The sequence below is a fragment of the Tiliqua scincoides genome, chromosome 5 (assembly GCF_035046505.1).
Source record: "Tiliqua scincoides isolate rTilSci1 chromosome 5, rTilSci1.hap2, whole genome shotgun sequence".
NCBI classification, from domain to species: Eukaryota; Metazoa; Chordata; class Lepidosauria; order Squamata; family Scincidae; genus Tiliqua; species Tiliqua scincoides.
The window spans coordinates 56,936,008-57,080,186 of NC_089825.1; the positions used below are offsets into that span (position 1 = coordinate 56,936,008).

The window sequence follows — 144,179 nt, forward strand, 5'->3', positions numbered from 1 at the left end:
AAATTAAGCAAAGCAACACTCAGCACATGTCATCAAGCCATAGGGGTGGGGGGCAAAATGGCAAAAAGTGATCCCTCAGATCAGGGGTGTCCAAACATTTTGGCAAGAGGGCCACATCTCTCTGACTCTGTCAGAAGAATTAATTTACATTTAAAATTTGAATAAATTTACATAAATGAATTTATTAGAGATGGAACTTATATGAATGAATGAAGGTCTTGCAGTAGTGCCAGGCCTATAAAAGGCCTTGCACAAAGCAAGACCAGCCTTTCCTTTGCTGCCATTGTTGCATCACAGACGTGAAACAGCAAGTAGTGGAGGAAGCTGTTGTCCCACTGCTCAGGTGAGAGGTCCAACAGTCGTCCTCACACTGAGAGCAGTTGCATCAGGCCAGCATGGACTCCAGTAAGTCTCTGGAGGGCCAGAGGCTCATTGGATACTGGGGGTTTCCCTAGGGCCGAATTGGGAGCCCCTGAGGGCCGCAAGTGGCCCCTGGGCCGGGGTTTGGGCACCCCCGCCTCAGATCATGATGGATCATGATGAACTAAAAAAGTTCTATACCAGCATCTTGTATTATGACCAGAAACAAATGGGCAGCCAGTGCAGCTGCTAAAGCAGTAGTTCAAGAGAGTCAAACCATCTAACTCCTGTAACCACCTGGACCCCTGCATTCTGCACTAATTGCAGCTTCCAAACTATCCTCAAGGGTAGCCCCATGTACAGCATGTTGCAGTAGTCCAATCTTGGTCACTAAAGGCTGCAGTCCTAACTTGTGCTGGAGCAGTTACTCTGGCATGTCTGGGCTGCATCCAGCACAAGTTTGGGGCCAGAATCTGCACAACCTGAGGCAAGCTCTATAATTGCTGCTATAATTGCCACAGAATAGGCTCTAAAATGAACATTTGCCTAAATTTGGTCAGTTTCATCACAATTTTGCCTCCATCATTGTTCAAGTGCCTGCCAAGTCATTTCATTTCCCACCGCTCCTCAGTAAACTAAGGAGCTGTCTTGGCTTGATGACAAGGCCAAGGTTGGTCAGAAGCTATCTGAGCCAAGAATCTGGCAGTCGTATGTCATGTGAAAGGGGTCCTGAAACCCCATTTCACTGGTAATGTTACAGTGATCACTTTCTGTAACTGGATTTGTCAGGTTAGTGCTTGGTCCCCATCAAACAACACTGAGGATTTTTTCTAAAAAAATTTACTATAAGCTTTAGTACAGGGAGGTAAATATCAATATATATTATACAAGAGGTTTGTTCCTCAGTGGAACTTTCCAGATGGCCTTTGGGGGAATGTCTCTCATGTACTGCAGCACTGGTTGCATAGCTAGCAAGGGGTGGGGGGTGTCTACCCCAGGTACCAGCCTTCGGGCGGTGACATCACAAATGACCTAACATCGCAGAGGTTATGACTAACCCCATCATGCTATATACCGTTGGATGTATATTTCCAGAATTTCCAGCAGAATGCAATAGAAAAACCAGAGTAAAATATCTTCTTTCCATTAAAAGTTATAGCCAAAAAACCAGAAACAAAAAAATGCATGGAGCCTTATGAAATGTGAAACCGAGCCATATTGTGCATTTACAAGTAGGTGAACTTGCCTTAGTCTGTTGGAAAGGGCAAGCTGAGAGGAATCCAGCAACACCTGAATGGCTCCTATCCAATGAAAGCAGCCCCCAAAAAACACCCAAGAAGGAAGTCCTTCCCTCCAAGCTGAAGAATGTATTAAGCCGTATGGAAAGCAAAAGCAAGCCACAAGGACACATTTACTCATGAGTAAGCAAACGTGCCTTGGCTCCTGGTCAGGCAAAGGGGAATACAAGGCTAGCTGCATGGTCCCAATCTGATAATGACTGGTGCAAGGGTAAATGCCAGATGCATCTTGGCTGCAAGATGCAAGTATCTTGTATACTCCCTGAGACATCTGGTGGGCCACTGTGAGATAAAGGAAGCTGGACTAGATGGGCCCTGGGCCTGATCTAGCAGAGCTCCTTATGTTCTTAAAACTTGGTACCTCTAAATATCTTATTCATATATCTATCTCATACCTAGAATGACTATTACCCCAAGCTTGCTATAACCTGGCTTACATCAAAATCTTACACTGGTCTCTAAATCAGAGATACAGCAAAAGCAGATAAACTTAGAACCCTACAAAAGATCTTTAGGAATCTATCCTCTAAGATGATACAGATTTAAAATCAATGTATCAAGGTACAAAAACTCTCACTAGCAATAGGAAAGACGAGTGTGTCGCTTAATGACCTTCTGCCTAACAATGGACCACATATATCAGTGGTTCTCGAACTGGGAGAGTTAAGAGTTGAGAGCCAGTAATCCTTGCAGGGGCAGTGGGAGGAGGCAGCGGGGGCGGGGGGGGAAGGCAGGGGCGCAATCCCCAGGATCGCACTGCTCAGGGGGCTGCAGGGGCTTGGGTGCACTTACCTAAGCCTCCTGCAGCCTCCCTGGGGTGCGGGGAGCCTGGTGCGACTTCTGGCAGGGCTCCCTGCAGCAGGGAAAGGGAAAGCTTTAGCAGGGGCGGGGTGTGATTGCTCCGCATCCACTTTCCTGCTGCAGGAAGCCCTGCCAGAAGTCGCGCCGGGCTCCCCACACCCCAGGGAGGCTGCAGGAGGCTTGGGTAAGTGCACCCAAGCCCCTGCAGCCCCCTGAGTGGCGCAATCCTGGGGATCGCGCCCCTGCCTTCCCCCCACCTCTAGGTTACCACCACCCTTTAAAAGGGCAGAGACCAGGGCCCTCAAACTGGAGTGTCGCAACGCCCCAGTTTGAATACCACTGACATATATGTATAATGGCAATCAAAGCACAACAAAGAGGCTCTTAATGAGGCAGTCCGGTCTCCCCTAGTCTGCAGCAGAGTGTCTGCTTACACAGCAAAGGAGAGACTCTTAATGCAAAGAGGTCTCCAGTAGCCTGCAGGAGTGTCTGTTTACACAACAAAAGTCACAATCCTAACAACGTCTACTCAGAAGTAAGTCCTATTTTGTTCAATGGGGCTTACTCTCAGGAAAGTGTGATTAGGATTGCAGCCACAGGCACTAGATGGGGCTGAATGTTCACTTAACCTAACTGCATAAAACGGGCATTGGAGAATGTATCATTAAGTGACGCACACCTGTCCAAACATCCCCTTCCCCACTGCAATAAAAGCAATCCTAAAACATTTCCAGGAATAGAACTGTTGCTTCTAACAGTCAAATTCAGGTTGCATCTCAGTCATATCTGCCTTCTTTTCCATAGGGACTATACCCACTTGCCACCATTTTCCACCAGGCTTACACATCATTTCCTTTACCAACTTCCCGGCATGAAGCTTATTCACCATCTCCAATTCCAATTGAATTTGTCTTGCCTGCAACTGACCTGCTGTGTCTACCACCTGTTGTTTTTGCTTCCAGCAGGATTGTTCTGGGGAAATTAATTCTGTTGCTCTTACTAGCATTTCAAAAGGCTGACGTACATATGTCACCCAATTTGAGAGAATTAATCCAGTCCCACTTTTCTTTCCAAGATCTTTAGCTCCAACTTGGGGAGTACTCATCCGCCATCTTTCACATTTCCTTCTGCTCTACTATATCCCATCCTTACATATGGGACTGGCTCAGAGCTTACCGCTTCTAGTCAGCCTTCCAAAATAATCAATTTTGGTCCACATTTGGTCCCTGTTGCATATATGCAACATTGGGCAGAAATGGCTTAAGCGCCAGTCAATGTTTAGAGAAGTGTTCAAAATGTACATTCTTTTTCACACCTAGTCGACACTAATGACAGTGAATGGAATGTTGTGTTATTTCCCAGAGAGAGAGAGAGAGAGAGAGAGAGAGCACACTGGTGATCACCTGCTATGTAAATAATTTTTTTTTTACACAGACCCACTCCATGTATGATTAATAGCACAGCTCCCATTCCAGAAGGGAAGATATTCCATAAATTCCAGAAGACTATTGTTTGCCTAACAGCTTCTGAATTCTTGAGTGCTGGCTTTGAGGTCTAACTGCTGTCAGCTCTGACATCCCACCTCACCAGCGCCACTTGACCCTGCCAAAGGTGAAACCAGACTGAGAATTTAGACAACTAATAATTCCAATTGTGTCGACAAGTCCAAATGAGAAGGAAGAGAGAATTTCTTACACTAGAAGTCTTCAATGTACAAACACCAAAAAGTCTTAAAGCCAAAAGAATATGCCTCTGTAGTATTTACCATAGTTAATGGAGAAATTAAAAGAATAACAAGAAAGTGGAAAAATCTTAGGAGTTCAAAGATGACTTCAATTATATCAAAAGTTAGAACACGAGTATAGAAATCAAACAATGAATAAGAAAAAAATTTCCAATTAAAACTACTGTAAACGTAAATGCAGTTTAGATGCAGAGTCTTACCTTGGCCAGAATTTCAGCTGTTTAGTTGCCAGCAGTAGTGGATACCTGTGTGGCAATGTTACCAAAAAGGGCTGTTATGTTTAAGGGAGTTATTATATTACCCTTTTGGAAACTTTAGGACCATAGGCTGAATAGCAAGACAGCATCAAGCAAAGAAATCCCTTGTTTAGCTTAAAGAGGAGACTGGGAGAAAGATAACATTCAATCAAAGATTATATTTTTATTACAAAACACACAAAGGTAAACATAATACACATTTCTTGGTTCTAGTACTTGAAAAATGTACCTAGTTTTTATGGTGGTTGCATGTGCTATGTATTTGGTGCATCCAAAAAGGAATTTAGAAACGGATAGGCTGCAGGGAAGGATTTTAGGGGTCCCTTAATCTGCTATACCCAGTTTGCTAACTAAAGATGGGGGAAGAAGGGAAGGAATTTCAGAAATGCAGGATAATTACCTGTCCCGGGGAGCAGTTGGATGGGAAAGAGTCCTAGGAAGGAGCACTCCCTTGGGAGGGCAGCCAGAGAGAGAGAGACCATGTGGCCGGAGCTTCCTCTTAAAGGGTTATGGCTGACCAGGAAGCTGACCTAGGTAATGACTGGAAGTATCCCAGAGCTGTGCACATGCTCCGTATACACAGTAGGACACGTGGAGCATGCAAGAACTTGATGACTGGGTATAAGCCATGACTGGGGGAGGGAGGCAGTTTGCATAAGGAGTTTAAGAGTGATACAATAGAATAGACTTCTTCCTCCGGAGGTGCATGCTTGTTTTGCATAATCAGGAGACATTCCTTGACTGGAGGAGGGGATGTAATCACCTTGAGCTTTGCAAACTTGTGACTTCTGCCAGGGCCTTGGAAAAAGTGTACTGGGGGGAAGGGTGTATTCTGAGGTTTTACCTGCATGAGTTTTAGTCCATAATACATACAAAATCACAACTTGGGAGGGAAAAGGAGATTTTTCACGTAACGCAGAACCCCAGAAATCATCTCTTACAAGCAACTGCCCCTTGGCTCCATCACCCTGACATATGCAAAAGCACGTATTTAAAATGATAAAGGTTAAAATTACAGTTCCTGAACTGGGATGCTTAGCATGAGTTCCAAGCATTTGAGATACTATGTTATTTAAAGGTTACATTAATTCCCTGTAATCTACAGTCATGGGGCTGGATGGGTCAATGCCAAGTTGTGTCCTAACCTCACACTGGGAGTGCAGCAATCAGGGAGATTTGGACTTACCGGTGAATCCCCCTGCCATGGAAGAAACACTGGAGAACCAGAAGTGATGACAGGTTGATAGCATTGCCAGGTGATGCACAAAAAGAGAAGGGTTCTGTGCACCTGCAGACCCCTTACGGAGAATATGAACTTGTGGTTTGTGAACTAAGCCTCACAAGAGACTACAAGATAGCTGGAGAAGAAGAAAAGCAACAGAGTTGCAGGGAACAAAGACCAGGAGAGGAAAACTTAATGGAAGGAGCAGGAATAATATAAGGCTGTCCAAAAGGGGAGAGCTGTTGGGCTATGTGCCTATGCAAATATTAGGAACCTACTAGGAACTTCATTTTGCTTAAATTGTAGTATAAAAGAAGTTCATGTGAAAGTCTTTGGGTGGATACAGATCTATTATACAAAGAGGAAGCAAGCAAGCAAGCCCAGGTTCAGAGTGGAATAGATGAGTACATCACTGAATTCAACATGGTGCGAAGCAAGTGTCACTAGGTATAGTGGGGGTTGGACACCCCCAGTGATGCCAACTGAGGACACGACACCACTGGAAAAGAATGGGGAGGACAAGGCCCTCCACAAAGGCAGCACCTTTACCTCTTGTCCATGGCAACCGGTCTCCCTGTACCCAGTCTCCATGCTGGCTTTCTGCATCCTCACACTGGGTGTGCTTGCCAGCAGTACCCTTGCCAGACCAACAGGTAAGTGCACCCAACCAGTCCCCCCACCTGGCCTCTGTGGCAGGTTCCAGCTCAGCATGCTTGCAAAACTGCAGAGGCCACCAGGAACTGGGTATGTGGCCAGCAACCACGCCTAGTGCAAGCCTGCAGGATGCCATGGGTGAGATGAAAGCTTCCTTGCCAAACCTAGCAGGCTTTTCTTAATAAAAACTGATGCTAGGTGACCCAAATGTACAGTGGACCCTCAGTATTTGTGGGGGATCCTCTGTAGATACTGATTTTTGCAGATGTGGAAAGCCCTCAGAACACCTCCTGGATGCAACCAGAAGCACCTTGCAATTGTGTCCTTCAGATGTGGGTTGGCACCTGTGTTGTGTCAAATTTGTGTGCTGCACCCACAGATGACAACAGCCAGCTGTAATTGGCAGTGACATAATGTGCATAGAATGTGTAATTAGCCCCATAAAATTTAATTTGTGGCAGGAAGTGGCTTTAACCAGTAGGAAGTCAAGATCTCTCTAGAACTTGCATCCTTCATGTAACTGAGTACAACTGCAACTTTTTACAAAAACTGAAAACTTTAATGGATGCTGTTTCCAAAATATTTGCTGAAAGGAATGGTTCTTTGTGAAAAAGCTTACATAGAAAAGCTAACACAAATATGAACAAAACCTTTAAGCACAAATAAACAACTGGTATAAAATCCATAAAAATACAGTATTTTTGTTCAATAATATAATCATAAAATAGAGACCTGTTTTCAGCTTCTTTAATTTTAGTGCCCTGCCCTCATTAATGGTCCACTTTAACAAATACAAAACAAAAACCAGTTTTATTTTCAGATTTCCTCACTTAACCAACTCTGAGTGGAAACCTACACAAATTATTATTCCTCTTGCAGAATGTACTACTGTTAATCACAAAACTATGACTGAACATAGAAGCTGAAATTAAGCAGATGGCTAAACAGTTTTCCAGATCAGTTCCCATCTAGATTACTTACAAAGTTCTTCAGAAACAGACACATATATAGAACTCACAGTAAGATTTATTTATTTGCTGTAAAAACAGCAGTTCTGTCCCTTGGAACAGAAAAGTGAATTCTCTGAAAGTGAGTTTTGTATCATCAGCAAAATCTGAAGGACAGAAATCAAATTAATTCTATTCTAAGATGTATACTGGAGTCACAAAAATGAACTTTCTTTTTTATATATTGCTCTAGTAGGCTATATCTTACATTTAAAGTAAGAGCAAAAACAAGTCAAGGAAGGTAAAATACATAAGACATATTACTGCCTTAAGCCCTGAACAATAAAAAGGTTTTCGAGAAAACAGCAGCTTGCTTAAGTTCTGTATGGAAAAAATTTATTAGTTCTGACAAACTGAGTGATTTCAAAGCACTTTCAGTAGTTAGTAACAAAATACCTAGCTATGTGAGGTTTAAATATGCACTAAAATTGTGACAATTGCAAGGAAAAAAAATCACCACTCTCCACAATTGTACTTGTTTTGAAATCCAGCATTCTTTACCACAGCCATACCTACTCACTACTTTTGGCTCAGTATTTCATAAAAAGTGTTTGATCACATGAATATGTGCATAGCCCATTTTATTAAACTGACCAAGAAATGGAAAAATACATTCATGTTTGAAACAGAAATATTTTAAATGAAAAAGCTACACATTTACTTGTTTTAAAACCATGCTATTTATTCAGCACTTAGAAGTTTGTGCACTCTAGCACTTCCATCCTGAACATATTTATTTAGAAGTAATTTTCAGTCATTTCAGTGGAACATACTTCTAAATACATTATTCAGATCTGGTGAAGCACCTTGCGTGAGCAAATGAGCTTATCCTACTGCGAAATATGGAAAGGGGATGGAGCCTATACAGATATGGAGCTTCAGTTAACACAACTGATCGAGAAAGTTCTTGAGGGCTGACTGGCCTTGGCTGCTTCACAAAGGGAAAGACAGGATATAAACAAACAAGCAAATTGAACTGAGACATTGAAATCAAAGTCAAAATTGTTTATTTTAGTGGGCCAGCAATTCAACAGGATTTTCAGAAATTTTTTAATAAAATATTTGCCAGTTTAAAAACTGTACTAATCAGAAAATGTGTTAAACTGAAAAGTCATTCCTTGGTAACTTCTAATACTTGGAATACACTGTTCTTGAATACTGTTCTGAAGTACAGCCCAGAATCTTTGATCATAAGATTGCATAAGGGCATTTTTCCAGCATTGGCAAGATCTTCTATATCCCAAATTTCTGGAAAGCTGCAGCCAGGCCTAGAAAACATTTAAACACAAACAACAAACAGATACACACCATTTTAGTGAAAGAAACACAAACAAAATTAATCCAGCATGATTGTATCAAACATAATGAGTTCATTGTTTCATTCAAAATAGTACGGCAGGTTGTATTAAGCTTCATATCACTGAAAAGTGGTATAATACTAATACTAATACTAATAAATCAAAACTTAAGATGCAATCTACAATAAAATACATTAGGTGAGTCATATGTTGCTTAGTGAAAAGCTGCATCCTAGGCCTTAAGTCTTGCAAAAGCATATTCAGAATCTTTCATTCATGACAGTTAACATGACTAAAGGGACAGGGAGATGAGTTTAAAACACACCAAATTATTTATCTAACAACTCATTTAGTGAGTGATCCTATTGATGGGTACAACCAGTGAGTGCTGTGGCTACAGTACTTTACAACACTCAGGGCGCAATCCTAACATGCGCTGGAACAAGCAAGCCAGGAGGGCTTGTGCTGTATTCAGTGCAGGATTTTGGCCAGCAGCGGCTTAGCCAGAGGCAAGGGGAAACTTTTCCCCTTACCCCTGGGTACAGGCTGCTGGCCACAATGGGTCTCCTCAGACTTGCGCCACCTCCTGAGGTGGCACAAGTCTGAGAAGAGAGGAGTGGCTTGAAGCCGCTCCGTTCTCCCTGGGACCGGGGCTTGGGATCCAGCATAACCGCTGGATCCCAACCCCACCTCCCATTCCCTGCCCGCACACCCCTGAGGCCGCCCATCACCCGCCCTCCCTCCCTCCCCCCAGAAACATGTCCCTCCCTCCTCCTCCCCGCCCCCCTACGCCTTTCATCCTTGCGTCGGCTCGAATGAGCTGGGGGAAACAGGCGCAGAGGCTTCCATCAGGCTCCGCAGGCAGGCGCTTCTCGAAGCACCGGCCTGGCTTCCTCCTGGGAGGCACAAATATGCTTTACAGATTGCGCAGTTGCACAGTTTGGATTACGCCCTCAGTGAGTAAGCAGCAGCATCCTGTGACTGCCACATCCTGCCTATCCATAGGCAGAGGTAAGGTTTGTACCGGGTAAATAGGGCAAGCCAGAGTGGTATGGGGAGGGTGGTAGGAGGGCATTCCAGAGGTGGGGAGAATGGGGGGTGGCAGTTTCAGGCTTACGAGGGGGAGACTACGCAGGCCTCAGTCGCCTCCTAACTCCCATCCTGGGCCTACTAGCGTTACATAGGGCTACTTATCATTTCTCCATGTGCATTATGTTTACCTTTGTGCTTTTGTAATAACTTTCAATAAAATATTATAGTTTTATCTTTCTCTCAGTCTCCTTTTTAAGCAAAAGGGAATTTCTCTGCATTATGCCATCTTGTTATCCAGCCTTCGATCCTAATGTTCCAATAAGGGCAGTGTAATAATTCCCCTAAACAAAACAGCCCTTTTGGTAACAGGGAGGCTGTGTGTGCCCCCCCCCCAGTACTCAAAACACCCTCTGGAAGTGAGAGGAGCAGAACTCCCCTTGCCTCTAAGGGATTACAGAGCCTGAGGACCCTTCTGGAAGGAGCTGGAGGCTTGCCTCGCATCAGAAGGAGGCTCACTGCAGGCCTCATCTGGCCTGTGGACTGGGGCTTAGGGTCCCCAGGGGTATACGTAGAAACATTTGATCCCTTATCCCATGTAGTGCCCCAGTGTGCCCTATGGTGCAACTCAAATTTGCACCAGCTATTTAGCTGGTGTAGAACCAAGTAGCTCTATGTAACGCTAGTAGGCCCAGGATGGGAGTTAGGGGGCAACTGAGGCCTGCGTAGTCGTCCCCCTCATAAGCCTGAAACTGCCACCCCCCCCCACTCTCCCCACCTCTGGAATGCCCTCCTTCCACCCTCCCTCCCTCTTGGATTAAGACACAAGACTTCCTCACATAATGTGTGACTATGGGGGGTGGTGGTTGTGTAACCATGAGCTTGTGGCTTGACCAGAGTCCGGGAAATATGGCCTGTATGCTGGGAGAACAGTTTAGCTTGCATGATATTACAGTCTATAATAACATAACCAGATATAGAAAATCACAGCTAAAAGGCAAAACGGAATTTTCACGTAACATCCCTGGCCCTCAAACTCCTTCTAAGGCTTCTGGGAAGTCTTAGAAGATCACTTCCGGTTTAAAAAAAAAACAACTAGAAGTGACTTTTAAGGTCTTTGGAGGGCCATGGAAGCCCAGATTTTTGAAAAACTGGAAGTGACATTCTAAGGATTCTGGGAAGTCTTAGACGGAGGTCTGGGGGCCAGGGAGACTGAATGTGGCTTCGTGGCCCTCAGAACACTGGAGGTGAGGGGAGTAGAGCTACCCTTGCCTAAATATAGAGGCTGTAGAGGAGCCGGCTGGAGGAGAGTCTGCTTTGGACTCGTTTGCAAGATCTTTTCCTCCCTCTGTTTTTTTTTAACTGCTTTTGGGCTGATTTGCAAGATCTCCTCCCCTTCACTCTGCTATTTTGAGAGAGCTTTGGACTGGGGGGAATTATGCTTCTGGGGGACAAGACTATTTTTTTTTTTTTTAGAACCTGCATTAAGTGCTTTGGGCTGTTTTCCAAGAGATCTTTGCTTCCACCTCTTCCTCTGTTGTTTGAGCCTCTGTTCTTTGGTGAATTGTGTTCTGAGAGGCTTATTTCTTTTCATTTAAGTAATGAATGAACTGCTTGGGGTGGGGAATGGGAGTTCATTTAAGTGTTTTTTAAAAAAATTTATGTGCTGTGGGTTGGAGTTTGAACAAATCCTGAAACTTTGAGTCCATTCATTTATTCATTTATCTAAGTTACGTCTCTAATGTATTTAATTATTTAAATTTATTTATCTGGCTCTCGACACTGTGAAAGACATATGACGTGGTCCTCCAGCCAAAAAGTTTGGACATCCCTGCCTTACCCCAAAGAAGATCTCCTGATTGCTGAAATCCAACACTGGATATAGCAGGGTCCTGGTCGCCGTGCTGCACCAGCTTTGGATAGAATTGGTCTATTAATTTCATTGACCCATCTTTACCAACGGTTACCAAACATTCAAGAATAATCACCAGTTTAGTCAGTAACCACTCGGTAACCTATCACTTACCACTTACTGATTAATAAACTGTCCTTTCATCCCATGACTGCTCTGTTGATGAAAATCTTTTTGAACTAGGATGCCAAGCCTACAAATTTACTGATGAAAAATTCTGAAAGATTGGCAAGACAAGATTTCTTGGCTGAAACCAAGCCAATACTTCCTTTACACATGTTTCTTCCTTCCTTCCTTCCGTTTCTATATATTTGACAATTTCAGGTTTAATAAGGAAGTTGCTTGAACCATTCATTAACAAGGCTATGTCATATGTCTTAAATTAGACATGATAGGGCAAAACCGATACCACTTTTTGGAATCAGCAGTCCCAAATCATAAAAAACAAACAAAAAGTTAAAAAAAAATTTTCTGACCCTCAAATTCACAGGCCTGTGTTGTTATTAGATATCAAGCATACAATCAGTTATACCTGGGAAAAATGTAGAGAGCAATTACTTACCTAGTTTTCCTCAGGCACCAGTAATCTTCTAAGATGTAATAATTTATTCCCAACTTGAGCAATTCCTTTTTAACTTCTGCTGCTGGTTTTCGGCTATACATAGAATAAACTATTTTTGTTCTTGCCCTATGAGGAAGAGAACGCCCCAAGTACAGCCAACCAATCACAAAAAAAGAATATCTTGAACGAAGGATATGCAGTTTTATCACTAAGTTAAGTGACAAGAGCTGTGATATCCTGGCGACAATTAGTTTATTCTAGCATACTCCTCTCTCTCTCTCTCTCTCTCTCTCTTTCTTGGCATACAATAACATACATTTTTAACCACCTCTTACAATACCCACTTCCCGACTAGATACCTATATGTTCAAGCTCACTCTAATAGTACATTATGGCTTTCCCAAGTACATAGCAACCTGTCTTGAACAAAACTCATCAATTTCCTCCGATGAACAATTACATCCGCTATCTTCTTTTTGGTAGACCCTTGTATCTACCCCTAAGCACATTAGAAGGTAGGGCATTACAATGAGCTAACATAAATGCCCGTCTTTCTTGTGAACAGTGGAGAAAAAAAAGATAACTAGCTCTGCTACCATACCCTGGGCCTGGAACAATGGGGACTATGAGACGCTGCCATGGTTTATTGTCTGTCAATGTCTACAAGTCTAGTTATCAGCAGTTATGCTGGATCCCAACCCCCGTTCCCAAGAAGCTTGGAGTGGCTTCAAGCCGCTCCGCTCTCCTAGGACTTGCGCCACCTCAGGAAGTGGCACAAGTCCGAGGAGACCCATTGGGGCCAGGGCGGCTTACCTGACGATCAGGGGAAAACTTAGGTAAGGCTGAGCCACTTTGGGCACCTATCCTGCACTGGATACAGCACAAGCCTCTTGGCTTGCCTGTTCCAGCGCAAGATAGGATTGCGTCCTTAGAAGACAGAAAGACCTGTGGAAAAGATGTATTTACAGGTGGGTCAGAATACTAATTTGATTTATCCTTCAGTGTAAAACAACAACTAAAAATACTGGAAGTGAAACACACACACACCTACTGGGAGCTGAGGCTGTAAACATTTCCTGGAAAATCAAACATGGATCAAATGCTGGGAATCAGACATAACACAAAACTAAACTTGCTATAGTAAGAGTATGGAAAATTGGATTTATCATGAGGTTCCTATCTAGTGAGTAAGATAAGAAGCAGCAAAGGGTTAACTTTCTTCTTCTGAAAGAAGGCAGGGCCAGCCTCCTCATCCCCCCAGTCCCTTTGCCAGCCTCCAGATGTTGCAAAAGTGCCATAAGGCACTTGTGCGCCACTGGGAGAGTCAGCAGGCCAGAGGTGCACTGGCTATGGAGGCCAAATCCAGCCTCTGTGGCACTGGTTGAAGGTAAGTTTGTGCCAGCAACGTGGGGTTCTGGGGAGGGCATTCCAGAGTGGGGGGAGGGTAGACAGGCCAATTGGTTGAGCCAGGCCCAGGACGCAGGTGAAACCAGGATCCAGCAGTTAGGCCGTATTCTAACAACCCTCCCGAGCAGCCCAGTCTTACACCACGTTACTCAGATCTGTGCAACCAATTGAGGTGGCACAGATTCAAACAGTTCCACAGCCATGACTGCTGCATGACTCGGGTTAAGGGGAATTAATTTCCCTTACTCCAAGTTGCACTGCAACCAGGCGCAACTCTGTTCTGGATGCTGCGCAGGCCAGCCAGTCTGCCAGCTCCAGAGCAGATAAGGATTGAGCTGCCTGCCATTTCTGTCCCAATATCTACTTCTAAAATATGGACCTGAAACCTTACCGTAATCCTGCATCTTCATAATGTGGATGATTCACAATAGGTCGAAGCGCACACAACTTTACAATTGGCATTGTGGGCATTGCACCAGCAAAAACAGCATCTGAAAGATAAAGGAAAACCTAAATATATAGAAATAATTAGGAAACATATTGTAAGAATGCCTAGTATATTTTAGATGGTTTTCACATTCTACAAATCAGACAAAACATAAGTAAATAAGTAAAATGACCTATATAATGTCACTCATAGAGCAAGTCTAAAGACAACAGTTTTCCTACATGTCTATTTTTGCTATTTTAATGTTTGCTTTTGCCCATCATTTTGTTGTTCTACAAAGTTATACTGTACACCACAATCCAATTTACAATTATATGTTGCCATATATGCAAATTTTTATCTTTATCATCTGTTTAGTCTTAAGAAGAAGAAGAAGAACAGTCTTAAGAAGAATAGGCCTAAACCTGTTTGGGCACTGGAGCAATGTCAGAGATATCCTAACCCTGTCCAGCCAATGACACACCAGCACAGCTCTCCCAGTAATGCTGGTGCAGCCCTTTCCAACAATGCTGACACTGCCCATGGAAACCCCACACAGCCCATCACGCATAAAGCAGCATCCTGACATTGGTGCATCATCAGCACATCTGCATGACATTGGCGTGATGTCTAACAAGCCAATTACCACATCCTCCCAGTCCCAACACTGGCAGCCAGAGAAGAGCTGCCAGGGTGAATGGATCAGGGTCAATGAGTGGCCAGTGCTGGGGCAATGCCTCCTGCCAGCTGCTGGAAATGAGTAGCAGAGCAACAGGCACTCCCACCCTGAAGATAGCTGGGGCAAGGTGTGGGAAGAAGGAATTCCTAGCTATTAATAAAGACAGCATGGGTGATCTACAGAAAGGTTTTCTTGAACTGTATCAGTGACAGAGCAGCATCTGAGAGAGAAATACATCACCCTCTCCATCCAGCAGGGCTGCTGTGCTTTGTAAGAGATGTAGGGCGCAATCCTAGAATTGATTTGGGCCGGCACAAGGAGGGTTGCAAACATGCAGTAAGGTACGTTTGCGCCTCAAGAGGAAGCCAGGCCAGCGCTTCGAGAAGCGACAGCCTGTGGAGGATGACGCAAGCCTCTGCGCTGGCTTCCTCTCTGAGGCTTGTGTTGGCCCACAAAGGTAGGCGGGTGAGATCTGGCTGTACAGGATGGCTAAGTGCCTGCCAAAGCCACAGGGGTCCCGACTGAAAAAGACAAGTCTCACTGAACAGCACCAAGTCCCCCGCACCACGGTTCCACCATCAAAGTTCTCCTTTGAGAGACCAGGAAGATATGGCCCCCATGCCACACATCTGATCATCTACGTCAGGGGTCTCCAAACCTTTTGGTTAAAGGGCCACATCAAATATCTGGTGTAGTGTTGAGGGCAGGAAAAAAAATTTAAATATGAAGTTTTAATAAATTAGAGATGGATCTTAGAAGACTGAATAAACGAATGGACTCATTCATTCAACCTCTCTGGCCCTCAGAACACCCTCTGATAGAGGCTTGCCACTGGCTGCATCTGGCCCCCGGGCAGGGTTTGGAGACCCCTGATCTAAGTTATTGAACCCTGGCAAGGGCGTTTATATGGGGATGGTGTGCTGTGATTGGGTGTCAAATGTAATCTGTGTCCTATGCTCAATAATTAGGAAGCAAATGCTAGGGGATGCACTTTTCTGCTGGTTTTCTCTGTCCAAATATTCCCTATATGGTTACTCCTACATATTGCAGATCTGTCATTAGCATGGTGTTCTTCTGGTGTTGTTATTCTGGCATGGCCATCACCTGAGAAGACGGTAGGATAGGATGTGCATCTCCAGTATTGGTTTGGGTTATAAGGCACCTGAGCAAACTGTTCAAAACTCGAATAATCTGATCTGCAAGATTTCCGCTTGCAAGGTATCAGCTTGCAAGGTACCAGCTGTTGCTGCAGATATTGTGAAAGGCGTTTCGTTGTGCTTTTTTTTTTTTTTTTACCTTGTTTGGTGTTAGCTTTAATCCACATCAATAGTTCTTCCTGTGGCAAGTCGCTAAATTCTCCGACAATTTCCCATTCTTTTTGAAGATTTGTGCTTCCTGGATATGCCATTATTGCTAAAATGGCAATGAAAACTGCTCCAGGTGGTACTTTGGAAAAGACCCATCCAAATAACTGATAGAAAAAACATGACAGGCATTAACGTTATATGACTCAAGTTCTAAGTTTCCATTTTTCAAAAGACTAATTTCAAAACACACAATACACCGGGGTTCCCAAACACCAGGGGTTCCCAGAATGTGCATCGTGACACCTTAGGTTAGAGCATTGTGGCACACTCACAGGGGCTGCAAGGCATCCCCTGGTCACCCTCCCCTGGGCACCACCGTCTTGGATTTCATAAAATCTGGACACTGCCATCTTGGATCTCATGAGATTTTGTTAAATCTACAATGGCAATGCCTGGCTCAACCAGGAAGAAGCAGCAGCTGTGGCAGTGTCCTGATTCAGATAAGTTTGGGAACCACTGCATTACACTAAAAACTTCAGTATCAGTATGAATATTCATATAATTTTATTCTTGTATAGATTCAGTTTTGTGCACTGTATCCTTGCAACAAAGGGTTATAGCCAAAAAGTGAATTCTGACTAAGCACCATTGAAATTGGTGAGACTTCCCACTAATTTCAATCGTGCTTAAGCCATTTCTGCCCAACGTTGCACATACGCAACAGGGATCAAATGTGTACAACTGTGAGCCGGGCAGAAATGGGATAATCAAAATTCATTTCCTTTGACCACAAACCACAAAATAATGTTCTAGCGAACACAATTTAAGATAAAGTTATTACACACAGTTGCCTTACAGCATATCATATTGTAACCCTTAAAAGCTGGAGCCCAGTGTCCGTTAAACTGCTTTCTCCTTTATCTTAACAAGCTTTATCAAAAAGACCATCTACGCTCTCTTGAAAGCTCCATCTCTATAACAACTCAGCACATAAAGTTAGTTTAGAAAACCGTTCTTGGTGGACTTCTTTTCTTCTGCACTCTATGATTTTTTTTTCAAACCCCCTCTTTTAAATTCCAAATTCAATGGCCCCAAACCCAGAAAACCACAAATGTGACAGAAAACTGTGCAACTGTAGGTAAGTGTTGGTCACATAGGAATCCACAAGGGAATGTGGATGCAACCTAGCTCTGCTAACCACCAGTACCATGAACAGGTTTCATGAACTTTGCAAAAATCTACCTCTGCCCATGGCTCATATTCAGTGGGTGATGTGGTTTATGCATCCCCTGCACTCAGCTGGTATAGCCAGATGGTAACTTGTATTACTGCAGAAGAAGCAGCTCTCGTTTTGTTCCTAATCACTTTCCAGCCTCCAAGGTGATTGGCCACTGAGTTCTGGGACCTTAAAGGATGACAGACAAGCAAACAGACTGTTTGTTTGGGAAGTGCGCTATTTGGGCTGTTTGAACAGTAACCTCTGTCAGACAACCACAGTTCAAACAAACTTTCTCCAACAAGAAGTGAATAGCCACTGTATTCTGAGATCTTAAAAGAAGGATCTTAAAGGACAACAATCACCTGGGAGGCTGGAAAACAAACAGGAACAAAAGGAGACAATGCTGCTGCTTCTGCAGGAGGATGTATGCACACACAGTGACCTGCAGAACAGGTTACATTCTTCCTGCAGGGAATAAAGTCCCTTGTCCCAGGACATGATAATTGCCTAAATTCAGATGGAGATTGCATGGAGATGTAGTGCTGCCATGGTACTTAACTTCTGAGCTATATTAAATTGTACAGCCAAGCAGTACTTAGATGCAGAATAGCCCTCTTCAATAACAATTACAACACACTGAAATTCTTTATTAGTAACCCTGTAAAATATATTCTGTTAACTACTACATCAAAAGAAATGTAACCAGTAAACAGTGACTTACTTGCTTTGAAAATACCAAGGATGCCATGATACACATATGAGGTGTCAGAAACAGCTTTAGTCTCATGATTAAAATAGCAAGAGCCATAAAAAATACAAGCTGTATTGCATGGTATACTATCTGCAAACAAACAAAAAAGCATCAAAAAACATTCGCTGCTGGTATTTTCAAATTGAATTTCTTACAGAAGGATGACATCTTTGTAACCTGAGAAGTATGCATATTTTTTAGAAATATGTAAAAGAATATGGGGGCTAGAGAAAGTGGCTACAAGTGGCAGTAAGAAATGAGACATTTCAGAAGGATGCAGAGCCCTACAGAAATGGTACCCATGAAAGTGAATAAACTGCAGCTCAGTTAATAATTGCAGTATTTTTTCACAGCATTTATCCTTTATTACTTTTCTGAATTTAAAGGTGTTCTGTCTCTGCTTTATCTCACAACTGATCAAGCAATGACTTGCATATGAAGTATTTCAAAGGCACAAATAGAGTTTCCAGAAGTGCAATGATTTATTCATTAAAAAAAGGGTCATGCCTCCCTCTGTTCCACGCAGTTGCCCCTAAACGGAAGTGAGCGGTGAAATCTGTGCAGGACACTCTCTTATTGTACCATAGGACAGGGCTTCTCAAACTAGGGGGTCACGATGCCCCAGCCTGAGGGCCCTAGCTTCAGCCCCATTAAGGGAAGCAGCGACGCAATCCCCAAGATCATGTTGCTGGGGGGGGGCGCAGGGACTGGCATGCACTTACCAGTCCCTGCTGCAGCCTCTCAGGGGCGCAACCCTCCGCAGGGCTCCCCATGTCTTAGAAAGTGAAAGTGGAGCAATTGTGCTCCACTTCCAGTTTTGTGGAGGTCACACAGGGCTTCCCACACCCCCAGCAGGCTGCAGCAGGGGCTGGTAAGTGCATGCCAGTACCTGCACCCCCCCTTAGTGACACAATCCTGGGGATTGCATTGCTGCCTCCCCCCGCCTCCACAAAGCTTTACTGTGGCTCAAACTCTCCCAGAGAGTTTGAGAACCACTGCTCCAGGCTCAACTTCCTCCTCTTTTCATGACATTCCACTGAGCTGCATCCGCTGCCACTGCACTTGTTCTCTGCACCTGCAACAGATTTTCTTCACATGCACGTTATACGTGCCTAAAAAGCACGCTTGATAACGGGCCCTCAGCCAGTGATTACCTTCCCATGCTTGATTATTTAAACAATGAACTTATGAAATTGGATGTGTGGAAATGCAAGATTTGTTCCTCAAATCCAAACACATTGGACCCAAAACTTAAATCTCAGTATCTTTCACAGTAAAAAAAAAAAAAAAAGCCACCTAGCTGGATAAATGAAGAGTTATTTATAATGAACACTGTCTCTAATGACTACATCAACCATTACACTCTAAACCAGTTATTTTCAACCTTTTTCATCTCACGGCACACTGACAAGGCACTAAAATTGTCAAGGCTTTTGACAACTGACAAGGCACACCATGCTGCCAGTGGGGGGCTCATGCCCCCCACTAGCCCTATCAATAAATGACTTTCCCCCAGGTTCCTGTGGCACACCTGTGGACCACTCATGGCATACCAATATGCCATGGCAGTGGTTGAAAATGGCTGCTTTAAACTGTTGCAAACATAGCATATGAACTGGAGTGTATTTTGGCTCCAAAAGTTCCCAAGAGAGACATTTCTGCCTAAGTTTTGAGGATGCAATTCAACATTCATGTTCTATTAGGTGGAATACAAGAAGAGCCATATATTCAGTGTTGTTAGCAAGAGTAATGTATTATGGCAGCTCTTTGCCTCTGGGATATTATGCTGGCCCTTAGATTTCTGGATGAATAACATGATCTACAAGCCATAAGTTGAGCTCTGCCTTTTTTCTGCAGAACTTTAAAATTGAGAATATTGCAGTATGATTATGCACTTGAGGTGGAATAAGTGACAAGAGTACTTAAATGGTACAGAACCATATAAAGGCACATCTGCATCTAAATGCACATCAAATTAGCAGTTCCTGTTTATGCAAAACAGCTTCAAAAAAAGCTTACACTGTGTTGAGGTCTGAACCCAGGAAATCACTCAGGTCCTGTGCACAGGAGGAAATGTGACAGGCACTATGTTTGAATAGCCTGTCTGTAGCATGTAGCAAGTAGCAGCTGTTACTGATTGCTAACTCTGTGCACCTGATTGTGGCCGTGCCTTGTGCATAAAACAAGGCTGCTGACAAACGCTCAATTGGATGTTAGGGGGCATAGGAATCAGGATGCCGTATATGTGTGTTGTTGTATGTTTGACCATGTTATGGTAAATATCCTTGTAAATAATATACCTTGGTGATGGAACCTAACTTTCGTGTCGAGTACTTCTTTGCCTCCTGAGGGATTGCCTTGGACATTAGCCTCGAGTTTCTGCTGCACTGCCATTTGTTTTTTCGCTCTGCTAGAAACTCCTACACCCTACCACAACATTTGTCATTTGTGAATTTTTTTAAAGTCTTAAGAACCTTGATAAGTATCATCAGTTTATTTTAAATTTGTGCTATTACTTCCTTCTTACTACTTTCCATTACTTATTTTAAAATCTGTCCATTTTTCTAGCTCTCACACACAGCATATTTTCTAGTTTATTTTGGGAATAATTTAAGAAGCAGAGTTCTGACAGAAATAATGGAGGCTGGAATCTTTACCTCACCGTGGTTAAAAGGATCTTCCTGTCTAGACAAACAAAACACAAAAACCATTTGTTTATATTACAGAAAAATTAATATTCCATACATTAAAAAACAGGAGTTTGCCTTACCTGGGTAAGTCTTGATCCTGGTGGTGGAGGTAGGGGGCATTCCTCACCAATGGGATTGTCCCTCACTGCTGCTGGAGGCAGGGCCAACGAAAAGGCGGGCAGAGGTCCACAAGCACAGGGATCCAGTCCCCAGACACTACTTGCTGAGCTGTGACAGGATCCTCATACACACTACTGTGACTGGTTGTAAACTTGCATCACAATTGTACTCTGTTTGGAAAACTGCTTTGCGCATAAATAGGTTTAATACCCCAGAAACAGAAGGGTTTGAACAAGGGAAATAGGTCATAGGAAACCCTAAATAGCACCTTGCATCTATGTTTATGCAGTAGAGGGAGTGATCCCCTGAAGTGTGGTGGGTGGAATGCCCCCTGCCTCCACCAGGAACAAGACTTAGCCAGGTAAGGCAAACTCCTGTTTTCCCTGGTGGAGGCGGGGGCATTCCTCACCAATAGGATCTACCAGAGCAGTATCCCTCGGGGGGGGGGGGGGCAGTTAGATCACTCACTCTCACACCTTCAGTACCCTCAGGAGAACATTCTTCCTGAAGAAGCCTCTGCCGAGGCTGATAGATTTACCTTGTAGTGCTTAAAGAAATCAGGATGCGAACTCTAAGCCAGTTACCAGGGACACCTTCTCGCCCATGGTAAGTTACAGATAGAGCATCCGTCTTCCTGAATGGTCGAGTGCATTTTGTATGGAAGCTTAGGACTCTTCTGACATGTAGTGTGTGCCAAGCCTTTTTCCTTGTATGTTTAGGATTGGGACAAAATGATGGTAAAACTAGTTCTTGCGGTCAATAAAAAATTGAGTTAACTTTGGGTAACAAAAATGAGTCAATCCTAAGCACCACGGTGTGTAGAATACACATAAGTGGAGGGATAAGTTCAGATACCCTTCTTTCCAATGTTATAGCTACTAGAAAAGCAGTTTTGTATGACAGGACTTCATGGGACTATGGCCACAGGCTCGAAGGAAGGACTCATGAAAGACGTTAGGACCCTGTTCAGATCCCAATTTGGAAGCCTATGAACAGGAGGAATGTTCAGTAACATTACCTCTCTGGAAAAATCAATAGCGCATCCACCACTTCCACTCCCTTCAACAGTGCATCCACCACTTCCACTCCCTTGTCTCTTACCCTGGAGTAGATTTGTTAAGTTGCGAGTTTTCCGCAGTAGCAAACTATTACAAGTAGCAAACTACCTACTATGGGTGCCCAAATCTGATCCTCAGTTTCTGGATGCAACCTGCACTGTTTCCGAGAGGCTCCATCTGCGTAGGCAGTCTGCCTCTATGTTCTTTTCTCCTGCTAGGTGTTAAGTTGTGAGAGATAACTGTGTGTGTGTGTGTGTGTGTGTGTGTGTGTGTGTGTGCGTGCGTGTGCGCGCACGCATGCTGTCTGTTCTTACTAGAACATGACAATGGCAGAAATGAGGTTTGAGATGAAATCAGAGCAAGACAGATAGATCTCAACTCCAGGAGACTGAAGCTTTGAGACATCTCCTGGGAGGAATAATGACCCTGAATCACTCTGCCATTTAGTTGGGCCCTCCAAACAAATATGCTGGCATCTGTGGTCAGGATTACTTGTTGCCAGTCCTGAAGACTCACCCCTTGGACAGCTCTCCATTGTACACCCACTACTGCAAATCCCTCTTCGGGGAGGTGGAATCAGAGTGTGGAAGTGACATCTCCTCTCTATCTTCCTGAGTGGGACCAGAGACACCCCTGAAGAGTTCTGGTATGGAATTGGGTCTAGTTGACCAGATGGTGACAGAACCTACATTCATAGCAGGTGGACCAGCGTCATGATATCTGCCTACTTGACTGAGAATCTGGAGGATTGTGTCTGTGATCCTCTGTCATCTCTCTGTTGGCCAAAAGGCATGGAAAATGGGGGTACTGAAAAATACTTTCAGGTGTTCCAGTATCTGGATGGGAATCAGTGAACTGTTTAACTAGATTATCACAAAACCATGAGTTTGCAGGCAGAGCACCCTCTGTGCATGTTGAGCTCTGCTTGCTCTCTGGACGATATCTTCATTTAAAAGTCATCCAGGAGGGGGAAAAGATACAGTTCCTTCTGCCTGAGATGCGCCAATAGTACCACTAACAACTTTTGTGAACCCCCTTGTCGAGGTCATTAACCCAAAAGAAAGGCATGGTACTGAAAGTGCAAGGATCTGTAGGAGACCTCAGATACCTTCTGTGATTTTACAAAAACAGTTCAACCACCTTAGATCTAGGATTCCATGCCTCTCTCCATTCTGCTTCAGTACTGGAAAGAGCACCAAGTAAACCCTGGTACCTCTCTCAGAAGAGGGAACTGCCTCTATCGCCCCAATATGAGGTAGATAGTATATGGCTGCTAGGGTAGCTGCATGTTTATTTGCATCCCCTGATTTTGAGATCTGCCAGAACCTGTCCCTTGGTTTCCTTACAAATTCCAAGGAATAGTCTTTGGAGACATGTCTCCAGGAACCATGCTCCAATATTGTGTTGTACCAGGTTCGCACATAATCCTGAAACCTAGCCTGAACCTTGGGTGAGAAACCCCTGTGCGTATCATCATGCCAACCTGTCTCTAGCTCCATTCCCTGCCTTGGAAGAATGGGAATGCTGGAACTTTCTGTAGAAGTTCCCAGATTTGTGCCACTTGGGGTTGAACTTGGACGGCTCTCTGTTCCTTCTTTCAAGATGAAAGGGACGAAAGCTCTGGTTGGCTTTAGTCTTCCCTGTCTTGGAAGCTGTGGGAAGTGATTTTTGTCCTTGTTTCAATGAGAACAAGGTCTAATGCTTGCCAAATAACTTAGATCTGGAGAATACAGTCCCCAGCAATTCTTATGGCCACCACACTGGAGGTGGTAGCTCCAGAACAAACAGCTGAGAAAGCAGCTGGCAAGGATACCTTTTCCAAAGTGTCTTGATTGGTTTGGATAAGGTGTTGTTCCTCCTCCCAGAAATTGGTGACTCTGGAGAAAAACAAATTGGCTGCTGAGGCTCTGAGAGTGAACAAAAAATCTAGAGAGCTCTCATTAGCTACGCCTCAATGCATTTGTTGCATGGGACACAAAGGCCATGTTGCCCATCTGAAGGGATCACGGTCTGAGAAGACAGTGCTGCAACAGGTGCATCCATTCACTGATGGTATCCTGAGTTTATCTAAGATTCCCTTAGGAAGAGAATAAAACTTACTCATGCGTTTGGTATCTCACTAGCTGTGCAGTGAGGAGGACCACTCCATCATTTTAGGATGGGTTCTGGAAAAAGGCATCTCTGCTGGGCTCAGTGGACCCCGAGGAAAGATACTTTCTGGAGAAAGAGCTGCAGCACTGACTCTTATTCATTCTGAGGCTTCAAGGCTCAATGGCTTAATAACCTTATCAAATATCCTGGGGAAAAATTTTTCCATTGATGTGAGCTTCTGCACTCTCCACATCCTCACCATTTCTTTTTGTCCTTTACTGAGAAATGGGCAACTCTGAATCTGAGGAAACAGATTGGCCTGAACATTGTGAGGGAGGGTGGAAGGGACAGGGTTCCTCAGCGCCTGAGGCTGCTTTCCTTTTTCCAACCTTGGTCTTTCAGTTGTTTAGGGAGAGTGAGCAGACCCTGTGAGGCTAGCTTGCCATCAATCAAGCCCTTGAGCCACAGCACCCAGGATAGGAGGAACAGGGGTGACAGTAGCATCACTGCTTGACCCCTTAAGCTTATTAGCACCTCTAGGCTATATATATAAATATATATTACCACACTGAACAGCCGAAGAATAACCAATTGGCTGTTCACTGGACCGTTTATGAAGGAAAAACAGAGGCTGGGCAAAAAGAGCGGGAAAACAAACCCCTTACTGGGTTACTCACTGCCTGTGAGGAAAATGTTGCCTGCTGAGATACAAAATGGCACCCGCTGAGGCAAAAAACAAAGCCGGTGCTTGTGAGCATTGGGCAGGCTCTGAGCACGCTGACGGAGAGTCCTGCCCGACTGCTCTGACACTGCAATAGTGCTGGCCTCCCTCTGTTCCTCAAACCTGCCGCCACCTCAGAGAGGTGCAGACCAGGCACTGTGAGCCCAAACAGCTGAGGTAAAAAACAGAGCCGATGCTTGTGAACATTGGGCAGGCTCTGGGCACGCTGATGGAGAATCTTACTCCTGACACTGCAATAGTGCCTTGATGGAGGGGTCTGCCACTGTTGCTCAACCTGCCGCCACCTCAGAGAGGCACGGACCAGGCACAGTTAGCCCCAACTGCTGAGGTAAAAAATGGCACCCGCTGAGGTAATAGCAGACCTGATGCTTGTGAGCGTTGGACAGGCTCTGGGCGCTCATGGAGAGTCCTGCCTGCTCGCCCCCGAACACTGCATTAGCGCCGGGTTGATCCAGGGGTCCGCAGCTGACCCCTAAACTTGCCGCCACATCAGAGAGGCGCAGACCAGACGCTGCCAGCCCAAGCAGCCAGTTCCCTCACAGCGGGAGAAATGGTGAAAAAAAGCTGCAGTTAATGTTTCTGCGGTGAAGAGAGCTGGGCCTCAGTTGCATCTGTCAGGCAAAAATGCTCCTTTCTCTCCGGAACTTAACGGACCCGACTTGCTGAGGAGGGGAGTTGAGACAGGCTGAAGAGAACCATTTTCCCTTCGCTTTGAAATCGCTGAGGAGCTCCAAAAGAGATGACCGAAGACCAGCAAGGCAGGGACGGTCTGGGGGACTGGATTCCTGTGCTAGTGGAGCTCCGCCCGCCTTTTCGTTGGCCCTGCCTCCAGCAGCAGCGAGGGACAATCCCATTGGTGAGGAATGCCCCTGCCTTCACCAGGGAATAGTCATTTATAAAATATGTTTGTAAGAGAACATATTTCATATATGACTACAGGTTGAGCCTCATTATTCGCGTGGGTTCTGTTCCAAGCACTCACTTGGATGGCAAAAAGCGCACTATAGCAAATCAATTTAAAAAACAAAGTTTCTTTGCTCTGGTTATTTAAAAACAGCCTTGCTGACCTTTGTGATGCAAGATAAGAGTCATTATGAAGACAATCCATCAATCAGGCTTCCCTCAGTCCCTCCCTTCACCAATGCAAAGTGATCACCTTTCTTTCACATACTCTGGGGAAAGGGAGGGGTCCGCTGGAGAGAGAAGGATTGATGGATTGTCAGTCAGCTGCCCTCTCTCATTAGGGAGGCTATTGCTTAAAGCAGGGGTCTCCAAACTTTTTGGCCAGAGGTCGCATGAAATGTCTGGCACAGTGCAGGGAGGCGGAGTTAATACTCAGTGCAGTAGGAGGGAACTGGGAGGATTCTGGGGGGAACTGCTAAATAGATGTGTTTTGCAGAGGACCTCAATAATGAGGAACTCTTCGTTGCCAAGAAGGAAGGCTGAGAGCGTGAACTAGGACTATTTCCAGAAATGGCAGTTTCAGAGATATCCCGATTTTGCTCTATGCTGGATCACATCGCATCCCAGTCGCCATGTTGGAGAGATTCGGATAGCTGGTGACTCCCGCCCACCCCCCACGGCCCACTAGATACAACATGAGAGCGAACAAAGGTTTTAAACCGTGAGTAATCAGTTCATTAAAAGGCTATAAAAGAATTGCAATCAAGAGGTTGGAAGGAGGGAAAGATAACTTTAAGATTATTTATGTTGGCTTGCAGCCACCCAGAGGGGAAAACAGCGAACTCAGATTTAAAGAAGCCCCTGCTGGAGTAGTTTTTCTCTCTCTCTCTTTTTTTGTAATAAAGGTGATTGAAAAAATAGGCAAAAGATAAGACAAAATAAATATGGGAAAAGATCACCCTGTTGTAATGGTATGCATGGAAAAGGAATAAACAACTAACTTAACAACTGAAATAATTTTACTTTTGTTGCAAAAGGCTTGGAATTGGATTCAGGCCTGTCGTTGCAAGAGGATTGAAGCTGGATTCAGGATTGAGTATTTAAAGAGATACTAACTTGATTTGACAGTGTTATTGACGTGAATTGCACTACTGATCCATCCCTTTTGGATATAAGACTTGGATGACTCTATCTGCTGGAGTATTTTGACACTGGTATAGGCTTGAAGTGGATTTTTCTTTTTTAATTGGAACACTGATTAAAACTTTTTGGACATAAAACCTTGAGATTATAAAACTTGGGAATTGGCCTTATAAGAAGGTGAAGCAAAAAAATAAGACTTGGTTGACTTTTTAATTGCTGGAACAGTTCATTTTTGTTGTTATAGCTAGAGCTCTTAAAGACTCATTGATTTGAATTGATATTCGTGTTGACTTGACTTGAATTGGATTGTTGATCCACATCTTTTGGATATAAAATTTGGGGATTAGCCTTACAAAAAGGTGAAGTAAGAAAACCAGACTTGGTTGACTTTTTAATTGCTAGATTAATGAAATTTTTGTGTTTATAATTGTGGTTATTGAATTGTGGTTATGGTGGTTTTTGAACTGATGTGTTTTTAGATATTGAGATTGTCATTTTAAGGGACTAGACGGATTAAAAGAACTTTTTTTATTAAGAAAAAGATTAAAAAGGAAAGAATGACATCAAAGAAGGAAGTTAGTAAAACTATACCTAAGACATCACCATTAGTTGGATCACAAATTGCTACATATGCAAGCTATGGAGCACAGGAGAGAAAGCCAGACTTCACTACTGGATTCGTTGAAAGATTTTAGAAATGATATGAAAGAAGAGATAGGCAAACTCTCTGAACAAATGAAACAAATAAACTCCTCCCTGACAAGTATGCAGGATCAGATTACAAAAAATAAACAGGATGTCTAGAATTTAACGAGCGATAATAAGAAAACAAATAAAAGTATGGAGGAGATGGAAAAGAGAATGGATCAAATGCAAGATGAAAACAAAGAACTAGAGACTTCTGTAATGAGATAGGAGATGGAAAAAGCAGCATTTATTATCAGAATACAGAACCTTAAAGAAAAATCTTCAGAAGACACCAGAAGTCGAATAGAAATATGGCTGACAATGGAGTTGGAACAGGAGGAGGATCAGATTAAAGAGATAATAGATACTGCATACAGAGTCAATTCTAGATATGCAAGATTGAATAATAAGCCAAGAGAGATAGTAATAAAGTTTACAAAAAGAACTTCAAGGGATAATATATTAAAAAGACTGGAGGAAAAACAAAGAGTAGTGGAGGGAGAGCAAGTGAGAGTTTTGAGTGAAGTTCCCTGGGAAGTTCGACAAAAAAGAGCACCTTATAGAAGTTTTGCTGCAATATTGAGAAGAAATAATGTGAAATATCGTTTGCAAATTCCGGAAGGCCTCCTGTTCGTTTATAAAGAGAAAAGATTTAATATAAATTCAACTATGAAGTTCAACAATTTTTATCAAAATATGGAGAAAGCCTAGGAGAACAAAACAGGGAATTCTCAGAGAAAGAGTACGTCCTCTCAAGAAGAAGAATCTTTGGATCAAACTCAAAAAGAATGGAGAAAAGAAAAGAAAGAAAGAAATGTATCAAGATATAGAAGACAATCAAGAAGAAGAAATGGGAGAAAAGGAAAATGCAAACAAGACAGAGAACAAGGAAAGTATCAAGAAAGATAAAAAAATTTCTAAGTGAAAATGGTTGAACAAATGAAATTTTTTCTGTAAATATTAATGGACTGAACTCTCCTCAGAAGCGCAGAAGAATATTCCATCAATTATATCAAATCAAAGCAGATGTAATCTGTATTCAAGAAATGCATATAGAAAAAATGTCAGATTTCTCAATAATAGAAAAATGGGAACTTTATTTTTTGCCTCAGACCCACACAAAAAGAAATGGGAGGTAGCTACATATGTTAATCCCAAATTGGAACCGGAATTGAAATGGCAATCGGAAGATGGGAGAACTCTGATTGTAGAGATTCAAGTTGAAACATTAATTGTCAATATTTATGCACCAAACACACATCAAGATAAGTTTTACAGAAAGTTATATGGGAAATTAATCATGGGAGAAGACAGGGACCTTTTTTTATTGGGAGATTTTAATGCCGTTTTTCAAGCTAAATGGGACAGAAAATTTAACAAAATATCTGTAAAAAGAGGAGGAACCCTACCCAGACCTTTTTTGGAAATGGCAGAAGAATTACAGTTGATTGACACATGGAGAACACAATACAAAACAAAACAGTTCTCATACTATTCAAATTCACATAACTCTGTCTAGAATTGATATGTGCTGGGCCTCAATACCTGGTTTAGATGGAACTTTCCAGACTGAAATCTTACCCAATACGTTTGCAGATCATAATCCAATTTTATTAATAATAAATAAAAAATTAAGGCGAAATAGTTGGAAGTTAAATACAACTCACTTGAACGATCAGAAATTTTTGAATCAAGCAAAAACAGAAATGGAATTTTTTTTTAAGACCAATTTTCATCCAGAAATTAAAACACAAATTGTATGGGATATGAGTAAAGCATTTTTCCGAGGACTAGCAATAAGAAATGCCGCAAAACAAAGGATTGGACAAGAGAAGGCAACTAAAGATCTCATACAAAGATTAGCGAAAGGTGAAATGGAATTACAGAAAGAACCTACAAATCAAAGAATTCAACAAAAGATTAAGAAGATACAACATGAAATTAAAATAATGCAAACGCAGGACATGGAGAAGAAATTGAAAATGGCAAAACAAAATTTTTTTGAAAATGCAAACAAACCGGGAAGATGGTTAGCATATAAGTTGAAAAAAGAGACAAAAAAACTATATTAAGACATTGAAAGATTTGACTGGAAAGGAGAAAACAGAATTAGAAGAAAACAATTATTGAACAATTTTATCAGTTATTATATGGGAGAAAAAATATAGAACACCAGAAACAAATAGAATATCTGAAGAAAAATAACAGTATTAAAATTTCAGCTGATCAAAAGAATCTATTGGAAAATACAATTACTATAAATGAAATAACAGAAGCAATCAAAAGGCAGAAACTCCAAAAAATGCCAGGCCCTGATGGATTACCAACCGAATATTATAAGAAATTTGAAGAAGTATTGTTGTTGCCATTCAAAAAAGTGATTGATGACATATGGGAGACTGGAGAAATACCAAACTCATGGAAGGAAGGAACAATTACTTTGATACATAAATCAGACATGGATGAAAAAGAAATTAAAAACTATAGACCCATTTCGCTTTTCAATACAGACTATAAAATTTTAGCTACAAGATTAAAAAAAATATTAAATCAAATAATTAAAGAAGATCAAACTGGTTTGTTTTTGTTTTTTTTTTTTACCAAAAAGACAAAGCAGTGTGAGAACTATAATAAATATATTGGAATTTTTTGAAGCGCATCCAGATAAGAAATTAGCCCTAGTGTTTTTAGATGCCCAGAAAGCCTCTGACAATTTACATTGGGACTTTATGATTAACTGTCTTCAAGAATTACATTTTGGTCCAAAATTTACTAAGATGATACAAGGAATATATTCGGATCAAAAAGCAAAGAAAAGAGTAAATGGAGAATTGACGAGAGAGATTAATATTCAACAAGGAGTAAGATAAGGTTGTCCACTTTCACCATTGTTGTTTATTTTGACACTAGAAATATTGAATAATGTAATAAGAGAAGATGACAGGATGAAACCGCTCAAAATTAAAAGTGAAGAATACAAATTACAAGTGTTTGCAGATGATTTGGTATTTATCTTGGAAGATCCACTCAATTCCATAGAATTTTTGATAGAAGACTTAAAAGAATATAGGGAAGTGGCAGGTGTAAAAATAAATTATCAGAAGACCAAAATGATATATAAAAGACAATGATATACAACGATTAAAATAATTTGGACTACAAATAACAAACGAAGTAAAATATCTAGGAATTATAATTACCAAAAAGACAAGTACATTAATGGAAGACAACTATATTAAATTAATGAAAGAAATAAAAAAAGATTTGGAGAAATATAATAAATTGCAACTATCCCTAATGGGAAGAATAGCTCTATTGAAAATGAAAATATTACCAAAATTAATGTTTTTATTCCAGACTATTCTGATTATTTTGAAGAGAACTTTTTTTGAAGAAATGAATAAAATTACTACAAAATTTGTCTGGCAAGGTAAAAAACCAGGAATAAGACTGAAATTACTTCAAGAGGATAAAAAAAGAGCAGGATTTGGATTACCAGACTGGGAATTATATTATCAAGCAGCAGCCTTAAACTGGATAAAAGATTGGGGACTCATACCAAATTCCAAAATTTTAATATTAGAAGCACATGATCTACAAATAGGCTGGCACGTATTCCTGTTTTATGATAAAGGCAAAAGCAGAATGGATATTTTAGACAACACATTTTAAGAAGATCTTTAATTTGGATATGGGAACAGATAAAATACAAGATATACTCTAAATTACCCAGATGGATAAAACCGCTTGAAACAGCAACTAATCTGAACTGGATTAAAAAAGACCAAAATAAATCATACAGTGATCTGCTTAGGAGAGATCCTAAGTAAGCCTGAGTTAGAAGAGAAAGGAATAAAATTGGACTGGTGAAACGAAATGCAAATAAGAACAAGATTATGGGAAGACCAAAAATTAGGTTTTTATGAAGAAGATATAAGTTTTGATAAAATATTTTTGATTGATGAGGGGAAGCATATAAAAAAAAATGAACAATTTTCTCCTTGAGATAAGAATGGAGGATGAGACAGTTAAAGATGCAATGGTGCGCTGGGCAAAAAATTATGGATATAATATATTGATGGATGACTGGAAACAAATTTGGAATATAAATATTAAGATAACTAAAGCAGTGTCTTTTAAAGAGAATTTATATAAAATGTTTTATAGATGGTATTTACCGTATTTATCGGCGTATAACACGCACAGGCGTATAACACGCATCTTCATTTTAATAATATGCGGCGGGCGCAGCGCTGACATCACGTCACGACGCTGCGCCGCCGCTAGGCACTATTGGGAACGGGATCCCTTAAAGAGGATTCCGTTCCCTGGACATCGGCGTATAACACGCATACATCATTTGCCCCCTATTTTCAGGGGGAAAAAGTGCGTGTTATACGCCGATAAATACGGTAACTCCAGAGAAATTAGCAAAAATGTATTCTGGGTCATCAAATAAGTGTTGGAAATGTAAAGAGGTTGAAGGAACCTTTTATCATATGTGGTGGACATGTGAAAAAGCAAAGAAATACTGGAAAAGGATCCATAAATTGTTGCATGAGATACTGAATTGTGTATTACCATTGACACCAGAAATATTCCTCCTAAATGTGACATCAGAAATTAAAGACCAATGTAAGAAATACCTTATTGTACATATTGCTACAGTGGCAAGAATATTGTTTGCGCAAAAATGGAAATCTACAGACGTGCCAACTAGAGAAAATTTAATAGACAAAGTTTATGAAATAGAATAAATGGAAGTTTTAACAGAAAGAATAAAAGAGAGATTTAGGTAGAATAAGAAAATATTGGAAGCCTTTTTATGACTGGATAATTTTAGTTAAACAATATTGAGCGTTTAGATAAATCTAAATTTTTTTACTGATAAATGATAGCTTTTGTATTGATAATTACTGTGTTTTTTTCAGTTGTTTGATTGCTTTTTTTTTTTTTTTTTGAATAATGCATGTTGTAATCTAGGGCCAATACCCTGATGTGTAACCTGTGTAGTACCAGCCCCAAGTATAATCCATTTTCCTTACCTGTATTTGTAATAAATAAATAAAATACTTAATTAAAAAAAAAGAAAAGAAATATCTGGTGCAGTGCTGAGGGCCGGAAAAAACTTTAAATATAAAATTTAAATAAATAAATTAGAGATGGAACTTAGATGAATGAATAAATGAATAAGTGGGCTCATTCACTCAGCCTCTCCAGCCCTCAGAACACCCTCCAGATGCAATCAGAGCACAGCTCTAGTCATGTTCAGTTGAATGGGCCAGAGGCTTTCAGGAGAGAAACAATAAACAAAAGATTATGGAAGAACGTATCAAAAGATAAGACAGGATGGATATCCCTAAGTGATCAAGAATTTCCTCCTCCAGGAAATGCCATAGCTCTTGGACTTTCCAGAGTGTCTCTTGCCACTGACTGGGAATGAAAGGTTTCTACTCCCTGTGACTTTTATTTCTAGGATGAGAAGACAGCTTCTCACTTGGAAGCTTCTTCCAAGGATAGAAGGACAGCTTCTTCCTATACCTACATAAAGACAATTTAAAATGAATTGCTTAAGAATTGAATGGTTCTCAGTTTCAGACCAACTCTAACTATGGTCATCCTAACCAACTGTCATGATTAAAGCTGACCTGAAAGCAACATGGGAGGTGGGAGGGGGACACAATGTATCCTTTATCTGCTGTAGCTCTAGTTTCCCCATATACAGTTTTTTTATGCAATCAGGTCCAAGTCACTGTCCTCTAAGAAGCTGCTAGGTCTATTATGCAACCTTCTATCTCAACTGATGCAGGCTCAGGGGGGGTGGGGTTCATAGAAGTAAAGAGCCTCAAAAAATCCTTCAGGTAAAATGAAAGGATTACACAAAGACTCCAGCTATCTCATGGGTGCAGCTCATTCACCTGAAGGTGGCATCCTTTTTCCATTCACTGAGCTTAAAAGCCTTGTATTTCAAAAAAAACAGAACTAAGCACAATTTTCTCATTTATGAGCATCTGCTCCGAGTAAAAAAAGGGGGAATAACAAGCATTCAATTCAATTCAATTTTATAAATTTATATATATATATATATATATATATATATATATATATATATATATATATATATATATATATATATATAAATAAATAATCATGCTTTAAGTCTGCATCAGATCCTCTGCTGACAAGGAGGGTCTTGCATGCTTCAGCTGGCTGATGGGAAATAATATCAGGCAATAACATTGACACAGAGAAGGAAGGAAGATCAGGGACACTGATCATTGGAGAAACTATTAAAAAATTTTGTCAAAGGATGAGAATGGGAGTGCCTAAACAAGAGGAGCTTGGGATAGTGGAATAACAATTACTTAGCTCAGGATAGTGGAATAACAATAATTCACACACTAAATTCTTCATTTCAAATATACTTACTTTTCAGTGCTTTCCTCGGAATGTACAACATGTTGATATGTCTGTAGACAAATGAAAAATTAAAAGATGAAATGGTTTAGTAGTCCCTTCTTTAAAACATATTTAATTACAGCAGAAGTTAAATAGGTCAGATGTATCTGAAATTGTGCATAGTGATTTAACAGTCAAATCACTCCCCTACATCATACTCTCCTTTGTTAATAATTTATAGATGTGTATACTGGGGAATTATGTGTTTGAGCAGACCTCCATGTTGCAAACAAAACTTACAGCATCCCAAAGGCCCATACACAACATTCCCAATATTCTTCAATTATGTTGGAATACTGGCTATTTTAAACAGGATTCGTTTTATCAAGCACAATCCTACATACGCATTTCCACTCAGCAAAGTATCCTCATTAATAAGTTAAACAGACTTCAATGAGGTTTACTCCCAAGTGCATAAGACTGCAGCCTTGCTCTCAGATAAGTTTGTACAAACTGTATAGGATAGCAGTCTTAAGTGGGTTTCTGTTTTTACTTTTTTCCATTAATATGTGTGAGGTGCAAAAAGAGGTAAATTTTTAACACACATACACATATCTGTCTTTGGAAACACAGGAACTGGAACAGCCTGCAAGTATTAACTGCCTATTCTAACATCCCATATATGCTAAATATAAACAAGAAATAATAATGACCTACCTTCACAAAAACTACTATAAAAATGACAAGGACTACAGGAAGTAAGAATGTCTTCAAGTAGCTTAATGGAATCTGAAATGTAAAATTATTACTGCTGGTTAATCGTATGCACTGTAATTTTCAAATACAGTTGTCGAGTGTTTCTTCCTAAGAAAATGAACATCTGAGACAAGTTCATCTGAGACAAGTCCTTCTATCATCTTCTGCTAGCAGTACGCTTCTCTTCTCCACTCGTGTTTACAAGACATTCCAGTAACAACATTCAACAATATTGTCAACATTGTCATGGTTTTGCCAACTGGCCTGAAGCATGTATACAAGGGAGGTTTGCAAACCCTGTATGAAAAGAACACTTTGCAACTTTCTTATACTTAACACAGCACATGGTAAATGGTCCAGTGTCTCAAAAGACGACATGTATGCTTTCAATACTTATACAAGGTTTTAATTATTTTAAAATGTCTATCAAGCTCTTCAATTTGCCTCTCTACAGATTCAGGGCAGCTCACAAAATATGCAGTTAGGCCCCCAATCCTATCCCCCACCATATGCTGCATGATGTGGTGGGGGAGGGCATTCAGATGGCCAACGAGAGGTAAGTAAATCTTACTTTAGGTAAGCAAGAGGTAAGTAAATCTAAAAAACCTTTTCTTTGTTTACCTCCTGGTAGGCTACCCGATTGCCTATGGGTCTCCATGGACCCACACCAGCCATTTTCTTAGCCTAAGTTTAAGGAGAGGAAGGGGACTGGACAGGTTGTAAAATTGAGGCTAGTATCTGCTATGCACCTTTGCTGTCAAGACCCACGCCCTCTAGTCTGCTCCCTGCCCACCCCCTCCACAGCCTTACCTGGGCCTCAGGTGTGTCTGGGTGAGTCCAGGGCATGTGTGGAACTGCTGGTCATTTTCACCAGCAGTGCCATTTACCAGTGGATCAACAGATCACCATCACAATTTATGGGACGTGCAACATAAATTGTTAGTTTAAACAATTTGCAAAGATACAAACTAAGAGGTTAAAAACAGAAAAAAGAGTCTCATATAGACACTACAAAAGCTGGCCAAAAAAAGAGATTTTCAACAGACAACAGAGGACTACCAGAGAGAGCTCACTGGATCTCTGAGAAACCTACCCACAGATCATTACCAACCACATTTCTGAACCCACCTAGCTGTTAAAGGTTCTCATAGCAGCAAAGTGGCTGGTACTTCTTTCCTTTATAGGGAAGCTTTATTCTAAATACCTACTCTCCAGATTATCATCTTGGGCTCTTTCTAAAACCCTACCAGGTAGAGAACAAATTGGCTGCCCAGGTGCTTCCACAGTTGATCATGCTTTTCTGCTTTCTTTCTTGGCCGAGAAGTATTATGTCCACTATGGCGCCAAACTCTTTGCGGCCTTTATAGATCTCCGCGGTGCGTTTGACTCTATTAACAGGGCCATGCTGTGGAACAAGCTGGCCAGTTGTCTTCTCTTTTTAATTCGTCGCCTCCATTCAGCTAATTACTGTAGGGTCCGTCTTAATGGCCTGGGTACCACATCTGTCAAAATCTTCATCCATAAAGGAGTTCGCCAAGGCTGTATACTTGCTCCTCTCCTTTTTAATTTATTTCTGGCAGATTTACCCCCTCACCTATCTAGCTGCTAGAACTCCCCTCCTTCCCTCAACGGTGTCCCCCTGTCTATCCTTCTCTATGCAGATGACGCAGTCCTCCTGTCTGTCACATGATCTGGCCTACGCCACTCATTGTCTTCCTTTCAAGATTACTGTCTATCCAATGATTTAGTACTTAATTCTGAGAAAACCAAAATCTTGGTTTTCGCTAAATCCTGGACTCCGCTCCCCTGGAAGATAGGTAATCTCTCTTTTCAACAAGTTCAAACTTTCAAATATCTGGGGATTACCTTCCACTTCCGTCACAGTTGGCTCCCTCACAAGAAATCTGCTATTTCCTTATCTTCACTTCACTTAAATGCGATTGCCCGCTTCCATTACTCTAGTGGCAATCAGTATGTCCCTGCTGCCCTCCATATCTTTAAAACTAAAATTCTTTCCCAACTGCTGTATGGTGTTCCCATTTGGATAGAGGCTGTGAGCCAAGATCTGGATCAAGTGGCAGCCTCTTTCCTCAGACAAATTCTTGGGGTTCCCAATTTAATTAGATTATCTACCCTTATGCTTGAATTAGGGATCCACCTCCCCTCTACCACTGCGTGGTCCCTGACTTTCAAGTTTTGGCTCCGCCTTCACTTAAGTATTTAATCTGAGTCTCTTTTAAAAGATCTATTAAAGGACTCTTACCTCTCTAAGTGGTTTAAACTTATTGATTCCAAGCTTCGATCACTAGATCTGTCCCCCGAATCCCTTGCAGATATTGACCTCCACAGGGCCCATTCAATTATCAAATCTAAACTTTGGGAATCCGAATTCAACCAACTTTTCTCAAATCTCAACCCCACCTGTTCCCCCCATTTGTTTGGTCTCCCCCCTTCACCTGGTCACCCTTTCAGCTATTTTAGTGTGCTGAATAACCCTATTAAGAGGAGAGCACTCATGCTCGCGAGATTTAATATCTTCCCCTCAGCTGTTCAGTCTGGTAGATTCTCCAATATTCCGCGTGATCATTGATTATGTCCTTTTTGTACCCTAGAACCGGACACAGTGGGCCATATATTACTCTGTTGCCCGGCCCACCAATCTCTTTGAGATACACACTTGAAATCTTTGCTATCCTCCTTCTCTGGTATTTCTACCGATCTCTTACTTGTCCTCCTGAGTGATAACTCGGTGGCCACTACTATTGCAGTAGCAGAATTTCTTTCCGCGGTTCTTAAGCTAAAACCCCCATCCTGACTCTATACCCCCCTTTGTTTCCCCCTCTTCCTCCCTCTCCAGTCCCCCCTCAGCAATACAGCCAATGTGTGTTTATATACTGTATATATAAAGTGGCTAGTATAATTCAATGATATCACAAATGGAGTGCGCAGAGCTTAGTGATCATGATCTGACCCTATCTGCCAAATACATTAAAGAGAAAAGTTGAATTCCCTTACCTGTTTTCAGGATCCCTGTTCCTGGTAGAGGAAGGGGCATTCTTTACTAATTGGAAATCACCTCTCACACCAGCTATTAGGTAGGATCAGTTAGAACCACTAGTCCTCTCCATGTGAAGGCTGATCGTTTTCCCCAGTATGGATGACTGAGCTGGAAAACCCTCTAGCAACATGCTATGACCAACGATGAGTTTTCCACACTGGCTAGTAAATTAATCGTCTCTAATTGGTTGGAGCTCATTGCTGGTGAAGGCTCCACCAACTGCACTTTACTCTCCCCGGCTTTTGGTTCTGGATGGAGCTCAGCGCTAAGGCAGGTTCCACCCTTCAACACTCCCAATGGACAGACTCAGCTGATGTCTTGGACAAGGAGAAGCTGACTGCAGAGACACGCCTAAAAAAAGATGACACTATTCCACAAAAGCAGAAGTATTGAGAATCATGTCCAATGCAAAAAAAAAAAAAAAAAAACCCTCCCGATAGGGTCTGTGCCATGACTAGATGAAGGGAGGAAGGTTGGAAGCGACTAGTAAAGTAAAAATATCTTCTGAAGAAAAAATTGAAATGGTTGCAAGTGAAGAGCTCTTCTACGGAAGACCTACTCTACAGCAAGATAGAGCTGAACTGGGGAAATGGTCAGCCCTCACACAGAGGGGACTAATAGTTCTAACTGACCCCACCTAGCAGTAGGCACATTTCCAATCAGTAAAGAATATCCCTTCTTCTACCAAGGAAAGAGGAGGAGGAGTTAAACCTGAGTACAGTTAACCTTCACATTAACAGACTAGTGTGCGGGGCGGGGGCTTACTGCATTTAATGATGGAGCCAGAGTCTCTGAGGCAGTTCATGGCTGAACACAGTCACGTTCTGGCAACTCCTGCGACGCCGCTGGAACCAACCGTATTGGCTTCTGCCTTTCCATTGGACCATTCCAGCAACATGGAGGGGGGGGGTTAGCTGCATGGGTAACAGTCTATCCTCCATATATACTTTACCCGGGCTTCGCGCACTGGAGGACACACTGTTCCAGAACCACTATTCAGAGCGTAATACCATAGTCTTCTGAGACTGAAGGATGCCAACATACATGGGCATTAACAAGTCCCCTCTTCCCCCCATTAATCTATGTCAAAGGGTTCTGAGACTCAATGCCCCGATTTTACACACATCTGGTTCATTGGTCAAACACCCCCAGTGAGTCAGAAATGCATGTTCCCAATTTGTTCTTGTATATCCTAACATCTCAAGGATCTTTACACTCCAGGACAGAGCAGGGAGTAGTTCCCAGGCAAATAAGCCAAACATTGTAAAAGTCTTACACACATTCAGCTGCCTGGCCAGACACACCACACAGGTGGGTATATGAGTCCTCAGGGCAAACTGCTCTCTGGTAGCAGCCACCATCCTTTCTAGACAGCCAGTCCATCCAAGGGGAAGCTGAAGTCCTATGGGCTAATTCCCCAGCTCCCCAAACTCTAGGAACTTAAGCCACAAGGCTCTGGTTCATTCTAGTGGCACACTGAGGGTCCAATACTACTCAACTTTCCAGCACTGATGCAGTCACAGTGCAGACCTGAGGTAAGGGAAGAAATGTTCCCTACCTTGAGGAGACCTCCATGACTGCCCCTCCACTGCAAGATGCAGTGGACAACCCATTAGCACTGCTGCATCAGCACTGGAAAGTTGGACTGGATTGGCCTGGGGGTAGCCTTAGATGAATCCAACTCCTTCATACACACACAGGAAAAGTCTGCAATAATAGAATGATTTATTTACAGAATTAAGGTTACATTTACTTTGAAAGACATTTAGGCAGTTCAGAGAACAGATACCCAAATCCAAATGTCTTATTCTGTCAATTGTTATTCAATTTCATTATGCAGGTTAAAGAATCCTATGTCTTAGCAGGAAAGCATCAGCATAGTCAAAATTATTTTCTGATGTTAGCAAAATGTAGGAAAGAGGAAATGACAAACATATAACTATTCAATTTATAATAAATTAATTTTTAATTACCTCATATCCTATGAAATCGAACTCTGCAGCACAGGTGAACAATGATGTATCAAAATCTGTATAGTCAGTAAGTTTTGCCTTTAACAAGTTGCTTATATGAGCCTGATAGGATATAACAGTGAAAATATTTGTTGAAGAAGCCTTCTCAGGAAGGTAAAATATTTACCAATCATATTTTGTAAGAAAGATATAAATTCTTGGACTAAATGACGTTATTTTAACCAGTACTAAGAAAAATGTCATGAAAATATACAAGACAAACGACTGTAGTAAAACCAAAGTTTTAAAGACACCATAATTTGTATACTGAGATCTATGAAAACTTTCCTGTAAGTAATGCTCCTGGAATAGTATGTTCTTCACTACTGAGAAAATGTGCAAAAGATTTCTGCTTTTGTAGCGTAACGGACTGAAACTGCGATATAACCGATAACAAATGTTGTTCCTACCCTTTTTCACTACTTTGAGTATGAGAAAAGAAAAAATAAATACAGTAAAAGCTGTGTTATCTGGTATGCACAGAAAAGAGGGGACAGTTTGATGGGCTGATTAATGAAGCTTTCACTGCACCCAAGGCTCACTCTGCTCCCTCCTTATCTGACAGCACAGCTCCTCTCCACACTGCTTCCTCCTTCACAAGGATCCTATTGGAACAAGGACATTCCACTTCCTTCCACAAGAGGGTCTCATAAGGAAGGAAGGAGAACATCACTGTTTCTAGGGAGCCCTCAAGAAGGAAAAAGGAAGGCAGAGCAGTACTATAGAGAAAGCCCTATCAAGTAAGTGAGGGGGAACTGGAATGTGCCAGTTTGTCAATCAGCAAATATGTATTTACCCAACCAAGGTGGAAGGTGAAGATTTTAGTTAACAGAATTTGAACCAAGTGCCAAAGAATGCAGCTTTTATTGTAAATGGAGTGTGTGTGCAAGTGCATACATTTATGCGCACATGTGTGTAGGAGAGAGGGGGTGTTAGGAATCTTAACACGCATGAAAGTGAAAACTGACATGGCCACTTACCACAGATACTCGCCTATAAGGTGAGAAAGTTTAATCAAAAAAATTCAGCGTAGACTCCTCATTCTATCTGCAGGTCACTCAGGAGGTCATGGCAGTTCAGGTGGCAGGCAGGAGAAGCCAAGAGGAGTGGCAGGCATGAGCTCACCCTGTGCAATGTCACATGCTGGCTGGCCATGCTTTACCTCTCCAAACAGCTACCTCCTCCAGGGAGATGCTTTGCAACTAGCCAGCACATGACTTGGCAGGCAGGCAGCCACTTGGTCTTAAAGCCTGCTATCTAAAACACAGTACAACTGCAGATAAAAAAAATTCCCTTTGCCTCCTCTTTCCGGGCTGTTCCATTACACAGAAGGGGGGAAAGGCAAACCATACTGCATAAGTACCTTGTTAATGACGTGAAAAACAGTGGCATGACTCATATTCTTTCCTCCCTTTCAATCAGGCTCCAGGGCAAGCTGCAGCTCTTCCACACAAGCACCTTTCCCCAAGTTTTATCCCCCCCAACTTATCCGAGGGTCATGGAACATTCCATGATTTATGGCTGAAAACTCACCCTCGCCTTATTTGTGAGATCACCTTATAGGTGAGTATCTACAGTATTTTTTCCAGGTTATTTATAAACATGCATAAACAAAAGGTTTACATACTGCATATTCTTATACAACCTGTAAGAACATAAGAACAGCCCCACTGGATCAGGCCATAGGCCCATCTAGTCCAGCTTCCTGTATCTCACAGCGGCCCACCAAATGCCCCAGGGAGCACACCAGATAACAAGAGACCTCATCCTGGTGCCCTCCCTTGCATCTGGCATTCTGACATAGCCCATTTCTAAAATCAGGAGGTTGCGCATACACATCATGGCTTGTGCCCCATAATGGATTTTTCCTCCAGAAACTTGTCCAATCCCCTTTTAAAGGCATCCAGGTCAGTTGCCATCACCACATCCTGTGGCAAGGAGTTCCACAGACCAACCACACGCTGAGTAAAGAAATATTTTCTTTTGTCTGTTCTAACTCTCCCAACACTCAATTTTAGTGGATGTCCCCTGGTTCTGTAAATGGCTATAACAATTTGAACACATGAAACAGTGAAGTTATTACTTACATCAGATTCTCCAAGTATTAGACATATCAAGAAATTCAGGAAAATTGTCCCAAACAAGTAAGAAACTCCTTCAATGGCCTATAAAAAGAAAAACACAATTAGTAGAACAGAAGAATAGCTCAGTATTTAATGAAAGAGGCATCCACTATGAAAGAAAGACTTCAAGATGATGAAAACTTGTGTTATAAATAAGGTATATTATATATGCATAAGTATATTAAAACACTAGCAAAACACCCACCTTTGACAGGTGGATGGATGGTGGAACTAGTACTGAGCAGCTACAAGCCCCCTGTCCGATTTCCCTGGATCTTTGTCACTCCCTGGGATAAGTGTCTCCCGGAAAGGAGTACAAAGAGTCAGATTTTGATTTCACAACAGTGTCCCCAAGATTAGGAATATCTTGAATAAATTTTTTTAAGCAACTACTCTTTTCTGCCATTTACAAAACTTTTATTCCATTGTGAGAACACAGAAGGCAGCTTTACCCCATGTTTTTTAACACAAGGTAATTTCTATTGGTGAAATAATTTTTGACAAAATTTCCTTTCAAGCATTTTTTTAAAATTAACAATAGTTATAAGATTAAACAAGCAAAGCCAACTAATAACCTTTATCAATAAGCCCACAGCAAATCAAATTGACAAGATATCACTGAGGTCAGCAATTTAAAAAGTCACAAAGCTGTTCATGAAGAACGATAGGCTAAGTTCCTCAATAAACTATTTCCACTAGTACAGGGGTGTCCAAAGTTTTTGGCAGGAGGGCCACCTCATCTCTCTGACACTGTGTTGGGGGGCCAGGGAAAAAAAGAATTAATTTACATTTAAAATTTGAATAAATTTACATAAGTTTACATAAATGAATATATTAAAGATGAACTTATATGAATGAATAAAGGTCTTGAAATAGCTCAAGGCCTATAAAGGCCTTGCACAATGCAAGGCTGGCCTTTCCTTTGCTGCCACTACTGCATCATAGACCTGAAACAGCAAGCAGTGGAGGAAGCCCTCATCCCATAGCTCACGCGAGAGGTCAAACAGTTGGCCGTGATGCTGAGAGCAGTTGCATCGGGCCAGTGAGGGCTCCAACAAATCTCCGGAGGGCCAGAGGCTCATTGGAGACTGGGGGCTCCGAGGGCTGCACTGAGACGCCTCGAGGGCCGCATGTGGCCCCAGGGCCGGGGTTTGGGCACCCCTGCACTAGTACAACGTAACCTATTACTGAATTTTGTAACAGAAAGAAATTTCCTTACCCATGAACAAGTAACGTTTTTATGAATTTTCAAGTATTCAGAACTCACTTCACAGATACCCTAAAATAATGAAATTAGTCTTAGCACTATTACTTCCACATTTATATAACATTTCCTTGGACTCAGAGGCTCAGAAGGGTGAAGTAATTAGTGAAAATGAAGTATCACAGATGATCTCGAGGCAGCAGTGTAAAAAAAAATCAATATACATGTACACAATAAGCCGACTGAGGAATTTATTGCATGACATAATAGATTACACACACACACTATCATTATTGCTGGCTCAACATGCAAAAATTGAGCCAGTCTACTGTCAGCCATGTAAGAGTTTATCAAATATTGTTGTAAACTACTTGCATGTCACACAATAAATCTTTGGCAAACCCAGGTCAGTATAGAGCAGTTTTCAAGATGTGTAAAGATGTTTCAACAGGAAACAAGGGTTGGACTTATTCATTTATCTTCTTGATCTTATACTAGCTGCATTCTTTAGCTTAGTTTGCCTTTCATAAGCAATGAAACACTACCTGGTGCTATATATTTTATTACTCAATTTTTTAAAATCATCAATTTTCACAAACACATAGCACTTAAGATTAAAACTGAATGCCTCTGCTTACCAAAGTAATCAAGAAGAGAGAATGCTAACACATACAAAATTCCCTGACAGTTTTCCCCCACTTATTACAATGTAGGGCACAAAGACCCATTGCATTGCATGCAGTTCTTCTAGGACTGCAGTAAATGAAAGGGTCATAAAACAGATATGTGTTTTGACTAGAGGACATTAATTAAATGGTTTGGTTATTTCTCTAGTTGAAAAACCCTACCCATTCCCATATAAAGGAAGTGTTTTTTTAAACCTTATATAGACTATACACTTGATTGTGTCTAGATACCACTTGAATCATCATGGTAATCCAGTACAGTGAGATAAAGCATTCTTGAGTAGCCCTTTATCAACTTACCCAACAAACTACTAAAGAGGCAGCATAATAGGATGTCAGCAACATAGAGTTTCCAAACATCAGGACAAAACATACTGCCAGAGATGCCTAAAAAGATAAAAACATAGAGATGCTTTAAAGAGATGCTGCAACTGTCAATGCTTTCATTAGCTCAAGCACTGCATCATATTCTCCTTCTTTAGATAAGGAGAATATGATGTAATGCTTGAGCTAATGAAAGCATTGACAGTTGCAGCATCTCTTTGAAGCCACTGAGTTTTATCAAAGTCAGTTACAACATAAAGGTGTCAGCTTAATGCACACTTTATTTCACATATGAATACTGGTCTTCACCAATGTCCTGGGTTCCTATAGGATTTTTCTAACATAAAGCACTCAGATCATGCAAAATATTCTTCCACAGTACTACGTTAGAGCTTGTTCGTACTCCTTACTTCACATGCCTGATATCTGTCACCGATATCTGTCCATTATGAGGTTAACCTTTTGTAGTTTGCACCTGTTAATCTAATCACAATACACTTTGGGAAGCTCATCCACATCATGTGCTGGGATGATGTCATCTGCCAAGAATCGATCAACTACCAATTGCTATAAAAAGGGGCTTTAGATGCCATTTAATCTCTCACTTGGCATCATCAGAATAAAAAGTAAGTTGCTTGGGGCCAGATGGTTCACAAGGGATGTAAATGAGTGGGAGATGTCCAGCAGAGGAAGTCCATTTTTGCTAAATCAGCAATTTACAACCAGTGTGCTACAAATGATCCACAGGTGTGCCACAGGAGTTTGGGAGAAGGTCACTGGGGGCCATTGGGGGATGTGAGTCCCTCACCTGCAGCATACCTCAGTTGTTAAAAAACAGATAGGGTGCCTTGTCCATCTGTTACTTTTGCAGAGTAAGAAATCCCAGTTTCTATCTCTTCTCCCACTGGACTACTCACTTTGACTTTTTATCCAAAAAGAACCTTTGTCCTTCTGGCAAAACAGTGGGAGAGAATAGCTTTTTAAAATTAAAAATAAAAGGTATCATATAGACCTCTTACACTGCATCATCAGATTGTTCCAAAACACTGATTTATAGCCCAGTCCTAATTAATTTTCCAGTACCAATGCAGCTGTGCCAGCAGGGCATGCAGTGCATCCTACAGTGGGGGAGGGCACTCAAGGAAGCCTCCTTAAGGTGAGGGTACATCCCTCACCTTGTGACTGTAAGTGGGTTGGGACTGAACTGTTAGAGATTTGTTTATTCTCCATTCACTGTATACATGATTGATAGTACATAAAGTTAAAAATACTGGTTCTAACATCCCCAAACTGAAAGAGATTTAAGAAAAAGTCTTACCATATGAGCATAAAGTATCTTCTGTACCTTGCATGAATCAATGAAGCCTACAACATGTATACCAAAAACTGATGCCACCTGCAAATGAAAATTCAAAATAATTGAAAGTATGTTCGGCCTAGAAGTTTCAAGCACAGCTTGTTATACAGTGTAGGGCAGTGGTTCTCAAACTCTGAGGGAGCTCTACTCCCTCAGTAAGTTCCTGTGAGGGAGAGGCTAGGGCAGTGATGTGATCCCCAAGATCGTGCCACTAAGGGGGGCGAGGAGGTGCTTGTGACTCTTTATGAAGACAGGGCTGCAGCAGGTGCAGGGAACCATGTGCAGCCCTCTGCTGCACTCCCCAACGCTTGGAAAGTTCGGAGAAAGCGGGCACAAAGAACCTCCTGCAGCCCTGTCTTCATAAAGTAAGTCACAAGCGCCCCCCCCATATGGGCACGATCCTGGGGATCGCTTCCCTGCCTCTCCCCTTCCCCCGCCCCGTAAAGGGACGGGGGAACCTTTACATTTACTCGTGACCCACCAGTTTGAGAATCACTGGTGCAGGGGCTTACATTCTTTTAATGTATGCCAATATGCAATATAGATTATAGTGCAAGTTCTTTTGTACAACCATATATTTCTCGTTACATACATGACCATCCAGCATCTTAGGTCTGAAAAAAAGAGTTAGCATCCTGACAAAGGAACTAATAAAGAAGTGCTTCAGCAGCAGCATGACATGTCCCTCCCAAATTGGGTTCAAAAAGGAATAAATTTTTATACAGACTTCGGAGCAGAAAGGCCAAATGTTAATGTTAAAATTTTTTAACAAACATGCTCTGTTGAGGAAATCTTGAGATTCCTAAGAACTCTTAGCAATTGCTTGCTCAGCGTTTGATATTTTAGGTATCAGCATACAGATTTAATTTATGCCATTGGGAACAATTATTCACAACAGCGTGAAACAAATAAATGGATAACTGTAGCTGAGTCAGATTCATCGAAATTATCTTACCTGCGTTAGAAGAACAAACTGAGCAAAGTGCCATGGAAGCATGAAAAAAACATTAGAAATAGATAGTTTTATCAGGCTTCTTCTATTAACATTCTGAGTCCTTGGGAGGGGAAAAAAAGGAACACCAATAAGTTCAACAATATCAAGACTACTTGTGACAAGAGCAGCAGAGAATGAAACATTTCAAACAGCCTTGAATTTTGACTGAAAAGTGTCAGAAGATATAAAAATACAGTTTAAGATGACTATTCAAGCCCTCATAATAATATGAAGCATCAAATGCAAAAAATGAAGCATAAAATAGAAACTGATAAAGATACAGAAGCTGAGATATCAGAATGGTATATGATACCAAAGTAAGTTATGGATTTTTGTTTTTTCACTCTAACCACCATAAGAAAAACAAAATGTCAACCAAAAGACAAAACTGAAGTTATCAATGTTATTTTCCTCCAATATTAGTCAGTTTCAATTAGCAATAATTGCGCCTCGGATAAACCTCATTGGCTACGATACTGCGTATCTGTGTAGCCAATAATACAGTTATTACACTGTGTACACTGTGTAGTCAGTTGTTATTTTCTCAATACACTGTAAGAGTGAGTGAGTTACCCTCAACACTGAAATAGAAAACAAGATTGCAGTTCTAAGAAAATCCTACTTATAGATAAATGTGGTATTTGACCAAGGGCACAACATGACCAACTTTCCAGTACTGACCTAGCGGCAATGCAGCCCTAAGGCAAAGTAACAAACATACCCTTGAGTACCCCCTTGAGTGCTTCCTCACTGCAGTATGCAGTGCACACCACAATGGCATAGCTATGCCAATGCTGGAAAATTGGTTAGGATTGCGCCCCAAGTCAGATGTACCTTCCCACCCACCACCCACACAGTAAATGGGAACGATGCTATGGAAAAATAACTAAAGTAAAACAGAATGTTTTTGTTGCCATGCATGAAGACATTAGGAAAAAAAAAAACATTGATTTCTCACCTACCAAAAGTTCTGAGAATGACAGAACCATGAGAGGCAAACATGGCCCCCTACTTATATATTTCCTTGATTGCAAACCCTTTTCCTTTCTCTCAGCTTGCAGAGCTTTATCAAATGCACTGACTTTTATTGAGAAAGGGAAGAAACTAATCAGAAGAACCATTAAAGAGTGCAAATTTGCAGTAATATGCATGTGTATCCTCAAGTGACTACACAGCTAAAAGACAACTTCAGCAGGTATGGGGGTTTCAGCAAACTATTTTTGGCTTCCTGCTTCAGTGCCACTGCCCTTCACTGGTCCAGTATTTTAAAAAGACAGAAATGCCAAAAGCACTTAGTATGCCTGACACAGAATAATACTACCACATTTTCCACAAGATGGGATACATACATCAACATCTTGCCTGAGGATTTTAATTCTTTTTATTTAAATACCAATAAGAGTGCAAACTACCTGAGAATATGGGTCAGTAATAACATCTGAACCACAAGGAATGGATAAGAGAAACTTTCACGAAGTGGAGGCGTCCACATTACACGAGTACTCTGGAAATAAGAAATAGCTTAATGTTCCAATATATTTTTAAAAAACCAAACTCAAAACACCGCATTTGAGATTGAAATTGTATTTTTCAATAGTATACAATTATATACAACATCAGATAATAGTGCTGACATTGTCAGACCTCTAACAACAGCTCACACATTAAGGAATAAAGAGAGACTCATCCTGTTGCACACTGTAAGAACAGAAAGACGTTATTCTTACAGTGTGAACAAAAGTATATTTTGGAAAGCTGCTGGAAAAAGGGAAGATTTGGACTTACCTGTGAATTCCCCTTCTTGGTGGACTCCATGGCAAGGTCAGTCCTCCAAAGATGGATAGTGCCTCCCTCACAGGAAGGCAGGTCAGGCCAAGTTCTTCCTGTGGGGAGGGCTCCCCCTGCTTCCCCCAGACTGAGACAGTAGAAGGAATCCATCTTGACTGCTTGAGATTTCAAATCATGAGAGCATGGAAACCTCCAGAAGATGTGTGACTGAACAGAGCACTCTGGGAGAAATCAGTGAGGGGGTGAAGGGGCCAGACAGCGATATCCCCCATCTGGTTCTAACCCTATAATGGTGTACAGTGAACAGTACTTGGTTCAAGATGAAATTAACATATCCGAGTCCCTTTCATCCTTTTTTCTTTTTTATTCCCAGACCTCAGGCTGCTTGGTGGGTGGACTGACCTCACCATGGAGTTCACTGAGAAGGGGAATTCACAGGTAAATCCAAATTTCCCCTTTCTCCAGTGGGCTCTCCATGGCGGGGACAGTCCTCCAAGGATGGGAACTACCCAAGCCGTACTCCCTCAAGAGTGGAGCTGCCTGACAAATGCGAGTCTACACTCTGCAACGTGCACCTGCTGAAGGCTGCGCCCGCAGTTGTGAAGGTGTCAATCTTGTAATGGTTGATAAAGGGGGGAGGAAAGTTCCAGGTCGTTGCCCTGCACTCCTGTTCCAGAGAAGGGTAGGCCTTGAAGGTCATGGAGGTGGCAGCTCCCCTAAGGGAGAATACCAGGAGGGGGGTCTACCCCACAGGCCTTGTATGCCTCCCCTATCACCTCCCTCATTCAGAGGGAGAAGGTAGATCCACCAATATGGGAGACATTCCCTGGGGCATTTGGTAGGCCGCTGTGAGATACAGGAAGCTGGACTAGATGGGCCTATGGCCTGATCCAGTGGGGCTGTTCTTATTCCCCGCATCCTCCAGTGGGTCTTCTGAGCCCCGCAGAGGGTGTACGTGTCCACCTGTGGCCTCTATAGGCCTTCAGAATGACTATTAAAGGTGAAAAAATGTCACTTCCTGCTTTTCAGAGAAACCAGAAGTGATGTTTTTATGCCTTTAAAGCAGCGGTTTTCAACTACTGTGCCGTGGCACAATAGTGTGCTGCAAACAGGCCTCAGGTGTGCCACGGGTCCAGCGGAGACAGATAGCAACAGTACAGGAGAACTGGCTGCTTTAAGCCTGTAAGAGCAAGCCAGCCAGCTGGCAAGCAGCCATCAAAGCACAGAAAGAGTTAATTTGGAGCTGGGGTTTGGAGAAGTAGTTCCAGCCATCGTCATCCCTCTCTTTGCGAGTCTTTGCAGTCTTTTGCAGGATGCATCACTGGAGAGTAGAGAATATCTTTGCACAGGGTTGCTAAGGGTAAAACATCAATGACTTTGCTCGCTTGGGGGGGGATTTGGCTTCAGTTTCTCTGCAGAAAAAATACGGAAGGAAACTCCCCACTCCTGATGCATCTGTAGAAGGGGGAGAAAGTACCTCAACAACATCAATTTAATTAAAACAATAAATGCACATCACCATGTTTGGTGAAAAAGATACCCTCAAGATTAACCCTGGAAATGGTCTCATCTGATGCTGAAAAAAAACAGGATGTAAGCGGGGTCAGGGCAGAGAAAGGGGAGTGACTTTCACAGTTGCATTATTTAGACTGCTGTTTTTACAACCTCCTCTGTTTGATCCTCCCCCCCTCCATTCTTGAGGAGGGGGATCCGCTCCACCGGATCCAGAGTGTTCGTGCAGGGTTCAGCGCCCTACACGAGCGCTTTTACCTCACCGAAAACACAATTATTTTCCTACTAGATTTTAGAAAAGCCATATATGCATACCCAGAATGCAATACTGCTGTAAGAGGTTTTCTTTTCCCGGCAACAAAACTAGGCAGTATAGAGAAAAATCCTAGTTCTGTAAAGATGAAAATTTGGAAGAAAAAAACACCCTAATCTGCAATAGTAAGCTAATTTTAGAACAAAGTTTTACTTACTTTCTTAATAAATGGATTGTGAGAAACTTGGCTAGTACTTGGAAAGTATTCGATACTATATTCACAACTTTCATTTTTCATTCAAATTACGGAATATAGATACAACATAAGAAGAGCCCCTTTGGATGAGGTCAAAGGCCCATCTAGTTCAGCTTCCTGTATCTCACAGTGGCCCACCAAATGCTTCAAGACAAGACAACAAGATACAACCTGCATACTGGTGCCTTCCCTTGCATCTGGCAATCTGAGATAGCCTACCTATATAACCAGGAACTTGCACATACCTACCCTGACTTGTAACCTGTGATGAACTTCTCCTCCAGAAATTTGTCCAATCCCCTCTTAAAGGCATCTAGGCAAGATGCCATCACTACTTCCTGTGAGAAGGAGTTCCACAGACTAATTACACGCTGGGTAAAGAAATAATTCCTTTTGTCTGTTCTAACTTTCCAAACACTCAATTTTAGTGGATGTCCCCTGGTTCTGTTGTTATGTGAGAGAGAAAAGAGCATCACTATCCATCCCTTGCATAATTTTGTATGTCTCAATCATCTCCCCCCTCAGGCGCCTCTTTTCTAGACTGAAGAGCGCAAAACACTGTAGCCTTTCCTCAGAAGGGAGATGCCCCAGTGAGGGAGGTGTTTCCATATTGGATATGGAAGTGCGACAGAAGCCATTTTAGGAATGAAAATAACTCCAATGAGTACTGAAATAACATATTCTCCTATAAATCCTACTTTTAAAATTTTCAGGGAAAGCACTGCTCAGGTGCTCCCTCCTTCATAGAATAAGTAGGAATGTAGATGAGGTATGTTAAGGCACAGTAGAATCTAAGTCAAATTTCACAAAAGTTGGGAGTACATTTCAAGCAGCTGTCACCAAGTTTCTAGTTGGTTTTTAGAGAGAAGACTAGCGGCAATGAGAATTAGGGCCTTTACAGAGCAATCCTATGCATGTCTTCTCAGAAGAAACCCCGCTGTGTTCAATGGTGCTCACTTCCAGGTAAGTGTGTATAGCAGCAGTTCCCAAACTTACCCTGATCACGGTATCCTTAGTTGCAGGAATTATTTCATGGCAGTGCTGTGCCATGAGAGAATAAGATGGTCACCAGCACTCTCCCAAAATTGTGCCGATCTTGGTTCAGATGGTGCTGTCCAGAAGAGCCAGTGTTCCTGTGAGTTCGCTGTGGCGCAGTTTGGGAACCACTGGTGTACAGGATTACAGCTTTGAAATATTGCCCTGTCTTTGGAGCTATCAGTTTAAGAAGCCATCTGGTGCAAGTTTAAATGACTTTTACTTACCTCACCCAGGACATCTGGTTGCTCCCTAACATAGCATGTAGCACACGGTCTGTTTGCACCACTGCATTGTGCAGGCTGATGGAGGTCAGAATTGGGCTGCCTGAGACTTTCAGCACAATCCTACACAGAAGTCTAAAGTAAGATCCGTTGCATTCAATGGGTCTTACTCCCAGGTAACTATGTGTGGGATTGCAACCCAGGATGTTTTCAATCATAGGTTTTTTCAAAACAGATATCTTCTGCGTAAACATTAAAATTTCACTTCATGGGTTATCAACATTATCAGGTTTAAAAGCAAATAGAGTTTGTTTTACACAAAATATCTTGAGATTCTGCCACACTTACCTCTCCATGATTGAAAAAGTAGCATGCCACTGTAAGCAGTCCTCCAAGTCTGCTTCCACTGTAAAAAAGAAATAGAGCATAAGAGATCATAAATCTTCAGAGACAGAAACATCTTTCTCAAGTTGGAAGAGAAGGAGGAACTACAAGGGTGGAATTGTTAACTCTCTTCTTCTGTCTGACTAGTCTGAGGCACACAGAGAAGGGAAATCCAGGTTCTTACCCAGTACTCAGTGGCAATCCTGGCCCCTGTGCCACCTGGGGCCAGGACCTCAAAATGCCACCCCTCACCAGTCACATCTGGAGGCCTTTTGAAGGCTGCAGCAGCTGTGCGTGTGTCCTCTTTAGAAGGCCTCCTGAAGGCTTTAAAACGTCACTTCCAGTTTTTCACAGATGTCATTGTGCATGGCCTCTTCAATCCTCCAAAGGCCTCCTGACAGGAAGGCAGCGGGCACAGGCAGCCCTGAGAGCGACACAGTTTTGGGGACAGCAGCTCTCCCCCAGCTGTATCCCCCCAAGAGCACTTGCACCAGTAGGCCCCTCCTAGGCACACCACTGTCATTCCTTCCCTTCCAAGGGGTTGGGGCACAGACCTGACAAGTGGTACACATAGCACCCTTCTCTGCAGGAGAGCAAGCCCAAGATTCAACAGATTTATGTTAGGTGGGAAACATGGCAACTCATTTCTATTCCCCTGCCTCATTCTTTCATGTCTTTACACCAAGTACATTGACACCCAGCTCTATTTTTTCTTTACATATGAACCAAGGACAGCTATCTCATCCTGAACCAATATCTGGGGCCATAGTAAACCAGCAGAAGGTGAAATTAGGTAATACTGGTGGTAACAGTTGTATTCACACTTATTATTGGCAATGCAAAGCCTTCTAAATTTATTTTCCAAGTTAATACTTCTGCCTATCTAGAAGAGACCAGGAACATGGTAAAAGTAATGCATTGCATCTGAAACAGCAATAGCTTTAAAAAAAAAAAAAAGGAAATTAAAGAATAAATTAATAACAAGGAATTATCAAAGCACACACTTCTCAAATGCTGCCATCTCGGGGTTAATGGAATGATGATTTTAAAATAAGGTTTATGTATTTAATGTATATTTAAAGAGATACATTTAATGCATATTTAAAGATACACACAATCTTTCCCTCAGACTGGGTGCCCAAGGCAGCTAAGACAATATACAATCATAACATAAAAAACATCAGAACAGGACAGGAAACAATAAAACCATCAAAAGCAGCAATGTACTGAGCAGCAGAAACCATTTGAGCAGCAATAAAATTGCAACAGGGAGCAATAAACAGTAAAATAATAAAAGACAATAAAAGCAGCAGTAAAAGTGGCTCATAAAAGACAACATTAATAACAAGTGGCAATAAGCAGTGGCATCACACACAGAAGGCGACTGAAGATCTCAGGGGTAAGCCAGCATATATGAGAGGAGGAAGTCCCTCAAGTACCTGATCCTGGGCCTGGAAACAAACCACAGCAGCCAGTGCAGCCACCGGAGCAGTGGCCCCAGAGAACCAGAACACTAAGCCCCAGGAACCACATATTTAGTTCTTCTGAGATGCTTACTTTAAAATTATATTTTCAGTGGTACTTTCATATTACATCAACTTGATGTCTACCTTGTTTAAATCAAGGCCATTAAGTTTACAAACATTTACTGACAACCAAACTGATCTTTATTTTGTAACCCTCAAAAGCCCTTTCATGTAAGGAATACTGGGATAAGGCACTGAACAGGAGAAAGGTACAATTCAGGTTTGTGTTTTTTTTCTTCAAAAGTACCTATTGAAAGAAGTTTGCACTTGAATTTCTACACTACTCAACCTTTCAGATATGCCAAACCAATCAGTCAATTATAACCAACGAGACAGTTACAAAGGGAAGGGAATTGTTAATTACGTAAAATTGCGAACTGCATATTACAAGCTAGATGTAGCTTCAGTTATAATTTTAATGCAGGAAGTGGCTGTCACTACTTTTTATCCCTCACACTGGGAAACACATGCTTATGAAGCATGCCTGTTCTGCATGGCAGTGAAATGAAAAAGTGCAGCCATTTACCTACAGCACACATACAATGCCATCCTAAGTGGACTTTAGGCTTCAATCCTATATATACTTTCCTGAGAATAAGCCCCAATGAATACAATGAGACTTACTTCTGAGTAGACATACATAGGAAGGCACTGTATGAGACAGAAAGCCCAAACGTAACCAACTTCCTAATGCTGATTAGTCACAACATAGCCCCACAGAAAGGGAACAAACATTCCCTTACCTCGATGAGGCCTCCATGACTGCTTCCCGACCTACCACAGGATGCAATGTGCCCCAATGGCACAGCTACACTGGTGTTGGAAAGTTGGTTATTCTCTTGAAAAAAATTATTTGACCTTTGGACCCTAGCGCAAATGTTACAAATTGCTGGCCTCCCTTAAATTCCACCTCTTTGAGTAAGAGTTGATATACATCAGATGCTATGTGTAAAATTATGATTTTGCAAGTCAGTAAGGTAATACTTGCTAACTGCACAAAGAGGCACTTTTAAAGGAGTGACCTCTTATTTTTAGCACAGGGAGAGCAACTGTCCCTCTTCAGCCCAGCATGTCTCTTCCAATGGCTGTTGCTTGTGTCTCTGCAGCATCTTTTTTAGATTGTGAGTTCTCTGGGGAACATTTACTGATTTATTTTGCTATATAAACCACTTTTTGTTAATAAAGTTCTGCTGAACAGTATTTATACAGGTTCTTAAAAATAATAAATAAAAAGAAATACCGTAACTCCTCTCTCAGTCATATTAGAATTATCATCCATAATTATAAGAGACCTGCTGAATCATACCAAGCGCCCATTATGAACTGCTGAAGTACGAGTAATAACACTGTCACATGACAACACTGCTAGATTCCATCTTCACTGTGGTTCCATGCACACCCTTAGCCTATATAAGGTCTGCTTTGGACACTGATTTCAAAAGACACAGATAACTACACCTATGTCTTCAGATACATGGCCTCCTCACCAACTCCGGGAGTTCTGCTTACTATAAAAACAAGCACGCTTTGTTATAATTATGAAATCAGAGTATGAATTTGAAAACACAGGTCCACTTTATGTATTGCAGGATACTACACAGGAAGCACCCAACTATAGAGATTAACAAACTATTTGCATATTAACTCACAAAATGTGATAATTCTACACCTGATTGCCCAATTGGTACACATACTGCTATTGACATACAAGAGATTTGTCTTGTGCTACAACTTAAATGTAGGTTAAGACACTTGTAGTAACTTGTATTTATTGAGGCTTATTTAGGTTCAAAAAATGGAACCATCTCTACCGCTGTGAGTTTACAATCTTAAGGTACTTTTCGAGTTGTTCCCTACAGAGAACCGTGGTTACAGTTTTATAACAGAAAAAAAACTTGATGAAATGTTTCAAATAAACCAAAGTTTGAGCAAGTATGTGATGACTGAAAGCCATAATAATGTGAAAATTCAATTCAGCAAAAGAAGACATCAATCACTGCTTCCAATGACTTTAAAAGTTGCAGGACGTTACCAAAACATTCTATAAAGTGGCAACAGTCCCTCCTTACATTCTCACCTGTCCTGGTAATATCCAAATAAGAAAGCAAACTGTCCTGCAAGAATAAATTTTGGGAATTATGAATAATTTTATGCTAGTTATAACATCTCCTCAAGCTTTGGTTTCCTTGGATAATATGGAACTTAGGGCCCAAGCCCATTCAACGTTCCAGTGCTGATGCAGCTGTGCCAGTGGGGCATGTGCTGCATCCTGTGGTGGGGACGCAATCACATGGAGGCCTCCTCAAGGTAAGGGGATATTTGTTCCCTTATCTCAGGGCAGTATAATAGCTGGATCAGTGCTAGAAAGTTGGATAGGACTGGGCCCTCAATGCATGATAATTCACTTTAAATGTATGATGCGTGTTTAATAATGTGCTATTTAAGAATTGATAAACCAAAAGCAAATATCAACTTATTATACAAATTTCTTTATATATATCTCTTACCTTAGGTACATGCCGTACAGGAAGAACACAGACACCATTAATCCATTCAGAAAAAATATCATTGCTACGTAAAAAGAAGCCGGGTCCCCCAATCCTATTAAATAGCAATTAACATTCAATTTAACATTTAAAAGAGCATGTATTATAAAAAATGCTACATGCAACATACTTCTGCTCTTACTAAACGCAGATTACGTATATTTGAAAACATTAATATAAATACTAAGGCTTTAGAAATCTAAAGAGACGTATTGGGAACTCTCAAAAATGAGTTTTTTTGAACACATTGATCAGGAAAACAAATGGCGGAATTTGCTTTCTTCTTTCTATGGAAAGAGTCTATTTTCAGTCTTTCAACAGTTGCAAGTTTTCAATTCAGACGTGGAGACAAAGAATAGTACTAAGCCCAGAAACCAACCAATCTTCATTGTAATTTCCTACAATATAAACAAATATCCCATGTATCTAGCAACTCCCATGATCATAGTTGCTAACTGACAGCCCAATTCTGAGCTCCTGTGGCATGCAGCTTCGGTGACACCAAAAACGGCTGCCGCCGCATCCTGCACACCTCAGGCTACTGCAGGCAGCACCTTACGGCACTTTCATCCCCTTCTCCTGGGTAAGGAAAGTAGCCCCACAAAGGGGAGTGAGTAAAAATCTTATCCTGAGTAAGAAGGGAGATCTATTTCCCTACAGAATATAAAGCAACCTGGCAAAGAAGAGGTTTTTTGCAAGATCTCCCTTCCTTCCTCAACTGGCAGTCTGTCTAAGGGACAGCTGCCAGTCAGATGGTTCTGGGTTGAGTGTAAGAGGCAGATTTGTGCTTCATCAGGTCAGTGAGTAATTATTCAAGATGCATATGTCTCTTCTCCAAGCACAGCAAAGAAGAGCAAATTGGTCCTTGTGATTTGGCCATGTCAAGGAAACTTGATGCAGTAAAGCAGAGCTCCCAAACACTCAAAAGCCCTTGCCCACTCACCACTGCAATGGACATGAGGCCCACATCATATCACCTATCTCTTGGCCACTCAGAGCATGACTGAAAAAACATGTTGCATTTTATGATTCCCAGTTCCCAAATTAATGAGCAACAAAATATGGCCTTTCTTTCTATCATGATACCATTTACTTATAACAGTCAAAAGAAAGCATGCTTTTCCTTCAATATCTTCAAAAAGGCACCGACACAGAGGTTTGTAGAATATGCACAAGATAATCAATGATCTAAGAGCAAGCCAAGGGACTATTGAACTAAGCACGCAATCCTAATAGGGAAATGGGCTGGCACAAGTCCCTTGCACCGGCCCAAGAGTGTTTCAAAAGCGCCATAAAGCACATTTGAGTTTTCTCTGGTGTCAGTCGGGCGGGTGCAATGACATGCACCGCAGAGGCTGCAACCGTTGCAATGGAACCGGGTAAGTTCAGCCAGCGTGGGCGTCTGGGGGCATGGGGAAGACAGGGAGGACGTGCTACAGGATGGGGTGAGGGCAGGCGGTGGGTATGCCTGTGGGCAGGTGGTGGGAGAACAGGGGTGGGGTGAGGATCCAGCACTTATGCCGGATCCTGACCCATTCCCTGGCAGTCTGGCACAGCACTGGGCTCCCTGGATCTGCGCCACCTCTTGAGATGGCACAGATCCGAGTAACCCCATTGGGGCTGCTGCAGCTTTGCCCAGGGTAAGGGGAAGCTAGACTCCTTGTCCCTGGCTGCGCCACTTTGAGCCCCAACCTCATGCCGGATACGAGGCAGGCCTGCCAGCCTCACCATTACAGCACAAATTAGTACTGCACTGCTCAAGGCCTTAATTAGTTTAGTCATAACAAAATCCTCAATTTTTTAAATTAATCTATACAAAGGGAAGCTTAGTAAAGCTCACACCTGTTGTTACATATTTCCTCTCGTGCAACATCCAAAATGAGCAAAGAACAAACAACACTTGCCGTCACAGCTTTCGACAGGGCTGAGTTTCTCTCCCCTGTTCACTGTCCAACATGCCTTCGTCGGTATACCAAGAGCATGCATTGTTCCTGTGTAAATGCGGTACCAACTGGCTAGTACAACCTGTATGGAAAACAGAATTTAAAGTGTCCAAAGAAGAATCTGATTTAAAGTCTCTCTCTATGTTAAAATATGCTTATCTCTAGCGATTTATTGATGTCCCATTGGTTTGATTTTTTTTCTTCCAAGATGCTACACTTTACAATGTTGAACGCTTACAAAAGTGTATTCTAAAATGTGACTGTTTCTTGATGTTCCACATTTTTCTATTTCTGCTAGCAGCAGCAACCAAGGTGTAGTAGGTAAATGCAGAATACATGGTAAATTTTTGCAAATATAACAGAGGGAGACCTTTTTAGCAATAGTTGCATGTTAAACAAAAGAAAACACACACTATCATTATCCTAAGGTCATCATCAGCTCTGTATCTTGATTTATGTTTCAACTTCTACTAGATGTTGGTAGAATACCAATGGCTTTCAAGAGCAGTTACATATTTACAAACATAACACAGGGGGACCGAAACCCATTGTCCCATATCCCTATATTTATGCACAGAGAATATTGTTTACTTAAATGGAATTTATTCACACGACTAGATACTGTACTGAAATTAAGCCCAAGATGAAAAAAGCTAATGTAGGAAATGACTTACCTCTGGATAGAGATTAAATCTTTTCAGTGTGTTGATTACAAGAGGATATTCAGTTAGCCTGTCATTCATGATCATCCACAGTCCCTCCCAAAAGGATGGTGCCTCAATGATGGTCTTGAAAAAGGAATAATACAGACCCTACAAAGAGGATATATTTAGAAGAAATTCATCAGAAGGAATCTTTGACAATACAAAGAGCTTTATGGTGCTTTTTTTTCAACACCAGAGGTCAACACATTAAATCAGTGGTTCCCAAAACGTGGGTCATGACCCACTGTTGGGAACAAAACCTGGGTCATTCTCCTTTAAGGGGAGTGACCCAGGAATGGGTTCCCAACAGTGCCACAGCGATCACAGCACTGTGGGGACACTTGGACATCCCCATGTACCTGGGGGTGAACTGCAGCTTGGGGGGGGGGTCCTGGAGGCTTGCAGCAGCCTCCACAATCGTCCACACGACTGCAGTGAGCTCTGTCTTGATCTCAGAGCTCACTTCATGCAAACTTGAAGTGAGCTCCGATATTAGGACAAAGCTTGTTGAGGCTGCTGCAGGCTTCCAGGACCCCCAAGAGGCTGCAGGACACCCCCAGGTATATCGGGATGTCCCTGGGAAAATGGAACCAATACCACAACCAAATATCTGCTATTGTATCCTGTGGAAACTGAAGTTCCCAATTAGTTTGTAGCAATCTTGTGCTGACCAGGATTATAGTCATTTGTTCAGAATAACCCAAATATCTGACAGCAATCAAGGCAAATAACTACATTGCATTTTAATGTAATCTGTATTTCATTGGCAGGTCATGTAACTTGTTACATGCAGTTCTAATGACTTCAATTAGCATCTGTACTGATTCCACAACAATAGAATTTATTTCAGGGCAGGTGGTCTGGTCTGGAGGGTAGAGCCTCCCTTAGCCGGAAGATAACATCAGAAGGTTGCCAGTTCGAGGACACCTGCAGCTCCCTGAACGGCTGAGAATGGCGAGACCTTGAAGCAGCTGACAAGCTCAGCGAAGTGATTCTACCTGCTCTTGGTGTGAGCAAGAAGTGTCTTGGCTGCCCTCCATGTGAGAGATGGAGCTGCTTGTCAGCCTGCGTGGGAGAACTGGAGGCCAGAAGTGAGACCAAACCAGGAAGATCCATTCTGAAATGTTGTTGGCTCTTGAAAGAGAGAACCTCTATGATTGTAAAAATCACCTTGAGGGATTCAGAAATGATTGCCTATGTAGACTGCCTTGAATAAAGTCAGAGGAGTAATCCGATGACCAGAAAGGCGGTATATAAATACCAACTTGTTGTTGTTGTTATTATTATTATTTCAACATCAGAAATATAAGGTTGTGCTCACTCTGAAAATGGAAGACTGCAAGTAGGGATCTGATATAGTACTTACAAACCTGTAAGTAAATGGAATGATTTGAGCTTACCTGTGAATTCCCCTTCTCAGTAGTTCTAGACAGGGTCAGGGTGGCACATCTGGGAAGCTCCTCCCTCTCTGACAGGCAGGTCAGGTGACAGAAGTCTTGTTGAGAGGGGAGGGACTCCCAGTTACCCCAATCTGTATGAAGCCTCAACAGCCCATCCCCATGTCCACTTTGCACCACCAAAGCTGGAACAGCTGCTAGTCACTAACCATGTAAAATGTGCATTGCCTGTTGGGAAAAGTTGTTAGGAAGACAGTGAATCCCATCTCCCTACTTCATCCCTCTAGAAGAGCCTTCCTCTAAAACCTGGAAGTGTGGTTTCTGAGCCTCAGGGTCTTAGATAGTCCAGGATGACTATACTATTACCTTATTCTACGGTACTGTCAGGATAGCTATTGGAGTGCCTCAGATCCCATGGGTGGGAACACTGACCCTACCTGGAACTACTGAGAAGGGGAATTCACAGGTAAGCTCAAATCGTCCCATTCTCCAGTAGTACCAGGTAGGGTCAGTGTGGCACATCTGGGACATACCAAAGCTGTACCACATTAAGGGTGGGATTATTCTGAGGCACCCCAAATTACGCTCTGAAGGACCCGCTTAGCAAAGACGGAGTCCCTTGCAGCGAACGTGTCTACCTTGTACAGTTGGATGAAGGTATGAGGAGAGCTCCAGGTAGCTTCCCTGCATACTGCCTCCAACGAAGGAGTCATGGACATGGCCACGCCTTGGAGAGAATGTGCTACACTGACCACAAGAAGGGGCACCTCCTGAGCCTTATATGCTGCCCAAATCCATCTTGAGATCATTCAGAGACATACCTTAAGACCCTACTTGGGAGCTTTCCAGGAGACAAACATAGCCTTAGATTGTCTAAAGGGTTGTCTTTTATGCATCTAGAGTGTGCCACCGCCTCTCTTTAGGGTGTCTGGCATTCAGACAGAAAAAAGGAAAAATGACTTCCTCCAACTGGTGAAATATGGAGTTAATCTTAGGAAGAAAGGTAAGGTCTGTGCGCAGCACTACTTATCTTCCTGGAAGGGACAGAGCTCCTTCACCACCAAGAAGTTTGCCAGTTCTAATACCCTTCTAGAGGATGTAATCCCTACCAGGAAGGCAATTTTCTGGGAGAGTTCTCATAAGTGGCCATGGGCTCAAACAGATGTCTTGTAAGTACTTTCTTAAAAAAAAAAAAAATTCAAGTGGGGTCCATTTAGAAAATTTTGGCATCCAATTGCGTTGCATTTTCCCCCAAACCTTTAATGCTAACTGTCTTGGTCCTATTGTAATTTTAATTTCCTTTTTCACTTTCTGTGTAAATAGTCCAAAATTACCTCCTCCTCTATTTATTGTATCTTCCCATCTCACCCATTTATCCAAATTTTTCGCGTCTATTTCCATCAACATCTTAATTTGAAAAGCTTCACAGTAACTTTCCAAATGTGGCAATCCCCATCCTAAATCTTCCTGTGGTGAATATACAACTTTCCTTAAAATTCTAGCTTTCTTCTTCCCAAACACCCAGTTTTTTATTTCTTGATCCCATATAACTAATTGGTTCCTGGGAATCCACTCTGGAAACACCTGAAATAGATATAGCATCTTAGATAAAATGAACATTTTAATTGCCCTTATCTTCCCCAAAATGCTTAAATATCTATTATTCCATTGATTTAATTTTTTTTGTACCTTCCTCCATGTTGTTTTATAATTTGCATCCACCAAGTTTTTGGGGTTCTTTGTTGTTATTATTCCTAAATATTTAATTCTCTTAACTCCTAATTTCATACCTGAACTTTGCTATTTCTTCTTGTTCCTTTAACTCTATCCTCCTAAACATTATTTCTGATTTCTCAATATTTACCCCTAACCCAGAGTATGATTTAAAATCCTCTAAAATTATCATTAATTCTCTCAACGCTTCCAGAGGATTCCCAAGAACCAAAAGTATATCATCTGCATATAAATTTAATTTAATTTCCTCCTTCCCTACCCTATATCCTTGTATTCTAATACTATTCCTGATTCTATTGGCTAAGGGCTCCATCACTAAAACAAACAACATTGGGGATAAAGGGCATCCCTGTCTTACTCCTCTCTGAATTTGTATTTCCTTAGTATGAACATCGTTAACTTTAATCATGGCTTTGCCTTCCTTATAGATTTCTTTTAAAGCATTCAAAAAAAAAACCTTCAAAACCAACTTTACTTAATACTTGAAATACCCATGATCTAACGTATCAAATGCCTTATATACATCTAATTTCAAGAAGGCAAACCTTCCATCAATACTTACATGATATAAAGTATTAATACCATTCCTTATAGGGTGTCCAATGTATCTTCCCTTTACAAAACCATATTGATCCTCTCCTATTAACCTTGGGAGCAGTCTCTCCAGTCTATTTGCTAAGATTTTTGCAAAAATTTTATAGTCCTGATTTGCCAGGCTAATAGGTCTATAAGAATTAGGATCCACCAGGTCCCTCATTTGTTTCAAAATTATCATAATTTCAGTATTCCTCCAAGAATCTGGTGCTTTCCCTCCCCTCAATATCTTATTAAACAAACTCTGTAGTTCCAGAGCTATTAAATTTCCAACCATTTTATAAAATTCTGCCGTCAATCCATCTAAACCTGGTGACTTCCTATTTTTTAACTTCTGTATAACACTCAAAATTCAGTGAGGAATTTTAAAACGTTGAAAAATCTTTTTGGGAGAAGTTAAAGGAAAAGGGTTATTTTAGAGTGAAGGATTTATACAATCCTCTGGGGATATTGACTCCTATACAAGAATTACTGGAGAAAGTGGGAGGAAAATACTGGTTAAGGATCTTGGCTTTATATAATATTTTAAAACAAAGATACTCCCATGTTTTGAATGAAGAGGATACTCTATTTGAAAAAATATATAGTCTTAAAGAGGATAATAAAAAGGGTATGGCAAAACAGTTATACAATTTAATGAATAAAGATAGAGACTTTATGATTAGGTTAATACAAATTAAATGGGAAAGAGAGGTGGGAATGTCAATACAGGAGATAGACAGAATAATGAAAGGAATATTGGAGATTAGAATGGAAAAATTTAGAGAACTGGAGATGAAATTAATATTGAAATGGTATAGGACACCTGCCCAGCTAGCTTATATGATTAAGGGAAGGAATTCAAATTGTTGGCACTGTAGAAGGGTAAAGGGTTATTATGCCCATCTTTGGTGGGAATGTTCTAAGGTAATTGATTTTTGGCAATTGATATTTGAAAAGGTGGAGGAATTATGTAACCTTAAGCTGGAGCTCTCTGGGAAAATGTTATTTATAGGAGTTTTGGGAAATAATAAAGTAAAAAAACATAATCAGGATTTATTCAAAGCTATGGTTCTAGCTATCCATGCAGTTATAGCATACGGGTGGAAAGATGCATCAAAATGGACTGTGGAAAAATGGAATTAGTATTTATATGAATGGATACAATCAGACATAGTATCAATATTAAAATAGGATAAGACATGGGAAGATAAGAAAACCGAGATAAAAATGAAATGGTTGAGATATAGTAAGGGTAAGGGAAGGGGGGACCAATACTGTTATAATGGATAAAATCCAAAAGGTGTGCTTATGGCTGCAGATATAAATACTTAATGTTAATGGTCGCTGTTCATGGGGGAAGGGAAAAAAGGGGGGAAAGATTGTTGGGGGGAAAAAAAAAGTCTGGTAAGTGCTTTAAGCACCAGATCCCAGGATGGGAGATCTTAGAATTGGCGGATGATTTGAGTTCCACCCCCTTCAGAATTTACATATGTGGAAGTGGGATGAGAGGGCCCTGCCGCTGGGATAACCAAGTACAGAGGCTATGGCCGACATCTAGTGTTTGCAGGTGGCCATGCTCAAACCTCTGTCGAGATCCGCCTGAAGGAACTCGAGGAGATCCTTTACCTTGGGTCTTGCAGGATTGGAAAAAAACCCGTTTTTTCCGGTTTTTTCGGAAAAAAACTGAAATTTTTGGAAAAATTGAAAAAATGTTACATTAGCACTTTTTTTTCTTTTTCAGATTGAAAGTTATTCTGTTACTTTAGGAACATAAAATATGACTATGGACAATTTGACTTGGCATAAAATTATCACAACTAGCATATTAAAAAATACAATCCCAACACTTTGTGTTGCTGCTAATGTTACAGATGGAATAGAAAGAGGACTTCTTGAACGAGAACGTTGAGAAAAACTGTGCATTTTCATAATTGTGATCCTCTTAGATCCATGAAGGATATTTTAATATCTATAGGACACTTGTTATGTACAAGAATGTGTTTTGTCATCCTGGTAGCGTTTGGAAATGCATATTTCATCCGCCAATATTTGCAAATCACGTTTTTCTTCTCGGAAGAACTTATAATGTGAAAATGTCTCCTTATGCTACATGTTGGTCTCACCATTTTCCTGAGGGAAGTAGGAAAGAAAAATAATTTAATGTCTAGTTTGCAAGAAGACACTAATCTATGGTCGTGGGTAGGGGAAGTAAAGAACCAGATTACTAGTAATTAAATCATTATTTACACAAAGGTTATAAAGATAAACTAATGTAGCTAAATGATTCAGAACCCAATAATCCTGTGGTTGGCGGTACGACTCCATGCCGTTGGCCACAGTTGCAAACGTGCCGTAAAGCATGTTTGCAGGGCTCACCACCAGGCACCCGCCGGTGCTAGCCCAGCGCTGGCTAGAGCTGGGCTAGCATCGGGCGGTGACCCAAGTTCAACAGTCTCCCGGATCGTCAGGCTGCAGAACAGGAGGCGTGGACAGCGGCGTGAGGGAGGGGAGAGGCCAGTGGGGGCGGGCAGGAGGAGGATCCGTGGAGCTGAGCTCCGCAGGATCTAGGGCTCTCGGGTAGGGCTGCTCGCCCTACATGAGCGCCCTTACTGCCGACCTTTTGGTCGGCGGTAGAGTGAGTAGTCCCACTGCAGGCCTGCTTACCTTACTGGGAGAAGGGAACGAACGCTGGAACGATGTGGTAGTGCGGGAGGCACAGGATTGCACGGCAGCCCTTTTTGGTACTGCTGAGCCTGGGCGCTCCGGGCAGCTCAGGATTGGACTGCCCGGGCCCAACCCCGTCCAGTTTTCCAGTGCCAGTGCAGCCATGCCAATGGGGCATGCACTGTATCCAGTGGTGCGGAAGCTGTCACAGAGGACTCCCCAAGGTATAGGAACATTTATTCCCTTACCTCAGGGCTGCATTGCAGCTGCACGATTGCTGGAAAGTTGGATAGATTTGGGCCCTGTTTTCTGGAATCAGATAAATGGAAACTCTTACCTTTTTAAATTAAGTATATACTTTCAGATCCTTTTTGTTGCTCTATTTTCTTCCAATGCTTTGAGGCCTAATGAAGAGGACAGAACAGAACCAAACATACCCACCCACATGCAAAAACAAAACGGAAACCTTTTCTTTTCATGTGACAATGGCAGCACCTCCTAAAGGAAGAAATGCATCTTGTTCTTGCATTTAAGAGTTCAGTTTGTAACCCAGGACTTGCTTCTCCTCAGTGCACAGAAATTAGAATAATCTGATAGCATACATATTTTTTTAGAAATGATTTGGAAAATATTTGAACAGCTTGTCTTAAAATATTTTATTAATCATGTTAAGATAAAACACTCCATAATCGATTTCTTCTTTTTTTTCTTTTTTCAATTTTTCGGGGGGAAAAAAAAGCCTTCAGGAAAAAAACTGGGGAAAAAAAGTTTTCCGAATTTTCCCCATTTTTTTCCAGGCCTTCACATCACTACGTTAGTGGAGGATCTTGTCAGAGAGCATGGTATTCAAGCCTGCCTCCAAATACCCTATTAAAGACAGTCCCTGGCACAGCCTCCACACAGTCAAGTGTAGGACATCTGGGTAAGGGTGTGTGATCCAGCCCTGAGGAATGATGACTAACTCTTGTTCCCCATGGGGTCCCCATAGGGCCCTCCCCCTACAGGCTTGCTGGTCTCATGGGACAGTTTACCTCACTTGACTTGGATACTGCCCTGCTTCCTGGAACATTAAGCCTAGTTGTAAGTTCAAAAGGAATAGTAAGGTTTATATTCCTTTCCTTGCTTGCCATTTGGAGCAACTTCTTCTTGTCCCAGGTCTCTATTTGGACTGTACCTAGTGTCTCCCCAAAAGGCTGTGAGCCTGGAAAGGGATAGCCAACTGGACAAGACTGGGAGCATGGATTCATCTCCCACTGCCTTAGTCAATGTTTTGTTGAGCCACGATGTTAGCGGCAGTGGCTCTGGAATTCAACTTGATTGCATCCAGTGAGGAAGCAGCTGAGAAGGCTACCACTAAAGAAAGTTCCTTTGAAGTTTACTAATGAAAAGCCTAAGGAAATAGGCCAATGCAGGCCTAACAGGGTCCTGGAAAAAAACTGCGGATGCCTCAGAATGATGGGAAGATGCCACAGTTTGGTCTCTATGCCAGTGTTGAGTGCCATATTTCACCCAAAGACCAGGGGAACAGTTCTGTAGGAAAAGGTCTGTCCATGTCAGCCTGTTTGGTGCCCTCACCATCATTCCCCCAATAGCTCACCATCCTCCTTAGGGGAGTTAGAATATACTGAAGACTCAGAAACAGAAGAGGTCACCGGGCCAAACTTGGAGAGAATGTGTTGGGATTTCTTAGGTGCTCAGCCCTTGGCCATTCATGTCCCTGGTGCTCTACTCTGCTATAGTTGGTAAGGAACAGGGCCTCCGTGCCAGGCAACCTGGTCTCTGCAGCCCAGCCATGACTCCTTGTCAAGGAGCTGCACTCTGGCCTGATTTCTCCATAGATCCAGCAAGATTGTGACCCCAGTAGCACAGGGAGACTGGCTTGGAAGTCACCTGACCCAGAAAATATACCCCCAGCAACAAACCTGGACTCGTGGATGCTGGGATAGCTGTTGCTGGGCTTGCCACCTTCTTTTTCTTTCCCTCTCCTCTTGTCTCTCATGTAGTTGGAATAGCATGAACACAGCACAAGGCAGGTAAGAACGCACTCTAACCAACTCCACTCAGTTCATGAAGGCATAAAGTGAGAAGGGGAGGCTACAGCTAGAGTGTGTTAGGCAAGGCATCTGTAGCAGAGGTCACCAAACATGCAGGCCTGGAAGATCCTGCATTGGGCTAGGCCAGTGGTTCCCAACCTTTAGAAGCCCACAGACCACTGAGGCAAAAATTGGAATTGTCATGGACCACTTGTGGCTGTGGAGAGTCTGGTCTCCACCCTCTCTGCTGGTCCATCTCCCAAGCGCTCCCCCACAGACTATCAGAGAAGTTGGAGAATGGTCTCTCCACAGCCGACACTTCAGTAGTTGTGGCTGAAGGCAGTCCACTCTCCCCTCTCTTTGTTGGTCCATGGGAGATTCATCACTTCCAGCATCTCGCTGTGCAAGCAGAGAGGATTTTTTTCCTGAGATCTCGCGGACCACTTCAGAGTCTCGCGGACCACCTGTGGTCCCCGGAACACAGGTTGTGAACCAGTGGGCTAGGCTCATGTGAGGGAAGGTGTCAAATGCATGGGCCTGTCAGAACCTACCAAGTTGGCCAGGAAAGACAAGACTGATCAAGGAGCTTTGTAGCTGTTTCACATGTTTGCCACTAATGTTGTGATCTGAGTATGGAGAAGCTGAGCTCTCCTGGGTTGCTGAACTGGCAGGGTTGGCTATGGGGAAAATGCTGGCATGTTGGTTGCCAAGGTTCCCTCCAAAAACACTTTGAGGGCTCCGAGGCTGCTGCTGAGTGCCCTCTTCACCATTTGTCACTCCTGTTTAGCGGCCTCTGTCAAGGCTTAAATTGCTCTGTAAGTCACATATTTTCCTTGTGCAGTAGCACAGGGGTAAAAAAAGACTGCCAGGTCTAAGTTTGCGTGTAGGTCTCGGGCTTCCCTCATGTGGTAGTACAGGGAATAAGGCCAAATAGGCCTAATTTGGCATGTAGGCCTCAGGCCTCGATCAGTAGCACAGGGGAAAAAACCTTCCAGGCTTAAGTTAGCATGTAGGTTGCAGGCCTCCTCCACATAGTAGCACAGAGAATAAGGCCTGCCAAGTCTAAGTCAGCATGTAGGTCATAGGCCTCCTTCACACAGCAGCACAGAGTGGCACGTTTATTCTGGCCTCCAACTCCTCCCAGACAAGAGTGGGGAGAACTGTGGAAGGGAGAACCGAGTCCTCATCTTGATTAGACCTGGTGGAAGTGGATGGGTGAGGAGGAGCCATAGCAGCAGCCATGCTCTGTGGCAGGGGTGTCCAAAGTTTTTAGCAAGAGGGCCACATCATCTCTCTGACATTGTGTCGGGGGCCGGGGGGAAAAAAGAATTAATTTACACTTAAAATTTGAAAAAATTTACATAAATGAATATATTAAAGATGAATTTGTATGAATGAATGAAGGTCTTGCGATAGCTCAAGGCCTATAAAAGGCCTTGCACAAAGCAAGGCTGGCCTTTCCTTTGCTGCTGCTACTGCATCACAGACGTGAAACAACAAGTAGTGGAGGAAGCCCTCATCCCACAGCTCACACAAGAGGTCAAACAGTCACCCTCACGCTGAGAGCAGTTGCGTCGGGCCAGTCCGGGCTCCAACAAATCTCTGGAGGGCCAGAGACTCATTGGAGACTGGGGACTCCTTGAGGGCCGCACTGAGAGGCCTTGAGGGCCGCAAGTGGCCCCAGGGCCGGGGTTTGGGCACCCCTGCTCTTTGGTACGGAACTAATCGCAGCTACCCCCTCGGAGGACAGGCTGGTTTCCACAATTCAAGAGATCTTAGCTTCAAAATCATCCCAATCTAAAGAGGGATTTGGGGTTGAAGCCTCTTGTAAAGAAGCCTCTTGCCATCACCCCAAATACTGAGGGCAAAGGCCTGTTAAAAGGAGGCTAGATGCCTGACTCACCTGAAGGCAGTTGATGCAAAGGCTGCTGAGGTACTCAAGCACTGCCATGCTTGCTCCAGCATACGAGACAGGGGAGGGTAATAGGAGCCATCAAAGGAGGGAACCTTCCGTGAGGGAACCTTCAGGTTCCTGTTCCTCTGTAGTGTTTAAGTGGAGGCGCTGGCCTTAGCCTCAGTATGTTGGCAATAAAGCAAAGCACACTTTGCACCTGCACAGAGCACACTCGGCGCAGCCTTGACTAACATGCTGAGTCTGAAGCTCCGTAGCCTGTCAACAAGAGGATGTTATGAAGATGTGGCCCTTATCTTAGTCAAAGGAATGTTGTGGTCAGAGCCTGATAGAAGCTCCTAAAAAAATCTTTCACTGACAGTAACCTTTTTGGTATTGCAAGGGATTGCGGCATGTTAAAGTATAAATAAAGCTGGCAAGAGGTGGGGCGAGACAGACTTCTCATTCCTGCTCCCGCTTCCAGCCTTTCTGCACCTCTCTGAAACCTGTCTGTCGTCTGATTCTTCGCCATGGCTTCTGTGCCACACCAAGCAGCTTGCTTGAGCTGCTTCCCAAGTAGCACTGAAATGCTACATTCCTCTTCTTGCTCTTGCTCAGAGAATGTGGGCTTATGGGTCCTGGGAGAGTCCAGGCTACTGCCACTAGGCAACCTGTCCCTCTTGGAACGTGGTATGGCTCTCCCTTCGGTTTGGCCACAACCTGAGGTTCCACAGGGGAGAGGGCACCAGGGGCTCTGGGGAGCTAGCTGGATTGTCATGAGGGCTGTGCTGTGACAGAGACTGTGGTGGCTATGAAACACTGCAGTTGGGCCTGTAGCTCCTCTAAGGCCAGGAAGGAGACTGCCTCAACCTGAGGGGTCCCATAAGGATTGTCACCTGTGGGGCTGGTCATGGCTGGGCCAATGAACACCGCAATTACTCACCCACTCAGTTGTCCTAAAGTGTGCACCAGGCTATGACTACTCCTGGGCCCCTGTGAGGGGGTATGGGTTACAGCACAGGCTCCGGAAGAAGAAAAAGTTGCCGGTCACTTCTCCGTCTCCACTCCAAGGCTGGGTCCTTTGCAATGCAGGTGATCATTCTCCATCTCCAGCCCCGTAGAGCTGGAGGTCGGGAAAGTGCAATTCCGGCTTTCATGCCAAAACAAAATGGCACCCACCACTCAGGTCTCTCCATGCTGAGGTGCGAGAGAAGGCCTAGCAGGCCTTATCGATGCTGCTCACAGGTGGATGAATATCTCTGCTGGTCTCCCAATGCTTCTGCGCTGACTTCGCCTGGTGCTGCGCCACCATATCACTGGCCTTAATGCCAAGGACAGCTAAATTGTGTCTTTCTTTTCCTTTCCTTTCCTTTGCAAGTGTTCTGCAGAGCATGCTGAAAGACCTGCTGGTGCCTGGTGAAGCAAAGTTAGACCAGAAGCCCCTCCCCTTTCAACAAGACTTCTGTCATCTGACCTGCCTGCCTGAGAGGGAGGAGCTTCCCAGATGGGCCACACTGACCCTGCCTGGAACTACGGAAGAATTGTTTAATTGTAGAATACAAATATTATTTTAAATTGCTCTTTTTAATACTGTATCATACTAATGTTTATAATATCTATTTGACTCAAAAAGTTACTTTAATAGTACTATGAATTAACCATTCTTCCTATCAAAACGTACTACTGGATGCTACTATTCTACAATTGGTATGTATCCATGCTTAGCTCACAACAACAGTTTCTAAAAGAATAGTTTGACTTAAAGAGTAAGTTCTAACCATTTCAGTTCGAAAAGACATTTCCTTTTCCAGAGTCGAAAGATGAGAAAAATGTCGGTCACGTTCAAAGAGAGTTGTTATATAGTACCTATAAAAACAAGAGAAAACAGAATTTCAAAAGGAAATCTGAAAATGAATGAAGACCTTGACCTCACAGTGCACTATAACTGGTTGGATAGTTCTGTTCAGCTTGGGGGTGGGGAGCTTCAAACATTACACTCCTATAGGAAAACAAAAAAACATGAAACCTACATACAAGACACAACATATGATTAGCTACATGCTGCTGTCACACTTTTTCTTATACCAAGGGCCTTTTGTAAAGAAAGTGTTGAGCATCTGCTGGCCAACAGTCAGAAGAGATTACTATGAAACATTTATATCATTCTAGCCTATAAGGCAATTCAAGATGGCATTACAGCCAAAGTAGCAGCAACAAATCAAAACAATTCACACAACAGAAAACTCCTCAACCATATGGTAGCAAACAACCAAACCATAATATCACCCAATTATCTTCAACATAGTCGCTCATTTCACACACATATACACAAAAAAAGGCAGAACAAAAAGGTAAAAAGAGAGTAGGGTAGGAACCAACAAGCCTCTGTAGGAAGGGTAATTACATAAGGTCAGCACCACCACCATAACAGGGCTGCTCTTAGTGGATTCCCACCATGCTTCTGAAGCAAAGATACCCGGAGTGAGGCTTCTGATGACAATCAGAGCATATGAGAAGGCACATGTCATTGAAGACAATCCTGATATTCACATCTCAAACCATTTAGGGCTGTAAAGGTCATAACCAGTCCCTTGAATTAATCCCAGAAACAAACTGGCAGCCAATGACATTTACAAAGAATTGGTGTGTTCCCAAGAAGCAAACCCAGTAAAAAGCCTGTTTGCTATATTTTGCACAAATTTAATTTAATTGCATTTTGAGGGAGGCACAGGGATACTGTGGCTGCTATACTGGTTTTACTGTATTTGATTTTAGAAAAATAGTCATGTAACCATTCCCTATCCAAACAAAGACATATAAATCAGGATAGTAAAATAATATTTAAAGCTGGAAACATAGCAGCAATAAGGACATCGTTGAAGTTAAAGACTATAAGGACTTATCTAGGCATGAAACAATATCTTCTGAATAAGTAACATTTTCTTCCTTCATGCTGTATATGCAATAAAAGAAAAACACAGGTCCTGGCCCTGAGAGGTTCACAATTTAAAAACACACAAGTGAGACAAAAGAGGGAGGGGAGTAGAATGAGGGCAAACAGGGAAGAATATGCAATTATCTTATTTAGGGCGCAATCCTATCCTGCACTGGAACAGACAAGACACGAGGCTTGCGCTGTATCCAGCACAGCACACTGGCCATAAGCAGCTCAGCCAGAGGTAAGGGGAAACCTTTCTCCTTACCTCAATGTAAGGGCTGCTGCCCCTATGGGTCTCCTTGGACTTGCGCCACCTCTTGAGGTAGCACAAGACTGAGAAAAGCAGAGTGGCTTGAAGCCGCTCCATTCTTCCTGGGAACGGGGGTTGGGATCTAGCATAATTGCTGGATCCCAGCCCCGCCTCCTGCCCCCAGGGCCACCCACTGCCCGCCCTCCCCCTGCTCAGGAATGCGTCCCTTCTGCCTCCTCCCCGCCTACCTTTGCTGCTTGCATCAGCCTAGCTGGGCCGACACACATCTCAAAGAGGAAGCCGGTGTGAAGGCTTATGTCAGCCTCCACAGGTCAGCGCTTCTCGGAGCGCCAGCCCGATTTCCTCTTAAGGAGGCGCAAACATGCCTTACAGGTCAGGATTCCCGGGTCAGAATTGCGCCCATTGCTGAAATAGGGTAAAGGGACTAGGAGACAGAGACAAAGATTTCAGTGAGGGTGGCTTTGAGGAAAGATTTGAAGGATTTGAAGGAAAAGGCATCCGGCAGGTGAACTGCGAAGAAATTTGAGGTATAAGGGGCAGTACGGAGGTAGATCTGCCTTAGGAAACCTTTGGGTGGTTCAGCCAGATGAATGACGATCACAGTGGGAGCATACTAGGTTATAAGAGTAGAGAGGTAAAGAGAAGCAAGGCCATAGAGGTCTTTGAAGTTAAAGACCAGGAACTTGCACTGAATTGGGGAGCAGACCAGAAGACAAAGGAGGCATTTATGCAATCAGGGTAATAAGAGAGGTGAATAATTTTGACAGCAGATGAAGGTTAGAGGGCTGAGGTGGGACAATGGGAGGCCAGAGACCAGACAGTACAGTAATCAAGAGATGACCAAGGCATGAATTAGAATTTTTGTGAGAAGAAGGGCCATATTTTTGTAATGATGAAAGGGGGAAAAGCAACATGATTTGGCAACGAACTAGATACAAAGGAGAGGAATGAGTCAAAAATAAAAAAGAAGCTTTAAACCTGCTCAACCAACACTGTCAGAGGAAACGGAGAGAAGATCCTAAGAGGAAAGATGAGAAGTTCTGGTTAGAATATGCCAAGTTTGAAAAAATGATGATGTATTCATGCAAAAATGTCAGATAGTTAGAGAAAAGAAAGTGGATAGAGCGAAAAATTCTAGGGTAGACATCAATCTGGGTGTCATCAGCATACAGTCGATACTGAAAGCCACAGAATTTGTTCAGCTCACCCATGGACAGCACGTAGAGAGAGAACAGACCCCTGACGGACCCCAGCAGAAAGAGGGAAAGCATTTCCTCCTGTGGAAACCTTTAAAGTATGATTTGACAGGTAGCAAGAGAACCATCTGAGGCCAGACTCAGAGACACAACTCATAAAGAGTCAAGAGATGTGTCAAACACAACAGATAGTTAAGAAAGATAAGAATGGTGTGGAAATCATTTGATTCAGCAGCAAGAAGATCACTGGTGATTTTTTTAGGACAGCTTCAGTGGAGTGCAGGGAACAGAAGACAGACTAGAAGGAATCCAGACCAAAGTTGGAGAAGAGAAAGTTCAGACAGGAAAATCAGCCCCAAGCCCCAGAAGTGTGAATGCAATGAACCATGTTTGCTAGGTGCCTCTGCACCGAGTCAGAAGTCATACTGAGAACAGAAACCCTCCCCAACTGAAGTAGTTTCTATCTGAACTGATATAGTAGTGATAGAAACCCATTATTAAAAGCAGGTTTGAAAGCTACTTGCTGACTGCTGGCTTTAAAAGTATTATCAACACATATGAGGTTTACCCATGGATCTTTTTCCGAATTTCACCTGTTAGGCAAGAAATTGAGTAAAGTAGATGAAACCCACAACTACCATACCAGTTTCGAGCTGACATGCAAGGCTTAAACTGGCACTATAACCTTGAAATCAATAACAGATTGTAGTAACAGCCAGTAACAATTGCAAGCCTATCCTTTGTCATCACAAATGGGAAGGATCTAGCTCCTGAGCAGGTTGTCAGGAAAGAATTCAGTTCCCTGGGATGGAGAAACAGACCATTTCAAATACAGAAAAATGAAGAGTGAAAAGGTGCATGCAAGAGTGTGAGGGAAGAGTTTGTCAACAGAGAAATTAAATCAGAAGCTTTTACCTAATTTACAAACCACACAGAGGTAACAGCAATCATTCTGCACCAAAATCTGGACTTTGATGAGGTATATTTGTCTACTGTGATTCTATGCTACAGATGCACTTACCAGTGAAGAATTCCTGCAACAGCAGCTGTAGAAAACAATAAAATCAGATGCATGACTTCAATCTCAAGCGTTTAAAAAGAATTCAGTTCTTGGAAGTTCAGTATGCAATAAACCTAGAAACCTACCCCCAAAGGCTTACTGATATTTCAGTGAACTTTGGATATACTCCTGCAGAAGACTGAATGCAATCATGACTTCTTGATTGCACTGTTTTACACTATTCACATGCCACTTCTCAAAAACTAGTTTAAAGGCACTATATCTGGGAGAGTCAGCTTCTTATGGACACAGTCAGGCACATATGCTAAACATTAAGGTATATCACAATAACATGCCTAATTTCAATGAGATCATAGCATTTTATATTTTATAAAATCAACCCCTCCCCCTGATGTCATCAACTTTACTCCTATGGTACTATAATTTCATTCCAATGCCAGCAATTCCAGCTGGTGTTAAGTCCCACAATGAGAATGTGTGTGTGGGGGGGGGGGGGGAACAGAGAGAGGAAAGTTTTTATCCTATACTCGAGGACTTTTCAACCAGTGTGCTGTGGCATACTGATGTACCACGAACAATCCGCAGGTTTGCCTTAGGACTTTAGGTGAGGGTCCGATAATAGTAGGGCCATTGGGGGATGTGAATCCCTGGTCAACAGTGTGGTATGCCTTGTCAATTGTCAAAAAAACTGATGGTGTGCCTTGACAATTATAGTGCCTTGTCAGTGTGCCATGAAATGAAAAAGGTTGAAAATTGCTGCTAAACTCACTCCAGATGATAAACTCCCCCTTCTGAAATCAATACACCAATGTCAGTGCTGATACAAGTCTAAACACATCTGTAGAAATCACTGGAGAACAAAACCTTCCCCAAACCCCAGATAAATCAACCCTACCCAACATGCTGACAGAGATTAGGATACAGACTAAATTCTGCCAGTCAATGTACTCCACACCATTACATGTCCCTACCATGGCAACCATAAATTAGATGATAGAGTAGACAGCTCAGGGCTATACCTCTCTGGCTTCATGTCGGGCACACTTAAGAGTACGCAAAGAAGAACTTTGCTGATAGGAACTATGGAAAGAGAGCTCTGTTATGTAATGTGGACAGGTGCAGCAACAGTGAGGATGGAATTGTTGGTGCATGAATACCAAGGACAATAATCATGCACTGGATGGACATGCACCTTACTTCAAAACAATTCTCTTATTAGGGTATATTAATACTAGAAATGCAACCATCTTAAAACATTAGTTTCATTTGTAAACATACAAAATATTAACATTTGTCTTAGAACTCCATTTACAATTGATAACTTTGATAAGTTATTGATAAGAGATTTTATATCACCCGTGAAAAAAAAGCTAAATACAATTTCAATGAATTGTCTGTTTCAACAACCGTAATTAACAACAATATGGAGTTAAACATCTGAACTCAAACAGTTATTTTATGACATTTGCCATAACAATTTGCACTTAACTAGGTGCCCAAGTACTGGAATCTACCCATGTTATCTTTCTGGGCTCAAAGCATACCAACATTTCAGATATAGAAAATGAGTACTGTCTTCTCACCCATGGTAAGTATAAGGCATAGCTTCCTGTCTACTCTTGTAATGAAAAATCCTGTGCCTGGTAAAAGAAAAGAATACAGTGGCTGGTTTAAAAAAAAAAGTCACTTCATTAGACTTACAGCCCAATCCTATCCAACTTTGCAGCACCAGTGCAACTGCAATGCAGCCCCAGGGTAAGGGAACAAATGTTCCCATACCTTAAGGAGGCCTCTGTGACTGCATCCCCAACACAGGAAGCAGTGCATACCCCATAGACACAGCAGCAATGGAAAACTGGATAGGATTGGGCCCTTAGTTTTGCTCAAACTTACTGTATAAAGTTGTGTATAAGCAGTGGTGGGATTCAGCAGGTTCTCACCTATTCTATAGAACCCCTACCTAATCCAGCTGTTGGTTCTAAGAACCGTTTGCTGGCCAGGGAGCTCGCGCCTTGAAATGTCAGGGCTAACCCTCCTGGGGGCAGCAGCCGTGCAGGGCCAACCCGTCCCGGGGGAAAGGGGGTCGCTCCCAGCGGGTGCCGAGGCTGCTGGGGCTGAAGGGGTGAGCCAGACGCGGCCAACTGGAGTCTCCCGTGACACGGCTGCCGCTCACCAGCCCTTGCAAGCTCGCTTTCGCAGCTCCTGCGAAAGGGCGCGAACGGCCAGGCGCAGATGCAGCCTGCTGACGAGGGCGAGAGAAGCAGCCCAGCCGCCCGCCCCGCGCCTCCCCTCCCTGGCTGAGCTGGCCGACTGGCGAGTAGACTGCTCCTCCGCCTGGAGGCTCCTTGGGCTCAGCTCTCCCGGTGGGTCAGGGGCACAGGCGGGACAAAGAGGAGGGCTCCTGCCCAAAGAGTTCAATTGGTCTTACTCCCAGGAAAGTGTGGATAGGATTGCAGCGTTTGACCAGAATCCTATGCATATCTACTCAGAAGTAAATCTCATTATAGCCAATGGGGCTTATTCCCAGGAAAGTGGAAGTAGGATTGCACCCTTAGGGCACAATCCTATGCATGTCTACTCAGAAGTAAATCCTACTGTGCTCAGTGAGGCTTTCTTCTAGCACCTGTACAGTCATAATGCAGCCCTGAGGTAACGGAACAAATGTTCCCTGCCCCCACCACAGGATGCAGTGCATGCACTATTGGTACAGCTGCACTGGCACTGGAAAATTGGATAGGATTGGGTCCTAAGTCCTCTTAACTGTAACTTTCCAGCACCAAGTCCTGGAGGTCTCCTTGTGACAAGGGAATGTTTGTTCCCTTGCCTTGGGACTGCAATGTGGCTGCATTGGCTCTGGAAAGTTGGATAGCCCTTATGCTGCAATCCTACTCACACCTGGGAAGGAAGCCCAATTGACTATATAATGTGATTTACTCCTGTGTAGGCTTGCATAGGATTGGGCTACTATTCCCAGGCAAGTATGCTGAGGATGGTACAGTTAGCATTGCTCCTTTTCTAGCAGAAAAGTTCCTTTAGGTTATTTTCCCCCCCCCCCCCCCCCCCCCCCCCCCCCCCCGCAAGTGAAATGGCAGACTGACTAGAAATTGAAGATTTTTTGAACAAGTTTGCAAATTGGGTTTAGGTCTTATCACCTAATGAAGAAGAACTGGAGAAGCACTGGGATGAACTTGTGATCAGGGTGAACCTCAAAACCTGCAAGGCTTGTTACGTGTGCTGTTAATTAATTTTAATTAATTAAAGATAGGATCTCAAAACACATAGAGGAACAGGCCTTGCTGAGGGTCAGCATGGCTTCTGTAAGGGTAAGTCTTGCCTCACAAACCTTATAGAATTCTTTGAAAAGGTCAATAGGCATGTGGATTTGGGAGAACCCATGGACATTATATATCTGGACTTTCAGAAGGCGTTTGACACGGTCCCTCACCAAAGGCTACTGAAAAAACTCCACAGTCAGGGAATTAGAGGACAGGTCGTCTCATGGATTGAGAACTGGTTGGAGGCCAGGAAGCAGAGAGTGGGTGTCAATGGGCAATTTTCACAATGGAGAGAGGTGAGAAGCGGTGTGCCCCAAGGATCTGTCCTGGGACTGGTGCTTTTCAACCTCTTCATAAATGACCTGGAGACAGGGTTGAGCAGTGAAGTGGCTAAGTTTGCAGACGACACCAAACTTTTCCAAGTGGTAAAGACCAGAAGTGATTGTGAGGAGCTCCAGAAGGATCTCTCCAGACTGGCAGAATGGGCAGCAAAATGGCAGATGCGCTTCAATGTCAGTAAGTGTAAAGTCATGCACATTGGGGCAAAAAAATCAAAACTTTAGATATAGGCTGATGGGTTCTGAGCTGTCTGTGAGAGATCGGGAGAGAGATCTTGGGGTGGTGGTGGACAGGTCGATGAAAGTGTTGACCCAGTGTGCGGCGGCAGTGAAGAAGGCCAATTCTATGCTTGGGATCATTAGGAAGGGTATTGAGAACAAAATGGCTAGTGTTATAATGCCGTTGTACAAATCTATGGTAAGGCCACACCTGGAGTATTGTGTCCAGTTCTGGTCGCCGCATCTCAAAAAAGACATAGTGGAAATGGAAAAGGTGCAAAAGAGAGCGACTAAGATGATTATGGGGCTGGGGCACCTTCCTTATGAGGAAAGGTTATGGCGTTTGGGCCTCTTCAGCCTAGAAAAGAGACGCCTAAGGGGGGACATGATTGAGACATACAAAATTATGCAGGGGATGGACAGAGTGGATAGGGAGATGCTCTTTACACTCTCACATAATACCAGAACCAGGGGACATCCACTAAAATTGAGTGTTGGGCGGGTTAGGACAGACAAAAGAAAATATTTCTTTACTCAGCGTGTGGTCGGTCTGTGGAACTCCTTGCCACAGGATGTGGTGCTGGCGTCTAGCCTAGATGCCTTTAAAAGGGGATTGGACAAGTTTCTGGAGGAAAAATCCATTACGGGGTACAAGCCATGATGTGTATGCGCAACCTCCTGATTTTAGAAATGGGTTATGTCAGAATGCCAGATGCAAGGGAGGGCACCAGGATGAGGTCTCTTGTTATCTGGTGTGCTCCCTGGGGCATTTGGTGGGCCGCTGTGAGATACAGGAAGCTGGACTAGATGGGCCTATGGCCTGATCCAGTGGGGCTGTTCTTAATTTTCATTTTTAGGCTGGGTTGTGGGTGCTTGGGCACCTACACAGCTGCAACACTTTCGAAGGACTGTGGTGGGGAGGTTCTGCCTAACCTGCCTCCCCACCCACTGCAGGCCCCTGCTTTGCAGTCCCTGGTCAGTAGCAGCCCTCAAACTTGTGGGAGAATCGCCACTAGAGTAGACCAAAGTGATGGGTATCTGCTGTTGCCTGTCAGAAAGCAACCTAGAAGAACAGTCCCCTCATAGTACTTTTTTGCTCATTAGTGAAACTGTCCTTCAAGGCTGCCATTCTCTCTCAAACCCTGGAAGTCAACAACTTCCCTTGAACTTGTTGGGCTTCTGAGTAGACGTGCATTGGATTGCAGAGTTGGAAGTTGGAGGGGGAAGCTTTAGAGTTCACTGTAATTCTTTTTGGGGCTGGGTGGTAAAAGCAATAGAGCAGCATTTCTCAACAGTAGTACTCATACCACCAGTGGTACTTGAGGTGGTGCCCAGTGGTACTCATGGCAGGACCCCCACCCAGACCTCCACTGCCTGGCAGTGAGACCAGCAGTACGATGCAACAAACAGTGGTAGGAGGCTCAGTTCTGCTTTTCTTGCACTCAAAAAAAGCCCTCCCATCTACCCTGGGAGCCCAATCCTATGCATGTCTACTCAGAAGTAAGTTCCATTATAGTCAATGGGACTTACTACCAGGAAAAAGTGGATAGGATTGTAGCCTGAGCCTCTTACCGTAGTTTGTTGCATCATGTCTGGCCTCTTAGTATGGAAATAACTGGTGATAAAGTCATTCCAGTTACTTCCAGTTGTACTTCCCAGAGGTGGGCCATGCAAAATGGTACAGCGGGCGAGAGGCAGATGCTGAGGAATACTGTAAAAGAACAAAAAAGAAGGGGAGATATAAAGATGTTACTATGCTGTTGTTGCTTTTGGCTGATGGTGAGGTGTCAGACTATGTGCTCAGTGCACTTTTGCTGACCAGATGTTCACCACTAAAAGTGAACCAGATCCTTGAGAGGATTGACTGCTCTGGTAAAAATCACCAAGTTCCCACTGAGAAGGAAGGTGGCCCAGCTCAAAGCCCAGTGCAGCAAGTTGGTTTGTGCAGATGTGAAGTTGCTATGCTGCTGTGGTGTCTCCAGAGGTTGGTAACCTGGAGCCCTGGCAGTTCCCACCTCCTCTTCTTGGTGCCTTCCTGATTTCATTATACAACTGCCTTGAGAATTCAAGAAAAAATGTCCATTTGAAGTGTGCATTTCAGTCGCATGTTTATCCTCCTTGGAAACTAGTGGCCAGAGGCCTGTAAGTATGACTACAGAGGACAGAATTGCAGCCTTGCATTTTGGATTTAAACATTGGGTTAAAGTTACAGTAACTTAGTTAAAGTTACAGTGCAAACATATGACTGTCTACTCAGAAGTAAGTCCCATTATGTTCAATGGGACTTACTCCCAGGAAAGTGTGTACTGTACAGTATAGGAGTGCAGCCATAGTCTTTCAACTTCCTTTGCGGCAGACAATTGAAGCTGAGTTGCTCATTAGGACATAGAACCTGTTGTTAATTTATTTGAATCCCACCACTGTGTATAAGTAAAAAATTTATGCCTAAAAGTAGCCCTGAAGCCCTGGGTCAATTTACACACGGGTCAATACAGTGAATGAAGCTTCTGTGTGCAGTGCCTGGTGAGTCACAAACCAGGGTAGCATCAAGTCTAATATATTAATTAAAATAAAATATTGGAAAGAATGGAGACCCGCCTGAAATTGGCTTGTGACCCACCTAGTGGGTCCCGACCCACAGTTTGAGAAACATTGATCTACGGTACATTTTGCTTTGCTTTAAACGGGCTTTAAAAGCTACTCAGATCCAAAAGAGGCAAACACAAAACCCTCTGGATCCAGTTCCTCCGAGCACCAAGTGCCAAGGTTGAGCTGAGGATCCAAGCAGATGCTAATGACAGCAACGCGCTCAACTCCAACGCGGTCATCAGTACTGACAGCGTTGATACCTGCTGGTGCTGACCTGCCAGAGCAGCGCCACGCAGAGCGGGGCCGGCAGCCCACCGACCTCTCAGCCCCCGCAGCTCCCCCCTGCACGCCCGAGGTTTGGCCGCGGCCACTGGCGCGCCTGGAAAGGAGTCCGCTGACCTGCCTCTGCTCGGGAGCGAACGCGCCCAGCATCGGGCTGGTGGAGCGGAGTCGCCTTCCACCGCCTCCCCCCCTCCTCCTCCCGGCCCGAGGCGCCCTCGTTCCCCCCCCTGGGAATCCCGCCCAGTCCCCACGCACCGCACACGCGCAGCCTCTGGCACGGGACCCCCGCCTCTCTCGTGCCGCCTTCTCGCCTCTTCGCAGACGCCCCGCCGGGCAGCCTCCCCAGCGACTGTTGGAAGAGCCAGCGGGCGAGGGAGGGGAGCCTCTCCTCGGGAAGCCCCCCGCGGCCGGGGCTTTGCGCGGGCTCCTGGTCTCCGCTCGGGCCCGGCTGGTTCTCTTCCTTTGGAGGGAGCGGCAGGGGGGAGGAGGAGGTGGGCGTGGGCGGAGAAGCCTCGGGAGCAGCAGCGTCCCCGGAGGACTTGGGTGGCGGCATCTTCTCGCTCTTCCTGCCGCGCTTCGCCCGCAGCGCCATTCCGCTCAGCAGCAGGCTGGACGCGCTCTGCCCTGGACGGCAGCACGCGGCGGACGCAGTGCCACGAGCGGGAACCGGCAGCGCGGGCGAGGGGCGGGTCTCTCCCTCCACGCGCGAGGCCAACGGTCGCCCTCTGCGCGCGCGCCCCCCGTCAACTCGCTGAAAAGTCCCGCTCCCGAGGGGCAGCCTCCCCGCCCCACTCAGACCTGCAACAGCCAGTCCTCTCGTCCCGTGACCTAAACTGAAAGGGGCTGGAGCTGAGGCCCTCTCTGGGGCTTGACAGCCCCCGAAGCCTGCTAGTCAGTGCGACGCCTAGCAGGCTGATGGTCCCTTCGTCCCTCAGCGCTTGTCCCGCTTGCCCTGAGAACTGGAGCCCTGTGGCCCACCCATGAGACCCACTCAGGCCGCATCTTGGCAGGGGATGGCCCACTCCCACAGCCTGCTCCCCCACCTGCCCCTCCTCCCCCCTCTCCCCTGAGTGGAGAGGGGAAGAACCTGTGCAGGACTTCTTTGCAGACAGATTTTGCTCAGACACAAGCCTCACTCTTCATCTTATTCCCTCACAGCCCCATCCTATCCACCCTTTCCTGGGAGTAAGTCCCATTGACTAATGGGACTTACTTCTGAGTAGACATGCTTGGGCTGAGAGATAGTCACATCCTGAGAACCTTTGCAGCTACACTCTGCTGTCACAGGGGAATTTAAGAACTTGGGGGGGGGGGAAGCTCTGCAGTAATTTTCACCTCAGGTCTGATTCACCTCAGACCACACCCAAAAATTCATATACTAAACTGCATACATTTACACATTGTACAAATTGTACTGCATACAATACAATTGCATACAGCACAAAAATGTATTCTCCATTAATTGATCAGAATGAACTACCATTCCCCTGTCTGTATGTACAATCAGTAATGTAAATAAGGCTGAAGCCTATGCACACCTAGTAGTAAATCCCACTAGCTATAATAGGGCTTACTTATAATGGGCAGTGATCCAAAATGGTCACCAACAGAGCACTTTGCATGCTGTCAGCAGCCATTCTGTGACCGAAGAACTCCATTCTGCTGTTGCAAAGTGCTACGGCCTGCAGTGCAGGATAGGATTGGGCTGTGGGTGTCTGTGTTATAGGATGCCAGCACCTGACTTGCCTGAGTGCTGCTGGAGCTCCGCTTGTGGCATTTCCCAGTTCCTCACATGCAGTTGATGGACTCCCCCATAGGGATTCAAACTGCCAAGAAACATCTGCAGCAGACCAAAGGAAAGGGGATAGCTCCTATGGGAGAAGGCAGACATGTGGAACAAACACATGACTCTCTTGGCAGTTAATAGTTCTGTGACCTGCATAAGGGGATTCAAACCCTGAGGGTTGGAGTTGCTGGCTGCTCTTTGCTTCTGGGCCCTTGCTGCCTAGGCCCACTGGCTTCTGCCATGGGACGCACTGTGGCATCCTTGTGCTAGGCAGGTTCTGTGGTTTGTTGCAAGGTCAAAAGCAAACTCAAAAGCAAACTCAGTAGGCAAGAGTGGTGATCGACTGCAAGCTTTATTTCGTTGCCAGCAATGGGCTTCTGAGGGACTCTTGTCCAAAGCGAAGAGAGCAATGAGAGCCACGTGGGAACTCTCAGAGCCCTCAGAGAAAAGCAGTTTTCCAGTGTGAGCTTCTCCCTTATATTTGATTCTGGCTCCTTTGTCTGAGGAGTCTTACATTTCTCATTGGCTGGTGTGTGACATCAGAAATGGGGGCTTTCTTAGGGTTGGCCACAGATAACTTTGCAAACATTTGATTGGTTGGTTTCAAGTTACAAACTCCAAAAAAGGCAAATACATACATTTGAGACATATAGAAAACGTTTCCAACAACCACTAGATGGCACTCTTTACTCATTTACTGGCCTTTAGTATGTCTTGTACTTATTTCTGACAGAGTTACTAGAGTTATCTTTCCAACTTCCTTTCTGTCTGGTCTCATCAATCACTGTGGGCTTTCTATCAACTTCTGTTTAAACTAAGCCTTTGGTTTTCCCTTTATTCTATGTGTGATTCTCTATATGTGATGTATAGTGGTATAAACTTATATTTAATACAAGACAAACCAACTTCTTATTGTAAATAAGGATTTTAAGAACTCTTTTATTCATTTAACTAAATCCAGCTTCTTTGTTAACTTAGATGCTCTCATTATGTTTTGGCTTAATTAGGGAACTTTCTCAGGAATGTTCTTTCTGCTTATCTGTTCCTGTCTAGCTGGTATCTGTATCTTAGAAAACTCTATCTTTGTCTGTCAAACAAGATAAACTGTCTGCTTGGATCTCCTCATTAAAAATGCTTCTAACCTGTGTATAACCTTTAGTTCTTGCTTCTTGGTGACAAGAGATATCGGCTTCCTGGCTACTCCCTAATTCCTCTGTAGGTTGTATCTAATCTCACTTTAAGTTGTAACTCTCTAGTTCCAATTAAATCTGTCATTTCCAATCTAAATCTGTCACTTTGAGTCTACAGAGATATACAGAGTTCTTATCTGTGGGCAGTAACGTTTCTTAGAGTCTCCTTGTTAGACTCTTTTAATTAACTTTGCGAGACATCTGCCTCCTCAAGGTTACATTTGAATTACATTTTCAGACTTGTGGCTTTAAGCCCCTTTAATAGTTTTCCCCTTTCTGTGTATTTCATGCTTTGATCTAACTATTCTGACAGCTAAAAATTCACTTTAAACTACCATACATTGCTACTAACATTAATTTACACTTTTAAGCAATAATTATTAAAATATTGATGAATGCATGCAAACGTTGGCACTTCTTGTGATGCTTGGGTATGTTGTTTTGGTATAGTGAATATACAAGGCTGTAAATTTGATTCCAAGAGAAGCTTAAATCATTTGTCATACTAGCAATTAGCTTGAGATGGAAATTCCAGCTTCTTATACTCCCTTTTCCATGAAGCATTCACTTTATCTGATGTCCTTGACAGTTTACCAAGAAACATTCCTTGTGACTAATTTACAGCCTGTCTGCCGTTTGCAGACCAAAAATGCTTTCTTTGTTCCAAACATATAAGCATGCTAAACATAACATGTAGTAATTAGTAGCAGAGGCACTGGGCTTTGAAGCTTTAAGCAAGACTTGGCAACAGCAGGCATGCCAACGTTGTGCAGAGCACCTTCTGCTAGCCTTGAAATAAGCTGAGTGTTTAAGCCCAGTGCCTGTAAACAACAGGATGTTATAGAAAAGCAGTCATATCTAGGAATGTATTGTGGTTAGCCTAGAGTCAGCTAGTTGCAGCTAGAAGCTTATCAATATTGCTTCATGTGTTTTTGAGAGTGAATAAAGGCTTGGAGGAAGCTAAGCAAAGCTTACTCTTCTCCTCACTCCTCAATCTTCACTCCTTTCCAGCTTCCGGCTTCCTCCCTGCATTAACATTTAAATCCTTGTCTGTCATCTCATTCATTGCTCTGACTCCTTGCTGCTTAAGTTCTAACTCTTAACCCCCTTCAGTGCTTCTGCTTTTTGCACTCCCTCAAGCCACAAGGCTCTAACACCTTGTGTGCTTCCCAAAGTAGCATAGCGCTGCTACAATAACATTTTTCCCTATTTCTTAAACATAGAAACTAATAACTAATTTAGCTATAAACACCCATAACATAGCATAAACATTTGCTTTCATTAAACTTGTAAACATTTACATAAATGACTAGTTTTCATGGCCTTGTCTCAGTTGACTCCCCATGGTTGATGGTGGCTGCCACCACTATGCTACTGCTTCTCAGGCTGCCAGGGCGAGGAGACATTGAACTAGCTATGGTTACTGCTGGCTCTTCTTGTCCAGGAGCTGCCAGGCATTAGGATTGCACCATGTCAGTTTAGGATTGCAGCCCTAGTTTCCATTTTTTTCCCACTGCAAAGATAAAACAGAATTATGATGTCTAGCTTAAGATTTCCACAATTCACAGACATTTCTGCCACTAAAATGTCATCACTACATGTGAGAATAGCCCCATGATGGCACTGAGAGAATGCAGAATGATGTCAATGCTACAACATGTCATTTCTTCTTTTAAAATGATTTTGCTCTGTTGAATAGAATAGAGTCTGTTCATTTCAGAAAACTCATACTAAAGAATACTTCTAGTAGTAAATTTTATTTCAAGCACAGTCAGTTTATAAATATAGAGCAATCAGTATATTAGATGCTGCTAGTTCTAATGTATTTGACATGCGACAATTATTACATGAGAAGACCTTTACTGCCTTATAAATTATTATTTCTAATTACTTCAGTTCCAAAATTATTTCCATTGGATCATTATGGATTTCTGATTAAGATTTTTTAAAAATGACACATTTTTAAGTATATGATTTAATAAAGAAATACCTTTATTTATTTTTCCTGTGTAGGAAGGCTAAAGAACTTGGGGCTCTAGCTAAGGAAAGCACTTAATAGAGATGTATAGCCGGAGCCATCCCATCCATGAAGGCAATGATATGGCTTGTGTCCAGCTTAGGTGGCAAAGGGAGCAGCAGATTCAGGGTGCCATTCATCCAGAGTCTTTGCCGCCTTCCTCCAGCCTGCTGTGGATACTGGTGTACTTCCTTGCCTTACTCCTTCTTCCCATCATACTTTGAAACAAAACAGGGAGTACTGTACTGCCTTCTTTTTATAAGTTCAGCATAAGAAAGGAGTAAGGTAGGAGTTAAGGGGCTTTTGGGGGGGAGGGGATGTGCTCGCATGCACACCACAACAGATGGCAGCATTGGATTGGGGCAGACCTGGTTACACCATACCTGTGTATAACGTTATGAATGGTGTTGTAGAGAGTGAAATAATATACTGTAATTTATTTCCTATGCCGCAAATACTACAACTTAGGCCCACAGAATAAAACAGTTTACTAGAATGTTTGGGACAACAGTTACCTGACTGCTAAACTGCATTGCCACAAGATATGATGGCAGCCACTACTAGAACAATACTGCAGATGTTATTAATTTCTGCCCAAGGTTGCATATAGGCAACAGGGGCCAAATATGTACACCTGTGCGCCAAGAAGAAATGGATTAAAGCAGGCTAAACTACAGTAATTCACGGAGGAGAGGTCTATCATGATCAAGTTTAGGATCAAGTTTTCTGTATAACCTTCAACAGCTACTTCAAATGAAGCCTAAGTTTTTAATTGATTCCCTAGTCCTTTTGCTTGTCACTGTTACTGGAAGTCTGACAGCTAACTCGGAAACCACCACTGGAGGCAGCATCTACTTGCCAGGAACAAAACAACAGTTTTGTTTAGGGCGGCCATCTTTGTTGTGCTCCTTGTTTGTGTACTTCATAGAGGACAGCATGATGTCTGAGACAGCATGCTGGGCTAGACAGATCTCTGTTGTGATCCAGCACAGGAGTGTTCTTACATTCTCCTTCTGCTGAGTATTAATTGTTTCTCAAAGTGTGCTTCTAGGAGCCCTGGGACTCTCTAAGACAGTGATTTTCAACGTCTTTCATCTCACGGCACACTGACAAGGCACTAAAATGGTCAAGGTGTACCATCAGTTTTTTAACAACTGACAAGGCACACCATGTTGTCAATGGGGGCTCACATCCCCCATTGGCCCTACTAATAAATGACCCTCTCCCAAATTCCCGCGACACACCTGAGGACCATTTGTTGCACACCAGTGTGCCACGGCACATTGGTTGAAAATGGTTGCCCTAAGACCCCTTCAGGGGTTCCATGAACACACAATAAGTGGCCTCTATCTGCCCTATGCTGTGCTACTCTGCACGTGTTCTCTGGGGCTCCCCAAGACTGCACATGCACCAACGGGGCTCCCTCGGACTCCTCTCAGGAGTTTAATGGACTAGAGATCCTGAGAACTGCTGCATTAATTCATTGCAAACTAGTTGCAGTCTGATGGAAGAAGTGTTCCCTAGATTGAAAGATTTTCCTCTTCAGCTGCAGACCCCAAAGATGCATTAATGCCATCTTGTGGCCAATTTTAATAAAAACCGCTGGTCTAGCAGAAGCAGTAATGCCATTTAATTTTTCCTCCGCAAGGCATGGGGGTGGGTGGGAATGCATTAACCAGAGCAATATTCCTATTAGGACTGCAAATATTGCAAAACTTAAGGCCTCATGAGATTTTCTAAAAGAATTGAAGGAGATCTGTGTGAGCCTGAAGTATCCTGTTCTCATACATTCTAGTTTCTCCAATTTCTTTCCTCCACACTAGACACTACCTGAAAGTGCAGGAAGAACATGGAGTGCTAGATTCTAAACTCAGTGCAAATTCATGTGACAGAAATCTCATCGGTCTGAGAGATCCAGTGGACTAGAAAGAAGAAAGATTGACTCTGGGATTAAAAGGAAGTGGCAGCCAGACCTCACAAACAGCAGCACACCTGTAGGGAGGAGAAAACAGTTTCCTGGGCCAGTCACTAGACTAAATTGTATAAGTGCCAATAACTAAAGGGTACCTGGATTTTTGTACACCTATCTCATACCCATTTAAGGCTACCCACATTTTGGTAGTAGAAGACCTTAAAATATTGAGCAGAAAATCCAGTAAAAGATTACCACAAGTTGTAAGTGGCCTGAAAATAGGTACCACAAAGTATGGTTCCACAAGCCCAGCCTCACCTGCATCTTATGCCTGACCATCAGGCTCTACACCCTGCCTCGGAAGAAGACCAGGGCTGGATCATGACTTTGATTTTCTCCATTTCCAAGGGGGTTAAAATCTGAATAGGTGAAACACACAGTGGTGGCACCACAAATAAATATTAGGGGAGCACATAAGGGGCAAAAAGTGCACCTGGGTGAGCAAGGTTTGCCTCCCATGTTAGATCTCCAAAAGAGAAACAACAATATATTGCATAGGAATGGTTTAACAATCTAAACTGATCTGAATTGATCTGATGAGGAACAGTTCTTCATGGACATGGAGTATATTCTATACAGTATATTGACTATACAGTATATTGACATAGTCTTTCGAGACTGAAGGTTGCCAATATATATATATATTGACTGACAATAATAAAGTAAAGCAGTCTGACCATGTGAAAAATGCCTTTCCTTCAAGAAAGCAATGGGGTTGAGCTACTTTTCCAGAATGGCTGCTTGCTCCCCTTGGCACTGCTTTGAAGCAAATCGTTGCCCAGTTCCCTACTTCACTCTTTGCCATCAACACTTGCCTTCTGTGGCTGGGCTAGTGTTGCACAAGAGCGTGATGTGGCATTTGTGCACTATGCAAGCAGTAACACCTATTAGCACATCAGCACTGATAGCAGCTCCTCCACTGGTCAATCATCACAGGCCTCTTTTGAGTGCTGTTTTTTAGCTATTTTATTTATTCATTACATCTTTGTCTTACCTTTCCTCCAAGCTGCTCAGAGTGGCTCATAAGGTTCTCTCCTTCTCTCCTCTTAAAACCCTTGTGAGGCAGAGAAAGGGTGTGTATGCAACTGATTCCAAACTATCCAAGTTGCTTCATGGCTGAGTGGGGGTTTGAGCCCAGATCCCCCTGGTCATAGTTCATCACTGAAGTAGGGGACAGCATACTTGAATGATCCTTCTGTAAAAAGTCCCTGTATAGAAAATTAGATTTTCTTAGCAAATCAGGGAAGCCCTTTTAAAATCACCTTGCTAGTATGTATGTATACAAGCCAAAGGTAGGGAGCTTGTGGGGGGAGGAGAATGTGGGGGAATATTTTATTATGTAATTATCTTCTTGCAGTTTGCTGCTGTCCCAGGAAGTTAGTACCATGCAATTCACCTATACCTGAAGAAAAGGCAGAAGTTTCTCTGAATGTAGCAGGGTTTCCACACATTTCTTCTGAAAGAAGTTCCCCATGTCCTTTTCTGGATAGCAACTCAGGCTAAGCTAGACATTAAGAACATGTTGGAATTCCACAGTTGGGATTCCTCTTTTTTTTCTCATACAAAAAGCAGCCAAAGTTTGGTGACACCAGGGATGGGTTTACCCTGGCCTTCGTGCCATTTTTCTACTGAATGTTGCAGTACACCACCTCCAGCTCCCACACCACCTCCAGCTGCTGTTTGCCCTGATGAGCAAAACATAAAATTAGGTGGTCTTCAAAAGAGCAGCTTCCAACACAGCACATGTGCAGTCAGGAGAAGAAAATGAAACTCAATATGTGCTCTGAAAGGACTCTTTGGATCTTTGCATTAGCTTGCTAATGGCTGTACTGTACTTTGCATGATGTTTCAGGAGGACTTGAAATAATTTTAACTGCAGTTACATAATGAGGCTGCTTCCCGCAATAAATGCATCTCATGTTTAAAAATCCCAATAGTTTAATGAAAGAAAATGAATATCCACACATTTGCATTTATGTACAACTTTGTGATATACAGTATATAATCATTTAAAGCTGTTTACAAATCACATTTAGTGCTTCCAATATCACATAATGTCAATATTATATTTCTGGCAGAAATAAATATATTGCACTTAAAAAGAAACTTGTTGGATATAATTTCCCAATACATGTACTCAGCTCCTTTTTCATAAAACATTAAGCCCCCACCTCCCACGTACACACATTAAATGGTGAATGTGCTCACGCAATTAATTTTCAAACAATTTAACACAGCAAACAACAGACTTGTAATACATTCTGTTAAGAGACCATCTCCAGTTTTCACTTTTCCTACGTTTAAAGAAACAGATTTCCCTCATATTTCTGACATTACAGTAAGAAATTAAAATGCTTGTTTTAAATATGCCAGAGCTAAAATACGGTCATCTGTATCTTTTGTCCAAAATGCTTTAAAAACAAATTACTTTATAAAGAACACATTGATTGAAATAATTGCTTATTTCTTTTTAAAGGGGGGGGGGGGAGACAAAAAACAATAAGAACTCTGCCATTCTTAATCAGGAACTGCCCTCACTGATAGTTTTCACTACCATGAAGAAATGGAAAATATAAGAACCATACTTATTGCAACCAACGCCATGGAAAAACAAAGAAAGAAGATCCAGCTTTCACAAGAAAAGCAGGTGGTAATAATGGAAGTGGAAGTATTTCTCAGATATCCCAACCCTAACTCTAAAACTCATTTGCCCCAATCCAACAGCTCCAGTGCCTGAATGGGCATGCAGACCACCACCACAACAAAGGCTTTCTTTATTTGCTTCAATGATGCAGAATGCTCTGTACATGAGGAAGGGTGTGCACACAGCACTCACTCCGGTTTACGTGAAATTCCATGTACACACTGCAGTCCCACAAAGCCTTGAACTGCAGACATTACTTTGAATAAATGAGTTCAGATTGTTTCCACAAAATGGGTTCAATCCAGAGGAAACTAAGAGCCCAATTCTATGAATGTCTGCTCAGAAATAAGTCACATTATAGTCAATGAAGATTACGCCCAGTGTGGATAGGATTTCAGCCCAAGTAAACATGAGATTCACTGCAATCAGTGAAACTTTAGCTTAGCATGAAATACAGGTGGCAGTTCTGACCCAGTGCAGAGCTAATTGTTTTGGCTTTCTGCCGTCATTAACCTGCATTTACCACCACCATTACTAACCTACTTCCATGGATTTCTAATCAATTATGGTTTTGAAGTAGCCATCAAATAGTGAATAATCATCTGATTCCACCTTCCCATAACTTTCTCATTGTGCACCATAGGTTTCGGATCAGTATATAAGCGAATGATGAAAAACTTGTTCCGCACTGTGACCCACTTCAGAAACAGGAATTCTGCTAATGTGCATATGTAATTAGCAGTTGAATGTATTTACTTAGAGTTAAGTCCCACCAATTGATCTGAATTACTTTCAAATAAGTGTGCTTAGAGTCACAGTCATAATTTGCAAAGCATCTGAATAAATATGGCACATGCCAAACTACAGCCGGTAAACATGTTCAACAATATTCAACATGTTTTACCATATTCTTATTCTGGAATGGTGACACACAGATGTATCAACATGACCCATCCACTAAGTCTTCATGCAATGGGGTTAGAAATCATGAGTCAAAAACAGAACATATAATCTAAGGCTTACATGGCCGGTACTACTAGTTTTGCAGTAAGAACTGTTTGGGCTTAATGACCATGGTCTGTGAAGGATTTCATTTCCTAACATTTTGCTCATGACTTTGGTGGCCATTTTCCAGAGGTGAGAACTACAGACAACTACAGTTTGTCTCACCCAAGAAAAACTGTCCACAATAACTGTCCACTGATCTATTTGTTCACTGTGTGTTATCTAAATGATTATGCACTTTCTTTTTTCGCAACCTGATTCTTTTTTCTGTTCCAAATTCCTGGATCCTAGTCTTTCTAAGGGCTGGTAGCCAGGGATTGCTGATGCTCAAAGTCTCCTCCTTCCTATTCTTATTGTTACAGTGATTTGTATCTCAATAACTTCCTGAATTTAGAGGGCGTTTCCTGCACATTGCTGTCACTGCCTGGACCGGTGCTGATAGTGAGTGAGAGGGACTGCTTACATGCCACATTGCGGCACCTGTGGTACTTACTGTTTTAACCCTCCTCTAGCTACACTACTGCCAACATGGCCGCCTGTAGTGCATGATGGGGGGAGCCCCTTACTGTGCTCCTTGCATGATTTTCACAAACCCAGAAGTACAGCACTTCCGGTTTTATTTACAGGGACCACACAAATGAATGTAGAATGAATGATTGGGGGGAAAAAAACCCAACAATTTTGCTTTGCGGTTGAATACCTTTGAGGTTTGGAACTAAGACATACTGTCTGGGCGTAATCCATAAGAAATGTCATTTGCACAAAATGATATTTAAATAGGATGTTTTTGTGCAAGGATGCAGACTGCACTTCTGCGACTTCCATTCATTCAAGCTTGTGTAGGAGGGGGCTTATGTTCCTTATGAATTGGCATCAATATTTTAAAATAAAGGAATTAATAGCACAAGCTTATGCACATCTACACAGAAGTAAATCCCACTGTGTTCAATGGGGCTTACTCCCAGGATAGTGTTAAAATGCCCCTAACAATGGGAGGGGCCGAATGAAGAATGGTGTTTCCCCTCTGTTTCTTTCTAATGAACTTGATGCTGAATTAACTAAAACGTGCTCAAAGCAACAATTTTTTTTCATAAAGAGCAATGAAGCTATAAGAACAGTATTGCCTCTTTTGTCTCTGTTGGGAAGGGGATTTATACACACTACAATTGTACATGGCTGCATGAGCACAGCCTCTTATCTAGTGGTTCTGTGATGCACCTTTGGATCATTCTGTATTCCATTACAGACCCTGCAGCCTTTGGAGTCCCTTTGGCTGCATTAAATATTGTACTTCTGAGCCACTCCAAGCTGTGTCCTTCCTTCAATGCTGATCTCTCAGAGGTGGACTAACTCTGATGTTTTATGCAAGCTGGTTTTTTCAGAAGTTGCTCTGCTGTTTCTTCATAGAGCTTTCCAATAGGTCCATCACTGTTTTCACACCAGGGCCTGGCTCCCTTGGCTTAGGTCAGTCATACGAAAGGCGTCATCACCGCAGAAGAGTGGCGCAGTCCCTGGATTGCTGCGTAAGGTCCCTGCTGGAAGTAATGGTGGTACCGAGGCATGTGAAAAGAAGGAAACGTTGGACCACTTCCCTGCATTGAGCTGGCAATGGCAGAAGGGGTGAGCGGCATTCCCAGGCGGCTGTAAGGAGGCAGTGATCCTGGGATCGGGTGAGGGATAGGTGTAGCTATGGAGGCAGTGCTGGAACCAAGAGCGGTCAAGGACTGCGGGTGTTGGAATCCGGGGAAACTTGATGACGACGAGACCCAGGAACTGAGGGACAAGTTGTCAGATGTTGTAAAAGCTGAGCCTGCAAATTAAGGCAGTGGAGAAGAACGGGGGGGGGGGGGAGGAGGAAGAGAAGCAGAACCTTTACTGCACAAGCAACTAAATCCAGAGAGCTGATCAACACAAGCAATATCCACTATCATGGCAACACCAAATGAGGTTAGAGGACAAAAAGAAGGGCATTGTCGGATGCACAGCCAGCAGAGTTGATTATCTTCCAGTGGCTGTTGCATACCAAGCAGGATGCTGAGAGAAAATAATGCAACACAATGTCAGTGAGCCATTCCTATGGGACTAGTCCAAGGTCTGTTCCAGGCATTGCTGTCAGAGGGAAGGCAACTTGTTTGGCCAGCATCCATTTGGACGGCAATGTAAGATTCCCGTTCCATGTTACAGACACTAAAGCCAACCAGATTGGTTGGAGGAGAGTTTGTTTTGTTACATCACAAGATTTTATATCATGTCTCTCTCTGCAATTCAGTGATGTTTACAGCACAATATCAAAATATAATTTAAAAGTGCAATAAAAACCATTGTCAAAAATACAGCAAAACTACAGAAACACATCATGCCAAGAAGAGAAGGATAAAACAGTACAATCAAAAACAGAAAAGGCCAACTAAGGACCTAATCATATCAAAGAGGAGTACTTGCACAGTAGCTGCTGTGCTGGCGCTGGGTGTCATAAAAGCACCGTAAAATGCTTTTGAACTGTGCGTGAGCAAGCTGCTTTGGTGGAAAGGCCTGCCCCGACCCAGGGGCACTGCATCCAGTGCTGTGCCAGGCGGTGGAGGATGGTGGAATGGAGGCAGGGAGGGGGGTTTCAGGGCAGGGAGGGTGGGGGGTAGCTCAGGCCTGGGAGGGGGGGGAACAGCAGAGGAGACCTCTGTCATATTCTCCATCCTGGTCTGAAAGCCCTACATGGGGCTACTTGGTTCTGCACCATCAATTTAGCTGATGCAGATCTGAGTAGCCCATTGAGCAGACTGGGGCTCCAAACATAGTAAGGGAACAAATGTTTCCTTACCCCAAAGGAGACCTTCAGCCTGCTCAGTTTCAGTGCTGTGTCTGTTCTGAATAGGATTGGGCTGTAAAACAAATATGTTTTCAGCCTTCTCCAAAAAATGCGTGGAAGTGGCCAGACAAGCCTCATGAGGGAGGGAGTTCTACAGGGAGGGCATCATTAAGAAGGCTCTCACATGCATCCCCACAAACTACATCTCAGATGGGAGGGGACCCCCTCAGGTAAGAGAGTCCCCCTACAAGATCTTACAGCACAGGTACACTCGTATGGAGGTAAACGGTTCATCAGGTATCTTGGTCCCAAATTGTTTAGGGCTTTAAAGGTCATTACCGGCATCTTGACTCATGCCCAGAAACAAATTGCCAGTGCAACCAGAACAAGAATGGCAAAACATGGTCATAATATTTTGCCCCTGTTAATACAGTACTTCTGTAGCTGTATTCTGTGCCAGCTGAAGTTTCTGAAAGGTCGTCAAGGGTAGCCCTATGTAAGGTACATGGCAGCAATCTGAACAACAGGTGATGAAGGTATGGATAACTGAAGCCAGGTCTAGCTGAGATAGACAGTTGGCACACTAATCAAAGTTGGGCAAAAGCAGTCTGGGCCATCATCCCAGCATCTACAGCCATCATATGGGCAAAGTCATCAATCTTTAGAAAAGCTGTAAATTTCTGGGAGAAGTCTGCTATGTGGAACTGGTAAATCGTTTCAGAATAGCTTCAAAATTGAACATTTTGTGTCAGTCATGAGTCTTTATTGTAATGAAATGGCTAAGAGATGAATCTGGTTCATGTCTTGCCTCTGCCATGAAGTAACAGCCTCAGTTCCCCAGCTATAATATGTGGATAGGCTAAGAGGCAAAGAAGGAAGGCCCATAGCCAGGGAGACAGACCAGGGACAGACTGCACTTGCTCCCGGTGTGGAAGGGATTGTCACTCCCGGATTGGCCTTTTCAGCCACATTAGACGCTGTGCCAGAACCACCTTTCAGAGCACGATACCATAGTCTTTCGAGACTGAAGGTTGCCAATACAAAATGCTTACTAACTTAGCTAATCATGTCTACTCAGAAGTCCTGTTTTCTTCAGTGGGACTTACTCTCAGGAAAATGTGGTTAGGATTGCAGCCTTACTTACTTACTAATAAGGCTTAGAGTTGTCATAAGGGTTACATCAAGAGAAAAGCTGAGAGGCTCTTCACACATTTAGAAAGTGTTATACAACATACAGACACACACATGCATGCACCCTTCCCTGTGAATGGTTTCAGGAACAGGAAAAAGCAAATCCAGAAGCAGCTCTAACAGCACGAGCCTACATGTTTACTTAGAAATCTCACTTTGTTCACTGGCACTTACTCCCAGGTACCTGAGCTTAGATTTGCACCTGAGAATAAGCCCCACTGGATTCAATGACACTTCTGAGTAGACATGAATAGGCTTACATGGCAAGGCTGCAATCCTATGCACACTTACTAGAAAGTAAGTCTCATCACAGTGAAGCTTACCTCTGAGTAGATATGTACCGGTTTGCACTGTAAGACTCTGTTCCAACCAAGAGTAACCAGAACAAGTTGATAGACCATGGTGTTGATATCATCTGTTCAGAAAGGTTCCCAAAATGCATCAGCCTGCCTATAAACCAGTACTGCTTGGTGAAGATGCCATTAACCCAGTCCCCAAACTGGGTTCCCAAAGTTCCCAAACTGGGGTGTCATGACACTGCAGCCAGGAAAGCCCTGTCTCTGTGCCCTCTGTGCCTTCAGGGGTGGGGCGATGGCAACAGCGGCAATGTGATTGCCACAATTGCACCACTGCAGGGGACAAAGAGTGTTTTTTTTCTACTTATCCTTGGCAGTGCTGGCCCTCTGGAAGGTGCAGGTAGCCCACAGACCCCTCTGCAGCCCACAGACCCCTCTGCAGGACTCCCCAAGCCTCAGAGCAGCCAGAAAAAGCAATTACGACTCACTTTCAGTTTGCGATTTTAAAACCAGAAGCAGGTCGTGTTCACTTTTTTAGATGTTCCGAGGCTTTGGGAGCCCTGCAGTGGGGTCCACAGGCTCCCTGGATTGTCCAGAGGACCAGTACTGTCAGGAGTAAGTTAAAAAAAAGATTTTGTCCCTGGCAATGGTGTGATTGTGGCAATCGCGTTGCTGCCATTACCCCTACCCCGTAAGAATTTATAGCGGCCCAAACTCTCCCACGTTTTCTGCATAGTGCCTCCCTTCACTGCAGTGCAAACCTTTGTTCTTTCAATATGAGACCCTCTTACCTCTGCTTTGTGTTGCTTGGCTCTCATCTCCCAGAACTTCATCTTCTCCTCCATAGGTTCTGATGGGCGATCGTGCATAGGAATGCTTTTGAATAAGGCTCTCCACACTTTCTCTGTGAAAGGCAACAGACATAATCAGTAACAGCTATAAGAGCATCAATATACTTACTCACCACTCTCTCTAATCATATGACTGGTATAAAATGGTGGTATGGGCTTAGACCAGAGATTTCCAAAGTGTGTGTCACAACAACATAGGGCAACAGTCTCCAAACTACTGCATCTGGAAAATGTTTTCCCCAAGCAGCGCAGTACTTACTATTCCACGCTGTAGCCACTTATCTTTCCAGCTAATCACCCCGAAACCTTGTACCGGGCATCCACTTCTGCCTGGAAATCCAGGCACATAGCCTGCTGGGGCAGTGGACAGCAGAAGCAGCTGCCTGGTGCAAGGTCCTTGGGAGATCAACTGGAAAGATAAGCAGCTGCAGTGTGGAATAGTAAGTGCCATGCCACTCGGGGAACAGATTTTCCAGATGCTGGATCCAACCAGTGGGCCAGGGTTTGGCGTCCACTGCCTTAGGGCATCGTGGCACACTCAGAGGTATGCTACAGGATGTCCCCAGTGGCCCCTCCAACCCAGGCACCACCATCTTGGATCTTGTGAAATCTCACAAGATCTGGGTACCATCATCTTTGACCTTGCGAGTTCCAAGATGGCAGCACCCCAGGAGAACAGGTAGGAGGTGCCACTGGGGACATTCTGTAGAGCCCCTGTGAGTGCACTGTGATATAGGAAGAAGGTGCCATGATTCCTGTAAGTCTGGGAACCCCTTGCTTTGAACTAATGGGAGTTTCCGATATCCTATGAAGGACCTTGATGGTAGCCCTGATTTAAGATAACCATGGGTGAAGAATGATGTCCTTGGCTATATTATTGCTTTTTTGATTGTAGGTAGGTAGGCAGATCACACAAATATAAAAATGTCTACCAACATCTCACTCAGCTGTATTACAATGAACACAGGTTTGTGTAGAATACTACACATGTGTAGTATTCTACACAAACCACAGAACCATAATCTGGAACTTAGCTGGGGGTTTCCTTTTTAACCATGCCTTCATAACTTCAGATAATGAAAACAAACTTTCCACAAAGATGGTTTCATTTGTATGTATGTATTCTGACTGTAATGCTATGCACATTTGGATGTAAGCCCCAGTGAAACCAGTGGGGCTAACTTCCAAGTAAAAATGCATAGAACTGTACTGTCAAACATCGTATACTGCACCTTCTTAGTTAGAACCAACAGGTTGTATCCTAAAATGTCCTTCCTGATGGGGAAGGAGTCCACATCTAGAGCGCTCGTTCCAAACCTGTACTCCGTGAGATCTCAAAAAAAAGAAAAAAAGCCTATGATCCTTTCCAGCACCTCACCAAGTGAGCGCTCCCCCACAGATCACCAGAGAGGGTGGAGAACAGACCACCTGCAGCCATAGCCGGCACTGAAGTGTTGGATACAGCAGTGGGTGGATCGTTCTCCACCCTCTCTGGTAGCCCATGGAGGAGCACTAGCTCGGGAGGTGCTTCCCCAAAGACCACCAGAGGGGATGGACATGGTCACTGAAAGCTGGGATTGGGCTGGGGCAAGATGCCTGATTGGACCACCTTCCTAATTTTTCTTACAAACCATACATTTATAAACAAGTTTTTGACAGTTTTAACTTGACATGAGCAAGGTTGAAATATATATTAAGTTATATTTAATATGTCATCTAATGTTGGAAATACTGATCTTAATCTAGGCCAGCTATTTTCAACCACTGTGCCATGGCTGATAATAGTCCACAGGTGTGCTGCGAGAGTTTGAGGGAGGGTCATTTATCAGGAGGGCTATTGGGAGATGTGAGCCCCCTGCTGGCAGCATTATGTGCCCTGTCAACTGCCAAAAACTGGTGGTGTGCCTTGACAATTTTAGTGCATTTTCAGTGTGCTGTGAGTTGAAAAAGGTTGAAAATTGCAGATCTAGGCTGTCTGAAAGACTACTCCCAGGCAAGCCTGTGTGAGCTGTCCTTATCTCATCCCCACCACCCTCCTTACTTGGAGTAATGCTACTGCATTTCTTTCTTTCTATCTCTGCAAAGTCCTCCTCATTTGCTTTTTCTTCTCTTAATAATGCATCTTAACAGGCATCCAAGGCCTGTTTTTCACTATCTCCCTCATTACTATGTGATGATTTTTAAACAAAGCCCGGGTGAAATAAACTTGCCTGACCTTTTCCTGGTTTTTCCTCTTTTTTTGTTTCTGTGCTCCAGACTTATATTTGTACTCCATACTGTTAATTTCACCTTCACACCAATGCCAAATGCTAGAACACATGTAGACTTGATCCAATGCCAGGTGTTCTGGACACACTCTAAACTAAAAAAAGGGGTGGAGCTTACTACTGGGGCCAGGGAATTATGTTAACTGAACTGGGTTACCTAGTACTGGGTCCTAGTATTCCTGGTCTTCACCTTCAGACCACAACTTGTTTGAATTGTACTAATACATGTTGGTGCTTATGGAGAAGACCTGAACTGCATTTCCACTACAGTTTAATCCACTTTCAACGCACTTCTGCTTCCCCAGTGCATTGGGGGAATAGAAGTGCATTGAAAATGGATTAAAGCTGTAGTGGAAACTAAGTCCTGGATAGGCTGAGGTATCAAATGTCTTTTGTAATACATTTGTTTTGTACAAAATAGTTTGTTTTGTTCTGGCTGAGGCCCCCTGAAAGCCCAGGCCCTGGAGCTCCCCCCTCCCCACAGCCTAAGGATGGAGAATTGACTGCCTGCAGTCAGCAACAAAAGTAGCAACCCACAAATCTTCTCTAAAAATAATAAATCACTAATATGTCTACTCTAATTATTACAAATTTAACTATATTTTTGGGATGGGGGTTCCATGTGGTCCACAGCTATTCCAATTTTTGCCTCAGTGGTCCACAGGCTCCTAAAGGCTGGGAAACAATGAAGAAAAGAACCTTAGGGTGCAACCGCTCACATATTGTAACAAACTAGTAATCTGATTTTAAAATGCAAAAACAACCAGAAAATTGATTTAAAACCTACTGCAAATACTCAAATTACAATGACAATATATCATTAAATGCCTCCTGAAGACAAATGTTCTGCAATGGCTTTAATAGCCTGCACAGCTCAGTTTGGTGAGCCTCTTTAGAGGGAATGTTCCAGAACACTGGGGCCACTACCAAAAAAGGCTCTCCTTCAAACACTGGCCGATTTTGCAGAATGGGTGGGTACCACCCAGGGATGGGAACTTGAATCAGGTGACTCGAGTCCAAGTAGCAAAAATGCGTGTTTTTTGCTGACTCATGTACATGAGTCAGGCGTGTCAATGACTCCAGCACTGACTCAAGTCTGAGGCCACTGATTCAGAAATGAGTACCCACGTGTGTAGACTCAGGTCTGTGTCTAACCATGCTGGCTTACTTTTTTCACAGCGTGAAAAACCTTGTGGGGCCATCATTCAGACTGGGTGTGCAGCAGGGAAGTTCCAGCCAGGAGGCAAGAAAGGGTTAATGTTTTGATTTTGCATCAAGCAGGAGGGGGAAAGGCAGGAGCGGGCTCTCTTGTCCATCTCTGAAGGAACTGATGATCATTGTACAAAGGATTTTTTTCCTGGATGAGTGAGGGGAGTAGGTGGGGGGGGCGGTTCCTAGCCATCCTGGAGAAATGCATGGTATGGCTCCGGCAGGCTCATTGAATGACTGGCTGCAGTGGAACTACTTCTGAGTAGAACTCCAAAGAATTGGGTCATACTGGTAAGCTTCCCAGCTGCTGCACGTGACCCTCCTCCCTCTTGCTGCTTCTGTCCCCACTCTCACACAGTCAGTCCCACCTTCTCCTACCTTGTTTACAGGTGGGATGGGGACATCAGGGGTGTATTAAATAAGAACTCTCTCTCTCTCTCTCTCTCTCTCTCTCTCTCTCTCACACACACACACACACACACACACACACCAGCAACAGCTCTGTTTATTCCCATGGAGCCGTAACTGACTTTTTTGTGGAAAGGACTTGAGACTTTTAGTGTCCCCAAAATGCTCTGGGCAATTCAGAAAGTCTGCTTGCTAGGACTCATTTGTTATTCAAGTTTAAGGGAGCAGAGACTTGTGACTCAACTTGAGTCAAGCCGCACTGAATTTGCCCATCTCTAGTGCTACCTGAAGCAGCGCTCCCCTTTTCCAGCTGATATTAACAGGTTTTTCTTTTCTGGGAGAAGTGCTCTCTGCAATAAGCAAATCTGGGGCCATTAAAGGCGTTTGAGATCAAAGAGTGTTCTTCCTTTCCAAAGAAATGGGTCCTAGGGATGTTTCCTTAAATCCATTGAAGAATGGGAGCCAAACAGTATTCACAAATATGGCTGATAAGAAACAAAAGCAAGTTGGAGCTACTTAGCAATCTAACCAAGTTACGAACAAAGCCATTATAGCAGGAGGGATTTCCCCAAGGACCGATCTGACCTGATGCACTCCCAAATCGGTTATCCATTCCTACTCTCATAGACAATCCTATTAATTGCAGCTGTTTAAACCTGGTCTTTGGCAGAGATCCCTTCTGAACTCGCCATTTGGTAAATTCAGATTTACTAACAATGCATTGCGTTTCAGCAGTGCATGCAGTATAAACATGAGATGGGGAAATAATTGCCAAACAGTGCAATAAATCATCACAGTGGTACATTTTTGTTTGCATTTCTTACTAAAGGACAGTTTTGTCCTTGGAATATCAATGGTATCATTACATATGCGAGTCTCTTGAAAAAAATATATGAGGGGGAAGAGGGGGAGAGAATTTTATCAAAGTAATTTACTTGTGGGGACTGGAAGTGGACAGCAGTTGCTACTGAGAGGATGATATAATTGAATCATTGCCTTTTAAGTGATTGAAGACAGTGGCCATACTAGAGTTATCTTCCAGAAGATCTTACAAGGAAAGAAAAGAGAGAGGCTGCATTGGCTGCATTATGGATTCAGTGCCTCTTTTTCCCATTTCTGGCAAAAGGAGAAATGCAAAACAAAAAACAAATTTAAAAAATGATCTGTAAAAATGAAGAATAGGAGCAGCACAGAATGATAAAATGAGACTACCTATGCCAAGGGCTTTAGAGTTCATCACTTGTAACACTTTGTAATCCAGCCTGAACCGCTCTGCAAGATCAAACATACAGGGCATTTATATCTATCTTCATAACTAAAAAATTTGGTGATCGCTGAAAAACCTCCATGCAGTGGAGTGAACCTCCGATCTAGTGCAGTGATTCTCAAACTGGTAGATCGCGATCCACCAGAAGAACTGGAAGAGGACCATTCTCCCTTGCGAGGAATGACCCAGAAAGGACTACAGCGATGGCTCATGATCAAGGGGTTTGTAAACATACTTGGGGGGATAGTACCAGCCATCTTTGGGCCTCCCCGCTGCTCCAAACTGCACTCTTCAGTGATCGCAACCCATTTCTGGATGGTGAGCAAGACCCCCGTTCTCAAACCTGACTGCCAGCACATCTGTTGCTACCACCACCCCTCCCTCTGCACCACTCTCTTGCCTGTGCGCTGGCATGGAAGGGCCTCCAGAAGTGGACTCCTAATCTAGTGCTAGCTACCAAGTCCTTCATATACATGGGCCCTATTCAGTTTCCATAGGACTTGTGCAGAACTTCAAGGAGGCCTCACTGAAGTTAATGGACAATGGCGTCAGAAATCTAGCCCAACTCCCCAGAGCGCACTGGCTTTTCTCAGCACTTTTTGACTTCAGTCTCCCAGCAGCCTCTGTCAAGGAAGTCAGGCTTGCCAGCAGACTGGTCAGCACCTCATACACAGAGCTCCTTGGCTGTGCTGCACCTTGAACTGGCTGGTTGGGTCTTTTTTGTTCTTTCCCTTGCCCCATGGCTGACCTGTCCATGAGACTGACTGAGACAATTGTCTCAGGCAGCATATTGGCAGGGAGTGCCAGTCTCTGCCTTCCTCTGCCACTCTCTGGATGCAAAACAGAGAGGGAAATGGAGCAGAAGAGGATTGGGCTGGGGAGTAGAGGGAAGAGAGGCTTTGGTTGGGGAAAAACCTTAGCTGCCAGAGACCAGGAAGTCCCAATTCAAACTGCCTTGAATCCTGTTCATCCTGTCCCAGGACCTGCCCTCACTCCAGTGATGCTTTACATCTCCCAGCTTGTCTTGAGATGGGTGCCCCACAGTACGGCTTGGTGAACTTCTTGGTTAATGTGACCTCTCCATTTCTTATGAACCATATTGACAAATCCAGATTAAAAGGAAAATTGCAATGTTGCAAAAACAATGTGGTTTTTCATGCATATGTGTGTAGCAACTGGGGCTGAAACTAGTGCCATTCAAAAGAACAACAGTGCCAAGAAATAGGGAGCTGGCCAGGAATAAACTTCTCTCTAAAGGTGCACCACTCCTTATACAGGTCTGTCTGCCCGTGAAGGTCAATATCTGAGGCCCTGCTCTGCATTTCCTCTCCTTTACAAATTCAGGGGTGTGGGAGTAAACGCACATGGCAGGGTCTTCTTGGCCTCAGCCACCAAATTATGAATCTCCCTTGCTGAGTCTCGTCTAACACTTTCATTGTGTTGTTCTCATAATCTTGCCAATGCTTGTTTTAACAACTGTTTGTTGATTTGGTTTGAGGCCCCCTGATTCGTTGAGATGCCTTCCACAGCCATCAGTTACTTCAGCTGGGTTTCTAGTAAATTATTATGTTCTTTAAATTGGTATTAGTTTTTCCTATGTATAGGTTTTATGCAATTGTTGCATTTTTATTATATTGTCAGCACCTTGAGCAGTCCTTTGGGGGTGGAAAGACTGAACACAAATTCCCAGATAAAGGAATCAAATTAATTCACCCCCATTTCCAAACAGCTGATCTGTTATAAGCAATCAAGTCCCAGCCACAGGATTTTTAAAATAAACTGATGCAGATAATTTTATAAATTACCAGAAGTCAGATCAATATATTTCCTATTACAGTTCTACTCCATAAGAATATTTGAATGGCAGAAATTTTGTCTGGGGTGTTTTCATATAGCATGAATGCACTGGCCTCTGAGCGGCCTGCTTGGAGGCAGGCTGTGCAGCATGGCCTTTCCCAGTTTGAAGAGACACTTGGCCAACAGTCTGAGGCTAAGAGGCAAAGAAGGAAGGCCCATAGCCAGGGAGACAGACCAGGGACAGACTGCACTTGCTCCCGGTGTGGAAGGGATTGTCACTCCCGGATTGGCCTTTTCAGCCACACTAGACGCTGTGCCAGAACCACCTTTCAGAGCGCGATACCATAGTCTTTCGAGACTGAAGGTTGCCAATACGAATGCACTTTAAAAAAAAATGAAACACTGAGCTGGTCATTTTGTGAATAATTATACAACTCTGTTTTAATCACAGAAAAGCTTGAGACTTTTTTATGGGTAGCTATTCATTTTTCCCAACACTTACAGCTCAATCTTAGCTAAATCTCTACCCCCACACTGATGGAGCAAACAGAGCCAGCCTTAGGGCAATTTTATCAAATTTGATCAAATTGGTCCCTGCAACTGGAGGGGCCCCACACTTGGGCAGCAAGTGGATCACCTGCAGCCATAGCTGGCACCTTGCTCTGTAGCTGATGCTCTGGCATGGAATCTTCCATGCTGAGGTATCACGAGGAGAACGTGGTGAGCTGAGATTGTTGAGGAGTCCCACAGTCTTGTTTCCCTTCCCCAAGCAATTTTTAAATAAAAGAATATGATGCTTTTAAAAAAAAATCTGACAAAAGTGATTTGCTTATCTATTCAATGCATGTCAAAGACATTTTTATTCTAAAAAAATACAGGATATAGAGAGTGTGTGTGGATTGACATTTGCCAGCTTTACTTCTGAATTTCAAAGGTTTTGTTTTTATTGAGTGTATTTGGAAGAGTGCCCAGACTTCAAAAAAGCATCAGAAGTGAGTCACCCAAATGGGCTCAGAAGGCACACAAATAAATTCACCCAGCATCTCAGTTCAGCATAAGGGAGAGTGGTGAAGAAAAGGATGACTAATAGGATAAAGACTCAGATGATGAATAGAAGCCGCAGGAAATAAAAGCAGCTATGTGACCTCTACAGCTACTGAGAAGAGGACCCCATATGCAGGTATACATATACAGGAGAATACAGATCATCAGAACCACTCCCCCATGGTGCAATCCTGGTATATGAGCAAGGATCAGAAGCATAAGGGTAGGGCAGGGCCTTTCCTGATTTAGTATTGCCTGCTGCATGGACAATGACTGGATGTGAAAGATCCACTCAAGCAACATCATTTATTTTAAAAGAAATGTTAGACCTGCCTTTCAATCAAATGATCACCAAGGCAGTTTCATTCCATGTGGTTCTTCTATCTGTATCTACATGCCATAGCTGCACAGTATTACACAGCCAAGAAGCAGCTCCTCTGCTTCAAGTGCATGTGAAGGGGCTCAAATGCAACTGATAATGTATGTCAATTTGGGCTTATTTATCAAATTGGATTAATATTTCCCACACATGGAAAGGCAGTTGGAGATATCCTTTCGGTCATGTAATAAACAAGATGGAGAAAGGATAAGTGTTTTTACTTGCTCTCTGTAGTTAAGGGCTAGAAATGAGGGCATTTGGCAAAAAACCTTCACCTGCCTCAAAATCTATAAGGCACCTGTATCTATAAAATCTATAAGGTATGAGGATAAGGCACCTCAAAATGTTGAACATCAAGAAAAATGTAGGACATGACAAAATAAAAGCTAAAAACACTTGTATAATCATTTCATGTGGTTAATTTAAACACTATTTTACATATAATTTTTTATGTATAATTTATTAATTACAAGGAGGCTATTTGCTGCCTGAAGGGGCCCGCTCACAAGGAAAAAGAGGACATTTAAGTTCTTTTCCAGGACACAAGGCTAAAAAAAGAAGATATATTCTGGAAAAAGAGAACGTCTGGTCACCCTGCTCAAAATGTACACATGTGCCTTCTTTAAAGCCAGACTGTTAGGTCTGCATAAACTTGCAGATAAGAGAGCAGGTGTCCTGCCTATCTGTTTTTCCAGTATGTGGAAACAAGGCATACATGCCTTGCCACCATGGTCACCAATTCTATTCCTATGCAGTTTGGAGTCTGGATCTTGGTGGCAACAATGTACCTTAGGATTCCATCCCTGTTTTTATGTCCTGACCTGCCTCCTCCCTCTCCTTGGATGTATGTCAGCAAAATAGCTTACATGGATCTGATGAGACCCACTGGCAATTAGACAGCCTACTGGGAGGTACTGTATAATATTTTACTTACCTCTCACTGGCCATCTGATTGCCCTCCTACACCATTGCAAGTAGTGTGCGTTCCGTTAGCATGGTGGTGAGGGATAGGACTGGGCTGCTAATATGTTACTTAATGTCTAAAGCCAAGCCTTGGCATCAAAAACTATTTCTAATGCTGTGCTCACAGATTCCAGAATTGAGTTCTGGGTCAAATTACGCCCTGATAGGGACTATAAATATGAAATGAGAAGTTTGAAATTGTTTGAGTCACATATTTATGAAACCATATTCAATTAGACTAGAAAAGTGCAATTTCTGTCATCGTATCATAAAACGATGTGTTTTTCTCTCGGATCTACTGCAAAGAAGTCCAGCCTATGCTGTGGCAGAGAGAGGCTGTTTTCAATCAGTTACAGGGAGCAATCCAATTACTCAATGGTTTAGTGCAGTAACTGACTCCAGCCTAATTTAATTTCTTCAGGTCTCTAAAGATCAATTGATCTGATTTGCTTCCCTCCCTAAAGGCTAGTTAGGAAAAAAGAAGCAGACTTAAATCTCTGAAAATTAAATCCAAAGCTTTGTCCCACATTCACACTATTTAGGTCAACCCAAAGCCTCCCAGCAAGCGATGAATGAGAGCTCTCATGGATCCTTTGCACAGTGTGGGTGAATGTGCCAATATCCTAAATCATTCATACATAAAACGGTGCCTGCCTTAGGAAGCCCATTCAGAAAATGGATTATCCTATTACAACAGCTAATCAAATATCTTTCTTTCAAGAAGGTGTGAATGTGAACTTGCAAGCGGTCCGTGCCAAGACATGTAAATGGAACAGATAATATGGCTATTTTAGAAAGTGGCATTTGAAACTCTATTAACTTTGTAAGTTGTCTTCAAGGTCCATCATTCAATGAAATTATTGAAATTGTGTAATGCCTGGCTTTTAGTGCATCTAAAATATGCACTAACGACCTTTCTGAGTGCTCCCAATCCACCCATTTGATGGATTTATCTTTGTGTTAGAATCCTTTCTATCTCCATAGCTGATACAAATGAATTTTCTAATCTCCAGGCTCTCTTGATAATATTATACTTATCCAGAGTATGCTGGTGTCCCCAGCTACAGTATTGGGGGGGGGGGCGTAGGGATTAAATGTATGTTCCCAGCAAATAAGTGAACTTTCCCCCTTCCCATCTATGCACACACATTCTAAAGTAGTAGGACTTCTTACCTTTAAAGCCCTCTATGGCAGCGTTTCTCAACATTTGTCCTCTGTTGTACCACTTCACATGGTCTACCTATTCAAAGTACCACTGGAAGTAACTGGCAATGACATCATCGTCAGTCACTTCTGGGTTAGGAGACCACGTTTGTAACGTCGTCATGCAACTTGACAAACACCAGTAAGAGGCTCAGGGTAGATGGGAGGGCTTTCTCCAACGTGGAAAAGCATGCTTTGGAGTGCTGCCCACCACCTCCTACCACTTTTTGTTGTGTCATGTTCTTGGTCTCACTGCTGGGCAGCTGATGTCCAGGGGGTCCTGGACCACCAAACACCAAACCACCAAAGTACCACCAAACACCACCTCAAGAACCACTGGTAGTACTCATACCACTGGCTGAGAAACACTGCTCTATGGCTTAGGACCCAGATATCTGCAGGACACCTTCTCTCATATCAGCCAGCACGAATGCACTTATGCACTAAGATCATTTTCAGAAGACCTTCTCTGTGTACCCCTACCAACCAAGGTTGGCCCATCCACGAAGCCAACGGAGGCAGTCACCTCAGGCAGCAGGTTGGAGGGGGACACCCACCTCTGACCAGTCAGTTATCTTCATCACTCCTCTTACACTCCTTAGATTGGAAGAGAGGGAGATGACATGGAAGAGGAAGTATAGAGCAGCAGCAGCAGGCAAAAGCAGCTAGCCCACCAGTTACCTCTCCTCCACTCTTCCTCTTCCATTCTGTCCCCCTTTCTTTTCCAATCCAAGGAATGAGAGGAGCAGAAACTGGCATATCACCAGTAATGGAGGCTGCACCAGACATACTATCCCAATCACCAGGAGGTACTGGACCAGCCCTTCTGCCATTTGAGGTGAGGTAGATGAAACTAGGATTAAGGCCTTCTCAGTGATGGCACCCCATTTATGACATTCTTCTCCCAGGCCCTCTACCTCCACCCCTTTTTAATGCCAGGCAAATGCTTTTATGTCCTTGAGCGTTTTAATCACTTTAAACTGGACAATGAGATTTTGTGCTGCTCTTTTTATCCTGCTGTTTCCGATCGCATCCGCTTCAGTGTTCCAGAGAACTGAAGAGATATGGATTGTGAGAACAGTCAGGATAAAGGCTAAAGTACCAGATATTGAAAAGAGCAGAATCATGCTGCGGTGCTTCAAGGACATGCATAGTTGTTTGACTATCCTGAAATAACCAGTTTGAAAGCCCAGATGAGGAAGATGATCAGTCATCTGAAGTGCTAAAAATAATTCCACATCCAAACAGTTCATAAGCATTTTTAAAAGAACATGAGACCTGTTCTACGGGACTTGATAACCTCCAAGTGCACCATTTCTTAGGAGCTGAGAGGATACATTTCATCATACCCGCTCTCCCTTTATCCCCTCCTCTCCATTATCTTATCTGAGAAAAAAGTAAATAAACAACCCCCATTACCTCTCAATATCAGTGAGTCTGGAGGAGTCCCGGAATCCTTTAGCAAAAGGGTTGCTGTCAATTTTCAGCTTGGTTATCTGGAAACAGAGAAGAGAAGGGAGCACCTGCAATCAGTTTTGGTGAGAAAGTCTTGCCACTTACAAAGTGTGACCAAACCATTCCATCCTCACCATGTTTCATGCTGAGTTGCCACAGCTTTCATTTTGTATAGGGTGCCGATGGATAATTACACACCCTCCTGCTAGTGCTGTAATGGACCTTGATTGACACCATTAGCAGCAAGACTGAAGAACTGGAATTGCCACTGAATTGCATTCAAAGCAAAACAATGAAGCAAGTCCCAAGATTTCTCCTCATGAAAGACACGAAACAATTTCAAGGACACGCAAAAGGAGTTATACAAGACTAGCAGAATTTCTCAGGGGACTTTCACACGTCCCTATGCAGGGCTGGCTCATCCATGAGGCCATCTGAAATGGCTGTGTGGGCAACAGGCTGGTGGGCAATGCTAATCTCTTCCCACCTCCACTGTTCTTCCTCCTTCCACTCCCTGAACTGGAAAAGGAAGAGGAGGACAGAGGAAATATGGAGGGGGACATGAGTGCTGAGCTAGAACATTGGGAAAAGCAGAGCTGGCACAACATCAAGTAAGGGGGAGGTAGCATTTGGCATGCTGCCTCAGGCAGCAGAACTCTTGGGTCAGTAAGGGCTTCGAGGTGTGTGTGTGTGTGTGTGTGTGTGTGTGTGTGTGTGTGTGTGCAGGGATACATAGTACCTGGGCCCAGGATCAAAAAGGAAGCTTAAGAACCAAACAAGGGGGCCAGGGAGCCAAATTCATATTTGAAGGGAGAAGGGAAGAGGCCCAAAGAAAACTTTGTAACTCTTGATAAAATTCCACTCAGTGGCTTTGAGGCCAGTCCTGCTCCTATGAGTATAAGGACTAGTTTTCTTTCCTTGGACCTTTATATACCAGGTAGTTGACTAGAACTTCGTTCATTCATAGGCCTTCTCCTATGGCCTGGACGTGTACCCAACACCTCTGCCATAGCAGATCATAACAATAACAGAAAAAAAAATACTGTATATTTTTGTGTGGAGAATATTAACCGTGTGGAGAATATTGTGTGGTTAATATTAACACAATATTAATAGTAACCTAGGTAGCTGCCCTACACAATCAGATCCATTGGTCCCTCTAACTCAGTATTATCAACACTGGCTGGCAGAGATTCTCCAAGATTTGAGACAGGAATTTCTTCCAGTCCTATCTGAAGGCTGAACTGGGACTATCTGCAGCCTACATGCAAACCAGGTGCTCTGCCGCTGTGACACAACTCTTTCAGGAATTAAAATTATCTTGCTACACAGCAATTGTATAGAATGGCAATAGGTTTGATTTTAAGACCGCCATCCAGAGAAGACATCTGAATACCCTGAGGGGCTTAGACTGCTGGCCTATTTACATACAGTCAGCATTATTTCCTTCATGATGATGATGCTGTTGTTGGCTTTCTTGTTTGGACCACTGAACAAAGGACTTGGCTTCTATCAAGTTCATTGGAACATTAAGCCCACTTGATTTCCTAGAATGGGAAAATCAAAAGCTCAGGTGATCTGGGGTAACACAACCCCATTGGCACTTTTGTCCTGGTCCAATGTCCGGAGCATCTGACACTTCAATGGAGATTGTTCACCAGCCTGGCTAGGTGCGCATTCAAGGACCAACTTCTGTGGCAGCTAAACAGAACCCCAATTAATGTATCCCATAGATACAATGCTCTCTACACAAACTAAACTAAACTCTCCCCCCACACACACACACACACATTAAAGGAAAAGGCTACCAGTGTGTTTCTAAAACAGTGGGTCGGGACCCACTAGGTCAGTCACAAGCCAATTTCTGATAAGTCCCCATTCATTTTAATGTGTATTTTATTTTTAATCGATTAGACTTGATGCTACCATGGTATGTGACTACATTCGGGAAAAGTCACAGATCTGCACTTTTCACAGGCTACTATGTATATGCTTTTAACAATATCACCAATGGGGCTTACTCCCAGGAAAGTGTGGATAGGATAACAGTCTTTGGGGAATTATTTTAAAAACAGATCAGCATATGCTTGCGAGTGTGGTTCCTTATTTTAAATAAATTTTTAACTTTTTGTAAACTTTTAATTTACTTGATTTGATTTTGTTATATAGGGGTATTAAAATTTTTCCTGCTTGATTATGTCATTTCCAGCCATGATATCACTTCCAGGTTAGGAACATCACTTGCAGTGGATCCCAACAGACTGTTATTCTAAAAAGTGGGTCCCAGTGCAAAAACATTTGAGAACCACTGGGCTAGCCTAAAACCCTCTCAATAACATGTTGACTTTGTTTGCATAGACTGCTTTATGCAGGAGAGCATTCAAATAACATGAAATGTTACGATCGAGCAATACATCTATCACCAGTTTTAGTTCCGTATCAGAGATATTGTAATAGGATATCGAGCAGGTAGTGAGCAGGTATAAGCAATCTGGGGAAGGAAAATTATCTGTACTGCTGTTCACATTTCTGAACCTATGAAGATTTTGCAGCTAATTTACCAAATTATTAAATCTGAAAAAGGGGAAAAGCAAGCTATGGATGAATAATGCCCATTTGTTTATTTTTAAAATGACAGTTGTGTTATTATAATGATGCACATTTTTAGACATACAAATGGGAAATTGGTTGGGTGCATGTTGTCAAACGAAACTACAGACTTTTGTATGATGCCAAACTGATGAAAATATATCCTCAGGCCAAATCAAGAGACCATCTGCAAAGCAAGCTTGTAAATGTGAAGTGTGACCTACATTTCAACTCTCTTGCAGTGCCTTGTCTGTTTAAACAAATGCATGACCTTTAAATCTTAAATGTGAGATAGTTTGTTGAAAGTGTAATGTATTTAGCCCTTATCTAATAACCTGCAGAAATGTAATCAGCCCCCTTAAAACCAGCATTGAAAGAAATGGCAAAAATAAGAGAGGGTTCCATTTTCATTAGTCATACATAATACGACAGCATCCATTTATAGGATTTCTAGAGAGGTTCCACAGGGAAATGCAGAATTTACAGTACGTACTTGGGGATCAAACACCATTTGTTTCAATGGACCCAGTGTTTGATTCCAAGTTTAGAAATTATTGTGAGCTGTATCGGAATAGTAAACGCACTTCCCCTAGGCAGTCCCATCCTGTTCCAAACTGGAATGACTATATAGCGATTGTTTCCATTAAGAAGAGTATTTGTGAGCCAAGGTAGAAAAAATCTGAACATTCTGAGCTAACATGTATCCATTGTTACACCCAAACAGCAAGGGCAAGCCACATGTGATCTATGTGCACAACAGGATACTACATAGGGGGGAAAGCCCACATTCAACAATTAGGGTACACACAAGGAGCTCATACTCCATGAAATAGACGGTGTCAGATTTTATAACCTTTGATGACTTGAGGGATGGCAACTAGAGCTGCAACATTTCATCATGCCACTGGATTGAATGGTTAGAAACCATGCAACCATTTTAGAAGGTTCATCCAATTACAGCCCAATCGTATGGGCCAGCAGCGGAACTGAGTAACACGCTGTTGAGACACTGGCAGGAGCCTTCACACCCATGTTGTCGGCTCTCCCGCTGCCCACTGGAGCAGGTAGGACAATGGGAGAGGTTGGGGAGAATGGAACTGGGGTAAGGAATGGCAAAACCAGGTAAGCAGGGGGTGGTTCCAGTAGTGATCGAATGTGCAGGATCCTATCCCCCATTTTCACCACTTCCCTGCTCCCTTTTTCCCCCTCAGACTTGTACTAGCAAAATAGCTAGTGCAGATCCGAGGAGGCCCATTGTGGGTCAGCAGGCTTATGCAGGGGTAAGGGGAGTAAATCCCTTTCCTTGCTAAAGCCTCCCAATCTGCCCCCCCCCAATACAGTGTGCCTGTTTTTGGCACTGCTGCAACAATGGGGGCAGGATAGGGTGAAGCTCTTAATCTGACTCTTTTTTTAAAAATGAGGATTTTAAGTACTTCTTCAAAAAAATGGAAGAGGTCTCATTTTAGAAGAGACATTCCTCTGCCTCACAGAGATGAAAGTGCTTGATTATACACATGTATACCTCACCTAAAAAAACAAAAACACAAAACAAGAATGTTCTTTTATTTAAATGATTTTTCACATAGATTTATTTAAATTTGCATTTGAATACTTATGATTAATGGAATAAGATTTCTTCAAATCAAAAACTGCAATCCTAACAGAAACTTAGCCTAGAGGTATTCTTTCCTCTTTTGTATGGCCACCAGTGATCAGGAATATCAAGGCCAATACGTTGATGGCCAGGGCGCTTGAAGAACTATCTGCTTCTTCTTGAGCCCAGTCACATTCTGCACTCCTTATCAGAGGCCTAGCTCCACATCCCATCACCACCAGAGGTTCTTTTGTTGTAGATGCAAGATAGGACATTCTCAATGGTGCCCCCCCCCCGCCCCCAGCCATGGAATTTCCACCCTCAAGAGGCTCAGCTCACTCTGACACATTCAATTTTTAGGCAGGCAGTGGACAATTGTTTGGTCCGGACTTTTCACAAATTTTGCGTTTGACATTTATTTTACCTGCTCAGGTTGTTTTGGGGTGTATATAAATATGTTGCTTTTACATTTTACTGTGATTGTTTTACATTGTTGATTGCATTCTGGAAGCTCCCTTGATAGGCTCTTGAATGGAACCAAAATGCAGCACAGAAATGCTTTTGATAAAGTAAATAATCTGCTAGACAATGAATCTCTCATGCACAGCAACCTCTTCATAGCACATGACTGTTATGTCATGTGCCTGCCACTGACCTGGGTGACAAGACCTGGTGCCACTGACCTGCTCTGATGCCATTAACCTGCAGTAGTGTGCTGTGCTGATGTCTGGTGAGGCCCAGACGTCAAATCCAGCTTTGGCTGGAGGATGCCCACTGTCTCACCGCTTAATCAGAAAGCACTGAGATTTGTCTGTACTGGCAAGGTGTTAGAAAATGCTGCCTCATTCAGATATTAGCAAGCGGTGGTCTTGTGATTCTCCCATAACACCTCCCCAAATGGTTTGTATGTGAGCACTTCAGCCAGGATCAGAGAAAGATTTTTCTGACGTGGTTTAGGAAGCATGTCAAAAAGCTATTTTGAGATTGATAAAACAGGGCAGGGGGAGTTCTTCATTCAAACTCTCTGAAGTGTTCTGAAGAGATAACATCACTATAAAACTGGCAGAGAAGCCGTTTGCCCCCCTTTGTTCTTCTGCCCAGGCCATTTGAGAAAACTATTCAAAATAGCAAAATGGCTTTCCATTTTGAAAAACTCTTAGCATCTCTCACATCTCAGACCATCCACAGACCCTATATTGCAGAATGATTGGGTTACTTATTTTATTAGTTGTTAAATGTTTGTCCTACTTTCCCAAGAACTCAGGATGGCATATATGGTGCCTCCACCTCTTATTCTTGCCACCCACCTATGAAGTAGGTTAGGTTGAGACACAAAGGTTGACCCAAAGTCACTCAGGGACCTTTGTGGCCAAGCAGTGATTCTAACCCTGGTTTAAGTGCAACAGTTTAACCACTGCATCTCCTTGACTTGTGCAAGACTAGGAAGGTCATTGGTCTGACTTAGCATAACACAGTTCTTTATATGCTAAAGGGCCCAATCCTATCCAACCTTCTGGCACCAATGCAACCATGCCAACAGGATCCACAATGCATCCTGCAATGGGGTGCAATCATGAAGCGGAATGTTTTTTTCCCCCTTACCTTGGAGCTGTATTGCAGCACTGGAAAGTTGAATAGGATTGGACCCAAAGATAACCACTATACAACAATGACCAAATTCTGCTGAATTCCCCACCAACATGCATGCACAATCACATGCCATCACTCCCAGCATTAGCCAACACACTTACACCCAAAAATGTACTTCCTCCTTTTCTTCTTATTGTTTATGGGCACTCACATTGGTGCATGCCCTCTGCTGCTTCCCCAGTCTGATGGGATCCCCCCAATCCTGGCCAGGAGAGCAGGCAGAGGTGGGGGCAAAAGCAGTAGCATGGCCCACTGGCAAACCTGGAGGGGGGCAAACGGGGCAAATGCCCTAGGCGCCGACCCTCCAATGGTGCCTTCTCAAACCGCTCGCCCGCCCGACTTTTCCTTAAAGGGAGAGAAGCTGGCAGCTCCTCTGTTTTCTCTCCCTTTAAAAAAAGAGCCTCCTCCCGACAGAGGAGGGGTGCCCAGGAGCACTCCTGGAGAGGCAGCAAGAAGCTACCTCTCTGACAGTGACTCAGTGCTGGACTGGGACACCCCTCCAACCTCCTCCTTTATAGGAGGAGAGGGCAGGGGTGCCCTAGAGCGTCAGCATGACTAGGGACAGCGCCTGAGACAGGCGGGCTTCCAGCAGCTGCAAACCACTCCAATGGAGAACTCTGCGCCGCTTGAAGGCTCTGTCAGGGCCTCGGCTGCCTCTTTCGTTCCCCCTTTTTTCCAAAGGGGGAACAGAGGAGGTAGCTGCATGGAAGTCATTGTGGTGAAGATGACATCACTGCAATTACTTCTGGGTCATGGGTGAGGGTGGCAGAAAAGGGGTGGGGGCAAGGGGTGAGGGGAGCAGAAAACTGGGGGTTGACCCGGGTGCCAGGACCCCGAGGTATGGCTAGACCAAATCCCCCCACCCAATAAGGAGTAGCAGAGAAGGAGCAGCAGCATGATTATTACCCCACCCCAGAGGACAAGCATGGACCATGAGAAGAGGAATTGATGGAGGCAGCAGCAGTGACATGTCTGGATCTCTCCCCCTCCCCCCCCCCAGTATGGAGAACAAAAGGAGGAAGTGGCAATAGCATGGTTAGATCCTTCTCAGTCTGGAAGAGGGGCAAGGCAACAGCAAGATTGTGGCAGGAACCCCAGGAATTGTGTGCTGAATTGCATGACCCAGCCAGCCCACATTCAGCATCTGTTGTGGCATCAACACTAGGCAATGCGACTGACATTGGTGTGCATCCACTTTTGGAAGACCACTACAAACACGTAATGACATCCAACAGCACAGTGGCATGTTTAAGCATGCCAATAACAAACATGGATCCTCCCCTCTGAACTAGAACTCAGAGCAGGCTGAGCATTTGGTAGCAAACAACTGCCCACTGACAGGGCTTGTGTCCTCTATTTTCATATGAGCCATCATTTATCAAATGAAAAAGTGCTATAAAAGTAGCTGGCAACACTCACCAGTTGATTCTGGTAGGCAGTGACAGCTGTAAACACAGTCTCTGGAAATATAAATGTCCTAAATTCTTCTGATTTCAGGTTAAGCAAGGAGGCTGTATGGTCTTTCTTCTTTATGATGTGCACCCTAGGCTGATATTTGTGCATTGAATTCAAGATGATCTGGAAAAAAGAAAAGAAAAAACGTATCAGACTGTAGTACCATCAACTTTTTGAGTGCCTTCAAAATGGTTTTCTAAACCCTTATAATTAAGGTTGGGTCCCAACAGCAGCAAAATGAAGTGGTAGAGTCCTGAGGTGGTAGAGTAGCCTATCCCACTTTAGCCTAAAGGTGTTGGGATGCCATTTCTGACAAAAGAAAAACTCCCTGCAAGTAGAGAACTAGCACAACATGGTGTGAGCTGGTGCAGAACCTTCCACTTTGATGGGCTAGATTTTTTTCTTAACTCACAGGGAGTTCCTTACATAGGGAAACATGCAAAAATGTGATCAACCCCCCCCCCATACCACTGCAATCTGATATATGTGGTATAGTTCATTCTGCTGCTTCATTTCCGCCTGAGTTTGCTGGCTATGTAAAAACATTCCTAATCTAAAAAAAGTACAAGGGATTTGAGGCAGAACATTTATCTCTCTTTTGTTTCTAAGAACATAAATGCTTTTATGGCAGTGTCCTACACTGATCCAGTCAAGGATCCACCATAAAAACTCAGTGGATTACTTCCGAAAGGCATACCATAGTTTGCACTCTACTGCTAGAGAAGAATCAAGATCCATATGCCAAGTTATAGAGCATTTACTGCCTTGGGCCTTCTGGTTAAATTCTCCAAGATCAAGAGAAGCAATATGTCTTGCTTTTTGTCATATTACTGCACTGCATTCCCGAAAGGCTTACTGGCTCACTGCGATTGCTTTTTAGAAGCACTCATCTGAGTTGCTTGGAAATCTTGCTTTTGTGTCCCCTACCACATGAATACAGCTGCAAAACTAACATCCAGGAAATATGAAGCTACAGAATAAAAAATTCAAAGCATGTTATATATAAATAGTAGATAGGCTCATTGGGCCATTAAAGACAATCTGAAAGTCATGACCTGGAATATTATTCTTACAAAACAGCTAATATTATAATGCCGTTGTACAAATCTATGGTAAGGCCACACCTGGAGTATTGTGTCCAGTTCTGGTCGCCGCATCTCAAAAAAGACATAATGGAAATGGAAAAGGTGCAAAAGAGAGCGACTAATATGATTACAGGGCTGGGGCACCTTCCTTATGAGGAAAGGCTACGGCGTTTGGGCCTCTTCAGCCTAGAAAAGAGATGCCTGAGGGGGGACATGATTGAGACATACAAAATTATGCAGGGGATGGACAGAGTGGATATGGAGATGCTCTTTACACTCTCACATAATACCAGAACCAGGGGACATCCACTAAAATTGAGTGTTGGGCGGGTTAGGACAGACAAAAGAAAATATTTCTTTATTCAGCGTGTGGTCGGTCTGTGGAACTCCTTGCCACAGGATGTGGTGCTGGCATCTAGCCTAGACGCCTTTAAAAGGGGATTGGACAAGTTTCTGGAGGAAAAATCCATTATGGGGTACAAGCCATGATGTGTATGTGCAACCTCCTGATTTTAGAAATGGGTTATTAGATGGGCCTATGGCCTGATCCAGCGGGGCTGCTCTTATGTTCTTAAAGCTGAAAAGGTGGGGGGGGGGTGTCACCAAGGGCAGCAACATTGTGATGCTATAATGCCAAGTGACATCCCTTCTGGGTTATCACAGCTGCTTCCTGAGTCGGGAAGCAACTGGAAAACACATGCAATCACAGCAGCAGCTGGCACCCCCTCCTTCAAGTGGCACCCAGGGTATATACCCTGGGCAAACTTCGGCCCACAGGCCATTTGCAGCCTGTGGGGACTCCCAATCCAACCCGCAGGGAGCTCCCAGTCTCCGATGAGTCTCTGACCCGTTGGAGACTGTTGGAGCCCACTCTGGCACAAGATTGCAAGTCACAACTGCCAGTCATGAGCTATGGGCCAAGTTAGAGCAAGGCCTTTTATAGTCTCCATGTGCTTTCTGCTTTTCCCTGGACATTATTTTAACCACCACCCCACCACCACCTCTCAATTTATGTCTCCGTGTGTTTCTGGCTTGGTCTATGTGTTTTCACTTTGCAAAAGGTGTGTGGCAAACAGTTCATAGTTCTCATGTGGTTCTACATGCCTATATTATAGTTTTCATGTGTATTATAAATAAGCTCAGTAAAATCCATTCATTCATATAAGTTCCATCTCTAATGTATTCATTTATATAAATGTATTCAAATTTGAAGTGTAAATTCTATTTTCCTGGCCCCCAACACAATGTCAGAGAGATGATGTGGCCCTCCTGCCAAAATGTTTGCCCACCCCTGCCCTAGATACACCACTGGAAGGAAGGAAGCTAGGTATGATGTAAGAGCCCAGAAGGCTGCAGTTTCTAACAAAATGGACTGCAGGCAGAGATTGCAGACTTACACTTGATTTGCCTTGCTAGGGGCAGAATGCCAATTTTATGATGTGCCTAAAGCTGTTGTTGGCATTCTTCAGTCTCGGAAGACTATGTTATCGCACTCTGAATGGTAGTTCTGGAACAGAGTGTCCTCTCCAGTGCGCAAAGCCTGGGTAAAGTAGGTACAGAGGATAGGCTGTTACCCATGCAGCAAATCCCTCCTCTCCACGTCGCTGAAATGGTCCAATGGAAAGGCAGAAGCCAATACGGTTGGTTCCAGCGGCATCGCAGGAGTTGCCAGAACATGACTGTGTTCAGCCATGAACTGCCTCAGGGACTCCGGCTCCGGATTTTGCCTCGAGGTTGACTCCTGAAGCCTCTTCCATAACTGGATGTAGCCACAAGGCAGTGGAGGTTTGGGATCAAAGTTTTCCTTCTCTCAGATGAGCTGCCTTCCCAGGCTGACGAGTCCCATCTACCCGGTGGCTGTTTAGTCACCTCTTACGACAAGTATAGCCAAACTGAGGGCCTATTCTTATCCCCCAGCCCCTTTAGGGGGCTGCCTAAAGCTAGTGAGATGGAAAAATGATAGTGACCATTCCCTCAATTTTTAAGAAATACAACATCTCCTAGTTAGTTGGTTCCATCTCAAATCATATTGCAAATGTTCAAGTGGAGTCCAATTCAGAAGAGAGGGAGAAACTGGGAAGTAGGACTACTCAACCAGGAAGTGCAGTGATGCCATGGATCTGGGCTGTTGAATGAAAAAAAGGCTAGATCAGTGGTTCCCAATCTTTAGGAGCCTGAGAACTACTGAGACAAAAATTGGAATTGTCTTGGATCACATGTGGCTGTGAGTGGTCTGACCTCCACCCTCTCTGGTGGTCTGTCTCCCAAGCGCTTCCTTTAAAGACTATCAGAGGACTGAGAATGGACAACCCACAGACACAGTTGACACTTAAGTAGTTGTGGCTGGTCGCAGTCTCCGCCCTCTTTGGTGGCCTATGGGAGAGTGCTTGCTCAGCAAGACACTGGAAGTGGTCAAAGGTAATTTTTTTTCTCCTGAAACCTCTCAGACCACTTCTCAGGGTCTCACAGAACACCTGTGGTCCACAGGTTGGGAACTAGTGAGCTAGACAGAGAATCAAGATGGTATAATGGTTTGGGAGTTAGTCAGAGATGGAAGATCCAGGTTCAAATCGCCATTCAGCCATGAAGCTTCCAGAGTGATCTTGGACCAGTCACTGTCTCTCAGCTTAACCTAACCCACAGGGTTGTTGTGAAAACACAAAGGAAGGAAGGCTCCTTGGAAGGCCAATGTTAAAAAGTGAAAAATAAATAAAATATAGATAGGAGGGTAGAACAGGATAAAGTGAACTGATGTTAATATGCTGCAGCTGCCTTGTTCCAGGACACCCCTCATCTGGCCCCGAAAACATCACAATCCTTGAACCACAACCTCACTAGTTATCGAGGGCTGTTGGCAGATTCTCCCAATTTCCAAGGGATGTCAGCAGGTGTCATTGCTCCAAACCAGTAACATTGTTTTCCTTTCCCACAGGGCCTGCTACTCACGTGACCATGCTGATCCAGCTCATTGTTTGTGAGTTTCACTTTTTCAAAGGACACCATCTGTTTCAGCAATTGTTCGCCTGTAAATGGAGAATCTGGATGCACGTACAACCTAGAAAGACAACAGACAAAGGCCCGTCAATCAAACAGGTCTGCATCTCACCCTTCCTTGTGGAATAAAGTAGTCCTACAACATCACAGTTGACACTCCAAGGTGTAGACAGCTGGCAGTGCCCCTTGCCCTAGGTTCAGGCATTCATCCAAAGGCTGCTGTATCAGTCAAAGAAAAGCAGTTCTTAAAAATCCCACACATAGACCATACAACAGAATTGAATAATAATATTATTATTAATTCTACGACTAACACTGTGCTGATCCAGCCCTACGCGTTGTTTGAATACAAGATTGCTTTGAAACAATATGTAAGCTGTTCTGAGCTCACTGAAGGAAAAGCTGGAATAAATGGAAAAAGATGTTCTGAAGCTAGTGTGTGCATACCAATAACGAATGGGATCCATAAATGCCTACATCTACAGAATCACAGTTTCTTCCTTTCTTGCTGCCAAGCAAGCTGCTGTTGCTATTAAAAAAAACATCTTTGGTAAATAAACATGACCCCAGCTCTTATGACTGTAGAGGGAGGCAGTAAAAGCACTTCCTGTTCCACAGTGGTACAATTGCTGTATCACTGTCATAACTTGAAGGAAAGGCACTTTTAGAGACGGGCAGCCCAATCCTAACAAAACTTCCTGCACTACGATCCAGTGGGACCAGCACAGCCTCTGTCCCATCCAGTTCAGGACTTGAGGTTGCTGGAAGTCACCTTGGGGGTAAAGCCCCAGCAGCCTCTATAAGACTACTCTGATCTACACAGGAGAGATCACTGATGCAAATCTGAACTGCCCTGTTTTAGGGGGAGAGGCTCAGAAAAGGGAATAGGCCGCCGTTTCCACCCCGTCTCTGGCTTCCCCCAACCCTTAACGCCTCCACCATTCTTGTTCTACACTCCCTCACAACCCCCCACCAGCCAGTGGAGCATCTATTGGCTTTGGCAGGCACTGGCAGCTCAACACAGGCCTTTTCACTGGCGCTGGGGTCCTCTGCACTGCCGCAATGCACCTTACAGCATGTTTCAACAGTGCACATGCCCAGCCCACTGGCATAGGCCAGCGTAGGATTAGGCCATCAGAGGTTTTTTTTATTCTCATAAAACTGTTCAAGGCACAGGAGCTTTGTCACAGGAAAATGTTGGTAACACTATTTCCAGAAAAATACACAAAGAGTTTGTAAGCTGGGTTTCTGGTCATTGGCTTTTTTGATTTTATTGCCATGCCTGCAGCCTGACCGATCATGACCCTTCTTTCTTTGTGCTCGGTTTATAGGGCTGTCTTCTTTCCATGGCCTGGATACGCAACAGCAATGCCACATTAAAACCCATTTTTGCCTGGCCCACAGGTACACATTTGGTCCCTGTTGCATATATGAAACATTGGGCAGAAATGGCTTAAGGAAAAAAAATAGGGTTTCCAAAACAGGCATAGAAATCAAAGAAAACAAAAAAAAAATTTTTTGCATAATTTTGTGAAGTTATTTCAGCTTCACTCAAACTCAGTGTTTCTCACCAGTGGTTCTTGAGGTGGTGTCTGGTGGTACTTGTGGGTCTGCTGCTGCCCGGCAGTGAGACCAGGAATGCAACACAAACAGCAGTGGGAGGCTTGGTTTGGTGGGCAGAGCTCCAAAGCAAGCTTTTCCCCATTGGAAAAAGCCCTCCCACCGACCCTGAGCCTATAAAAATCCAAACAGACCTCCTCCCCCCACCCCAGACCCTGCCATTGTACTAATAATTGTGACTTTCTGCAAAAGCATTTGCATCCTGCATAAAACTCGGATTTTGTCACCAGAAAGTATTTGAATTTAGACAGTTAGTCCAATAATGACATATTCATCTAAGACAATCTAATTCCAATTATAGAGCTTGGGTCAGAGTTGGGGAGGCATAAAGCTCCACACAACATGTGTGTCTTGTGCAGAATGATTGAACCCGGGTCTACAACTGCAATCCTATCTTTACTTGGAAGGAAGCCCTATTGAACACAGTAGGACTTACTGTAGATACTCGCCTATAGTACATGAAATTTTTGCCAAGTAATCAAGCTCCAATTATAACTTTGCCTTATCTCCAGGTCAATCAGAGGGCAAAGCCTTTCAACTCTGAAAAGTTTCCTTTCTCAAGGGCAGACAGGCGCCAAGTTTCTCAAGCAGCAGGCAGGCACAGCTCCTTAGAAGCAATTTGTTACAGAAGACTCTGCCTTTGCACTGTTTTGCATCAGAAGTGTGCTGAGAAATTCTGGGTGCTTGATCACTTTCCATATTATGTTTCAGCTTTTTTACTGTGCTGGTTTTCAATCACTGGTTCATACATGAATTGATGACCAAAAACTAGCTATTGGCAGGGCTTTCACAGCCAACTAACTACCTGCCTTGCTGGTCCTTGCAAGGCATTCCTGTCTTGCAAGGCATTCTGGAGCATGACCTGCCTTTTTCTATCATTATTCCATTCTTTTTCAAGTATCCCTAAAGGTCCTGTTGAGAGTCCCTGGGAGTACATGAATACCAGGTTGGGAACCACTGATTTACTGGTATGTTGTTTACAGTGCACTTACTCTGATAGTGCTTACAAAAAGGTGATGAAGACCAGAATTTAAAAAGAATAAAAATGTATCTTATGGTCTTTTACTTCGTTTTTAATCAATTAGAGACTACAGTTCTTAGGTAACAATTAGTGGCGGGTTGTTTTTCAGGATCTGGCCTCAAGTAAAATCAGACAAAACTATAGTCAGACACCCCCCCCCTAAGTTTAACCCCTGACTTATCTGAGGGTCATAGAAAATTCCATGATTGTTGGCTCAAAACCTGCCCTCAACTTATCTGTGGGATCAACTTATAGGTGAGTGTCTGTGGTGCTTCTGAGTAAGCATGCAGAGCTGCAAGCAGTAGCAACCCCAAACACACTTTTGTGCAAATCAATTCTGTAGGAATCTGCCGGTGGGGGGGGGGAGGTATTTATTTCTGTGATTCACAATACAAACTGTGATTGTGTGTGTGTGTGTGTATGTGTGTGTGTGTGTGTGAGAGAGAGAGAGAGAGAGAGAGAGATCGAGGTCTGACACAGACCTATTCAGTTCTTCATTTGCTGGCCTGTGTTTCTCTTTTACAGCTTTATTATTTCCGGAGCCGACGGTTCATTCCTTTAGTAATCTCAAGCATAATTTTATTTTGTTAGCGGATGCTTAATGTTCCTGTTCTGGATTATTATCAGGCATGTTCACTGCTATGTTTTTTTTTTCTCAATGGCAGACTGATTGCATCTCCCCATAGCTATTCTGACTAGGACTTAAAATAACAATGAACAGCTCATGTAAACAGGCATAATTTCCATGTCTAAATGGAAATGCTTTCAAATGCTATTGGATAATCCTTGTTGATTTCAACCCCCCACAGTTGGAGCATAGTGAAAGTTATTTCTGTAGCATAACCAGAGTATATTCCATATGCAGTGATGGGGGGGGGGGGATATGACCATTTTACCTGCCATGAACATAGTCATTTTGACTATGGGATGGATCATACTGAATATTGGTTATGGTGGCATACATTTAATTAAGGGTTAATAGCACAGGGTAGCTCATATTGTCAAGGGGACTAATCAACACTCTTTTTAACACTGGCACAAACAAAGCCCCAAAGGGAATAAAAGAGAGGTAGGGGATTTAAGTATAAGCTAGAACTCATGATGAGGCTGGTATTTCTTTCAAATGTTTGGTTTGGTTTGTAAAGCCATTTAAGCTTGGAAAGTTTCACAAAAGGTTTTCTAAAGGAATTTGGACTTGTACAATCACAGCAAAGAAAAAAAGTTGCTTTGCATGTTGACAGCAGGAAAAGATGGATTTAATGGCCATCTCCAGTAAAAGTTTCTGAATGGAAGTGCTTTCAAATGCTATTGGATAATCCTTGTTAATTTCAGCCCCCCACAGTTGTAGTGCCGAAAGTTATTTCTGTACAGAAATGATGTGGGGAACGCCTGAGGGCATGGATATCATCAAGGCTTACCTAGGCCTGTGATTTCATTTTTTCTCTTTTTGTGACTCACATATTCACATTTTGTGACTCACTTTATTCACGTGGCTTTCTCAGATCAACAAGTTAATGTCATTTGACCCAATCCTGCAAAAAACATAACTCAGGCATCACGTTTGCAGTACATATACTTAAGCCTGCATATGAATATGTGGTTTTAGTATTAGAGCCTCCAAAACCAGAAGGCAATCATTAAAAGGTGAATTTAAAACCATTAGAGCTTACTGTTGGAGCACTAGGCTTACAGTTTAAGCCACTGAGAGGTTCAGTTTAATCTGCAACAAACTCTAATAACAGAGCAGACAAAAGCATAGGACTCTGCCCAAGCAGATTGAAAGTATGACTGGACAACTGTTGTCCAAAATATGCCACACCTGCACAGGGAGAAATGCCTCCGAGGTAGGTTGATAAAAGGTGACTCCAAAAGCTGGAGTGAAAAAAAAATTGTGTAGAGTCGCATAATGACACGGATCTATGTTTTGCTCAGCTTGATCCTATGCATGTTTTCCTCACAATTAAGTCCCACTGATTACAGAGGGTTTACTCCCACGTAAGTAGGCATAGAAATGTAGCCTGAGAGTGTGTGAAATACTATTAAAGTACAAGCAATACTGAAAAGGCGGGTCTCAATTTGAGTGAAAGAGGTTGTTGGGGGGCATCTCTTAGAGCAGGGGTAGGCAAACCCTGGCTTGTGGACCATTTGCGGCCCGCGACAACACCCAATCCAGCCCTCAGGGAGCTCCCAGGCTCCAATGAGCCTCTGGTCCGTCAGAGACTGTTGGAGCCTGCGTGTTGTAGCCCGTGACTGCCAGTTGTAACCGCCAGATGTGAGCTGTGAACCATGTTAGAACAAGGCCTTTTATAGTCTCCATATGTTTTCTAGTTTTCCCTAGGCATCATTTTAACACATACCCCCCACTACCTCTGAACAACCTATGTCTCCTTGTGTTTCTGGCTTGGTCTGTATGTTTTCACTGGGCAAGAGGTGTGTGGCAAACAGTTCATAGTTCTCATGTGCATTATAAATAAGCTCAGTAAAATTCATTCATTCATATAAGTTATGTCTATAACGTATTCATTTATGTAAATTTATTCAAATTTGAAATGTAAATTAATTTTTTATTCCTGGCCCCCAATACAGTGTCAGAGAGATGATGTGGCCCTCCTGCCAAAATGTTTGCCCGCTCCTGTCTTAGAGGAATAGTTCATTATTTTTAATATTGGCTTAATTGGCCTGATTCAGCAGGGCTCTTTCTACATTCTTAATTCTTCTGTATCATTTGAAAGGCCACTCTTGTAAAAGGGATTTTGACCAAAGCATGTTGAATAAGCCTTATGTGTCTGTAGAATTATAATAAAGACCAGGACTTTGGGGGGAGGGGGGGCTGATTAAAATAGAGATTGCTTCAAAACTGTATGAATGACAAATTATTAATTGTGCAACCAAAGTGACAATCATTTTCCTCTGTTGTGCCATGTAGTGCCATGTAGTGTAGTGTAGTATCCAAGCTGACCTCACCCTAAAGCAGTGGTTACCAAGTTTTTTGAGTGGTGGCTCCCTTGACCTACTGAGCCATTGGCCATGACTTCCCATTAGGGCTACAATTCTATACATTGTATAGGGCAGCAGGTTTTTCACAAGGATTTCTCAGCTCCCCTGGCAGGATAATGTGGCTCCCCGGAGAGCCACAGCTCACAGTTTGGGAATAATCACTGCTGTAAAATAATCACTCCAGATATCTGCTGCAATGTCACCTTCAGGGACCCACAGCAGCTTTGGGGAGGGGAATTTTTGGCAGGAACATTGAGCTATAGGGTTAAGGAAAAAGTTCTGCAATCAAGATTCAAATCAAGACTGTGCAGGCCTGTTATTAAAGTAAATAGAAATACCCCACTAGACAATGATGTTTTTAACATTACACCTCATTATTATTATTATTATTATTATTATTATTATTATTATTAACAGTATTTATATACCGCTTTTCAACTAAAAGTTCACAAAGCGGTTTACAGAGAAAAATCAAATAACTAAATGGCTCCCTGTCCCAAAAGGGCTCACAATCTAAAAAGATGCAAATGAATACCAGCAGACAGCCACTAGAACAGACAGTGCTGGGGTGAGGTGGGCCAGTTACTCTCCCCCTGCTAAAAAAAGGAGCACCCACTTGAAAAAGTGCCTCTTACCCAATTAGCAGGGGTTACTTCATTTAGCTCTAAGTGCCCAGTGTCATTCTGAAAGCTCTCTGTCTGGTTGCATTTCACCTCTCTTGTTTTGGGATTTTCTTTTAATTGACAGACTCGATTTTAAATAGGCACAAAATCCATGTGTGTCATCTTAATAAAATACATCAAATTTGGACACAAGGGAAAAATGGACTCGAATTCTTCAAGTGGCAAAACCAGCTCATTTAATCCCAGAATAAACTTAGTAGTTCAGTATACCCACAATAATTTGTGCATTAAAAAGTTGTTCTAGAGTTCAACTTGTTCGTTAAAAAATGCTCTTTGCAGCTGATTTTGCATGTTGTTCTTTGGCATAAGCTGGTGGTCTTCAAATTGTTTTCTAAGAAACTATGATACTTTGGAATCTGATCTGGGTCCCTTAATGGGAAAATCAGCACCATGGACAAGTGTTAAATGGCTTCCCCGCACTTTGTGCAATATGCCAAATTTCTGTAGGGTTTCTGAGGCAGGAACAGGGAAGTTTCACTGGGTTTCTGTGAGGCAATCCAATGTAAGGCATCATTCTCAGATATAAGGACCCTGGGAGAAGTATGGGTTGCCCTTGAGAACTCTGTTTCCCTGGTGCCAGAGATGTTGCCTAGAGTATTCCTAGAGTCAGGGAAGGGGAGAAGAAAGGCCCCAAATAGAAGCCTCCAGTGAAATATACTAATTATACCACTGCCCTGACAAAAGGCAAGTGAGGAGGAAGGGAAAATTCGTGTGGCAGGGGTGTGGACACATGAGGTTGGGGGAGGGACATTCCAATCCTATGATGTGTCAGATGACATCAGAGGGTATGTAACCAAATCTAAATTGTGAATTGAGTTCTGCATGGGTGGGGGACTATTTTCTGCTGCAGTGGAACAGGAATAGCTTTCTTTGTAAGCCCAGTTGTAAAATAGGAATGGCAATTCCACCCATCTCTAGTTTTACCCTTCCTACTTCATTATTTAGAGGTTGTATTAGCCCAGCAGCTGAAAGGCATGCTCCTTCACAACTGAAAAACAGAGTGCATTCTATGAATTTGCATGGCAAGTCAACAATCAATCAACTACAGTGCATGAACACAACCAATGGATTAGCTGTTCATTGAAAAACAATGTCACTTCTTGGGTGGCATCAGGCTATAATTTAATATTTCTGCTTTGCAGTTGCCTAAACATGGTTCAATTTCTTTTAACACAAGAGAGAGAGAGAGAGAGAGAGAGAGAGAGAGAGAGAGAGAGAGAACAAACTGTAGCATGAGAAAAAAATGTGCAAAAGGCTCTGTTAAAAGGCAATAAACTTTTGCACAGTTTTGTTTATTTTTGAAGGGGGAACAAATCCTTAACTCAGTGAAGGATTCTAACAAAGTCTGAGAGAACTGCTTAACTAATCCTTAACAATTGTCAAATGGAGGAAGAAAATTGATATTCATATCACTGGCTTGCATTTGGCTGCATCATGCCGTTCAGCATAAACAAAATTTTTGACTTACATTAAGGACTCCCCTCCCCAGCCCAGCCCCAGCGGGAAATCAGTTCCCGCCTCAGTGTTTGCAAATTGACATTTTAGCAGCAAATTGACATTTTAGCCGCAGATATTTCATGGCAGAGGGACAGGAAAAAATATAGTTGATGAACTGACTGACCTTGCAGGCAGAGGAGGGTCCGCTTTGCCAGCTACCAGCCACGAAGACCTGTGGTAGGCATATCTGTATCGCTTATTGTCCACTGGAACTATATCCATTAGCACAATGAACTTGGCCTCCGGATCCACGCCAGAAAAGGAAACCCTAATGGTTGGGAACATTCTTCTGAAACAGACAGAAGCCAATGCAATGATGAATATATAAATAAGAGGCTAGAGAGAGAGACAGACCAAAAAATCCTCATGAAACTGATCAGAAACAGGCATTACAGCATGGCCACCAGAGAGAAAGGGAAATTCCAAACATGCCTGTATACATCTGCTTAGGGATATTTAAAACAATCCATATCTCTCACTAATATACATTGTCTGGAGTTGTTCCATATTTGGGTATGTGTGTTTGCACGCATGCATTCAAGTGCCCACACACAGCCACACAGATAAATATATGTTAGCTACCTCCAAGGTTCTCTGTTTGGGGTTGGAAAGGTGGGATTTAAATATATAACATTTATTAAAGTGGATGGACTACTACACTGTTGGCTGGCTGCCACAGGTGGCTCCCAGGCTTTGAAAAACAGAACTGCATGCATCCCAATCATATGGCAAACTTGGGGATAAAAAAAGAGGAGGAGGAAAAGTAGTGGCAGAAGAACCCAAATCAGTTGGGTGACACAAAAGAGCTTGTAAGGAGTGTGAATACTTTGGTAGAGCACATGTTTCACATGCAGAAGTGACATCAAGGATCAGCCAGGTTGAACATTGGTTGAGGGCCCATGTCCATCACAGTGTCCACCGGGCTGAGCCAACTCCTGAAACCTCTATATCAATGGTGAGCCCAGTATGCCAGCAGGGAGTGGCATGGGGAAGCAGTCCAAAGCTTTGCCTCAAGGCCACAGGTAAGCTGGAGCCACCACTGGCAGAAGATTCCAGGTTCAGTCCCTGACATTTTCAGGTAGTATATAGAACGTACCTGGAGAGGCAGTGCAGATGCTATTTAGACAGATACTAAGCTACACGGACCAGTGACCTGGTTCCATCTAAGACAGCTTCATATCATTATGTTCTCTCACCCTGAGCAACAGGACAAAGGTACAACAGGTTGGGAGACTGTGCAGAAGACGAAGAAATTGGGTGTAGACAAAAAGTGTTTTCAGGGAATGGACAAACTGTAGGGTAGCACTTTTCACGTGCTTGAAAAAGCAGTCCTGTGTGCACCCTGAGCCTCTTACTGGTGTTTGTTGCATCACATCTGGCCTCCCAATCCAGAAGTAACCGGCGATGACATAATCACCAGTTACTTCCAATAGGTGGACCATGCAAAATGGTATAGTGGAGGACAAAGGTTGAGAAACACTGCTCCAGCAGCCTGGAAGGGCTTTGAAGGGGAGGGGCTGCTTGCATGTCGTGGTTAGGCCAAATCTTAGGGCTTTGCACTCCATCTAGCTATGCGACTGCTGGCACCCTCAGCACACGGTCTAATCCCCACTTCATGGATGGAGGGATAGCATGCTTGCATTTTCCATTTGAAAAAGTCACCATAAAAAGCCACCACATAAGTAGTGTATTCCACTAGTGGAGTACACAGGTCTCCAAAGAGCAAAGTCAGCTGGAACCAGCTGCCATTTGGGTTCTCCTGTCCCCATTGTACATCTTGGTGGCCACTCTGCCTATAGTTATTACAATTACATAATTGCTATAATGCTGTGTAAGATGAATTGCTGTCTGACAGCCCAATCCTACGCATTTCTACTCAGAAGTCCGTCCCATTAGAATCAATGGAGCTTACTCCTAGGGAAAGTGTGGATAGGACTGGGCAGTGAATGTGCTTGTTTTCCCCTTCCCTCCCCATCCCTTTTGTCCATAAGGCCAAACTATAGGGAGGGGTCAAAGAGAGTTTTTCAAAGGGAACAAATAGCTACAGATGGGCCCAATTTGAATCAGACCAGCGTTAGAGGCAAAGGGTTAAAGCCCTCCTTCTACACCCCATGGCAACAATCCAAATTCCCCCACCATGGTTTCTATTTTGAAAAAACAATGAACTCCAATGATGCACTTAACAAAATATATAGTGTGACCCTTTGAGTGGATGCCACTGTAAACTTGTTAAAACGCCCCGCGTGCACAGATAGAAAGGCAGAATATTACCGCAGGAGATTAATTGATTGATAGATTAGTTCAGCAATTTTCAGCCAGTGTGCTGCAGCATACTGGTGTGCCACAAAGGGTCAGCAGGTCTGACACAGGAGTTTCGGGGTGAGTCATTTATTAGTAGGGCCATTGGGGGATGTGAGCCCCTCCCCAGCAGCATGGTGTGCCTTGTCAATTGTAAAATAAGGGATGGAGTGCCTTGACAATTTTAGTGGCTGCGCCAAGGTGCTACAAGATGGAAAAGGTTGAAAATTGCTGGATCTGATAATTGAAAACAAAAGGAAAAGGAAGCAAGAGGACCATTAAACGACAGGCATTTGCTTCAGAAAAAGTAAGTGGTCCTGCTAGCATTGATCATTATTTCTTTGTAAAAGGGCTACGTACTTCCTGGTGTAAATGAGATAACTATAACTGGGTATTTGAGGAGTTGAGATAGTTGAGGAGTTCTCTAATAAACAAACAAACAAACACTCCCCCCACCACCACCAAAAGTTTCAACTAAGGCATCATGGCACAAGAGTTGGGTTAACAGTGGTGCCATGGGCATCATCCAACAGAAAGCACACCATCTCAATGAAAGCACTAGCAGAAGGGGAGGGCGAGAATGTCTGCATTTTCCCATTGACAAAATATTGTACTTTAGGAGTGCTGGAAAAGTGAACTTTTCCCACAAGGAAAGTATAACTTTGAGAAACAGTACCTAGTGTTCATACCACTTATCCTATTATGATTAGCATTATCAGAATGGGTGGGACTCTTGCAGGGCTTTTCAGTGACTGAGTAGCCAAGAGAAACTAAGACATGCAAATCCAACTTCCTCCCTTTTCCAGTCTGTACATTTTGACTTAAGGTGCAGTTAAACCATCTTCAGTGATGGGAAATGGGCAAGTTTTGGGCAGAATGGAAGCAATGTTACTGAAGCCATTTCTACCTAACATTGCATATATACAACAGGGATCAAATGTGTACACATGTGGACTGGGCAAAAGAGCGTGAAAGGCATGTCTAAATGCACAGGTGCACTCATTTGTGTATCTTTTGGATGTACTTTAAAGCAAGGCAGAAAGGAGAATCCGGGTCTTAATACTCTGTCACGGCATTGATAAAATAAATCATATTGATTTGATAAAAATATTTTTTTTTTAACTATACCACTCACCAATGATGCCTAAGAAAAGGGACACAATGCATTTTTTCCCATCTGTCATTGCCAAATATTGGCAATTGCCATGGCAGCATTGCCATGTTCCTTCCACTTTGCAGTAGATCTCTAGCATGCTTTGGAAACAAAGAATACTGCCCCTCCCCCTTAACTTCTGCTGTTTCTCTTGTGGCCTGTTAGCACAGCAATTTTGACTTCTTTGCTAGATCTAACAGATACCCAAACTTGCTATTGAATTACACCAGGTTGATTGTATTATTTTATCCCTTCTTTCCTTCACATAGTGAATCCCAAGGCACATCATTTTCCCCCCTGTTGTACTGCATTAGTAATTGACTCCAAAATGAAATACATATTAATTTTCAAAGTAGTAAAATATAACATCTAACATACCAGACAGTTAACTAAATGCAGGTTTTAAGGACTGATGCACACATGCAGGGTCATCACTCAGTAACTGCAACATCAACTGATGACAAGCAGGTGTGAAACCTCCATCACAGATCAAACAGAGACCAGGCTTACATATTTTCTGACAACACCTCAATCAATACTTTTCTGTGGATTTGGTTCACATGCTCAGCTGTTGTGTCACCCAGTGTCCTGAAGTAATGGGGTGATGAGACACTGAGTGCAGATGAGCAAATTGGTATCCCTCAGCCATTTCTGTCCGAATATACGCAACAGGGATCAAATGGGTACACCTGTGGGCTGGGCAGAAATGTGTCGACAAAGGTTAGGGTACCCTTTACTAACACATTCCAGATTCTCCCAAGATAGACAATTATTCCCCTCTCAACCATAACACACCAACCATAACGTGGAGGTTTGATTATGTTAGAACCCTTCTTTTCCAGACCTCAAAATCAACTTGCAATTTCTCCTACAACTGTCTTGTCTCATTCTCCATTTCTGTCCCTTCTTGTTTGCTTTCATCTTCCACAAAATAAAAGCCCATTCAATGAATTCTTAACTTTTCAGTTACACCTCTCTTGTCCCTCTGGGGCTGTTGCAGAGCCTTACCTTCCCGATTTAGTGATGATCATCTCCGTGCCCAGCTCATGGAATTTGTCCCAAAGCTCCTTGGTCTCTAGACTGCAAGAGATCTTAGCCATTTCCTCGCTGGGGATGATGGGGGTGGTGGGGATAAGGGGTTCTGTACACAGGGAGGAGGGGCTGCTACTGGTGCTGAAGTCCCCATGCGAGTCCAAGACAGGCAAGTCGCTCAGAGGTTGAGAGCAAGAGGACTTCTCCACAAATTGTTCTGGAAAAGGGAACAGAGAAAAAAGGTGAATGGGAAAGAACAAACCAGTGAGAAACTGATGACTTTATTCATCAGGCATCACATCCAAGTCAAAGAAAACCCATAGACTGTCCAGAAGGCAGGTCAACAGGGCTAAAGGAGAAACTGACAATTCCCAGGAAATATTTCAATCTAAAAGACAATCACAGAAGTGAAATTGACAAGTACATAGAAAAGGCTGGATCTACAAGAGCAATTGACAAATAGAAAATTGACAGCACCTTTGAGAATACTGGATGTTGACGTAATCACATGAAGCTGGAATGATTGTAAACCTTCTCTTTTTCCCTTCCACTGTAGCTGAGCCTCTACCCATAATTTCCACCGTGGAAATTTAGTCACACTTGAGACTGCAGTCCTCCACATGTTTGCTTGGGTCTAATGTCCCATTGAACTCAGTGGAATTTACTTCTGAGTAAACTTGCATAGGAGAACTGCACAGAAAATCTCCTTTATTTTCAACAGAAAGCTAAACACCATTTGAAATCTCTCCGATTGAAATAAAAAGGTCTGAAAAGTGATTAAATTTGGGAGAATTTTGCCTCATTGAGAATGCAAAGGGATACCCACTGGGGAACTGTGCTGGTTTGATGCTTCCTCAATATTATTGCTTGTTTTTATTATGTGTGCTAGTTTAAATGTGCTTTTTCTCAGGGAAACTGAATCAAAAAACGAAGGCTTTTGAACAGTTATACAATAGACTTTGGTCTCAAACTACCTTCTCACCTCAATTTAGGGGGAATGACAAAGTGAAATGAGTTATTTGACTTTTCTCTGTGAACCGCTTTGTGAACTTTTAGTTGAAAAGCGGTATATAAATACCAATAATAATACCAGTAATAATAATAGCAGTAGAAAGCATTGTAGAGACCTTGTTGGAGAACTTATCCACTCACACACAAATCCACTCCCAGTTTTCCATTTCCTGTTCCTACGATTTTAGTACAAGAACAAGAGGGAATAAATTGGCAATCTCTTTTCTTGAAATCAGGACTGGTGCTGACTTTCCACCAACACAGAAGGGAAAGCTGAAGAAGCCATTTAAAGCAAGAGTTGTGACTAGTGATGGCTCTGCTGGAGTCCTAAAGGTACACTTGGCTGGGTTGTGCGGTGCCCATTTATGCAAGGAGCACAAGACTTCGGCCTGGTTGTTACACTGAGATGAGAAACCTGGGCTGCTGGTGGGGGAGGGGGTCATTAGCTGGAATGCTCTTCCACGCCAAATAAAATAAAATGTCTGCAGGTAGGAAATTAGATGTCAGGGCCAAGAGTTCTAGACTTGTGTTCTCCCTAGCATCTAGCTAACTACATGCAGGGTTGTTTATGCATTTTAGATCCACCAGTATCTCCAAATTACCTAGTGGAGAAAGTTCCTTTGGATCACAGTGGCCCACTCTGTCCTTGAAAACACACATCCTACCACTCAAACTATCAGCAAGATTTTCAAATCCCAAGTTGCAGCTGGACTGAACTCAGCGGGCAAAGGGGCTGAACGAGAAAAACCTCTCTGATGAACCCAGTTCATATTAGAGAGAAAACAAAAGGCAGTCCAGGTTTAATGACTGATCTGGGGATGTACAGTATATTCAATGCATATTTACATCAATTTAAAATATACATCAATTTAAAATATATTTATGGGGATGGGGATATAGTAAATGTACTGTATATTTTTCATTTTTAAATGGAGGAGGAGGACTTCTGCTATGAGGTCCAAATTTAAGTGACAGTGGGTGCAATCCTAAGCAACTTTCCAGTGCCAAGGTAAAGGCAACGAAGATCTGAGATGAGGGAACAAACATTTCCTTACCTTGAGGGGGCTTCAGTGTCTGCCCCCCCCAAGTGCAGGATGCAGCACATGCCCCATTGGTACAGCTATGCCTGAGCTGGAAAGCTGATTAGGATTTGGGCCAGTGACACCTAAGAGGTTGGGACAGCGGCACCCCACTGAATCCCGTGGGACGCCTCTAGGTGGGGTTGCAAGACTCCTTTACTTGGGAAAAGAAGAGATTTTACAGGAAGAAGGCGGAATGGGCTGTGAATTTGGGGAGGAGGTACTGCGGGGGGGGCGCATTCAGGTATACCTTCACTCTGGGCTGGGGGGGCAGTGAGTGGTGGTCAGAGGCAGGCCACGATCCGTCTGGGAGAGGTTCCCACTCGTGTTTCACTGCCTGTCATTGAGATCAAAGGGACTTGGAAACCCTGCCTCGTTTCGGATCGTCCCCAGCTGGCTGCCAGGGAAAGAGACCAAGAATGTATGGAACTTCGTCCCGCCTTCGATTCGCGGAACCGCGCTGAGCACACGCGTCTCGAAGCTACGTCGTCAGAGTAGGTCCTGATCTTTAGGAAAAGGGTGGTGGTGGCTGGGGTGGGAATGGAAAAGGGGTTTTCGGAAGGGCTGGAAGGTAGGTCCCGTTGCCCCCGCTTGGAGACGATCGTCAAATCCGCGGCTCCACTGGAGAAGCGCTCCATTGAATTGAATGGGAGGCGTGCAGAGCCTGGCGGGCGTGTTCACTGGGGGCTCTGCTGTCCAAGCTTCCCGGGCTGCCAGCTGATAAGGGCCCTCGGCTTGGACGAGACAGCTTGAGTGAAAGCAGGGAGAGGGCTTAATTGCCCCCATTATCACCGCCCTTGAAAAAAAAAAAAACTAGTTGAGGGTCTGGCGCAGGCGGGGGAGGGAAGGGAGATCTTGGCCAACTGGCCCAGAGGACTTCAGAAGGGAAAACCAAAATAGAGCCTGCCCTCCTGTGGGGCTGCAATTGCCCAGAGACAAGGATCGGGACGTTCCCCACCCCCGCCTCCACCCAACACCAACCAGAGAGACTTCCAGCCCAATCCTGAACGGGTCTACTCAAAAGTAAATCCCATTACGTTCAATGGGGCTTGCTCCCAGGAAAGTGTGCTTCGGCTTGTAGCCTTCGCCTCGTGTTGCTGAACACAGCGCAGGACCGATCCAGAACCGGTTCAATTCCCGGCCAGTCCTCGCCCCCCCCACCCCTGCGATGGTCTTACACACACTTCCAGCGGGACTCGCCCAGAGGAAGGCTGCCACCCTAAACACGCTTCCTAAAGAGCGAGCTCCGCTGGGCTCGCAGGGATCTGCGTCCGAGTAAACGCGCAGGAGGTTACGAGAAAGCAAAGTCTTCCTGGGATTTATTTCAGAGTGAAAACCCAATGGGAATGTAACGGAAAAGCAGCGCAAAATGAACGAGCCGCAAGGAAGACCTCACGGATGCGATCCTAAACACTTATCCAGCGGTCAATTCCTATAAAACCCACTTCCGAGGGAATCTGTCCAAGTCCTGCGCAACCTGATCCACAACGCCTTCCAGGGGGCTGCGATTTTCGTGGGATCTGAACGCCGTGGGGTTTAAACCGAATTTAAAATCAAACTACTGTAGCGGTCCTAACCTATTGAAGATGACCACTGCTGCCCGATCCTGTACCTGTCTACCCAGAAATAAGTCCTATTCTAATCAATGGGGCTCACTCGCAAGTACTGTGGCTCGGATTGGAACCTTAATCTTGTCCAGTCCTAGAACATTCAGAGTGAGCGTCGGAATGCGGTGGCATCATGACTGCCTGGGTTTGGAAACGGAGGTCTGCGAGCCCAATCCTATCCACACTGTTCGGGTAGTAAGCCCTACTGAATGCAATGGGACTTACTTCTGAGTAGGCAAGTTTAGGATTGTGCTTTGCGTTTTCCAACGTACGCGTGTACACACGCGTGTCAAGACGTTGTAACTGGGCAATAGCTACCTATCTTCCTCCCCCCCCCACACACACACCATTTGTGGGCTTAATCCACCAGCAATATCACCTTCCCACGGTCCACTGAAGTGAATCCCCTCTACCCTCGCGCCTTCTCAGTGGGACGAGGCTCGCAAGGGGAACTTCGGGGTCGATTGTGGCCTTGCTTGGTATTCAGTTTTGCGGTGTTAACCCTTTTTTGCCCGGTCTACAAGTGTACACATTTGGTCCCTGTTGTGCATATGCAACGTTGGGCAGAGTGCCTAAGGATGGCTTAAGGCGTCTAAAGCAGAGGTTCTCAAACTTTTAGCACTGGGACCCACTATTTAAAATGAGAATCTGCCAGGGCCCACCAGTGATGGCATGCCCAGAAGTGACATCATCAAGCAGGAAAACTTTTAAGAATCCTAGGCTGCAATCCTCCCCACACTTACCCAGGAGTAAGTCCCACCTACTATCATTGTTAAAAGAATATATGTAGTAGCATGTTAAAAGTACAGGTCTGTAACATTTCCCCAAATGCAGTCACATACCACGGTGGCATCAAGTCTACTATATTAAAAATTAAATTATTGAAATGAATGGGGACCCCCCCCCCCGAAATGGGCTTGTGATTCACAGTTTGAGAAACTGGTCTAAAGGATCGCGTGCACGTATTGACACGGAAACAAATCTGCCTTATAAATACCTTATAACAAATCTTTGCCATATAAAGTTTCGGCCTTATCCACGACTGATTGGGGATGAATAGCTTTGAACTCCGGGGAACTTATATCTGACTAATACTAATACTTATATCTGAGTAAAAAGGGTCCGAGTAATCATACCCTTAGATCGCAACTTCGAACCACCCAAGTTCTTAGGGGTATTAAAAATAAAATCAGCCGAACTGTCTTCCCGCCATCACGTCACAAGGAAATGAAACGCGACAGATGAGCTGCTCTGAACAGGGTCCAGCACACATTTTGCTGCAACTTTTAAAAGCATTTTGTGAGCTGTTTGACTGCTTTCTTTCAAAATAGGTGTGCTTCCACCCGGATCCCCAGCATGATCTTTTCCACAGGGCATCCCAGTGAAGTCACCAAAGCAAGTCAGCTTGAAACTTACAGATCCTTTTTAATAATGACATTGTCAGGCTGCAGATCGAAGCGTGTCATATCCCAAAGATTTCTGAGGAACTGGACTGCGGGCCAGTGGCGTAGCTGGAGGGGGACAAAGCCCTAAGTTTTGCAGGGAGCCTCCCCACGGAGTGCAAGCGGCCCCTCCCCTTCGGAGCCATTCCGGGCGGGAAGGGCAAAAAGAAGGCATGGGGAGACTCCCTGCAAAACCTAGCGCTTTGGCCCCCCCTCCGGATACGCCACAGCTGCAAGCAAAGCTAGAACTTCGGGCTGCGGGTGTCCAGCTCTCAGCGTTGCGGCACACAACACCCGCTTAAGGCCTCCGGTCTGGGAAGCGGATCTAGCAGAACCGAACCCAAAGTGAACCAACCCTCCCCCCCCTCCACTCAAAGGTGCAGGCTGGACGCTAAGATACAGAGTCCGCTTTAGGACTCGGTAACGTTCTTTGCGTGGAATATAATACGAGTATATTCGAGACACGAGCCAGACAGGATGAAGCACCCTTGGGTGCCACGGGATCTTTGGCTGAGACAAGACTGTTCAGCACACATCGAAAACTTTTTCCCTGTCCTCTTGCTTGAACAGCCTTATGGGGTCTCCCCCCCTCCCCAGCCAGAAGGTTTGGCCACTTTGCATTGATTGATTCCAACCTGAGATATTATATTATTTTGTTTAGAAGTAGAAGGGGAGGAAGAGATCGGTGTTTTCTTACCAACCAGCGGAAGGCTACTACACCTATGCAGTTGTACAAGACAGAAGCATCCAGGAAGCTAATCTTCATTATGGGGAAGTGTTGAAACAAACCCCTTCCACCAATCCCCAGAGTGAACTCTTGCTCAGTATTTTCCTTCACGTTGCGATGTTTTGAGCAGGGATCTGTTTGGTTATTTCATTCCACTGAGTCAGAAATAAACACAGACGAGGGATAAACAAGCGCAGACCAGACAGAATGATCTCCATCTCACTTTTTGGAACACCTTCGGGATCCAGTGGATCCGTTTTTAGTATTCACCGTGAGGTTCCCTACTCTTCCTTTCCTATAATAGAAACAGCCGTTTTCTAAAGACATCCCTTTTCTATTAACGATTAAAAAGTGGCTATAGCTACAGCGCAGTGAAGTCCTGAGGGTTCAGAAAAGGGCTTAAAATTTTTTAAAGAGTCGTAAAAGAAACTGTTGGAACTGGAAGTCATTCAAGTCTGGGTCTGTGATAAGGTCTTGGTTCAAGACAGGAAAAGCTAGATGTAGAAAATGGCTTCAGGAGAATTCTGAGGTTCAAAAACTGCAAAACGGAATTTTAAAACGAATCAATGGGGAAACATAAGGAGTGTGGCACCTGATAGACTCACAGCCTAATTCTAGCCACACTTTCATGGGAATAGATGCCATTGACTCTAATGGTACTTACTTCTGAGTAATGCATAAGATTGGGCTGTCAGGTAAGCCCCATTGAACAATGGGAGAGTAAGCCCCTAAGGGCACAGTCCTAAACAGGTCTATCAGAAGTAAGTCCTATTTGTGTTCAATGGGACTTACCCCCAGGAAAGTGAGGTTAGGATTTCAGCCTAAGAAATGTATGGGCCATACACCACCAGATACACACACAAGGTATAGAGAGCGGGGAAATTGACATGTATCCAGGGGTGTGTGAAATTGACATGAAATGCAAGGGGACACTTCTGTGTCAAGCTTGAAAAGGTACAAGAGTGGTGTTTGTTCACAACACTAATTGAAGATAACACTACCATGCTATATTAATTGACGGTGACAGAGGGCGAGGCAGCCCATGTCTGGAGCCAGGCCAAAGCGAACAGAAAGAAACTTTTTGATGTCAGATGATGAAATTGTAACTTACGAATATCTGATTTTTTTTTTAAAGACATTACAAGGTCCTTTGAGGAAAAAGTTTTTGCTTGTGAAACTTTGTGAAGAGCTGTGAACTCGTGACACAGTTTAAATTATTACTATTGATAGCCAGCCCCCTCCTCTACCATGTGGGTTTACAGGTGAACTTGTTTGATGCAGAATCAGAGGGCCATTTCCAAATAAAAGTATTTAGGAGATGGGTGTTAGGGAGGACATCTGTAATCCCCACCTATTTATCAGGAATTCATTGTTGCAGTTACCTGGGAACAAGTCCCATTGACAATACTGGAATTTGCTTCTGAGTAGACAGCAATGAATTCCTGATAAAGGATTGCTTGCTTGCTAGTAAACATGTTCTGGATCAGACTAGAAATCCAGCTGGGATGTACTCAAGCATAGGAGGCTTTTGGATCACAGTCATAAATATCTAGGCATCCTTTTTGACTGGACTTCAGAAGAATAAACCCATTTTTGCCTGGCCCACAGATGTACACATTTGGTCCCTGTTGCATATATGCAACGTTGGGCAGAAATGGCTTAAGTATTGTGAGTGCCTTGCACTTTTCACTGGAAAGACCATCCCTTTTCTTTCCAAGGCCCCCACTTCGGATCACCCCACCCTCTATCATACCATCCCCAAACACCACATTTCCTTGATAAGAGTCACAATGAGAGTTTTCCCCAACAGGAGCCACTTTCAAGGAAGAATATGCAGGATCGCAGCCCTAGAGCGATGCTGGTCGGAAGCAGATCCCCAGAGACGCCAGTGAAGCTCCTGGCTCCAAGTTTTAGGAAGGGTCCTGCTTTTTGAACTGTAAATTCTTAACAAAGCACGGCTGAATCCCGTGCATGACTACTCCGAAGCGAATCCCACAACGCAGCTAAATTGAGTTAACTACTTGCAAGTGGAATGTTCTCAGAGTTGCAGCCTTCAGCATTTCCCATGGGATTCCAAATCCTATGGGTTGAGAGATCTGGCTCGCTCCTTCTGGATTTTAGGTTAAAGAGCCCATGAGCAAGGAATCCAACTACAACAAACAAAAAACAAACAACAGTGAATCCCACCACGACCACCTTGTCCTCCATCTAATTTTGCCCTTCTGGGTTTGCTGCTCTGGAGGTGGCCAGGAGTGCAGCGATCTCCAGCTAGAGGACCCGACAGAATCTCTTGGAAGAGAATAGCGGAGTCTTCCAAGAAACTCAGGTCGGCCCAGCCGTGACCTTCCCGATGGGTCCCAAGTCTAGTTGCCCTACAACTCGACAGCAAGCCCCGTCGCATTCGACAAGGCAACTGAGAACGCATTAGAGTTGCAATCCCCTGCAGTTACCCGGGAGTGAGTCTCATCGACTACACCGGAACTTACTTCCGAGTAGACACGCCTAGGCTGGGGCTGCAAGTACGTTTGAACGCGCTTGCAGACTCGGTTGAGACGCCTCTGCGGTGGGTTCAGTGCGATCTCGTTTCGATTCGATCTCTGACGTCTCCCTGCCCGTTTGGATCGAGGGGAATGTGCTCAGCCAAGCCACCGAACCTCCGCATCTTCTCCTCGGGAGGGGGAGGTTTAACTGCACTCGGAAGGCTGCGCTACGAGGCACGCTGGCTTGAGCGCCAGCCCCTTTCGTTGAACTCGCTGAGAGAGACGTACATCCGAAGAAGCACCCATAGGATCGGGCCACACACGCCCCTCAACAGGATCCCAACAGCTGCTCTGAGTGAGACTGTATATTGCAGTCTCTCAAAAGTTCCTAAGGGCAGCCTTGGGGCGGGGGGGGGGGCTTTTCCACCAGCCCAACTTGTCTACTGCACCACCTCGTTTTGCTGAACACTCAGCCTGGGAAAGAGTTTGCTGTCACTCGGTGATATTTTAGTTGACTCTACTACCACTATTACTTCTACTACTAGTAGTAGTGACATTATTGAACTGCTTATTACTGCTTCTGCTACAGTGCTTTTCACCACAAAGAGTTCTCAACGAGTTCTGTTTGCATAGCAAAAGAGAAACCCGAGGCTTGTTAGCCTCACAGCGCACTCCTATGCGTGTCTACTCAGAAGTCAGTCCTGGTTATTACAACAGGACTTTGGCTGCAATCCTATCCACACTTACACGGGACCCGACAGGCTTCCCAGGAGTTCCCCGACGTGGCTAGGGCCGCGGGGTCCTCCTGGCAAAACCACCTGCCGGCCCCGCCGCCCCTTCCCGGCCGGACTCACCCAGAGGTTTGATGGTGCTCTCGGCGCCCTCCTTCTCCTTGGAGCTCCCGCTGGACATGAGCGCGGCGATGGAGAAGGCGTTGGCCCGCGAGGAGAGCTGCGGCTTGGGGGAGGCCGTATACTCCATGGCCGCGGGGCGCACCGGCGATCGCGCCGAGGAGGGGCTCCGATCGCCCCTTCCAGTCGGCAGGGCCGAAGGCAGCAGCCGCGGGGAGGGAGGGGGCCTGCGAGGGAGTCAGGGGAGGCAGAACTTTTCCCGCCCTGGCGGCTCAGGGGAGCGGGCCGGGTACTGGGGCGCCCATCCTCTCCGCTGCCTGAGGCTGGCGGGACGCGGGAGGCTCTCCTTGGCGGGGACTGGCCGGCTCCTCGCGGGCTGCGCAGGCAGGAGGGCTGTCGGTGTGCGCTCGGCCCCCGCTCTCCTCCGCCTTAACTTGCGGGCCACCTCGATCCTATCGCCGCCCGGCCAATCAGCGCCCGGCCACGTCAGGGCTCCTCGATCCCGCAGGGGGGGACGCAGGGAGGCGGGGGCCTAAAGGGCAACAGCAGCCCAGGCTGCTCTGCCTTCCTCCCAGCCCCTGAAGGGGGAGACTGGTCTCCTGCGTCCCCTCACTGCCCTCCAGGCAGGGGGCCCTTGGGGGGGGGTGGGGGAGGGCAAGAGGCCCCGATCCTTCAGTGGTGCATTCATTCCACGCAGGATTCTGCCTCCTCCAGCCCTGAGAGTGTCGTTTGTCTACTCAGAAGTAAGTCCTATTAGAATCAATGGGGCTTATTCCCAGGAAAGTGTAGATAGGATGGCAGCCTCAGAGCCCAATCCTATGCATGTCTACTCAGAAGTAAGTTCCATTGGCGTCAATGGGACTTACTCCCAGGTAAGTGTGGATTGGATTGGGCTGTCAGTCATTCCGACACACACGCCGAAATGGAGCCCCCTGCGTTCAGAACACGCGTCATCAGTTTTCCAGCATCTCAGCCTCGCACTGGTTGGCCGTGGTGCACTCCGAAATGGCTCCTGGACTCCGAAGCCAGAGCACAGCACCAGCAGTCAAAGCATCGGACACGTTCATACACCCCCTCCCGCCACTGAATAACTGGGAGTGGGAGCCCACTCTTCAGGGACGTCAACCGATTTCTGGGCTGGACCACTACAGACTGCACGTAAAGGCTGGCAGGATTGGATGCTCCTTTGAAGCAAAAGTGCCCTGCACGTAGAAAACCAGCATGTAAGGAAATAGACTAAAGTCCTTCTTCCTGATAACTAGTTTTCTAAGTATAGGAAACTTAAGTTCAGCATTTTCCCCACCTGCTGTCCAAAATGGTACAGTCCAGACACAGGTTGATCAGCCCACGGAGAACTAGGTCTGCCTCCCAATGATCTCCTATTCCCAGCCACTTACTCCCCTATACTAAACATATTTATTTATTTTCACATTTTTTAACATGTGTACTTGGTTCCTTCCCTCTGCTCATCTTCACAGCAATTCTGTGGGGTAGGTGAGGCTGAGAGATAGTGACTGGCTCAAGGTCACCCAGGAAGCTTCATGGCTGAGCGGGGATCTGAACCTGGATCTTCCAGGCCTATGTCTAGATCCCAGGCTACTACAACTTTCAGGTCTTAGTTGATCCTTAACACCCTTCAGCTTTTTTGTCTTCCTTTCAGTCTGCTGTTAAGGAGCTACTAAGCTCAATAAGTTCCAATAAATACGAACAGAATGACAGCTTCTGCAAGCCCAGTGGTTAAGGCTGCAATCCTATCCACACTTACCTGGGAGTAAGAACCATTTACTATAATGGGACTTAATTCTGAGTAGACATTGCATACAGGACTTGCAGTCCAAGCCTATGAATTAAATTCTACTCAGAATTAAATCGCATTGTAGTCAATGTGATTTACTCCCAGGTAAAGGTGGATAGAATTGCAGCCTCAGAAACCAAAGCGTAGCATTAACTGCATGACCCCTGGCCAGGCATAGTAATTATTCCAAATTAATTACTCCACGGGGCAGTGGGCTGTGAATTCAGCTCCATGAAAAAGAGCACATGTCATGCTTTAATCACCTGCTTTGGAAGGAGGATCGTTATGGGCTAAATCCAACTCAATTCCGAGTAAAACGGGGGATATTTACTATGAGTAGGTAATTCGGTAATTCAGGGCACCAGATCTTTCCTGAGCCCAGCGCCCTCGTTGACCAGTGTCACTGACACCCACTGGATTTGATGCAGGTTCAGCCTGTGGGCGTATTTACACGTTAATATTCATCTCTTGCTGATTGAGCAATGGACTACCTGAGCTTCCGAAAGGGCCAACCCAGACAGAATAGCGCAAAGGGAGGCTTTTCAGATCACCCCAAACGCAATACTTGTCACGTGATTCTGCATCAGTTCTCTTTACTTAAGTGTGGAAATATCACGCGAGGACCCGCCCACTCTAAGCGTCTTTGCTTTACATCGGACTGTAACAGCCCGATCCTACGCATTTCTACTCAGAGCGAAGTCTCACCGAGATCAGTGGGGCTTACTCCCTGGTAAGTGTGCACAGGATTGAGGCCTAAATCCAGAGCACTTCCCGCAGATGAAAAATCAGACTAATTATTACTCATAGTGCATCTCAGCAAAACCCAGAGGCTCTCTCTGGGGGCATAATCTAGATCAGTGGTTCTCAAACTTTGAGCACCAGGAGCCACTTTTTAG

The 144,179-nt window shown here is 43.6% G+C and overlaps 2 protein-coding genes across 2 annotated transcripts; both read right to left on the reverse strand.

The window, feature by feature from the left end:
- Positions 1-8,365: 8,365 nt before the first annotated feature.
- Positions 8,366-74,226, reverse strand: LOC136652256 (protein C-mannosyl-transferase DPY19L1-like). The gene is made up of 22 exons (XM_066629186.1): positions 74,174-74,226; positions 70,526-70,613; positions 58,423-58,560; positions 57,710-57,830; positions 55,767-55,860; positions 51,698-51,755; positions 47,694-47,785; positions 46,243-46,342; positions 45,249-45,326; positions 43,907-43,993; positions 42,936-42,995; positions 41,681-41,758; positions 41,519-41,521; positions 39,555-39,656; positions 34,485-34,556; positions 33,798-33,838; positions 20,592-20,619; positions 17,905-18,024; positions 15,954-16,128; positions 13,943-14,042; positions 12,145-12,270; positions 8,366-8,611 (listed from the first exon to the last, which is right to left on the reverse strand). Exons 1-22 carry the CDS (start codon positions 74,224-74,226, stop codon positions 8,455-8,457), a joined length of 1,971 nt encoding a protein of 656 aa, XP_066485283.1. The 3' UTR covers positions 8,366-8,454.
- Positions 74,227-89,761: 15,535 nt separating this feature from the next.
- Positions 89,762-141,906, reverse strand: TBX20 (T-box transcription factor 20). The gene is made up of 8 exons (XM_066628329.1): positions 141,492-141,906; positions 132,268-132,508; positions 127,933-128,097; positions 119,943-120,051; positions 115,876-116,034; positions 108,588-108,664; positions 96,572-96,684; positions 89,762-93,300 (listed from the first exon to the last, which is right to left on the reverse strand). Exons 1-8 carry the CDS (start codon positions 141,616-141,618, stop codon positions 92,960-92,962), a joined length of 1,332 nt encoding a protein of 443 aa, XP_066484426.1. The 5' UTR covers positions 141,619-141,906; the 3' UTR covers positions 89,762-92,959.
- Between the last annotated feature and the right edge of the window lie 2,273 nt (positions 141,907-144,179).

What these genes read in the sequence shown, in the direction of transcription:
- LOC136652256 (XM_066629186.1), bottom strand. Translation starts at nt 74,226, where the DNA reads ATGCATCTGATTTTATTGTTTTCTACAGCTGCTGTTGCAGGAATTCTT. An exon ending in GTTGCAGGAATTCTTCACTG is followed by an intron (nt 70,614 to 74,173) that starts GTAAGTGCATCT and finishes TTGTTTTTATAG; the next exon opens with GTACTATATAACAACTCTCT. An exon ending in AAAACGTTACTTGTTCATGG is followed by an intron (nt 41,759 to 42,935) that starts GTAAGGAAATTT and finishes TTCTTTTTATAG; the next exon opens with GCCATTGAAGGAGTTTCTTA.
- TBX20 (XM_066628329.1), bottom strand. Translation starts at nt 141,618, where the DNA reads ATGGAGTATACGGCCTCCCCCAAGCCGCAGCTCTCCTCGCGGGCCAAC. An exon ending in CTGCCTACCAGAATCAACTG is followed by an intron (nt 108,665 to 115,875) that starts GTGAGTGTTGCC and finishes CTCTGTTTCCAG; the next exon opens with ATAACCAAGCTGAAAATTGA. An exon ending in CCAAGCAACACAAAGCAGAG is followed by an intron (nt 93,301 to 96,571) that starts GTAAGAGGGTCT and finishes CTTAATTTGCAG; the next exon opens with GCTCAGCTTTTACAACATCT.